General features: G+C 42.8%; 2 protein-coding genes across 3 annotated transcripts; one reads left to right on the top strand and one right to left on the bottom strand.

Moving 5' to 3' along the window:
• Nucleotides 1-10624: 10624 nt before the first annotated feature.
• Nucleotides 10625-17328, top strand: LOC106601386 (deleted in malignant brain tumors 1 protein-like; the record flags this gene model as incomplete). The annotated part of the gene is made up of 6 exons (XM_045711961.1): nucleotides 10625-10654; nucleotides 11556-11919; nucleotides 14903-15175; nucleotides 15633-15953; nucleotides 16057-16145; nucleotides 17039-17328. Coding segments are annotated over 6 exons (1212 nt in total), but the record flags the coding sequence as incomplete, so codon positions are not given.
• A 38730-nt stretch (nucleotides 17329-56058) lies between these two features.
• On the bottom strand, nucleotides 56059-108981 carry LOC123732703 (deleted in malignant brain tumors 1 protein-like). Of its 2 annotated transcripts, XM_045711958.1 has the most exons (8): nucleotides 108840-108981; nucleotides 103192-103221; nucleotides 102651-102962; nucleotides 57854-58159; nucleotides 57456-57728; nucleotides 56679-56999; nucleotides 56487-56575; nucleotides 56059-56355 (listed from the first exon to the last, which is right to left on the bottom strand). In XM_045711958.1, exons 1-8 carry the CDS (start codon nucleotides 108928-108930, stop codon nucleotides 56221-56223), a joined length of 1557 nt encoding a protein of 518 aa, XP_045567914.1. In that variant the 5' UTR covers nucleotides 108931-108981; the 3' UTR covers nucleotides 56059-56220. The 2 variants fall into 2 exon arrangements, with proteins under 2 accessions (XP_045567914.1, XP_045567915.1); XM_045711959.1 differs by lacking the exons at nucleotides 102651-102962; nucleotides 103192-103221; nucleotides 108840-108981 and adding exons at nucleotides 58588-58897; nucleotides 59123-59210.
• Between the last annotated feature and the right edge of the window lie 9997 nt (nucleotides 108982-118978).

Raw genomic sequence — 118978 nt, forward strand, 5'->3', positions numbered from 1 at the left:
GTCTATTGTCCCCACTTGTTCCTCTTCCCAAGAAAGCAAAGACAACTGAACTAAATGACTATCGCCCCGTAGCACTCACATCTGTCATCATGAAGTGCTTTGAGAGGCTAGTTAACCTCTCTAGGATAGGTGGCACCAAATCGTCCCACCTACGTAACAGCCAGTGTAATCCCGTGGCGCGTTATTCAAAAACCTTAGAAATTGAAAAACTTCAATTTTTCAAACATATGACTATTTTACACCATTTTAAAGACAATACTCTCGTTTATCTAACCACACTGTCCGATTTCAAAAAGGCTTTACAACGAAAGCAAAACATTAGATTATGTCAGCAGAGTACCCAGCCAGAAATAATCAGACACCCATTTTTCAAGCTAGCATATAATGTCACATAAACCCAAACCACAGCTAAATGCAGCACTAACCTTTGATGATCTTCATCAGATGACAATCCTAGGACATTATGTTATACAATACATGCATGTTTTGTTCAATCAAGTTCATATTTATATCAAAAACCAGCTTTTTACATTAGCATGTGACTAGCATGTGACTAGCATTCCCACCGAACACTTCCGGTGAATTTACTAAATTACTCACGATAAACGTTCACAAAAAACATAACAATTATTTTAAGAATTAAAGATACAGAACTCCTTTATGCACTCGCTATTTCCGATTTTAAAATAGCTTTTCGGTGAAACCACATTTTGCAATATTCTGAGTGGATAGCCCGGCCATCACAGGCTAGCTATTTTGACACCCACCAAGTGTGGTACTCACCAAACTCCGATTTACTATTAGAAAAGTTTGATTACCTTTGCTGTTCTTCATCAGAATGCACTCCCAGGACTTCTACTTCAATAACAAATGTTGGTTTGGTTCAAAATAATCCATAGTTATATCCAAATATCGGCGTTTTGTTCGTGCGTTCAAGACACTATCCAAAGGGTAAAGAAGGGTGACGCGCCCGACGCGTTTCGTGACAAAAAAAATTCAAAATATTCCATTACCGTACTTCAAAGCATGTCAAACGCTGTTTAAAATCAATTTCTATGCTATTTTTCTCATAAAAAAGCGATAATATTCCGACCGGGAGTCGTTGTTTTCGTTCAAAGAGAGAGAAAGTCAACATGGTGTCGGCTCGTGCACGCGTGCGCCAGTCTCATTGTCCTCAGATCGACCACTTACTAAATGCGCTAATGTTTTTCAGCCATGGCCTGCAAAGCCACCATTCATCATTCTGGCGCCTTCTTAGAGCCTATGGGAGTGTAAGAAAATGTCACGTTATGCCAGAGATCCCCTGTTTTGGTTAGAGATGATCAAGAAGTCCAAGAAAAAGTCAGAGAGAGCGCTTCCTGTTTGGAATCTTCTCAGGTTTTGGCCTGCCAAATGAGCTCTGTTATACTCACAGACACCATTCAAACAGTTTTAGAAACTTTAGGGTATTTTCTATCCAAATCAAACAATTATATGCATATTCTAGTTACTGGGCAGGAGTAGTAACCAGATTAAATCGGGTACGTTTTTTATCCGGCCGTGCAAATTCTGCCCCCCTATCCCCAACAGGTTTTAATAATGGATCACTATTCACTTTAATAATGTTTACATAGTGCTTTACTCATCTCATATGTATATACTGTATTCTATTCTACTATATTTTAGTCAATGCCACTCCGACATTGCTCATTGTAATATTTATATATTTCTAAATTCCATTCTTTTACATTTAGATTTGTGTGTATTGTTGTGAATTGTTAGATATTGCTGCACTGTTGGAGCTAGGAACACAAGCATTTCACTACACCCACAATAACATCTGCTAAATATATGTATGTGATCAATACAATTTGATTTGATTAAATTTCATGAAATGGGTTTCCGTGGCCGAGTTGCCGCACACAAGCCTAAGATCACCAGGCACAATGCCAAGCGTCGACTGGAGTGGTGTAAAGCTCGCCGCCATTGGACTCTGGAGCTGTGGAAATGCATTCTATGGAGTAATGAATCACGCTTCACCATCTAGCAGTCCAACGGACAAATCTGGGTTTGGCAGATTGCAGGAGGAAGCTACCTGCCCCAATGCATAGTGCCAACTGTAAAGTTTGGTGGAGGAGGAATAATGATCTGGGGCTGTTTTCATGGTTCGGGCTAGGCCCCCTGGTTTCAGTGAAGGGAAATCTTATTGCTACAGCATAAAATGACATTCTATATGATTCCATGCTACCAACTTTGTGGCAACAGTTTCTGGAAAGCCATTTCCTGTTTCATCATGACAATGCACCTGTGCACAAAGCGAGGTCCATACAGAAATGGTTTGTCAAGATTGTGTGGAAGAACTTGACTGGCCTGCACAGAGCCCTGACCTCAACCCCACCGAACACCTATGGGATGAATTGGAACGCAGACTGCGAGCCAGGCCTAATCGCCCAACATCAGTGCCCGAGCTCACTAATGCTCTTGTGGCTGAATGGAAGCAAGGTCCCGCAGCAATGTTCCAACGTCTAGTGGGAAGCCTTCCCAGAAGAGTGGAGGCTGTTACAGCAGCAAAGGGGGACCGACTCAATATGAATGCCCATGATTTTGGAATGAGATGTGCTATGATTATTTAGTGTAGACAGACAGACAGACAGACAGACAGACAGACAGACAGACAGACAGACAGACAGACAGACAGACAGACAGACAGACAGACAGACAGACAGACAGACAGACAGACAGACAGACAGACAGACAGACAGACAGACAGACAGACAGACAGAACTACTAGTCACCCCTCCACTCTCTCCCTGAGTCCAGGCCCCAGACAGACAGAACATCAACACCATCAGAACTATAGCAGTTTTCATTCTGAAATGACTCTGGTCTTCTTCAGAAGTAGTGCAGTAGTCTACATGGTTCAGAACTCACCTTTTTAAACACTTCTTATCACTCATATCATGAGGTTTCACATGTGTTTGGTTACATAGTTCCCAATGTTATTCTTAGTTATAAAACAGCAAACATTAAGAGTGTTTACTTATCAGACCCACATATATAATAAATATACAATAACATACTATATTCATATGCTTATAGTACTCAAACATGGATGATATCATATATGCAGGTCATGTGTTGTTTTGAGCGTGGTTGGTTGTGTTTAGGGTGTGTGATTTGTTAGTTCTGGGTGTTGGGTATGTTCTAGGTTGTATGTTCTACGTTCTGTCTAGTTTAGTTTTTCTATGTTTAGGTTTGGGTGTGGACTCCCAATTGGAGGCAGGTGTTTCTATTTTCCTCTGATTGAGAGTCCTATATATAGGTATGTGTTTGGGGTTGTTAATTGTGGGTAGTTGTCTTTAGTACTGCTGTTGTAAGTATAGCCTGTTAAACTGTCTTCGTTTGTTTATTGTTTTTCCCGTGTTCACATTTACTTAATAAATTATAATGATGAGCACGCAACCCGCTGCGCCTTGGTCCTCTCTCTCCTACGACACCCCCTCTTCTCTTCTTCTCACCTCTTCTCCTCCCTCTCCTCTTCTTCTCTCCTCTTCTCTCCTCTTCTCCCCCTCCTTTTCTCCCCCCTCTCTTCTCCCCCTCTCCCCTTCTCTCGCTCCTCTTCTCACTCTCTCCCCTCTCCCCTTCTCACTCCTCTCCTCTTCTCCCCCTCTCTCTCTCCCCATCTCTTCTTCTCTCATCTTCTGTCCCCTCTAGCTTCCACACCACATCCCCCTTCTCCTGCTCTAACGTGAGACCTCATCAGTACTCATTCTGGGTGCTGGTACTGTTTATATTTAGGTGCTGGAACATTAAGCCAATATTCTATAAGAGGTGAACTCAAGCAGTAGAAAGTTAGAGGTGATATTATAGGACACTATGTGTAACGTTGCTGTTCTGTCAGCAGTTTCCTGTGGAGTTTTTTTAACATATCAGTTTGCTGTAGTGTGTTCAACCACTGATCCAAGATAAGTTGCTAAGAAGTTTATCTCACATCAAAGACCTAACGAACTAATGACATAGAAGTCATATAGCCTAGCAGTATGTTCCACTCTTCAGTCCCCTCTTTATGACAGCAGACTGTGGAGCTCCAGTTAGAGACCGATATGGTACCTGCAGTTTTATTGATGATCCTATTCTGGGGTACAGGTAGGATTCTGTTATACTGATATACACTTATGACAGTTACTGAGATATGTTTTAATATTTTAAGATATATTATCAATTGTAGGGGTAGTAAAAGAAGACACAGCTGGAAGCAGACAGTTAACATCTGTCTCAAAGCAGGACAATGATGTGATCACCTGTAAATGTACTTTCCTGTAGCCTAACTGTTCATCTGGGGACAGGCACTAATGTCAGTTAAGTTGTGATGGTGTCATGCATCTGACTGTTGTATATTCAGTGTGTCAATGATTGACTGTATCTGTCTCTATGTAAATGAATGAGAGTATATTTTATGTATATATTTAATATTGGTCTGATGTTAGAGCAGGAGAAGGGGGGAGTGTCGATGCCAGAGGTCTGTGACCTGAGTCAAGATCAACAGGTCCAACACTATATGTCAGGAAGAGAGAGAAAGAACAAGAGAGAGCAAGAGAGAGAGAGGTTAAGTTAGATAGAGAGAAATAGGCAGCGAAAGAGGGAGGAGATAGAGAGGGAGATGTCAAAAGAGGTAGGGCTGAGAGAGAGAGAGAGAGAGAGAGAGAGAGAGAGAGAGAGAGACAGAGAGAGATGTGCAGAGAAAGATGGAGGAGAGAGGAGGGGTGGGTAGGGCAGAGGAGAGAGTAGTAGAGAAAGAGAGTAGTGGAGAAAGAGGGGAGGGGAGAGTGAGATTTGTGGAGGAGAGATAAAGAGTAAGGGAAGGGATAGGGAGGGAGATGTACGTATAGAGAATATATTTTCAAGACTGACTTCTCACCGGTGATCATAACCAGTAATCATTTGCACTCTTCCACTTTTGGTCCAGCTCACCTTGACCTCTGACCTATGGAAATGAATGATTGAAAAAAAAAAACAGACGACAGCTAATGTGTTAAATTAGTTATACTGTAAACTCATCTGCAAAGAGAGGTTCACATGGAAGGGGAATGTGTGTTACACATGGGTGTTGTTGCACCATACCAACGATAAGCCTGTCTTCCCCTTCACATCATGAAAGGTCATGTTGATGTTCATTTCTCGTCTCAATTCAAATCAAAGGAGCTTTATTTGCATGGGAAATAGTGGATTCAGAAAGTATTCAGACCCCTTGACTTTTTTCACATTTTGTTACGTTACAGCCTTATTCTAAAATGTACAAAATTGTTTTTTTTAACTCATCAATTTACACACAATACCCCATATTGACATCACAATACCCCATAATGGCATCACAATACCCAATAATTACAAAGCAAAAACTGTTTTTTCCTCTTCTGCCCCTCTCCTCTTCTCACTCCTCTCATCTTCCCCCCCTCTCCCCTTCTCCCCCTCTCCTCTTCTCCCCCTCTCCTCTTCTCTGTCCTCTCCTCTTATCCCCCTCTCCTCTTATCCCCCTCTCCTCTTATCCCCCCTCTCCTCTTCTCACTCCTCTCCTCTTCTCCCCCTCTCCTCTTCTCCCCCTCTCCCCTTCTTCTCTCCTCTTCTCCTCCCTCTCCTCTTCTTCTCTCCTCTTCTCACTCCTCTCCTCTTCTCCCCCATCTCTTCTTCTCTCATCTTCTTTCCCCTCTAGCTTCTACACCACATCCCCCCTTCTCCTGCTCTAACATGAGACCTCATCAGTACTCATTTTGGGTGCTGGTACTGTTTATATTTAGGTGCTGGAACATTAAGCCAATATTCTATAAGAGGTGAACTCAAGCAGTAGAAAGTTAGAGGTGATATTATAGAACACTATGTGAAACGTTGCTGCTCTGTTAGCAGTTTCCTGTGGAGTTTTTTTAACAGATCAGTTTGCTGTAGTGTGTTCAACCACTGATCCAAGATAAGTTGCTAAGAAGTTTATCTCACATCAAAGACGTAATGAACTAATGACATAGAAGTCATATAGCCTAACATCTAGTATAGAAAGTACTTCAAACTAGAACCCAGCACTGTCCATCTGGGGACAGACACTAACATCAGTTAAGGTGTGATGGTGTCATGCATCTGAAAGTTGTATATTCAGTGTGTCAATGATTGATTCTATATGTCTCTATGTAAATGAATGAGATTATATATTATTTTGGTATTTTGTTAGAGTAGTAGGAGAAGGGGGAGGGGTGTTGTAGAAGCTAGAGGTCTATGACCTGAGTCAAGATCAACAGGCCTGATGCTACATGTCAGGAAGAGATAGAGAGAGAGAGAGAGAGAGAGAGAGAGAGAGAGAGAGAGAGATGTGCAGAGAAAGATGGAGGAGAGAGGAGGGGTGGGTAGGGCAGAGGAGAGTAGTAGAGAAAGAGAGTAGTGGAGAAAGAGGGGTGGGAGAGAGAGATTTGTGGAGGAGAGATAAAGGGGAAGGGAGATGTACGTACACAGAATATATTTTCAAAACTGACTTCTCACCAGCGATCATAACCAGTAATCATTTGCACTCTTCCACTTTTGGTCCAGCTCAGCTTGACCTCTGACCTATGGAAATGAATGATTGAAAAAAAAAACAGACGACAGCTAATGTGTTAAATTAGTTATACTGTAAACTCATCTGCAAAGAGAGGTTCACATGGAAGGGGAATGTGTTACACATGGGTGTTGTTGCACCATACCAACGATAAGCCTGTCTTCCCCTTTACATCATGAAAGGTCATGTTGATGTTCATTTCTCGTCTCAATTCAAATCGAAGGAGCTTTATTTGCATGGGAAATAGTGGATTCAGAAAGTATTCAGACCCCATGACTTTTTTCACATTGTGTTACGTTACAGCCTTATTCTAAAATGTATTAAATCGTTTTTTTTTTACTCATCAATTTACACACAATACAACATAATGACATCACAATACCCCATAATGACATCACCATACCCCATAATGACATCACAATACCCAATAATTACAAAGCAAAAAATGTTTTTTTCTGCCCCTCTCTTCTTCTCCCCCTCTCCTCTTCTCCTCCCTCTCTTCTTCTCTCCTCTTCTCCCCCTCTTCTCCCCATCTCCTTTTCTCCCCCCTCTCAACTTTGCCCCCTCTCCCCTTTTTTCTGCCCCTCTCTTCTTCTCCCCCTCTCCTCTTCTCCTCCCTCTCTTCTTCTCTCCTCTTCTCCCCCTCTCCCCTTCTTCTCTCCTCTTCTCCTCCCTCTCCTCTTCTTCTCTCCTCTTCTCACTCCTCTCCTCTTCTCCCCCTCTCCTCTTCTCCCCCATCTCTTCTTCTCTCATCTTCTGTCCCCTCTAGCTTCTACACCACATCCCCCCTTCTCCTGCTCTAACATGAGACCTCATCAGTACTCATTTTGGGTGCTGGTACTGTTTATATTTAGGTGCTGGAACATTCAGCTAATATTCTATAAGAGGTGAACTCAAGCAGTAGAAAGCTAGAGGTGATATTATAGCACACTATGTGTAACTTTTCTGCTCTGTCAGCAGTTTCCTGTGGAGTTTTTCTAATGTCAGTGTTTCCTGTAGGTAGGTGGGTTTAACCACTGATCTGATCCGCTTAACAGTTTGTCATATCAAACCAAGTTTATTCACCCACTGGGTCACACAGCTTCATAAGACAAAGACCTGTTTACACCAACCCATATTTATAATATGCTGAGTATCCTCCTTACACATCTGGACAGCCAATACATCTCTGTTGCTAGACTGGACTTTAATTACAGCTGTTCTTTTCTCTCTTCATCTGACCTGACCTCTGACCTCTGACCTGACCTCTGACCTCTGACCTGACCTCGGCCCATAAATTCCTAACTAATCCACAGTTATCCACCCTTATCAGTGACCGCAAGCATGTGATTGCCTTTTCCCTTACTTAGTTCCTTTTCAGGGCCCTGGCAGTTATAGAACCTCCATTGATCCCAGCATATACATTTTCTCATCCATGTAACCATTAACCTGTTTAGGATAGGGGGCAGTATTTTCACGGCCGGATAAAAAACGTACCCGATTTAATCTGGTTATTACTCCTGCCCAGAAACTAAAATATGCATATAATTGTTTGATTTGGATAGAAAATACCCTAAAGTTTCTAAAACTGTTTGAATGGTGTCTGTGATTATAACAGAACTCATATGACAGGCCAAAACCTGAGAAGATTCTAAACAGGAAGTGCCCTCTCTGACCATTTCTTGGCCTTCTATAGCCTCTTTATCAAAAACAGAGGATCTCTGCTGTAACGTGACATTTTCTAAGACTCCCATAGGCTCTCAGAAGGCGCCAGAACGGGTAATGATGACTCTGCAGTCCCTGGCTGAAAAACAGTAGCGCATTTGGATAGTGGTCGATCTGAGAACAATGAAACGGGAGCCCGCGTGCACGTGAAGAGTCCATTTTACATTTTCAGTCTTTGAGCGAAAACGACGTCTCCCGGTCGGAATATTATCGCTTTTTTATGAGAAAAATCGCATAAAAATTGATTTTAAATAGCGTTTGACATGCTTCGAAGTACGGTAATGGAATATTTTGAAATCTTTTGTCATGATATGCGCCGGCGCGTCACCCTTCGGATAGTGTCTTGAACGCAGGAACAAAACGCCGCTATTTGGATATAACTATGGATTATTTGGAACCAAAACAACATTGGGTGTAAAGTACAAGTCCTGGGAGTGCATTCTGATGAAGATCAGCAAAGGTAATCCAAATGTTCTATTAGTAAATCTGAGTTTGGTGAGTACCAAACTTGGTGGGTGTCAAAATAGCCAGCCATGATGGCCGGGCTATCTACTCAGAATATTGCAAAATGTGCTTTCATGTATTGTATAACATAATGTCCTAGGAGTGTCATCTGATGAAGATCATCAAAGGTTAGTGCTGCATTTAGCTGTGGTTTAGTTTTTTGTGACATAATATGCTAGCTTGAAAAATGGTTGTCTGATTATTTCTGGCTGGGTACTCTGCTGACATAATCTAATGTTTCGCTTTCGCTGTAAAGCCTTTTTGAAATCGGACAGTGTGGTTAGATAAAGGAGAGTCTTGTCTTTAAAATGGTGTAAAATAGTCATATGTTTGAAAAATTGAAGTTTTCGGATTTTCGAGGAATTTGTATTTCGCGCCACGCCCATCATTGGATATTGGAGCAGGTGTTCCGCTAGCGGAACGTCTAGATGTAAGAGGTTAAGCCCTAGACCATTATTCCTCCTCCACCAAACTTTACAGTTGGCTCTACGCATTGTGGCAGGTAGCGTTCTCCTGGCATTCGCCAAACCCAGATTTTTCCTTGGTCTTCCAGATGGTGAAGCATGATTCATCGCTCAAGAAAACATGATTTCATTGCTCCAGAGAACATGTTTTCATTGCTCCAGACAACGTGTTTTCATCGCTCCAGAGAACGTGTTTTCATCGCTCCAGAGAACATGTTTTCATCGCTCCAGAAAACATGTTTTCATCGCTCCAGAAAACGTGTTTTCATCGCTCCAGAGAACGTGTTTTCATCGCTCCAGAGAACGTGTTTTCATCGCTCCAGAGAACGTGTTTTCATCGCTCCAGAGAACGTGTTTTCATCGCTCCAGACAATGTGTTTTCATCGCTCCAGAGAACGTGTTTTCATCGCTCCAGAGAACGTGTTTTCATCGCTCCAGAGAACGTGTTTTCATCGCTCCAGAGAACGTGTTTTCATCGCTCCAGAGAACGTGTTTTCATCGCTCCAGACAGCGTGTTTTCATCGCTCCAGACAACGTGTTTTCATCACTCCAGAGAACGTGTTTTCATCGCTCCAGAGAACGTGTTTTCATCGCTCCAGAGAACGTGTTTTCATCGCTCCAGAGAACGTGTATTCATTGCTCCGGAGAACATGTTTTCATCGCTCCAGAGAACGTGTTTTCATCGCTCCAGAGAACGTGTTTTCATCGCTCCAGAGAACGTGTTTTCTCCAGAGTCCAATGGAGGCGAGCTTTACATCTCTCCAGGTGACCCTTAGCGTTGTGCATGGTGAACTTAGGCTTGTGTGTGGCTGCTTGGCTATAGAAATCCATTTCATGAAGCTCTCAACGAACAGTTCACGTGCTGACGTTGCTTCCAGAGGCCGTTTGGAAATTGGTAGTGAGACGATTTTTATGCTCTATGTTGCTCCTAGACGTCTCCTCTTCACAATAACAGCATTTACAGTTGACCTGGGCAGCTCTAGCAGGGCAGACATTTGACCATCTGACTTGGAAATGTGGCATCCTATCACTGTGCCACGTTGAAAGTCACTGAACTCTTCATTAAGGCCATTCTACTGCCAATGTTTGTCTATGGAGATTGCATGGCTGTGTGCTTCCATTTTAAACACCTGTCAGAAACGGGTGGGCTGAAATAGAATCCACTAATTTGAAGGGGTGTCCACATACTTTTGTATATATAGTGTATGTACACATGGGTGTTGTTGCACCATACCAACGATAAGCCTGTCTTCCCCATCACATCATGAAAGGTCATGTTGATGTTCATTTAACCTTTGTCTCTCTCTTCCTCTGACTCCTCCCTTTGTCCTTTGTTTCTCTCTATCTCTCTGTCTCTTTCTCTCTCTTTCTCCTCTGTCTCTCTCTTTCTCCTCAGATCTCCAGGCTCAAAGCGTCAGTCCACCAGGTAGGTAGAATATAAATCTACAGTGATTATAGCAGTTCAATATTAGTCAACTTTATTATCCCACATGGAGAAATCCATGTGTCCATACAAACCATTCTAAACCCCAATAACAATTACTGTTTTATGGAACTACTAATACTTGTCAACCACAAAGCACTACTGCTGTTAGAATAACAGAATCACTGTCATAATCTGTCTTCACCACTGTGTTTTCCTCTCTGCTGTTTACAGCTGAATACTCAGTCAGACTGGTGAATGGGACCACTTCCTGTTCTGGGACAGTGGAAGTATTTTATAAAGGAGAGTGGTTATGTCTGTGTCCTGGGTGGTGGAGCATGAGAGAGACTAAGGTTGTGTGTAGAGAGCTGGACTGTGGGAATCCTGTAGCTGAATCTAGACCTCTGGTTAAAGAGGGAAGAGGAGGAGTCAGACTAGAGAGTAGTTGTAATGGACATGAGTCTACTTTAAGACAGTGTGTCACCAAAACCTACACATGTGAAGGTGGATATTATAATCACGTGATCTGTTCAGGTAAGAGACTGGTCATATTGAGAGATTTATTTATACATTATACAATATTACCATGTATCATGTTTTATGTGTTTTTATTTCATTTAAATAGAGGGAGAGATGTCAGATGTATTTAAACATTATATTTGTGTTTGTCATAATGGTTTATGGGAGATGTTCATGGGCAGATCATTGTAGTTCAGATGGTACTGAAGTGAAGCTGCCTGATGGATGTCCAGCTGTTTATTTTCTATAAAGTGAAGTGAACTTATTCCTGTCACCTGCCTGCATTATTCCCAACCCTATCCTGAGTGACTAAGAACCCATTTCTACCTCTTACAGTATCAAACATAGCAAACTACAATCTTTTATCCAACATATTTGTGTTTAGTCCTTGACGGTGTCATCAACAAAACTGATTGAATGTTCAACCAAGTCTTTTTCTCCAGAGTCTGTGCGGCTTGTGGATGGAGCTGGTCTCTGCTCTGGGAGAGTGGAGGTGAAGTCCAATCAGTCCTGGGCCTCAGTGTGTGAAGCTGACTTTGACCGGCAGGATGCAGAGGTAGTCTGTGGGGAGCTTGGCTGTGGGGCTCCTGCAGCTCTACAGGGGGGGCTCTATGGAGAAGGTGAGGGTCAGACCTGGGATAAAGAGTTCCAGTGTAAAGGCAAAGAGTCCCTTCTCCTGGACTGTGACACCTCAGACAGAGAAAACAACACCTGTCTACCTGGTAATGCTGTTGGACTCACCTGCTCAGGTAAGAAACAGTTTTTTTTTGTTTGTTTTTTTTAATTCACCTTTATTTAACCAGGTAGGCTAGTTGAGAACAAGTTCTCATTTACCACTGCGACCTGGCCAAGATAAAGCAAAGCAGTGCAACATAAACAACAACACAGAGTTACACATGGAATAAACAAACATACAGTCAATTTTATTTGATTAATTTCACCTTTATTTAACCAGGTAGTCTAGTTGAGAACAAGTTCTCATTTGCAACTGCGACCTGGCCAAGATAAAGCGTAGCAATTTGACACATACAACAACACAGAGTTACACATGGAATAAACAAAACATACAGTCAATAATACAGTAGAACAATAGAGAAATAAAAGTCTATATACAGTGTGTGAAAATGAGGTAAGATAAGGGAGGTAAGCAATAAATAGGCCATAGTGGCGAAATAATTACAATTTAGTAATTAAACACTGGAGTGATAGATGTGCAGAAGATGAATGTGCAAGTAGAGATATTGGGGTGCAAAGGAGCAAAAAAATAAATAACAGTATGGGGATGAGGTAGTTGTATGGGCTATTTACAGATGGGCTATGTACAGGTGCTTGGATCTGTGAGCTGTTCTGACAGCTGGTGCTTAAAGTTAGTGAAGGACATATGGGTCTCCAGCTTCAATGATTTTTGCAATTCGTTCCAGTCATTGGCAGCAGAGAACTGGAAGGAAAGGTGGCCAAACGAGGAATTGGCTTTGGGGTGACCAGTGAAATATACCTGCTGGAGCGCGTGCAACGGGTGGGTGCTGCTATGGTGACCAGTGAGCTGAGATAAGGCGGAGCTTTACCTAGAAAATACTTATAGATGACCTGGAGCCAGTGGGTTTGGCGACGAATGTGAAGCGAGGGTCAGCCAACTAGAGCGTACAGCTCACAGTGGTGGGTAGTATATGGGGCTTTGGTGACAAAACGGATGGCACTGTGATAGACAACATCCAATTTGCTGAGTAGAGTGTTGAAGGCTATTTTGTAAATGACATCGCCGAAGTCAAGGATTGGCAGGATAGTCCATTTTATGAGGGTCTGTTTGGCAACATGAGTGAAGGATGCTTTGTTGCGAAATAGGAAGCCTATTCTAGATTTGATTTTGGATTGGAGATGTTTGATATGAGTCTGGAAGGAGAGTTTACAGTCTAACCAGACACCTAGGTATTTGTAGTTGGCCACATATTCTAAGTCAGAACCGTCCAGAGTAGTGATGCTGGACGGGCGGGCAGGTTCGGACAGCGATCGGTTGAAGAGCATGCATTTAGTTTTACTTGCGTTTCAGAGCATTTGGAGGCCACGAAAGGAGAGTTGTATGGCATTGAAGCTCGTCTGAAGGTTAGTTAATACATCTAGACGTTCCGCTAGCGGAACACCTGCTCCAATATCCAATGATGGGCGTGGCGCGAAATACAAACTCCTAATACAAAAACGTCAATTTTTCAAACATATGACTATTTCACAGCATTTTAAAGATAAGACTCTCCTTTATCTAACCACACTGTCCGATTTCAAAAAGGCTTTACAACGAAAGCAAAACATTAGATTATGTCAGCAGAGTACCAAGCCAGAAATAATCAGACACCCATTTTTCAAGCTAGCATATAATGTCACAAAAACCCAGAAGACAGCTAAATGCAACACTAACCTTTGATGATCTTCATCAGATGACAACCCTAGGACATTATGTTATACAATACATGCATGTTTTGTTCAATCAAGTTCATATTTATATCAAAAACCAGCTTTTTACATTAGCATGTGACGTTCAGAACTAGCATACCCCCGCAAACTTCCGGGGAATTCGCTAACATTTTACTAAATTACTCACGATAAACGTTCACAAAAAGCATAACAATTATTTTAAGAATTATAGATACAGACCTCCTCTATGCACTCGATATGTCCGATTTTAAAATAGCTTTTTGGTGAAAGCACATTTTGCAATATTCTAAGTACATAGCCCAGGCATCACGGGCTAGCTATTTAGACACCCGGCAAGTTTAGCACTCACCAATATCAGCTTTACTATTATAAAAGTTTCATTACCTTTTGTTGTCTTCGTCAGAATGCACTCCCAGGACTGCTACTTCAATAACAAATGTTGGTTTGGTCCAAAATAATCCATCGTTATATCCGAATAGCCGCGTTTTGTTCGTGCGTCCCAGACACTATCTGAAATGGTAAATCAGGGTCGTGCGCATGGCGCAATTCGTGACAAAAAAATTCTAAATATTCCATTACCGTACTTTGAAGCATGTCAACCGCTGTTTAAAATCCATTTTTATGCCATTTTTCTCGTAAAAAAGCGATAATATTCCGACCGGGAATCTCCTTTTAGCTAAGCTGAGGAAAGTAAACAAAGCTTTCGGTCGACGCGGGCACGAGCCTGAGTCTCACAGTACTGTAACCAGCCACTACCCAAACGCGCTACTTTTTTTCAGCCAGAGCCTGCAAAGCCACGATTCAGCTTTTTGCCGCCTTCTGAGACCCTATGGCAGCCATAGGAAGTGTCACGGGACAGCTAAGATCCTCACTCTTCAATAAACAGAGACAAGAAGAACGACACCTTGTCAGACAGGCCACTTCCTGCCTGAAACCTTGTCAGGTTTTTGCCTGCCAAATGAGTTCTGTTATACTCACAGACACCATTCAAACAGTTTTAGAAACTTTGGAGTGTTTTCTATCCATATGTAATAAGTATATGCATATTCTAGTTACTGGGTAGGAGTGGTAACCAGATTAAATCGGGTATGTTTTTTATCCAGCCGTGAAAATACTGCCCCCTAGCCATAACAGGCTAACACAGTGTCAAAAGAAGGGCCAGAAGTATACAGAATGGTCTCGTCTGCGTAGTTTGTCACTCAAATAACATTGTTTCTCACCTGGAGTGAAGAATATGAGAGACAATATAGGTGTGTTTTAGTGAGAAAATAGTAAGATTACTGTCTCTCTCTTTTCTTTTCTCAGAGCCTGATGATGTGAGGCTGGTGGGAGGAGGCAGTCGCTGTGCTGGTGGAGTGGAACAGTACGACCAGGGAGAGTGGAGGACTGTGGGAGATGATTACTGGGGGGATGTAGCTGTAGTAGTGTGTAGACAGCTGGGTTGTGGCTCCACTGTTTCAGTTCTACCTGGAAACACCACTAGAGTGTTTGGAGCTTCCTGTTCTGGGTCTGAGCCTTCACTGAGGGAGTGTTGGAGAGGATATGATCTCCTTCCTGGACTCACAGTGATCTGCTCAGGTAACAACAAGATATTATAATATTATTCAACTGATTTCCTTCATTCATACAACTTCCTCTGCACCTTCCATGATGACTGTTTAGCTTGTCAGTCTGCTTTAGTAAATAGATCACTCAGTGAAGTAGGAATCAAATACAACTTAAATATCCCAGAATGCTTTTGTATTTGAGAGTTATCTCAGTGAACGTCTCTACTCACTACCACTGTCACATGTCATGTTATTGTCATATCTAAATGAGGAAAGTAGTTGAGGAGCTACGTTTTCTTTTTCTCTCCTCTTGTTCCAGATGTCCTGCTTAAGCCTGATATCAACATATGTTGTCTCAGTGACTGTAGGCCCACTACTCATATTGCCCTGTGAGGGAGGGTGGCCAGCACTGTTACATGCTGATGTTATTGTCATATCTATAGGAAACTAGTTGAAGAGGTTTGTCTTGTTCTCTTTTATTGTTACAGATCTCCTGGTCCAGCCTGATATCTCCCTGACTGACTCAATGGGAGGGGTCTCCAGGGGCCACCAGGGGCCCGAGATGTTCAGGGGCTACAACTTCACCATCACCTGCTCCACTCAGCCACAGTACCCAGGAGGCTCCTTCCTCCTCACGTTCACCGTCTCCAACAGAACCCAGACCCAGCCAGCTGTCAATCACTCTGCTGCCTTCCTCTTCCCTGCTGCAGATGACTCCCACCAAGGGAACTACAGATGTGTTTATGACAATTATGTTTTCTCTCATAACTTCTCCTCTGAGAGTGAGCTCCTCTCCCTCACCGTCACAGGTAACTGAACACAAACCAGACTTAAAACTTTGTCATTGACAGATTTCCCACAGATCTATCTGATGATGATCAGTCCCCTCATCAAAGGTGTTTCTGTTTGCAGCCTCTCCTCTGCCAGCCTTCATCATCAGACACGTTGTAGTGCTGCTGATCCTACTGACAGCCATCACCACCTCCTACCTGTACTACAAGGTAAAGACATTTACTCAGACGTTACAAGTCATTTGAAGTAAATGTTTGTCTTTGATCAGACTGATATTTCCATTCTTATTGGGGAAGATTAGTTTGTTAGACTTTCTTTGTTTAATGACTGACTGTATCTGTTGGTATGGTAGAGAATTGGTCTGTATCTCTTGGTATGGTAGAGAATTGGTTTGTATCTGTTGGTATGGTAGATAATTGGTCTGTATCTATTGGTATGGTCTGTATCTGTTGTTATGGTAGAGAATTGGTCTGTATCTCTTGGTATGGTAGAGAATTGGTCTGTATCTGTTGGTGTGGTCTGTATCTGTTGTTATGGTAGAGAATTGGTCTGTATCTGTTGTTATGGTAGATAATTGGTCTGTATCTGTTGGTGTGGTCTGTATCTGTTGTTATGGTAGAGAATTGGTCTGTATCTATTGGTATGGTCTGTATCTGTTGTTATGGTAGAGAATTGGTCTGTATCTGTTGGTATGGTAGATAATTGGTCTGTATCTATTGGTATGGTCTGTATCTGTTGTTATGGTAGAGAATTGGTCTGTATCTGTTGGTGTGGTAGAGAATTGGTCTGTATCTGTTGTTATGGTAGAGAATTGCTCTGTATCTGTTGTTATGGTAGAGAATTGGTCTGTATCTATTGGTATGGTAGAGAATTGGTCTGTATCTGTCGGTATGGTAGATAATTGGTCTGTATCTGATGGTATGGTGGACAATTGGTCTGTATCTGTTCGTATGGTAGAGAATTGGTCTGTATCATTCACTTTATTTTATGTGATCATCAAGTTTTGTATCTTTTAGAGAGAGAGAGAGAGAGAGAGAGAGAGAGAGAGAGAGAGAGAGATATTACCAGTAAATGTCTGACTGTTGGTGCTGTGTCTCCCTAGCCCACCAGGAGGCAGAAGAGAGTGAACAGGGTGAGCAGCATGGATCTTTATGTCAATGCCATGGAGATGGTCTCTCTGAGCTCCAGAGCTGAAGCTGGACCGGGAGAGGAGAGAGCAGCCCAGGGGACGGAGTAGGAGTAGAATGAAGCTGACCCTACATGCTGATCTTAGGTCAGTTTTGTGTTTTAAATGGATGGTCAGCAGTGGACTGGTGTTTAAAATGTGGTGACAAACCTGAAGTGGTTGTAATTTTAATAACAAGTTCAGAATTAGTTTCTCTTTCTAGAACCTTGGAAGAAATTTAAAAGGAGTGACTGCAACATGGTAACGTGGGGTTTTTGATTATTTTAAGAGGGTTGCTCAAATATGTTTGTTTTGTGTTCCAGAATTTATTACTTATTTAGTAATTCGATTCTTTATCTTATTTAGTCTCTTAGATTCTTTATCTTATTTAGTGTCTCTTAGATTCTTTATCTTATTTAGTGTCTCTTAGATTCTTTATCTTATTTAGTGTCTCTTAGATTCTTTATCTTATTTAGTGTCTCTTAGATTCTTTATCTTATTTAGTGTCTCTTAGATTCTTTATCTTATTTAGTGTCTCTTAGATTCTTTATCTTATTTAGTGTCTCTTAGATTCTTTATCTTATTTAGTGTCTCTTAGATTCTTTATCTTATTTAGTGTCTCTTAGATTCTTTATCTTATTTAGTGTCTCTTAGATTCTTTATCTTATTTAGTGTCTCTTAGATTCTTTATCTTATTTAGTGTCTCTTAGATTCTTTATCTTATTTAGTGTCTCTTAGATTCTTTATCTTATTTAGTGTCTTAGATTCTTTATCTTATTTAGTGTCAGATTCTTTATCTTATTTAGTGTCTCTTAGATTCTTTATCTTCTTTAGTGTCTCTTAGATTCTTTATCTTATTTAGTGTCTCTTAGATTCTTTATCTTATTTAGTGTCTCTTAGATTCTTTATCTTATTTAGTGTCTCTTAGATTCTTTATCTTATTTAGTGTCTCTTAGATTCTTTATCTTATTTAGTGTCTTAGATTCTTTATCTTATTTAGTGTCTCTTAGATTCTTTATCTTATTTAGTGTCTCTTAGATTCTTTATCTTATTTAGTGTCTCTTAGATTCTTTATCTTATTTAGTGTCTCTTAGATTCTTTATCTTATTTAGTGTCTCTTAGATTCTTTATCTTATTTAGTGTCTCTTAGATTCTTTATCTTATTTAGTGTCTCTTAGATTCTTTATCTTATTTAGTGTCTCTTAGATTCTTTATCTTATTTAGTGTCTCTTAGATTCTTTATCTTATTTAGTGTCTCTTAGATTCTTTATCTTATTTAGTGTCTCTTAGATTCTTTATCTTATTTAGTGTCTCTTAGATTCTTTATCTTATTTAGTGTCTCTTAGATTCTTTATCTTATTTAGTGTCTCTTAGATTCTTTATCTTATTTAGTGTCTTAGATTCTTTATCTTATTTAGTGTCAGATTCTTTATCTTATTTAGTGTCTCTTAGATTCTTTATCTTCTTTAGTGTCTCTTAGATTCTTTATCTTATTTAGTGTCTCTTAGATTCTTTATCTTATTTAGTGTCTCTTAGATTCTTTATCTTATTTAGTGTCTCTTAGATTCTTTATCTTATTTAGTGTCTCTTAGATTCTTTATCTTATTTAGTGTCTTAGATTCTTTATCTTATTTAGTGTCTCTTAGATTCTTTATCTTATTTAGTGTCTCTTAGATTCTTTATCTTATTTAGTGTCTCTTAGATTCTTTATCTTATTTAGTGTCTCTTAGATTCTTTATCTTATTTAGTGTCTCTTAGATTCTTTATCTTATTTAGCGTCTCTTAGATTCTTTATCTTATTTAGCGTCTCTTAGATTCTTTATCTTATTTAGTGTCTCTTAGATTCTTTATCTTATTTAGTGTCTCTTAGATTCTTTATCTTATTTAGTGTCTCTTAGATTCTTTATCTTATTTAGTGTCTCTTAGATTCTTTATCTTATTTAGTGTCTCTTAGATTCTTTATCTTATTTAGTGTCTCTTAGATTCTTTATCTTATTTAGTGTCTCTTAGATTCTTTATCTTATTTAGTGTCTCTTAGATTCTTTATCTTATTTAGTGTCTCTTAGATTCTTTATCTTATTTAGTGTCTCTTAGATTCTTTATCTTATTTAGTGTCTCTTAGATTCTTTATCTTATTTAGTGTCTCTTAGATTCTTTATCTTATTTAGTGTCTCTTAGATTCTTTATCTTATTTAGTGTCTCTTAGATTCTTTATCTTATTTAGTGTCTCTTAGATTCTTTATCTTATTCAGTGTCTCTTAGATTCTTTATCTTATTTAGTGTCTCTTAGATTCTTTATCTTATTTAGTGTCTCTTAGATTCTTTATCTTATTTAGTGTCTCTTAGATTCTTTATCTTATTTAGTGTCTCTTAGATTCTTTATCTTATTTAGTGTCTCTTAGATTCTTTATCTTGAAGTGTTTCCATTATTAGTCCATGTATTATTATAATCATCTGGTCATTCTTTGTATTTTGAAACATTTTTTAATTAAGGGGTTTGTTGTTGTTGTTTAGCCCATATGTTATTGATTATGATATGATTATTGTTATGAGTGTTAGTAGTATAGAGATAATGATGTTATTGTTCTGATGAAGGTGTTCCTAATGATTTGTCCACTCAGTGTATAGTTGTGAGTTCAGATGATGTAGCTGTTATGTTATTTATTATTTAGATAAAGACCTGTTGTGTCTCTAAACTGTCATGTAATCACTGAATGCTTTTAATAAACTCACAGGCTGTCAGTCTTGTGTGATTTCCCCTCCAGTTTTTTATTTCCCAGTGGTCAAGGAGTTATTGATCATTAATGATTCCCTCAGTGACACCAGACATCAGCTCAGCCCAGAGGTCCAGCTCAGCACCTTGACCCTCCCCCAGACAGACAGACAGACAGACAGACAGACAGACAGACAGACAGACAGACAGACAGACAGACAGACAGACAGACAGACAGACAGACAGACAGACAGACAGACAGACAGACAGACAGACAGACAGACAGACAGACAGAACTACTAGTCACCCCTCCACTCTCTCCCTGAGTCCAGGCCCCAGACAGACAGAACAGCAACACCATCAGAACTATAGCAGTCTTCATTCTGAAATGACTCTGGTCTTCTTCAGAAGTAGTGCAGTAGTCTACAGGGTTCAGAACCCACCTTTCTAAACACTTCTTATCACTCACATCATGAGGTTTCACATGTGTTTGGTTACATAGTGTCCAATGTTCTTCTTAGTGATAAAACAGCAAACATAAAGAGTGTTTACTTGTCAGACCCACATATATAATAAATATACTATAATATACTATATTCATATGCTTTTAGTACTCACACAATCATATCACGTATGCAGGTCATGTGTTGTTTTAAGGCAGCAGTAAAAACACACTGACAGGACAGTTCCTCTTATGACCACTAGGTGGTAATCTGGTGTCACAGACTCAGGACTGTAGACTAGAAAGAAGCATTGTCCTAATTATCTCTCCTTTATGCTAAAGTGTGCACTTGTTCCCTTCACTGAAATGACTGGTATACTAAATATAGTGGAAACGCCCACTTGATAACAGAAGGTTGAGTCCTCTGAGTGGAACGGTGGGAGACAAACAGTATCCTCTCCCCTTCTCCCATCCTCCTCTTCTCTCTCTCCTTTTCTCTCCCCTCTCCTCTCCCTCTCCTCTCCTCTCCTCTCCTCTCCTCTCCTCTCCTCTCCCCCCTCTCCTCTCCTCTCCTCTCCTCTTCTCTCCTCTTCATATTTGTATCACTGACTGCTCACCAGTGATGTCATCGTAACCAGTAACCTTTTCCTCTCTTGTCCCAGCCCAGCCTGACCCTGACATATAGCATCAGGCCTGTTGAGTTGACTTGGGTAACAGACCTCTAGCTTCTACACCACATCCCCCCTTCTCCTGCTCTAACATGAGACCTCATCAGTACTCATTTTGGGTGCTGGTACTGTTTATATGTAGGTGCTGTAACATTAAGCAATATTCTATAAGAGGTGAACTCAAGCAGTAGAAAGTTAGAGGTGACATTATAACACACACTATGTGAAACCTTGCTGCTCTGTCAGCAGTTTCCTGTGGAGTTTTTCTAATGTCAGTGTTTCCTGTAGCTAGGTGGGTTTAACCACTGATCTTGTCTGCTTAAAAGTGTGTCACATTATAGAAGTCATATAGCCTAGCAGTATTTCTCAGGAGGGGGAGGGAGAGAGAGAGAGGACTTACTGACAGACTTAGTTGGGAGAAGGACACAAGGGAGGAGGAAGAGAGATGAGAGAGAGAAACTCAGCAACAAAAGAAATGCCTTTTCAGGATCTTTCAAAGATAATTTATAAAAATCCAAATAACTTCACAGATCTTCATTGTAAAGGGTTTAAACACTGTTTCCCATGCTTGTTCAATGAACCATAAACAATCAATGAACATGCACCTGTGGAACGGTCGTTAAGACACTAACAGCTTACAGACGCTAGCCAATTAAGGTCAGAATTCTGTATCTTCATATCACAATAACAGCTTTCTACTGCAACTGGAGGTGTTCTGAATATCACTACACAGGAAAACAACTCCCATTGTTAGAGACATAGACATGAGCATCTTGTCACTATATACAGATCTCTGGAGGTGTTCTGAATATCACTACACAGGACAACAACTCCCATTGTTAGAGACATAGACATGAGCATCTTGTCACTATATACAGATCTCTGGAGGTGTTCTGAATATCACTACACAGGACAACAACTCCCATTGTTAGAGACATAGACATGAGCATCTTGTCACTATATACAGATCTCTGGAGGTGTTCTGAATATCACTACACAGGACAACAACTCCCATTGTTAGAGAAATAGACATGAGCATCTTGTCACTATATACAGATCTCTGGAGGGTGGATACACTTTTACACCTGCTGCTTTAGGAAAGATACACACAGGCTATAAATCAGACATTATCTCACTTTGAACTATAAATCAGACCTGATCATTATGTCCATAAAAAATAGAAAATGCATAACAATAAGATGTTGGATACATTTTCAAATGGTAAAAAAAATGACATTGTAAAAGAAGCGACAAAAAAGTTCAGATAAAAGTAGAAACTTTGTGTTAAAAAATCTCTATGCACAAAAAAAGAAAGGCAAAATAACAAATGGCAACAGTTTGATGCTGATCTAATTGGACACGTAGAAGAGAAGTTCATTACAGACAAGGAGAATGACTGGTCTCTGATAGAGAAGTTCAATTCACTACAGACATGGAGAATGACTGGTCTCTGATAGAGAAGTTCAATTCACTACAGACATGGAGAATGACTGGTCTCTGATAGAGAAGTTCAATTCACTACAGACAAGGAGAATGACTGGTCTCTGATAGAGAAGTTCAATTCACTACAGTCAAGGAGAATGACTGGTCTCTGATAGAGAAGTTCAATTCACTACAGACAAGGAGAATGACTGGTCTCTGATAGAGGAGTTCAATTCACTACAGACAAGGAGAATGACTGGTCTCTGATAGAGAAGTTCAATTCACTACAGACAAGGAGAATGACTGGTCTCTGATAGAGGAGTTCAATTCACTACAGACATGGAGAATGACTGGTCTCTGATAGAGAAGTTCAATTCACTACAGACAAGGAGAATGACTGGTCTCTGCTTCTTTTCTGGACTTCCCTCTTCTCCTTATGAACTCCTGGTTTTAATTCAACAACACAACACACAACATGTTAAAACCTCACTAGGGTAGGGGGCAGTATTTTGACGTCCAGATGAAAAGCGTGCCCAAAGTAAACTGCCTGCTACTCAGGCCCAGAAGCTAGGATATGCATATGTTAAAATAATGTCTGTGAGTATAACAGAACTGATATGGCAGGTGAAAACTTGAGAAAAATCCATCCAGGAAGTGGGATGGATGGATTTTTTCATGTTTGTAGTTTTCTATTCAATGTCATTACAGTATCCATTGACTTAGGACTCAAATTGCACTTCCTATGGCTTCCACTAGATGTCAACAGTCTTTAGAAATTGTTTCAGGCTTGTACTCTGAAAAATGAGGGAGTAAGACCACTTGGAATGAGTGGACACTGCAGTGTCCCAGAGGTTTTTCATGCGCGAGACCGAGGGCACTCCTTTCTTGTTTTCCTTTTATATTGACGAAGCTGTTGTCCGGTTGAAATGTTATTGATAATTATGACTAAAAACAACCTGAGGATTGATTATAAACATCGTTTCACATGTTTCTACGAACTTTACTGACACTTTTCGGATTTTTCGTCTGTCTGTTGTGACTGCCATTGAGCCTGTTGATTACTGAACAAAACGTGCGAACAAAGCAGAGGTTTTTGGATATAAAGATATAAAGAGGGACTTTATCGAACAAAACAAAGATTTATTGAGTATTTATTGAGACTTATGAGTGCAACCATATGAAGATCATCAAAGGTAAGTGATTCATTTTATCACTATTTTTGACTTGTGTAACTCCTCTACTAGGCTGTTAACTGTTTGTAATGATTTGTATGCAGGGTGCTGTTCTCAGATAATCACATGGTTTGCTTTCACCGTAAAGCCTTTTTGAAATCTGACACCGTGGTTGGATTAACAAGAAGTTAATCTTTAAACAGATGTATAACACTTGTATGATTTATGAATTTTTATAATGAGTATTTCTGTTTTTGAATTTGGTGCTCTGCAATTTCACTGGAGGTTGGCCAGGTGGGACGGTAGCGTCCCGCACCCCCTAGAAAGGTTAAACTGTTGCCACATCACTTCACTGGATGAAAAGTTAAGTTAACACAAACTGATATGAGTTTCCCCATGTCCTGATCCACCATGTGTTTTCCCAACCCAGAAGGCAGCAGGAATGAGGAGCAGAAACAGACCTCTCCCAGGCCCCCTTAACCCCTCAGACCTGAAACCCAGGCCCCCCATAACCCCTCCCCTACAGAGCAGCAGCACTAGCTGAGTAAACCACAACAACACACATATACATGACATACATGACATACAATCATATGGACACACTCCCATATACCCACATCATTTATATGTAAACATATAATTGTATTTATTTTTCATATAACCATTATTTAACTAGGCAAGTAAATTAGGAACAATATACATACATTGACCACTACTAATGTTGTTAAGTCTGATATTATGATGTTGGCATTACAGTACTCATATAAGAGCTAGTCACTGATTGGCTGAGAGGACACACTCTGTACACAGGAAAACCACACTTCCTGTTGTTGTTGCCATGGTGCTGTCATTCAGCCTGAGGAAGAGAGTCCAAATGTTATTATTGATGGTATAGGTCTCACTCTGCTGGTATTGATGGATGGTATAGGTCTCACTCTGCTGGTATTGATGGATGGTATAGGTCTCACTCTCTGCTGGTATTGATGGCTGGTATAGGTCTCACACTCTGCTGGTATTGATGGATGGTATAGGTCTCACTCTGCTGGTATTGATGGATGGTATAGGTCTCACACTCTGATGGTATTGATGGTTGGTATAGGTCTCACTCTGCTGGTATTGATGGATGGTATAGGTCTCACTCTGCTGGTATTGATGGATGGTATAGGTCACACTCTGCTGGTATTGATGGTTGGTATAGGTCTCACTCTGCTGGTATTGATGGATGGTATAGGTCTCACACTCTGCTGGTATTGATGGTTGGTATAGGTCTCACACTCTGCTGGTATTGATGGATGGTATAGGTCTCACTCTGCTGGTATTGATGGATGGTATAGGTCACACTCTGCTGGTATTGATGGATGGTATAGGTCTCACACTCTGCTGGTATTGATGGCTGGTATAGGTCTCACTCTGCTGGTATTGATGGTTGGTATAGGTCTCACTCTGCTGGTATTGATGGATGGTATAGGTCTCACACTCTGCTGGTATTGATGGATGGTAAAGGTCTCACACTCTGCTGGTATTGATGGATGGTATAGGTCTCACACTCTGCTGGTATTGATGGATGGTAAAGGTCTCACACTCTGCTGGTATTGATGGATGGTATAGGTCTCACACTCTGCTGGTATTGATGGATGGTATAGGTCTCACTCTGCTGGTATTGATGGATGGTATAGGTCTCTTCTTCTTCTTCTTTGGTCTCCTCTGTCCCTGACGAGGCGTTAAACAGGTCTCCTTCCTCCTGAGAGAGAGAGAGAGAGAGAGAGAGAGAGAGAGAGAGAGAGAGAGAGAGAAACACAGAGATTTTACAATTAATCTGATTAATATTACTGAAATAGTACATTGTGATTATTTCTTGAAATTCATCATATCATTATGTTTTACTGGTTATTCCTTTAGTTTTTAAATAAAAATGACCTACAAATCAAGATGGCCACCAGTCAAAGAACTACAAATCTCAATCTGACTATGCCTTCTCCCTTCTCTCACTTCCCCTGGTCGTGGTCTTGTTCAGAGGAACCCGCGTCTCAGTTGCAGCTGTAGAGGAAGAGTTATCACCATTAAAACACCAAATAAAGAACACATCTGATATTGATTTGTCAATTTAACATGGTCTACATTAGTTTACCAGAGTATTAGAAAGAAGGTTTTACTGGTTGATTGATTGATTGAGTTGATAGTAAAACAATTTAAGTGAGAGTGAGTGTATACGGACTTTCTAAGTAAAATAATACATGTAGAATATTTCTAATGTAGTCAATAACTGTAGATTAGGCTATAGGATGTTCCTTACTTTAATAGTTAGTTATTCAATTAAAATCCATCACATCAACAAACTGAATGAGTGAGTTCATGTTATAAAGAGTGAAAGAGCACATACTGCTGTTAATAATGAAGTTAGTTTACCTGTTGTTCTGCAGAAGGAGTAGACACAGGTGGAGGAGAGGAGAGAGGAGAGGAGAGCAGACACAGGACACAGACTGAACAGCAACATCCAACACAGCCCACAGGAGGAGGGGAGGAGGAGGGGGGCTCAGGAGGACTGGTGTCTGGACAAAACATTAAACACAAACAGAAGTACACTCTTAGATGATCTACTGCTGATTGAATGTTTACAGATGAACTGGAGGCTGTGTTTTATGACCTTAGATGATCTACTGATGATTGAATGTTTACAGATGAACTGGAGGCTGTGTTTTATGACCTTAGATGATCTACTGCTGACTGAATGTTTACAGATGAACTGGAGGCTGTGTTTTATGACCTTAGATGATCTACTGCTGATTGAATGTTTACAGATGAACTGGAGGCTGTGTTTTATGACCTTAGATCAGCCTCTGGTGATTGAATGTTTACAGATGAACTGGAGGCTGTGTTTTATGACCTTAGATCAGCCTCTGGTGATTGATTCAAAATAAGATACAGTTTCTTTGGTGTTTCTTACAATCTTTTTAACTGTTAACAATACTGTTTCTAGTAATCAATCTTGCTTCAGACCTAATCACAGTACTATTACGGCCACTGTACGTGTTGTAAATAATATTACTAATGCCCTGGTTAATAGAAAGTACTGTGCCGCCTTGTTCATAGATTTATCTAAAGCTTTTGACACTGTAGACCATGCAATACTTTTGGGGATGCTGTCATCAATAGGACTGGGATCGGATGCCTGTCGTTGGTTTCATGACTATCTAAAGGATAGAAGTCAGGCTGTTAGAGTCGACTGCATCCAGTCGGAGCCATTGGAGTTGGTTAAAGGGGTCCCACAAGGTTCTATACTTGGTCCATTTACTGTTCACTCTCTACATAAACAATATCGGTGATGAGATAAGAAGGGTTAAATTCATTTATATGCTGATGACACTGTCATGTGCTCTATCGCTTCAACGGCTGACCAAGCATTATCACTATTGGAGACAGATTTTAAGATACTACAAGGGTCTTTTATACAGCTGGAACTTGTTTTAAATGCAAAGGAAACACATTTTATGATTTTTAATAGGTTCAAAAAGTTGATTTAAAGTACACTTGTACTTTCAAGCTTAGATGGTTCTCAAATTAATCAGGTCTCTGCATATAAATAGTGAGGGATATGGTTGGATGATAAACTGTCTTTTAAAATGCATATTGACGAACATGGTAAATGGCTAAAAGTCAAGCTAGGATTCCTCTATAGAAACAGGTGTGCTACTTTTATGTCTGTTACAGATTATGGGGATATTATCTACATGCTACGGCATCAACACTTAAATCGCTGGATGCTACTTATCATTGCACACTTAGGTTTATTACAGAAGCTAGCTACAGAACTCACCACTGTGTTTGATATCAACATGTGGGTTGGACTTCGCTGTCCGTGAGACCAGAACAACATGCTCTCGTGTTTGTCTATAAAGCACCTCTGAATAAACTACCTTCTTATTTATCATCACTCATCAATATTATAATTATAATTCCTAAAACCAGGTCTCAAGCATGGATTACACTTGAGGCCCATGCGATTTCCACAGAGTTGGGTATGGCTGCCTTTTCCTGTTACGCTCCTTGCCTATGGAATAGCCTGCAGACTAAACTTAAACTTGAGACTCTTGTCCCCCTTGCCCATTTTAAATATTTATTGGAGGATTTTTATTTTTGTATTGCTTGTAACTGTTTCGGGTAATGCAAGCTCTTGTGCTGTTAGGGGAATAACCTATGTGTAAAGGTAACAATATGTTGCTGTACCATCTGTGATGGTTTTGTTTGTCTTGTGTAGTTTCTTAATCATTGTCCCTAAACTGTATGTGTAAACATGTATACGCAGTGCCCAGCTGTAAAATAGTCTCAGTCTGTGTTCCTTGTTGAAATAAAGGTAGAATAACTCAACCTCCTCTCATTCATGGAAACCAGACACACCAATACTAATACAATATTAATAATACTAAAGATACAGCCAGAAGATAAAGACAGAATAATAACTGTTCTTACCAAGTGAAATCCTAGTGGTGATGTTTCCATAGTGGTACAGCTCTTTCTGTTTAATTCCTCCTTTACCTCCATCATCCACTACATTGTTCTCCATAGTCCCACAGTAGTAGAGTCCCAGGTCAGATTCAGTGATGTTCTCAATCAGTAGATCATAGGAGATGTTAGAGGGGTTCCACACCACATTATATCCAGGAAAAGGGTTGGGATTATTGTTATGCCAGTAACAGTATCAGAGTAGCTGGGTCTGTCAGTAACAGTATCAGAGTAGCTGGGTCTGTCAGTAACAGTGTCAGAGTAGCTGGGTCTGTCAGTAACAGTATCAGAGTAACTGGGTCTGTCAGTAACAGTATCAGAGTAGCTGGGTCTGTCAGTAACAGTATCAGAGTAACTGGGTCTGTCAGTAACAGTATCAGAGTAGCTGGGTCTGTCAGTAACAGTATCAGAGTAGCTGGGTCTGTCAGTAACAGTGTCAGAGTAGCTGGGTTTGTCAGTAACAGTATCAGAGTAACTGGGTCTGTCAGTAACATTATCAGAGTAGCTGGGTCTGTCAGTAACAGTATCAGAGTAGCTGGGTCTGTCAGTAACAGTATCAGAGTAACTGGGTCTGTCAGTAACAGTATCAGAGTAGCTGGGTCTGTCAGCAACAGTATCAGAGTAGCTGGGTCTGTCAGTAACAGTATCAGAGTAGCTGGGTCTGTCAGTAACAGTATCAGAGTAGCTGGGTCTGTCAGTAACAGTATCAGAGTAACTGGGTCTGTCAGTAACAGTATCAGACTAGCTGGGTCTGTCAGTAACAGTATCAGAGTAGCTGGGTCTGTCAGTAACAGTATCAGACTAGCTGGGTCTGTCAGTAACATTATCAGAGTAACTGGGTCTGTCAGTAACAGTATCAGAGTAACTGGGTCTCTGATCCAGATATCAGTTAGTATGACAGGTAAACACAACCATAAAGGATACAATCACAACTACTGCCCTGCCCTCTCATGTTAACAGTTCACACCTCTTGACTTGAACTAGTCCATCTCAAGGTCTGATGGGTAATGTTAGACTCCAGATGTGGAACACAGCCAGACTGAGATGGACCCACACAACATGAGGAAGTCACACCTCATGACTTGAGTCTTAGAGGTGTTGATACAGCTGAATGAATTTGTTATTTCGGTCAAAGGAACATCATAAAGTATCAATCTGGTATCTGGTTCCTCATACAGACTGTTAATACTCCACTTTACACCATGCATACTGGAGAAATATTACATATATTACATAATAACCAAGTCACATAGTATTTTGCACACACACACACACACACACACACACACACACACACACACACACACACACACACACACACACACACACACACACACACACACACACACACACACACACACACACACACACACGTGCAGTTCAACAGTGGCTGGCCAAGCAGTTGACACATCACGTATCAAATAGATGGAAACATTGTGGTTTTTACAGACCTGAAAACTACCCCTCAGACCTGAAGTGATGTGAACTGCTGTACTCTTTCTCACTCACTCTGTTTGTCACTTTCTCTCTCTTCCCCCCTCTCTCAGTACGAGGCCCAGCAGCTGTCTGAAACCCAGGCCCCCTTAACCCCTCAGTCCTCCCCTCAGACCTGAAACCCAGGACCCCTTAACCCCTCAGACCTGAAACCCAGGCCCCCCTTAACCCCTCAGACCTGAAACCCAGGACCCCTTAACCCCTCAGTCCTCCCCTCAGACCTGAAACCCAGGCCCCCTTAACCCCTCAGTCCTGAAACCGAGGACCCCTTAACCCCTCAGACCTGAAACCCAGCCCCCCTTAACCCCTCAGACCTGAAACCCAGGACCCCCTTAACCCCTCAGTCGTCCCCTCAGACCTGAAACCCAGGCTCCCCTTAACCCCTCAGACCTGAAACCCAGGCCCCCTTAACCCCTCAGACCTGAAACCCAGGACCCCCTTAACCCCTCAGTCCTCCCCTCAGACCTGAAACCCAGGACCCCTTAACCCCTCTCCTACAGAGCAGCAGCACTAGCTGAGTAAAGCACAACAAAACACATAGGACTATATATGGTATAAATTAATATGGACACAAACACTCCCATATACCCATATATATATATAAACAGATGTAAACACATGTAAATATATACATACATTGACCACTACTAATGTTGTTAAGTCTGATATTATGATGTTGGTATTACAGTACTCATATAAGAGCTAGTCACTGATTGGCTGAGAGGACACACTCAGTACACAGGAAACCCACACTGACTTCCTGTTGTTGTTGCCATGGTGCTGTCATTCAGCCTGAGGAAGAGAGTCCAAACGTTGTTATTATAAGTTCATTTGTCACATATATCTCTCCCCTTCACACTTATTGACCAGAGTGTGGATGTTAATTGATTGTCCACTGTTCATTGATAAACACAGAGATCATACATCAGATGGAATGAAAACTACTGTTTAACACTGGATATATAGCACATCCTCCAATGCATCTTGGGTATTGTAGTTTACTATTATCGCCACCATAGTTTCGTGTTCAAAATACAAAGACCTATCATGAAAAATCAAATAGATTCAGTATCTCTATTCGTTAATGAAAAGTACTGTTGAACACTGGGTAGTTAGAGCGCTGAATGCTGATTGGCTGAAAGCTGTGGTATATATATGAGACAAAACAACTTGTTTACTGTTCTAATTACGTTGGTAACCTGTTTAGAACAGCAATAAGGCACCTTGGGGGGTTGTGGTATATGGCCAATATATCACGGCTAAGGGCTGTATCCAGGACGTAGTGCTGAGTTATCAGAGTGTTATGGTTTAATACTTAGTGTTTAGTCTCCATGTTATCAGAGTGTTATGGTCTAATACTTAGTGTTTAGTCTCCATGTTATCAGAGTGTTATGATCTAATACTTAGTGTTTAGTCTCCATGTTATCAGAGTGTTATGGTCTAATACTTAGTGTTTAGTCTCCATGTTATCAGAGTGTTATGGTTTAATACTTAGTGTTTAGTCTCCATGTTATCAGAGTGTTATGGTCTAATACTTAGTGTTTAGTCTCCATGTTATCAGAGTGTTATGGTCTAATACTTAGTGTTTAGTCTCCATGTTATCAGAGTGTTATGGTTTAATACTTAGTGTTTAGTCTCCATGTTATCAGAGTGTTATGGTTTAATACTTAGTGTTTAGTCTCCATGTTATCAGAGTGTTATGGTCTAATACTTAGTGTTTAGTCTCCATGTTATCAGAGTGTTATGGTCTAATACTTAGTGTTTAGTCTCCATGTTATCAGAGTGTTATGGTCTAATACTTAGTGTTTAGTCTCCATGTTATCAGAGTGTTATGGTCTAATACTTAGTGTTTAGTCTCCATGTTATCAGAGTGTTATGGTCTAATACTTAGTGTTTAGTCTCCATGTTATCAGAGTGTTATGGTCTAATACTTAGTGTTTAGTCTCCATGTTATCAGAGTGTTATGGTTTAATACTTAGTGTTTAGTCTCCATGTTATCAGAGTGTTATGGTCTAATACTTAGTGTTTAGTCTCCATGTTATCAGAGTGTTATGGTCTAATACTTAGTGTTTAGTCTCCATGTTATCAGAGTGTTATAGTCTAATACTTAGTGTTTAGTCTCCATGTTATCAGAGTGTTATGGTTTAATACTTAGTGTTTAGTCTCCATGTTATCAGAGTGTTATAGTCTAATACTTAGTGTTTAGTCTCCATGTTATCAGAGTGTTATGGTCTAATACTTAGTGTTTAGTCTCCATGTTATCAGAGTGTTATGGTTTAATACTTAGTGTTTAGTCTCCATGTTATCAGAGTGTTATGGTTTAATACTTAGTGTTTAGTCTCCATGTTATCAGAGTGTTATGGTCTAATACTTAGTGTTTAGTCTCCATGTTATCAGAGTGTTATGGTTTAATACTTAGTGTTTAGTCTCCATGTTATCAGAGTGTTATGGTCTAATACTTAGTGTTTAGTCTCCATGTTATCAGAGTGTTATGGTCTAATACTTAGTGTTTAGTCTCCATGTTATCAGAGTGTTATGGTCTAATACTTAGTGTTTAGTCTCCATGTTATCAGAGTGTTATGGTCTAATACTTAGTGTTTAGTCTCCATGTTATCAGAGTGTTATGGTTTAATACTTAGTGTTTAGTCTCCATGTTATCAGAGTGTTATGGTCTAATACTTAGTGTTTAGTCTCCATGTTATCAGAGTGTTATGGTTTAATACTTATTGTTTTGTCTCCCTGTTATCAGAGTGTTATGGTTTAATACTTAGTGTTTAGTCTCCATGTTATCAGAGTGTTATGGTTTAATACTTAGTGTTTAGTCTCCATGTTATCAGAGTGTTATGGTCTAATACTTAGTGTTTAGTCTCCATGTTATCAGAGTGTTATGGTCTAATACTTAGTGTTTTGTCTCCATGTTATCAGAGTGTTATGGTTTAATACTTAGTGTTTAGTCTCCATGTTATCAGAGTGTTATGGTTTAATACTTAGTGTTTAGTCTCCATGTTATCAGAGTGTTATGGTCTAATACTTAGTGTTTAGTCTCCATGTTATCAGAGTGTTATGGTCTAATACTTAGTGTTTAGTCTCCATGTTATCAGAGTGTTATGGTCTAATACTTAGTGTTTAGTCTCCATGTTATCAGAGTGTTATGGTTTAATACTTAGTGTTTAGTCTCCATGTTATCAGAGTGTTATGGTCTAATACTTAGTGTTTAGTCTCCAGGTTATCAGAGTGTTTTAGTCAACCAATAGACTAGGGTCAGTAGGGCCTACTGCCTGACTACAGGTAAAAAGGCCTACTTTAGGTCTAGCATTAGACCTACTGCCTGACTACAGGTATAAAGTCCTATTAGCCTATTTTAAGCCTCTGTATAAGTGTATTTTCTGGTTTAAAGGTCAACTCAGTCATCAACATGTGTGTTTGTTTCTTCTTAGAGTGTCTATAGGTCTCTTAAGGTGTTGCTATCTAAGGTGAACACCTCAAAGCTGAATATTTTCCATTGACGTCACGTTGGTGTGAAACCTGTTTACCTCGATGCTAGACCCTCCTCTTCCTGTCACAAGATGGGTTTCAGAGAAAAGGACCACGAGCTGAAAACTTTCCATTCGATTGAACCAATCGCTGCTCGTATGTCCTTTCATGGTAAAGTCTATCAAGTCATGAACATGGAAATACGCAGCAAAGACCTTGTTACTCAAAGACCCAGCTACTCTCTGACAGTCACCATCAGACCATCAGACCACCAGATGGACAGGCTGTGTGTTTCTCTCATCACTCTCCTGTGTAAGTAGCCTTTAGAATTAGTTTTACTGGTCCTCATAGCTGCACGATAGCTCATCGTTTGATGTGGTTTTATAGTTCCCTACATTTATTAACCTACCCTTTTGGGTTCCCTCTGTGGAAATGGTTCAATCTTGAACCCAAAAGGGCTCTACCTGGAACCAAAAGGGCTCTACCTGGAACCAAAAGGGCTCTGCCTGGAACCAAAAGTGCTCTACCTGGACCAAAAGGGCTCTACCTGGAACCAAAAGGGCTCTACCTGGAACCAAAAGGGCTCTACCTGGAACCAAAAGGGCTCTACCTGGAACCAAAAGGGCTCTACCTGGAACCAAAAGGGCTCTACCTGGAACCAAAAGGGTTCTACTTGCAACCAAAAAGGGTTATTCTAAGGGTTCTCCTATGGGAAGAGCCAAAGTACCCTTTTTACTAAGACTGTAGTGTGTACGTGCTGTTTCTTTGCATGCCATCTTTGTCTATGGGGGATGCCACTTTATATAATGTTTAAATACCCTACATTACTCATCTCATATGTATATACTGTACTCTATACCATCTACTGCATCTTGCCTATGCCGTTCGGCCATCGCTCATCCATATATTTATATGTACATATTCATATTAATTCCTTTACACTTGTGTGTATAAGGTAGTTGTTGTGAAATTGTTAGATTACTTGTTAGATATTACTGCATGGTCGGAACTAGAAGCACAAGCATTTCGCTACACTTGCATTAACACCTGCTAACCATGTGTATGTGACCAATAAAATTTGATTTGATGATGGCATGCCATAGCTCTCTGTAGTTGCCATAGCTCTCTGTTGTTGCCATAGCTCTCTGTTGTTGCCATAGCTCTCTGTTGTTGCCATAGCTCTCTGGTGTTGCCATAGCTCTCTGTTGTTGCCATAGCTCTCTGTTGTTGCCATAGCTCTCTGCTGTTGCCATAGCTCTCTGTTGTTGCCATAGCTCTCTGTTGTTGCCATAGCTCTCTGTTGTTGCCATAGCTCTCTGTTGTTGCCATAGCTCACTGTTGTTGCCATAGCTCTCTGGTGTTGCCATAGCTCTCTGTTGTTGCCATAGCTCTCTGTTGTTGCCATAGCTCTCTGCTCTTGCCATAGCTCTCTGTTGCTGCCATAGCTCTCTGTTGTTTCCATAGCTCTCTGTTGTTGCCATAGCTCTCTGTTGTTGCCATAGCTCTCTGCTGTTGCCATAGCTTTCTGTTGTTTCCATAGCTCTCTGTTGTTGCCATAGCTCTCTGTTGCTGCCATAGCTCTCTGTTGTTGCCATAGCTCTCTGTTGCTGCCATAGCTCTCTGTTGTTGCCATAGCTCTCTGTTGTTGCCATAGCTCTCTGTTGTTGCCATAGCTCTCTGCTGTTGCCATAGCTCTCTGTTGTTGCCATAGCTCTCTGTTGCTGCCATAGCTCTCTGTTGTTACCATAGTTCTCTGTTCTGAGACCAGTGTCTCAGCAGATGTTGTCCACGTAGGGTTCATGTGGTCTTCCTGAGGGTGAACCCACAATATGAGACTGTAGAAAGTGAATCATATCCAAACAAGATTCTGGTTCTTTCTAACACTGTTCCTCTGTTACCTGTAGGTGCTGTTTCCTCCAGTCAGTTCATCCTAACACTGTTCCTCTGCTACCTGTAGGTGCTGTTTCCTCCAGTCAGTTCATCCTAACACTGTTCCTCTGTTACCTGTAGGTGCTGTTTCCTCCAGTCAGTTCATCCTAACACTGTTCCTCTGATACCTGTAGGTGCTGTTTCCTCCAGTCAGGATGGGATCTCTGCAGCAGAGGTGGAGCTGAGAGTCAGACCAGGAGACAACATCACTCTCTACTGTGACTGTAACATAACTACTGGAGTATACATTATGTGGTATAGGAACTGTTCTCACAAGTACCAGCCTCCTCTAGTTATTTCAACTAAGTTTTTAAGTTCCATCTCTCTTCCTGGATATAATGTGGTGTGGAACCCCTCTAACAACTCCTATGATCTACTGATTGAGAACATCACTGAATCTGACCTGGGACTCTACTACTGTGGGACTGTGGAGAACAAGGTAGTGGATGATGGAGGTAAAGGAGGAATTAAACAGAAAGAGTTGTAACACTATGGAAACATCACCACTAGGATTTCACTTGGTAAGAACAGTTATTATTCTGTCTTTATCTTCTGGCTGTATCTTTGGTATTATTAATATTGTATCAGTATTGGTGTGTCTGGTTTCCTTGAATGAGAGGAGGTTGAGTTGGAAGGAACGTCAAAGAAAATGTATCCTATTTTGAATTAATAATTTGTGGTTGATCAAGTGCATACAATGTCCCCTCAAATTCATGTTTAACCAACCAGGAGTCATTATTAACAACAGATTATTGAGAAGGTCTTGATTGTTTCTAAGAGAATAGTTCTGTTTGTGTTTAATGTTTTGTCCAGACACCAGTCCTCCTGAGCCCTCCTCCTCCTCCCCTCCTCCTGTAGACTGTGGTCTGTGTTGGATGTTGCTGTTCAGTCTGTGTCCTGTGTCTGCTCTCCTCTCCTCTCTCCTCTCCTCCGCCTGTTTCTACTCCTTCTGCAGAACAACAGGTAAACTCACTCTCTCAATCAGGATTCACTTGTCACTCATTCATGTTTCAAGTCTGGTTACTACTAATCAGTCTAACATATTATTTAAATAATTACCTATGATTTTAATCTTATTATTTTGACTACAATATGTAAACATCTACCAACTTTTAACTGATATGTTGCAGTTTAACCTCAAACTTGGTGGTTTAATGGTGACAACTCTTCCTCTGCAGCTCCAGCTGAGACTCAGGTTCCTCTGAACATGACCACCACCAGGGGAAGTGACAGCAGAGAGCAGACTACAGTCAAAGTGGGTGTTGTAGTTTTATTTGGGGTAGCCATCTTGATTTGTAGTCCACGTGTTTGGAAACCCTACCCTATTCACATAGTATTTTTTCAATGGCATTAATAATAATTAAAAACAGAAGATAGATAGCAACCAAACATATTGTATGATCTTAATGTTCATATTTCAATAATATTAACAGAATATTTAAATAACATCTCTCTCTTCTTCTGACTTTCTCTGCCTCTTTTTCTGTCTCTCTCTCTCTGTCTCTCAGGAGGAAGGAGACTTGTGTTACGCCTCGTTGGATATCCGTCAGGGACAGAGGAGACCAAAGAAGAAGAAGAGAACCACAAACTCTGACTTCAGTACATACTCAGCCATCAATACCAGCAGAGTGTGAGACCTATACCAGCCATCAATACCAGCAGAGAGTGAGACCTATACCAGTCATCAATACCAGCAGAGTGTGAGACCTATACCAGCCATCAATACCAGCAGAGTGAGACCTATACCATCCATCAATACCAGCAGAGTGTGAGACCTATACCATCCATCAATACCAGCAGAGTGAGACCTATACCATCCATCAATACCAGCAGAGTGTGAGACCTATACCAGCCATCAATACCAGCAGAGTGAGACCTATACCATCCATCAATACCAGCAGAGTGTGAGACCTATACCATCCATCAATACCAGCAGAGTGTGAGACCTATACCATCCATCAATACCAGCAGAGTGTGAGACCTATACCATCCATCAATACCAGCAGAGTGAGACCTATACCATCCATCAATACCAGCAGAGTGTGAGACCTATACCATCCATCAATACCAGCAGAGTGTGAGACCTATACCAGCCATCAATACCAGCAGAGTGTGAGACCTATACCAGCCATCAATACCAGCAGAGTGTGAGACCTATACCATCCATCAATACCAGCAGAGTGAGACCTATACCAGTCATCAATACCAGCAGAGTGAGACCTATACCATCCATCAATACCAGCAGAGTGAGACCTATACCAGCCATCAATACCAGTAGAGTGAGACCTATACCATCCATCAATACCAGCAGAGTGTGAGACCTATACCATCCATCAATACCAGCAGAGTGAGACCTATACCATCCATCAATACCAGCAGAGTGAGACCTGTACCAGCCATCAATACCAGCAGAGAGAGACCTATACCATCCATCAATACCAGCAGAGTGTGACCTATACCATCCATCAATACCAGCAGAGTGTGAGACCTATACCATCCATCAATACCAGCAGAGTGTGACCTATACCATCCATCAATACCAGCAGAGTGTGAGACCTATACCATCCATCAATACCAGCAGAGTGTGAGACCTATACCAGCCATCAATACCAGCAGAGTGAGACCTGTACCAGCCATCAATACCAGCAGAGTGTGACCTATACCATCCATCAATACCAGCAGTGTGATACCTGTACCAGCCATCAATACCAGCAGAGGGAGACCTATACCATCCATCAATACCAGCAGAGTGTGAGACCTATACCATCCATCAATACCAGCAGAGTGTGAGACCTATACCATCCATCAATACCAGCAGAGTGTGGGACCTATACCAGCCATCAATACCAGCAGAGTGAGACTTATACCATCCATCAATACCAGCAGAGTGTGAGACCTATACCAGCCATCAATACCAGCAGAGTGAGACATATTCCAGCCATCAATACCAGCAGAGAGTGAGACCTATACCAGCCATCAATACCAGCAGAGTGAGACCTATACCAGCCATCAATACCAGCAGAGAGTGAGACCTATACCATCCATCAATACCAGCAGAGTGAGACCTATACCATCCATCAATACCACCAATTTAGCTAGGAGGACAATATTTTTAAGATTTAATTAATTTTGGAGGGAAGATTTTTTTTTTACCTTTTCAGAAATCTGATTTATTTTTTAACTTTTATCTGTAACCTTTAAATAATACTAACAATAGTGATTTAGAAAAAAAATAAGCTCAGGGAATATGGTTAAATAGCTTTTGTTGTAGCTTTAGTTTGTAATTGTAGTTGTGAAAGTTCATTGTATTCCATTTGTAAGTGTATTGATATGTGTTATTGTAGCTGAATAAATATTGATTCAGTTTAATTAGATTCACTTCATCATTTCTTTGTCTCCTATTAAGGTCTCTGAGTACAAGGTCATGCTATTTGGCTTGACATATTCTCCAGCAAACCTGGATATATTATTCAGAGATATTTGAGTGTGTGGCTTAGATGTAAAGGGGTTTGACTTTGAGTTGAAGAGGGTGTAGATGACAGATATGCAAAACCAGAGCATGGAGGCTAAGGGGTGTGGTTTCAGAAACTAAGGGGTGTGGCTTATAGGCCAACAGAGTTGTAGGGTTACATAGTGAAATCAGGTTAATTATACCACATTATCAATAGAGTTACATAGTGAAATCAGGTTAATTATCAATAGAGTTACATTGGGAAATCAGGTTAACTATACCACATTATCAATAGAGTTACATAGTGAAATCAGATTAATTATACCACATTATCAATAGAGTTACATAGTGAAATCAGGTTAATTATACCAAATTATCAATAGAATTAAACAGTGAAATCTGGTGAATTATACCACATTATCAATAGAGTTACATAGTGAAATTAGGTTAATTATATCAAATCAAAGCAAATCAAAGTTTATTGGTTGCGTACACAGTTTTACAGATGTTATCACGTGCAGCTGAAATGCTTGTTTCTAGCTCCAACAGTGCAGCAATATCTGATGATATGACTAGAATTCAGTATATTGTGTATATGTGAAGTGGGTAAAACAGGATGTAAACATTACTAAAGTGACCATTATTCCATTACTATGTACATAGGGCAACAGTCTCTACGGTTCAAGGTAGAGTACCGAGTGGATAGTCACAGTCTCTAAGGTGCAGGGTAGAGTACCGGGTGGTAGCCGGCTAGTAACAGTGTCTTTGGTGCAGGGTTCAGCGCAGAGTGGATAGTGACAGTGTCTAAGGTGCAGGGCAGGGTACTGGGCGGAGGCCGGCTAGTGATAGCTGTTTAACAATCTGATGAACTGGAGATAGAAGCTGTTTCTCAGTCTCCTGGTCCCAGCTTTTATTCACCTGTTCTGTGGCTCGGGTGGCTGAGGTCCTTGATGATTTTCTTGGCTTCCCTGTGACACCGGGTGCTGTAGATGTCCTGAAGGGCAGGCAGTTTGCCCTAGACGGATAGAATGCTCTCAATGCTCATCAGTAGAAGTTTGTGAGGGCCTTAGGGGCCAAGCTAAATTTCTTCAGGAGCTATTGCGCATTCTTCAATATGCAGTCGGTGTGAAAGGACCATTTTAGGTCCTCAGTGAGGTACACGCAGAGGAACTTGAAGCTTTTGACCCTCTCCACTCTCCATGTTCCTACTCACATTACCATGGTTACGTGCCGTGGTTTGCACTTTCAGTTTTGCTTGAATGCTTCCATCTATCCACGTTTTTGGGTTTGAATAAGTTCTAATCGTCACAAGTGTGTTCTCTCCGCAGGATGGAGACATGATCTGATTTGGCGAAGGGAGGGCAGGGGAGGGTCTTGTAGCCATCCCAGAAGAGAGAGTATCAATGGTCAAGTGTGTTCTCTCCGCGTGTAGCACAGGAGAGAAGGTAGCGCTACAGAAGGTAGTGCGTACGGCCCAGTACATCACTGGGGCCAAGCTTCCCGCAATCCAGGACCTATATAATATGCAGTGTCATAGGAAAGCCCATAAAATTGTCAGAAACTCCAGTCACCCAAGTCATAGACTGTTTTCTCTGCTACCGCACGGCAAGCTGTACCGGAGCACCAAGTCTAAGAACAAAAGGCTCCTTAACAGCTTCTACCCCCAAGCCATAAATCTGAGCACAGGAGAATTTCAGGGGCGTTTTCCTGTAATTTATTTTATTTAAATCCCCAATTACAATGAATGCGGCCTCAGGATATGTGGATTGCAGTTTGCATGAAGTCCAGTGTAGTTCCTTGAGAGCTGTCGGCTTGGGGGGAATATACACGGCAGTAACAATAACCAAAATAATATTATCTCGTGAGGTAATGCAGTTGGCATTTGTTGGTGAGGCATTCCAGATCGGGAGAACAAAAGGACTTTAGTTCCTGTACGTTACCCCAATTACACCATGAGATAATCATAAGACATACCCCTCCACCTCGGATTTTACCGGAGCGTTATTTCTTCCTGTCGGTGTGATGAATGGAGAACCCCGCTGGCTGTATGAATGGGGAAAATATATCAGAAGAGATCCATGACCGTTAAACATAGTATGTTTCAATCTCTTATGTCTCTCTGAACAGAGATCCACGCCCTGAGCTCGTCTACTTTACTGTCCAGGGGCTGAACTCCAGAAAGTAATATACTCGGAAGTATATTGGTTTGCTCGCCCCCTGAGCCCCACTTCTCTTCCCTCTTCTCTGGCATTAACATTTTCGTGTGGTACCCTGGATGAATGGGGTTGCCTCGTGAAGTCCAAGCAAAGGATCCAGGTCAGGGAAGTTGAATTTCTGGTCAAATTTCTGGTGAGTGACCACCGATATAATGACTAAAAGTTAGAACACTAGAACCGTTCTGAGCAAATATTGTAAAAAATAAAATAAAATAAAAATATAAAACTTTAATGTTGTCTAGGAGCTAGATCTTGTTCGTACCACAGAACAATAGAATCTATTTTATTACATAAGATAGCGATGACAGACATATTGACCAACCACAAATAAGACATGAGCAGTAGCTCAATATAAAGTACATAACAATACATTTATAATTTTGTAGACCTTTTCAAATGTATGTTTTAATAAATAAATAAAAAAAATTTTAAAACTATTGAAATGTTACAAGCATAAACTTTGTATGTGTTAAGAAAGCTCTTACATAAAAATTCTGAGCAATAAAAACCACATGAATGACTGGACAATGACTGGTCTCTGATAGAGAAGTTCAATTCACTACAGACAAGGAGAATGACTGGTCTCTGCTTCTTTTCTGGACTTCCCTCCTCTCCTTATGAACTCCTGGTTTTAACACAACAAAACACAACATGTAAAACAGGTTATCACCACTGTAGTTGTTGAAAAATTAAGTTGATATGAGAAGCCTCATGTCCTGACTGGGGTTTCCGTTAACCGGTAATAGCCGGCATTTGGCCGATAAAAAAATTAAAAAGCCAATAAATAAAATTTAATACCGGCCAATTGTCTCAGAGAAGAATAAAAAATCCCATTGAGAAATAATACTTATTAGCCTCTTCATTGTAGCCTAGGTCTACTGGTTGTATGAATTTGGTATCTATTGTCCCACAACTGTCCCAGAGTCTGTTTGGAAAAGGCTATTTCTTTTCTCTACAAGCTGACCAATAGAATAGGTCAACTTTTCTACTACGGGGGATACTCGTCTTGTTGGCTGAGGGAAAGTAAATGTCTTCGAAGTGCGCATCAGAATTAGGTTAGAAGGACCACACATTGTTGCATCCTTGACTTGCATGTTCTGTTGATATTAACTACCATAATCTAAATATGATTTGTCATTCTGAGCACTGTGGGTGGACACCCTAATCAGGTTACACACCCATTGTATATGGGTCAGGTAAATTTACCAAATGTCCGGTAAATTAACATGCGGATGTCAAATGTCTGCAGCCTAGCAGAAACCCTGGTCTTGACCCACCGTGTGTGTTCCCTGGCCCAGAAGGCAGCAGGAATGAGGAGCAGAAACAGAGCTTTGGAGGCCACCACCAGGACCCAGATCAGACCACAGTCAGCAGACACACCACAGTCAGGACAGTCACAAGAGGTGATGGTGGGCGAGACCTCTGTACAGTAGAGAGGTGATGGTGGGGGAGTCCTCTGTACAGTAGAGAGGTGATGGTGTGGGTGTCCTCTGTACAGTAGAGAGGTGATGGTGTGGGAGTCCTCTGTACAGTAGAGAGGTGATGGTGTTGGAGTCCTCTGTAAAGTAGAGAGGTGATGGTGTGGGAGTCATCTGTACAGTAGAGAGGTGATGGTGGGGGAGTCCTCTGTACAGTAGAGAGGTGATGGTGTGGGAGTCCTCTGTACAGTAGAGAGGTGATGGTGGGGGGAGTCCTCTGTACAGTAGAGAGGTGATGGTGGGGGAGTCCTCTGTACAGTAGAGAGGTGATGGTGGGGGGAGTCCTCTGTACAGTAGAGAGGTGTTGGTGGGGGGAGTCCTCTGTACAGTAGAGAGGTGATGGTGGGGGGAGTCCTCTGTACAGTAGAGAGGTGATGGTGGGGGAGTCCTCTGTACAGTAGAGAGGTGATGGTGGGGGGAGTCCTCTGTACAGTAGAGAGGTGATGGTGTGGGAGTCCTCTGTACAGTAGAGAGGTGACGGTGGGGGAGTCCTCTGTACAGTAGAGAGGTGATAGTGTGGGAGTCCTCTGTACAGTAGAGAGGTGATAGTGTTGGAGTCCTCTGTACAGTAGAGAGGTGATGGTAGGGGAGTCCTCTGTACAGTAGAGTGGTGATGGTGGGGGGAGTCCTCTGTACAGTAGAGAGGTGATGGTGGGGGAGTCCTCTGTACAGTAGAGAGGTGATGGTGTTGGAGTCCTCTGTACAGTAAAGAGGTGATGGTGTTGGAGTCCTCTGTACAGTAGAGAGGTGATGGTGTTGGAGTCCTCTGTACAGTAAAGAGGTGATGGTGTTGGAGTCCTCTGTACAGTAGTGAGGTGATGGTGTTGGAGTCCTCTGTACAGTAGAGAGGTGATGGTGTGGGAGTCCTCTGTACAGTAGAGAGGTGATGGTGGGGGAGTCCTCTGTACAGTAGAGAGGTGATGGTGTGGGAGTCCTCTGTACAGTAGAGAGGTGATGGTGGGGGAGTCCTCTGTACAGTAGAGAGGTGATGGTGTGGGAGTCCTCTGTACAGTAGAGAGGTGATGGTGTGGGAGTCCTCTGTACAGCAGAGAGGTGATGGTGGGGGAGTCCTCTGTACAGTAGAGAGGTGATGTTGGGGGAGTCCTCTGTACAGTAGAGAGGTGATGGTGTGGGAGTCCTCTGTACAGTAGAGAGGTGATGGTGTGGGAGTCCTCTGTACAGTAGAGAGGTGATAGTGTTGGAGTCCTCTGTACAGTAAAGAGGTGATGGAGTTGGAGTCCTCTGTACAGTAGAGAGGTGATGGTGTTGGAGTCCTCTGTACAGCAGAGAGGTGATGTGTGGGAGTCCTCTGTACAGTAGAGAGGTGATGGTGGGGGAGTCCTCTGTACAGCAGAGAGGTGATGGTGGGGGAGTCCTCTGTACAGTAGAGAGGTGATGGTGTGGGAGTCCTCTGTACAGTAGGGAGGTGATGGTGGGGGAGTCCTCTGTACAGTAGAGAGGTGATGGTGGGGGAGTCCTCTGTACAGTAGAGAGGTGATGGTGGGGGAGTCCTCTGTACAGTAGAGAGGTGATGGTGGGGGAGTCCTCTGTACAGTAGAGAGGTGATGGTGGGGGAGTCCTCTGTACAGTAGAGAGGTGATGGTGGGGGAGTCCTCTGTACAGTAGAGAGGTGATGGTGGGGGAGTCCTCTGTACAGTAAAGAGGTGATGGTGTGGGAGTCCTCTGTACAGTAGAGAGGTGATGGTGGGGGGAGTCCTCTGTACAGTAGAGAGGTGATGTGGAGTCCTCTGTACAGTAGAGAGGTGATGGTGTTGGAGTCCTCTGTACAGTAGAGAGGTGATGGTGTGGGAGTCCTCTGTACAGTAGAGAGGTGATGGTGGGGGAGTCCTCTGTACAGTAGAGAGGTGATGGTGGGGGAGTCCTCTGTACAGTAGAGAGGTGATGGTGGGGGAGTCCTCTGTACAGTAGAGAGGTGATGGTGGGGGAGTCCTCTGTACAGTAGAGAGGTGATGGTGTGGGAGTCCTCTGTACAGTAGAGAGGTGATGGTGTTGGAGTCCTCTGTACAGTAGAGAGGTGATGGTGTGGGAGTCCTCTGTACAGTAGAGAGGTGATGGTGTTGGAGTCCTCTGTACAGTAGAGAGGTGATGGTGTGGGAGTCCTCTGTACAGTAGAGAGGAACAACATCACTAAACAGATTACTGTGTATGGTTAATATAACTTATCATCTAGTCCCCTGGATACAGTTACTACCAACTATGAGTTGTTTTAATATGAACTTCAAAAAGCTTCAGAACATGTTCACTACCAGAGGAACATGGACTTTACTGGATGTTCACACATGAAACAAGGAAACAATTCTTACCAATTAAAATCCAAGGGGTGACCTTTCCATATGGTAGACCTGAATCTCCACTTCATCCTTCATCTCCTTAGTCTCACAGTAGTAGAGTCCCAGGTCAGATTCAGTGATGTTCTCAATCAGTAGATCATAGGAGTTGTTAGAAGGGTTCCACACCGGAGTGAAGCGAGGGAGAGGATTTTGGAAATAGTCGTAAACGGAGATTGTAAGTGTAGGCTGGTGCTCATGAGAACAATTCCTGAACCACACAATAAATATTCCAATGGAAACACTACAGTCACAGTAGAGAGTGATGTTGTCTCCTGGTCTGACTCTCAGCTCCACCTCTGCTGCAGAGATCCCATCCTGACTGGAGGAAACAGCACCTACAGGTAACAGAGGAACAGTGTTAGGATGAACTGACTGGAGGAAACAGCACCTACAGGTAACAGAGGAACAGTGTTAGGATGAACTGACTGGAGGAAACAGCACCTACAGGTAACAGAGGAACAGTGTTAGGATGAACTGACTGGAGGAAACAGCACCTACAGGTAGCAGAGGAACAGTGTTAGGATGAACTGACTGGAGGAAACAGCACCTACAGGTAGCAGAGGAACAGTGTTAGGATGAACTGACTGGAGGAAACAGCACCTACAGGTAGCAGAGGAACAGTGTTAGGATGAACTGACTGGAGGAAACAGCACCTACAGGTAGCAGAGGAACAGTGTTAGGATGAACTGACTGGAGGAAACAGCACCTACAGGTAACAGAGGAACAGTGTTAGGATGAACTGACTGGAGGAAACAGCACCTACAGGTAACAGAGGAACAGTGTTAGGATGAACTGACTGGAGGAAACAGCACCTACAGGTAACAGAGGAACAGTGTTAGGATGAACTGACTGGAGGAAACAGCACCTACAGGTAGCAGAGGAACAGTGTTAGGATGAATCACAGAATGTCACTTTGACATCATAAACTTCTCCACATGAACATTTAAACGTCATGTCTTTACCACAGTCACCACAATACCACAATAATAAGATAACAAATGTGGCCAACCACATGAAGGGGAGGGTTTAGCTTCGAGGTAAACAAGTTTCATACCAACATGACGTCACTGTAAAATATTCAGCTTTGTGGTGTTCACCTTACATAGCAACACTTAATAGCAGCACCTGGTCAAGTCAACCTGCTGCAACATCATCAAACACAACAAAATAACAACCAAATACTAATGTTGACGTCACTTTTGACCCTTGAAGGAAAAGACTCTTGAGACAAAGGACTAAGTTTGGCCTCTATACCTGTAACCTGCCAGTATTAATGTTTGATTATATTATGAACATCCGGTAATCATAACTTTTAAATCCTGATCTGCATTAACTATTTCAGGCATACCAAAATGTAGTGTTTGTCCAGCAAATATCTTGGCCTTTCCAATCTTGGACACCGTGAATTGAAGTCAGCCAGCAACTACAAGCAGAAACTACAATATCCATGATGCTCTGGAGAGGATGTGACGGTACAGCCAAGCCAGTTGTAGTTTAACAGCTATGCCAATTGTAGTTCTTAGTCTTTTTGTTCAGGATTCGTTGGAAAACAAGTGGGACATAGACAGATTGTGAAATGCCCTCAGTGTGAAATCTGAGTTCATCATCAGGAGAATAGATGCACCATGGGTGAACAAATACTTATAACTTGGATGTACTCTCTTCCCCAGGCCAAACGGTAGACAGAAAGCAACATAGCAACGGTAGACAAACAGCAGCATGGCAACAGCAACAGGAAGTGTGGGTTTCCTGTGTGCTGAGTGTGTGTCTTCTCAGCCAATCAGTGACTAGCTCTTATATGAGTACTGTAACACTAACATCATAATATCAGACTTAACAACATTAGTAGTGGTCAATGTATGTACATGTTTACATGTGTTAACATGTGTTTATATATACATTATGTGTGTATATGGGAGTGTTTGTGTCAACATGATGGGAAATCAAATATAGTCCTATGTGGGTTGTTGTGGTTTACTCAGCTAGTGCTGCTGCTCTGTAGGGGAGGGGTTAAGGGGGGCCTGGGTTTCAGGTCTGAGGAGCAGTGTCAGAGTAACTGGGTCTGTCAGTAACAGTATCAGAGTAACTGGGTCTGTCAGTAACTGTATCAGAGTAGCTGGGTCTGTCAGTAACAGTATCAGAGTAGCTGGGTCTGTCAGTAACAGTATCAGAGTAGCTGGGTCTGTCAGTAACAGTATCAGAGTAGCTGGGTCTGTCAGTAACTGTATCAGAGTAGCTGGGTCTGTCAGTAACAGTATCAGAGTAGCTGGGTCTGTCAGTAACAGTGTCAGAGTAGCTGGGTCTGTCAGTAACAGTATCAGAGTAGCTGGGTCTGTCAGTAACAGTATCAGAGTAGCTGGGTCTGTCAGTAACAGTATCAGAGTAGCTGGGTCTGTCAGTAACAGTATCAGAGTAGCTGGGTCTGTCAGTAACAGTATCAGACTAGCTGGGTCTGTCAGTAACATTATCAGAGTAGCTGGGTCTGTCAGTAACAGTATCAGAGTAACTGGGTCTCTGATCCAGATATCAGTTAGTATAACAGGTAAACAACCATAAAGGATACAATCACAACTACTGCCCTGCCCTCTCATGTTAACAGTTCACACCTCTTGACTTGAACTAGTCCATCTCAAGGTCTGATGGGTAATGTTAGACTCCAGATGTGGAACACAGCCAGACTGAGATGGACCCACACCACATGAGGAAGTCACACCTCATGACTGGAGTCTTAGAGGTGTTGATACAGCTGAATGACGTGGTTGTTTCAGTCAAAGCAACATCATGAAGTATCTATCTGGTATCTGGTTCCTCCTACACACTGTTAATACTACACTTTATACCATGTATACCTGGAGAAATATTACATATTATTAAGTAATAATAATGTCACATGGTATTTTGCACACATGCCTGTACACACACACACACACACACACACACACACACACACACACACACACACACACACACACACACACACACACACACACACACACACACACAAACTAACCCTCAGACCTGAAGTGATATGAACTGCTGTACTCTTTCTCACTCTCTCTTTTTGTCACTCTCTCTCTCTTCCCCCCTCTCTCAGTACGAGGCCCAGCAGCTGTCTGAAACCCAGGCCCCCTTAACCCCTCAGTCCTCCCCTCAGACCTGAAACCCAGGCCCCCTTAACCCCTCAGACCTGAAACCCAGGCCCCCTTAACCCCTCAGACCTGAAACCCAGGCCCCCCTTAACCCCTCAGACCTGAAACCCAGGCCCCCTTAACCCCTCAGACCTGAAACCCAGGCCTCCCTTAACCCCTCAGACCTGAAACCCAGGCCCCCCTTAACCCCTCAGTCCTCCCCTCAGACCTGAAACCCAGGCCCCCCTAACCCCTCAGACCTGAAACCCAGGCCCCCTTAACCCCTCAGACCTGAAACCCAGGCCCCCCTTAACCCCTCAGTCCTCCCCTCAGACCTGAAACCCAGACTCCCTTAACCCCTCAGATCTGAAACCCAGGACCCCATAACCCCTCCCCTACAGATCAGCAGCACTAGCTGAGTAAACCACAACCACACACATAGGAGTATATATGATATAAATTCATATGGACACAAACACTCCCATATAGCCACATATATGTAAACATGTACATACATTGACATCTACTAATGTTGTTAAGTCTGATATTATGATGTTGGTATTACAGTACTCATTTAAGAGCTAGTCACTGATTGGCTGAGAGGACACACTCAGTACACAGGAAACCCACACTGACTTCCTGTTGTTGTTGCCATGGTGCTGTCATTCAGCCTGAGGAAGAGAGTCCAAACATTGTTATAACAAGTTCATTTGTCACATATATCTCTCCCCTTCACACATATTGACCAGAGTGTGGATGTTAATTGATTGGCCACTGTTCATTGATAAACACAGAGATCATTCATCAGATGGAATGAAAAGTAATGTTTAACACTGGGTATATAGCACATCCTCCAATGCATCTTGGGTATTGTAGTTTACTATTATCACCACCATAATTCAGTGTTTTAAATAAAATGGTCCATCATTAAAAATAACACTATCACTACTCATTAATTAAAAGACAGTTTTAAAACTCGCTAGTTGAATGCTATATATTCATGAATGCTAATTGGCTGAAAGCCATGCTATATATATATATGAGACAATATACCACAGGTACGATGCAAACAACTTGTTTACTGTTCTAATTACATTGGTAACCTGTTTATAACAGCAATAAGGCACCTTGGGGGGTTGTGGTATATGGCCAATATATCACAGCTAATGGCTGTATCCAGGACGTAGTGTTGAATTATCAGAGTGTTATGGTCTAATACTTAGTGTTTAGTCTCCATGTTATCAGAGTGTTATGGTTTAATACTTAGTGTTTAGTCTCCATGTTATCAGAGTATTATGGTCTAATACTTAGTGTTTAGTCTCCATGTTATCAGAGTGTTATGGTCTAATACTTAGTGTTTAGTCTCCATGTTATCAGAGTGTTATGGTCTAATACTTAGTGTTTAGTCTCCATGTTATCAGAGTGTTATGGTTTAATACTTAGTGTTTAGTCTCCATGTTATCAGAGTGTTATGGTCTAATACTTAGTGTTTAGTCTCCATGTTATCAGAGTGTAATGGTTTAATACTTAGTGTTTAGTCTCCATGTTATCAGAGTGTTATGGTTTAATACTTAGTGTTTAGTCTCCATGTTATCAGAGTGTTATGGTCTAATACTTAGTGTTTAGTCTCCATGTTATCAAAGTGTTATGGTTTAATACTTAGTGTTTAGTCTCCATGTTATCAGAGTGTTATGGTCTAATACTTAGTGTTTAGTCTCCATGTTATCAGAGTGTTATGGTCTAATACTTAGTGTTTAGTCTCCATGTTATCAGAGTGTTATGGTCTAATACTTAGTGTTTAGTCTCCATGTTATCAGAGTGTTGTGGTCAACCACTGGACTGGTGTCAGTAAGGTCATCTGTGTGTCCCGGTTTAAAGAGACCTGTCTGACTGTCAGGTTACCTGAAATAGTGTCACGATCGTCTAAAGGAGTAGACCAAGGCGCAGCGTGGTTCGAGTTCCACATGTTTAATAAATATGGCACTCGCCAAAACAATACAGAAGAAAAGGAAGTGTGACGTTCTAGGCTGCTCACAAGCAGCTACACAAACACAAGATCCTCAAAAAGCACAGGTGGGAAAAGGCTGCCTTAGTATGATTCCTAATCAGAGACAACGATAGACAGCTGCCTCTGATTAGGAACCATACTCGGCCCAAAACAAAGAAATACAAAAACATAGAAAAAGGAACATAGAACTCCCACCCCAGTCACACCCTGGCCTAACCAAAATAGAGAACAAAACCCTCTCTATGGCCAGGGCGTGACAAATAGTTCATAGATCAGGAACAGGATTTGATTTATAACTTTAACAGTATTAAAACTGAATGTTCAATGTTCAGTCAAGCAAACATGAGGTCAAACATGAGGTCAAACATGAGGTCAAACACGAGGTCAAACATGAGGTCAAACACGAGGTCTAAGGTCTATATATAAGCCTACTTTAGGTCTAACATGAGGCCTACTGCCTGACTACAGGTATAAAGGTCTACTTTAGGTCTAACATTAGGCCTACTGCCTGACTACAGGTATAAAGGTCTATAGTTCTACTGCCTGACTGCAGGTATAAAGGTCTTTAGTTCAACTTCCTGAATAAAGGCCTACTTTATGTCTAACATTAGACCTACTTCCTGACTACAGGTATAAAGGTCTATAGTTCTACTTCCTGACTACAGGTTTCAAGGTCTATAGTTATTTTTCCTGACTACAGGTATAAAGGTCTTTAGTTCTACTTCCTGACTACAGGTATAAAGGTCAAGAGTTTTACTTTCAGCCTCTTTTTAAGGTTTAAATGTCAACTCCGTCATCAACATGTGTGTTTGTTTCTTCATAGAGTGTCTATAGGTCTCTTAAGGTGTTGCTATCTAAGGTGAACTCCTCAAAGCTGAATATTTTCCATTGACGTCACGTTGGTGTGAAACCTGTTTACCTCGATGCTAGACCCTCCTCTTCCTGTCACAACATGGGTTTCAGAGAAAAGGACCACGAGCTGAAAACTTTCCACTCAATTGAACCAATCGCTGCTCGTATGTCCTTTCATGGTAAAGTACATCTAGTCATGAACACAGAAATACGCAGAAAAGACCTTGTTACTCAAAGACCCAGCTACTCTCTGACAGTCACCATCAGACCATCAGACCACCAGATGGACAGGCTGTGTGTCACTCTGATTGCATTCTTATGTGAGTAACTTTTATACTGGGCCTTATAGCTGGATGATAGATGATTTCTTGATGTGGTTTTATGGTTGACCAGATTTGTTATCTAATTATTGTGATATTGTGATGACTGTGGTAAAGACATGATGTGTATATTTTCATGTGGAGAAGTTTATGATGTCAACATGACATTCTGTGATTCATCCTAACACTGTTCCTCTGCTACCTGTAGGTGCTGTTTCCTCCAGTCAGTTCATCCTAACACTGTTCCTCTGCTACCTGTAGGTGCTGTTTCCTCCAGTCAGTTCATCCTAACACTGTTCCTCTGTTACCTGTAGGTGCTGTTTCCTCCAGTCAGTTCATCCTAACACTGTTCCTCTGCTACCTGTAGGTGCTGTTTCCTCCAGTCAGTTCATCCTAACACTGTTCCTCTGTTACCCGTAGGTGCTGTTTCCTCCAGTCAGTTCATCCTAACACTGTTCCTCTGTTACCCGTAGGTGCTGTTTCCTCCAGTCAGTTCATCCTAACACTGTTCCTCTGCTACCTGTAGGTGCTGTTTCCTCCAGTCAGTTCATCCTAACACTGTTCCTCTGTTACCTGTAGGTGCTGTTTCCTCCAGTCAGTTCATCCTAACACTGTTCCTCTGCTACCTGTAGGTGCTGTTTACTCCAGTCAATTCATCCTAACACTGTTCCTCTGCTATCTGTAGGTGCTGTTTCCTCCAGTCAGTTCATCCTAACACTGTTCCTCTGTTACCTGTAGGTGCTGTTTCCGCCAGTCAGGATGGGATCTCTGCAGCAGAGGTGGAGCTGAGAGTCAGACCAGGAGACAGTGGTCAATCAATCAGTCAAACCTTCATTCCAATACTATTGTAAACTAATGTAGAACATGTTAAATTGACAAATCAATATCAGATGTATTCTTTTTTTTGTGTTTTAATGGTGATAACTCTTCCTCTGCAGCTGCAACTGAGACCACGACCAGGGGAAGTGAGAGAAAGGAGAAAGTATAGTCAGATTGAGATTTGTAGTTTTTTGACTGGCGGCCATCTTGCTTTGTAGTCCATGTTATTTGTAAACCAGTACTATTCAAAGCATTAGCGAGTATACTCATTAAAAACTAAAGGAATAAGCATCATGATATGATTAATTTAAAGAAATAACCACAATGTACGACTATATATCAGTAATATTAATCAGATTAATTGTAAAACATCTGTGCTTCTTTCTCTCTCTCTCTCTCTCTCTCTCTCTCTCTCTCTCTCTCTCTCTCTCTCTCTCTCTCTCTCTCTCTCTCAGGAGGAAGGAGACCTGTTTTACGCCTCGTTGGATATCCGTCAGGGACAGAGGAGACCAAAGAAGAAGAAGAAGAGAGTCCAGAACTCTGACTTCAGTACCTACACAGCCATCAATACCAGCAGAGTGAGACCTATACCAGCCATCAATACCAGCAGAGTGTGAGACCTATACCATCCATCAATACCAGCAGAGTGAGACCTATACCATCCATCAATACCAGCAGAGTGAGACCTATACCATCCATCAATACCAGCAGAGTGAGACCTATACCAGCCATCAATACCAGCAGAGTGTGAGACCTATACCATCCATCAATACCAGCAGAGTGTGAGACCTATACCATCCATCAATACCAGCAGAGTGTGAGACCTATACCATCCATCAATACCAGCAGAGTGAGACCTATACCATCCATCAATACCAGCAGAGTGTGAGACCTTTACCATCCATCAATACCAGCAGAGTGAGACCTATACCATCCATCAATACCAGCAGAGTGAGACCTATACCATCCATCAATACCAGCAGAGTGAGACCTGTACCATCCATCAATACCAGCAGAGTGAGACCTATACCATCCATCAATACCAGCAGAGTGAGACCTATACCATCCAACAATACCAGCAGAGTGAGACCTATACCAGCCATCAATACCAGCAGAGTGAGACCTATACCATCCATCAATACCAGCAGAGTGAGACCTATACCAGCCATCAATACCAGCAGAGTGAGACCTATACCATCCATCAATACCAGCAGAGTGAGACCTATACCATCCATCAATACCAGCAGAGTGAGACCTATACCATCCATCAATACCAGCAGAGTGAGACCTATACCAACCATCAATACCAGCAGAGTGTGAGACCTATACCATCCATCAATACCAGCAGAGTGAGACCTATACCATCCATCAATACCAGCAGAGTGTGAGACCTATACCAGCCATCAATACCAGCAGAGTGTGAGACCTTTACCAGCCATCAATACCAGCAGAGTGAGACCTGTACCATCCATCAATACCAGCAGAGTGTGAGACCTATACCATCCATCAATACCAGCAGAGTGAGACCTATACCATCCATCAATACCAGCAGAGTGAGACCTGTACCATCCATCAATACCAGCAGAGTGTGAGACCTATACCATCCATCAATACCAGCAGAGTGTGAGACCAATACCATCCATCAATACCAGCAGAGTGTGAGACCTATGCCATCCATCAATACCAGCAGAGTGAGACCTATATCATCCATCAATACCAGCAGAGTGTGGTCTCTGAACTTCTCTATCAGAGACCAGTCATTCTCCATGTCTGTAGTGAATTGAACTTCTCTATCAGAGACCAGTCATTCTCCATGTCTGTAGTGAATTGAACTTCTCTATCAGAGACCAGTCATTCTCCATGTCTGTAGTGAATTGAACTTCTCTATCAGAGACCAGTCATTCTCCATGTCTGTAGTGAATTGAACTTCTCTATCAGAGACCAGTCATTCTCCATGTCTGTAGTGAATTGAACTTCTCTAGCAGAGACCAGTCATTCTCCTTGTCTGTAGTGAATTGAACTTCTCTATCAGAGACCAGTCATTCTCCATGTCTGTAGTGAATTGAACTCCTCTATCAGAGACCAGTCATTCTCCATGTCTGTAGTGAATTGAACTTCTCTATCAGAGACCAGTCATTCTCCATGTCTGTAGTGAATTGAACTTCTCTATCAGAGACCAGTCATTCTCCTTGTCTGTAATGAACTTCTCTTCTACGTGTCCAATTAGATCAGCATCAAACTGTTGCCATTTGTTATTTTGCCTTTCTTTTTTGTCTAGAGATCCTTTTAACACAAAGTTTCTACTTTTATCTGAACTTTTTTGTCGCTTCTTTTATAATGTAATATTTTTTTACCATTTAAAAATGTCTCCAACATTTTATTGTTGTGCATTTTCTATTTTTTATGGACATAATGATCAGGTCTGATTTATAGTTCAGATTGAGATAATGATAATATGTGATTTATAGTTCAGATTGAGATAATGATAATGTCTGATTTGCAGTCTGTGTATCTAACCTAAAGCAGCAGGTGTAAAAGTGTATCCACCCTCCAGAGATCTGTATATAGTGACAAGATGCTCATGTCTATGTCTCTAACAATGGGAGTTGTTGTCCTGTGTAGTGATATACAGAACACCTCCAGAGATCTGTATATAGTGACAAGATGCTCATGTCTATGTCTCTAACAATGGGAGTTGTTGTCCTGTGTAGTGATATTCAGAACACCTCCAGAGATCTGTATATAGTGACAAGATGCTCATGTCTATGTCTCTAACAATGGGAGTTGTTGTCCTGTGTAGTGATATTCAGAACACCTCCAGAGATCTGTATATAGTGACAAGATGCTCATGTCTATGTCTCTAACAATGGGAGTTGTTGTCCTGTGTAGTGATATTCAGAACACCTCCAGATGCAGTAGAAAGCTGTTATTGTGATATGAAGATACAGAATTCTGCGTCTGTCTGTCTGTCTGTCTGTCTGTCTGTCTGTCTGTCTGTCTGTCTGTCTGTCTGTCTGTCTGTCTGTCGAGAGGTCACTAAGGGTCAAGGTGCTGAGCTGGACCTCTGGGCTGAGCTGATGTCTGGTGTCACTGATGGAATCATTAATGATCAATAACTCCTTGACCACTGGGAAATAAAAAACTGGAGGGGAAATCACACAAGACTGACAGCCTGTGAGTTTATTAAAAGCATTCAGTGAATACATGACAGTTTAGAGAACAACAGGTCTTTATCTGGAAATAGTAAATAACATAACAGCTACATCATCTGAACTCACATCAACTATACACGGAGTGGACAAATCATTAGGAACACCTTCATAAGAAAATAACATCATTATCTCTATACTACTAACATCATAACAATGATATATCATAATCAATAACAGGGCTAAACAACAACAACAAACCACTTAATAAAAAAATGTTTCAAAATACAAAGAATGACCAGATGATTATAATAATACATGGACTAATAATGGAAACACTTCAAGATAAAGAATCTAAGAGACACTAAATAAGATAAAGAATCTAAGAGACACTAAATAAGATAAAGAATCTAAGAGACACTAAATAAGATAAAGAATCTAAGACACTAAATAAGATAAAGAATCTAAGAGACACTAAATAAGATAAAGAATCTAAGAGACACTAAATAAGATAAAGAATCTAAGAGACACTAAATAAGATAAAGAATCTAAGAGACACTAAATAAGATAAAGAATCTAAGAGACTAAATAAGATAAAGAATCTAAGAGACACTAAATAAGATAAAGAATCTAAGACACTAAATAAGATAAAGAATCTAAGAGACACTAAATAAGATAAAGAATCTAAGAGACACTAAATAAGATAAAGAATCTAAGAGACACTAAATAAGATAAAGAATCTAAGAGACACTAAATAAGATAAAGAATCTAAGAGACACTAAATAAGATAAAGAATCTAAGAGACACTAAATAAAATAAAGAATCTAAGAGACTAAATAAGATAAAGAATCTAAGAGACACTAAATAAGATAAAGAATCTAAGAGACACTAAATAAGATAAAGAATCTAAGAGACACTAAATAAGATAAAGAATCTAAGAGACACTAAATAAGATAAAGAATCTAAGAGACACTAAATAAGATAAAGAATCTAAGAGACACTAAATAAGATAAAGAATCTAAGAGACATTAAATAAGTAATACATTCTGGAACACAAAACAAACGTAATTAAGCAACTCTCTTAAAATAATCCAAACCCCATGTTACCAAAACCCCATGTTACCCAGAACCCCATGTTACCCAGAACCCCATAATACCAGAACCCCATGTTACCCAGAACCCCATGTTACCCAGAACCCAATGTTACCCAGAACCCCATAATACCCAGAACCCCATGTTACCCAGAACCCCATGTTACCCAGAACCCCATGTTACCCAGAACCCCATGTTACCCAGAACCGCATGTTTCTCTGGTGGTGAAAAACCAAACTAAAAGGAATAATGGTGGTTGCAGTCACTCCTTTTAGATTTCTTCTAAGGTCCTAGAAAGATAAACTAATTCTGAACTTGTTATTAAAATTAGAACCACTTCAGGTTTGTCACAACATTTTAAACACCAGTCCATTGCTGACCATCCATTTAAAACACAAAACTGACCTAAGATCAGCATGTAGGGTCAGCTTCATTCTACTCCTACTCCGTCCCCTGGGCTGCTCTCTCCTCTCCCGGTCCAGCTTCAGCTCTGGAGCTCAGAGAGACCATCTCCATGGCATTGACATAAAGATCCATGCTGCTCACCCTGTTCACTCTCTTCTGCCTCCTGGTGGGCTAGGGAGACACAGCACCAACAGTCAGACATTTACTCTCTAGTATCTCCATTCTCTCTCCCTCCCTCCCTCTCCCCCTCACCCTCTCCCTCTAGTTTAAATGACTTGTAACGTCTGAGTAAATGTCTTTACCTTGTAGTACAGGTAGGAGGTGGTGATGGCTGTCAGTAGCATCAGCACCACTACAACGTGTCTGATGATGAAGGCTGGCAGAGGAGAGGCTGCAAACAGAAACACCTTTGATGAGGGGACTGATCATCATCACATAGATCTGTGGGAAATCTGTCAATAACAAAGTTATAAGTCTGGTTCATGTTCAGTTACCTGTGATGGTGAGGGAGAGGAGCTCACTCTCAGAGGAGAAGTCATGAGAGAAAACATGATTGTCATAAACACAGCTGTAGTTCCCTTGGTGGGAGTCATCTGCAGCAGGGAAGAGGAAGGCAGCAGAGTGATTGACAGCTGGCTGGGTCTGGGATATTTTGGAGCCGGTGAACGTGAGGAGGAAGGAGCCTCCTGGGTACTGTGGCTGAGTGGAGCAGGTGATGGTGAAGCTGTAGCCCCTGAACATCTCGGGCCCCTGGTGGCCCCTGGAGACCCCTCCCATTGAGTCAGTCAGGGAGATATCAGGCTGGACCAGGAGATCTGTAACAATAAAAGAGAACAAGAAAAACCTCTTCAACTAGTTTCCTATAGATATGACAATAACATCAGCATGTAACAGTGCTAGCCACCCTCCCTCACAGGGCAACATGAGTAGTGGGCCTACAGTCACTGAGACAACATATGTTGATATCAGGCTTCAGCAGGACATCTGGAACAAGAGGAGAGAAAAAGAAAACGTAGCTCCTCAACTACTTTCCTCATTTAGATATGACAATAACATGACATGTGACAGTGGTAGTGAGTAGAGACGTTCACTGAGATAACACTCAAATACAAAGCATTCTGGGATATTTAAGTTGCATTTGATTCCTAGTTGACTGAGTGATCTATTTAGTAAAGCAGACTGACAAGCTAAACAGTCATCATGAGTGGTGCAGAGGAAGTTGTATGAATGAAGGAAATCAGTTGAATATAATTATTTTATCATGTTATTACCTGAGCAGATCACTGTGAATCCAGAATAGAGATCATAAATTCTGGAACACTCCCTCAGTACAGACTCAGAGCCAGAACAGGAAACTCCAAACCATCTAGTGGTGTTTCCAGGTAGAACTGAAACAGTGGAGCCACAACCCAGCTGTCTACACACTACTGCAGCTACATCCTCCCAGTCTCTAGCTCCCACAGTCCTCCACTCTCCCTGGTCGTACTGCTCCACTCCACCAGCACAGCGACTGCCTCCTCCCACCAGCCTCACATCATCAGGCTCTGAGAAAAGAAAAGAGAGAGACAGTAATCTTACTATTTTCTCACTAAAACACACCTATATTGTCTCTCATATTCTTCACTCCAGGTGAGAAACAATGCTGATTGAGTGACAAACTGTTTCTTACCTGAGCAGGTGAGTCCAACAGCATTACCAGGTAGACAGGTGTTGTTTTCTCTGTCTGAGGTGTCACAGTCCAGGAGAAGGGACTCTTTGCCTTTACACTGGAACTCTTTATCCCAGGTCTGACCCCCACCTTCTCCATAGAGCCCCCCCTGTAGAGCTGCAGGAGCCCCACAGCCAAGCTCCCCACAGACTACCTCTGCATCCTGCCGGTCAAAGTCAGCTTCACACACTGAGGCCCAGGACTGATTGGACTTCACCTCCACTCTCCCAGAGCAGAGACCAGCTCCATCCACAAGCCGCACAGACTCTGGAGAAAAAGACTTGGTTGAACATTCAATCAGTTTTGTTGATGACACTGTCAAGGACTAAACACAAATATGTTGGATAAAAGATTGTAGTTTGCTATGTTTGATACTGTAAGAGGTAGAAATGGGTTCTTAGTCACTCAGGATAGGGTTGGGAATAATGCAGGCAGGAGACAGGAATAAGTTCACTTCACTTTATAGAAAATAAACAGCTGGACATCCATCAGGCAGCTTCACTTCAGTACCATCTGAACTACAATGATCTGCCCATGAACATCTCCCATAAACCAATATGACAAACACAAATATAATGTTTAAATACATCTGACATCTCTCCCTCTATTTAAATGAAATAAAAACACATAAAACATGATACATGGTAATATTGTATAATGTATAAATAAATCTCTCAATATGACCAGTCTCTTACCTGAACAGGTCACATGATGATAATATCTACCAATACAGTCACCAGGTTCTCCTATGATGTCACACTGTCTAATAGAAGACTCATTTCCATAGCAACTACTATATAGATAGACTCTTCTTCTTCCATCTTCAATCAGAGGTCCTCTAGATTCAGCTCCACGGATTCCCACAGTCCAGCGCTCTACACACAACCATAACATCTCTCATGCTCCACAACACACAACATAGACCCAACCACTCTCCTTCGTGGAAGACTTCCACTGTCCCAGAACAGGAAGTGGTCCCATCCACCAGTCTGACTGAGAGTTCAGCTGTAAACAGCAGAGAGGAAAACACAGTGGTGAGGACAGATGATGACAGTGATTCTGTTATTCTAACAGCAGTAGTGCTTTGTGGTTGACAAGTATTAGTAGTTCCATAAAACACTACTTGTTATTGGGTTTAGAATGGTTTGTATGGACACATGAATTTCTCCATGTGGGATAATAAAGTTATATTGAACTGCTATAATCACTGTAGATTTATACTCTACCTACCTGGTGGACTGACGCTTTGAGCCTGGAGATCTGAGGAGAAAGAGAGAGACAGAGGAGAAAGAGAGAGAAAGAGAGAGAGAGGAAAAAGAGAGAGAAAGAGACAGAGATAGAGAGAAACAAAGGAGAAAGGGAGAGAAAGAGACAGAGAGATAGAGAGAAACAAAGGAGAAAGGGAGGAGTCAGAGGAAGAGAGAGACAGAGGTTAAATGAACATCAACATGACCTTTCATGATGTGATGGGGAAGACAGGCTTATCGTTGGTATGGTGCGACAACACCCATGTGTACATACACTATATATACAAAAGTATGTGGACACCCCTTCAAATTAGTGGATTCTATTTCAGCCACTCCCCTTCCTGACAGATGGATAAATCAAGCACTCAGCCATGCAATCTCCATAGACAAACAATGGCAGTAAAATGGCCTTAATGAAGAGCTCAGTGACTTTCCCCTCTCTTCTCCTCTTCTTACCCTCCCCTCCCCCTCTCTCTTATCTTCTTCTCCCTCTCTTCTCCTCTCCTCACCCCTTTCCTCTCCACTCCCTTCCTCTCCCCTCTCCTCCACTTTCCTCCCCTCTCCTCCCCATCTCCTCTCTTCTCTTCTCCCCCTCTTCTCTTCTCCACTCTCTTCTCCCCCTCTCCTCTCCTCTCCTCTTCTCCCTCTCTCCTCTTCATCCCCTATCTTCCCACCTCTCCTCTCCTCCTCTCCCCCCTCCTATTCTCCCCTCCTTTCCACTTCTCTCCTCTCCTCCCCACACTCTTCTTCCCCTCCCCCTCTCCTCTTCTCTTCTCCCCTTCTCCCCCTCTCCTCTTCTCTTCCCCCTCTCTTCTCCCCTTCTCCCCCTCTCTTCTCCCCTTCTCCCCCTCTCCTCCCCTTCTCCTCTTCTCCCCCTCTCCTCTTCTCTTCTCCCCTTTCCTCTTCTCATCCCCCTGTCTTCTCATCTTCTCCCCCTCTCTTCTCCTCTTCTTCCCAACCCATCCCCCCTCTCTTCTTCCCCTCTCCTTTTCACCCCCTCTCCTCTCCTTTTCTCCCCCTCTCTTCTCACCTTCTCAACCTCTCCTCTTCTCCCCCTCTCCTCTCCTCCCCCTCTCTTCTCCCCTTCTCAACCTTTCCTCTTCTCCCCCTCTCCTCTCCTCCCCCTCTCTTCTCCCCTTCTCAACCTCTCCTCTTCTCCCCTCTCCCCTCCCCTCACTTCTACCACCCCTCTTCTTCCCCTCTCCTCTTCTCTTCTCCCCCTCTCCTCTTCTCTCCTTCTGCCCCTCTCCCTCCCCTCTCCTGTCCTTCCGACTCTCCTCTCCTCCTTCCCCTCTCCTCTTCTCACCCTCCGCTTCTCCATTTCTCCTCTCCTCTCCTCTCGTCTCCCCCTCCCCCTCTCCCCTTCTCCCCCCTCTCTTCTCCTTTTCTCACCCTCTCCTCTCCCCTTCTCCTCTTCTCTTCCCCCTCTCTTCTCCTCTTCTCCCCCTCTCTTCTCCCCTTCTCCCCTTCTCCTCTTCTCTTCCCCCTCTCTTCTCCTCTTCTCTTCCCCCTCTCTTATCCCCTTCTCCCCCTCTCCTCTTCTCTTCCCCGCTCTCCTCTTCTCCCCCTCTCTTCTCCCACCCCTCTTCTTCCCCTCCCCTCTCCTCTCCTCTTCTCCCCTTCTGCCCCTCGCCCCTCCCCTCTCCTGTCCTTCCGACTCTCCTCTCCTCTCTCTCTCCTCTTCTTTCCCCCTTCTCTCCCTCTCTTCTCCTCTCCTCTTCTCTCACTCTTTTCTCTTCTCCTCCCCCTTCCTCTCCTCTTCTCACCCTCTCGTCTTCTCCCCCTCTCTTCTCCTCTTCTCCCCTCTCTTATCCTCTTCTGCCGCTCTCCTCTTCTCCTCCCCCTGCCTCTCCTCTTCTCCCAGTCTCTCTTCTCCCCCTCTCTTCTCCTCCCTCCCCCATCTTCTCCCCCTCTCCTCTTCTCCCCTCTCCTCCCGCTCTCCTCTACTCTTCTCCCCCTCTCTTCTCCCAGTCTCTTCTCCTCTTCTCCCTTCTTCTCCCCCTTCTCCCCCTCTCCTCTCCTCCCACCTTCTCCCCCTCTCTTCTCCCCGTCTATTCTCCTCTTCTCCCCCCTCCTCTCCTCTCATCCCACCTTCTCCCCCTCTCCTCTTCTCCCAGTCTCTTCTTCTTCCTCTCTTCTCCCCCTCTCTTCTCCCCCTCTCCTCTCCTCTCCTCTCCATCCCCCTCTACACTTCTCCCCTCTCCTCTTCTCCCCCTCTGCTCTTCTCCCCTGTCCTCTTCTCCCCCTCTCCTCTCATCTACTGCCCCTCCATTTTCCTTTTCTCCACCTCTACTCTTCTCTTCTCCCCCCTTTCCCCCTCCTCTCCTCTCCTCCCCTCACTTCTCTTCTCCTCTCCTCTCCCTTCCCCTCTCCTCTTCTCCCTCTCTCTGCTCCCCCTCTCTTCTCCCCATCTCTTCTCCCCATCTCTTCTCCCCATCTCTTCTCCCCATCTCTTCTCCTCTTCTCCCTCTCCTCTCCTCTCCTCTCCTCTCCCACATTCTGCCCCTCTCCTCTTCTCCCCCTCTACTCTTCTCTCCCTCTCCTTTCCTTCCCCTCTCCTCTTCTCCTCTCTCCTCTTCTCTCCTCTCCTCTTCTCCCCCTCTGCTTTTCTCCCCCTCTACTCTTCTCTTCTCCCCCCTTTTCCCCCTCCTCTCCTCTCCTCTCCTCACTTCTCTTCTCCTCTCCTCTCCCTTCCCCTCTCCTCTTCTTCCTCTCTCTTCTCCCCCTCTCTTCTCCCCCCTCTTCTCCCATCTCTTCTCCCCATCTCTTCTCCTCTTCTCTTCTCCTCTTCTCCCTCTCCTCTCCCACATTCTGCCCCTCTCCTCTTCTCCCCCTCTACTCTTCTCCCCCTCTCCTCTTCTCCCCTCTCCTCCCGCTCTCCTCTACTCTTCTCCCCCTCTCTTCTCCCAGTCTCTTCTCCTCTTCTCCCTTCTTCTCCCCCTTCTCCCCCTCTCCTCTCCTCCCACCTTCTCCCCCTCTCTTCTCCCCGTCTATTCTCCTCTTCTCCCCCTCCTCTCCTCTCATCCCACCTTCTCCCCCTCTCCTCTTCTCCCAGTCTCTTCTTCTTCCTCTCTTCTCCCCCTCTCTTCTCCCCCTCTCCTCTCCTCTCCTCTCCATCCCCCTCTACACTTCTCCCCTCTCCTCTTCTCCCCCTCTGCTCTTCTCCCCTGTCCTCTTCTCCCCCTCTCCTCTCATCTACTGCCCCTCCATTTTCCTTTTCTCCACCTCTACTCTTCTCTTCTCCCCCCTTTCCCCCTCCTCTCCTCTCCTCCCCTCACTTCTCTTCTCCTCTCCTCTCCCTTCCCCTCTCCTCTTCTCCCTCTCTCTGCTCCCCCTCTCTTCTCCCCATCTCTTCTCCCCATCTCTTCTCCCCATCTCTTCTCCCCATCTCTTCTCCTCTTCTCCCTCTCCTCTCCTCTCCTCTCCTCTCCCACATTCTGCCCCTCTCCTCTTCTCCCCCTCTACTCTTCTCTCCCTCTCCTTTCCTTCCCCTCTCCTCTTCTCCTCTCTCCTCTTCTCTCCTCTCCTCTTCTCCCCCTCTGCTTTTCTCCCCCTCTACTCTTCTCTTCTCCCCCCTTTTCCCCCTCCTCTCCTCTCCTCTCCTCACTTCTCTTCTCCTCTCCTCTCCCTTCCCCTCTCCTCTTCTTCCTCTCTCTTCTCCCCCTCTCTTCTCCCCCCTCTTCTCCCATCTCTTCTCCCCATCTCTTCTCCTCTTCTCTTCTCCTCTTCTCCCTCTCCTCTCCCACATTCTGCCCCTCTCCTCTTCTCCCCTCTACTCTTCTCCCCCTCTACTCTTCTCCCGCTCTCCTTTCCTACCCCTCTCCTCTTCTCCCCTCTCCTATTCTCCCCATCTCCTCTTCTCCCCTCTACTCTTCTCCCCCTCTACTCTTCTCCCCCTCTCCTTTCCTCCCCCTCTCCTCTTCTGCCCCTCTCCTTTTCTTCCTCTCTCCACTTCCCTTCCTTTAAACTTCCCACCCTCTCCTGTTCTCCCCCTCTCTTCTCCCCCTCTCTTCTCCCTCCTCTCCTCTCCTCTTCTCCCCCTCTCTTCTCCCTCCTCTCCTCTTCTCCCCTTCTCCTCTTTCGACACTCTATTCTCCTCTTCTCCCCTCTCTTCTCCTCTCCTCCCCCTCCTCTCCTCTTTCCCCACTTCCTCCTCTCCTCTACCCTCTCCTCCCCCTTTCTTCTCCTCTCCTCCCCCTTTCTTCTCCTCTTCTCCCCCTCTCCTTCTCTTCTCCCCCTCTCCTCTTCTACACCTCTCCCCTCTCCTCTCATCTTCTCCAACCCTCTCCTCTTCTCCCCCTCTCCTCCCCCTCCCTCCTCTCTCCTCCCCCTCTCCTCTCCCCCTCTCTTCTCCCCTCTCATCTCCTCCTCTCCTCTTCTCCCCCTCTCCTCTTCTTCCCCTCCCCATTCTCCCCCGCTCCTCTTTTCCCAGTCTCTTCTCCTCCTCTCCTGCCCCTCTCCTCTTCTCCCCTTCTCTCCTGCCCCTCTCCTCAATCTCCTCTTATCCCCCTCTCCTCTTCTCGCTCCCTCCTCTCCTTCCCCTCTCCTCCCCTTTCATCCTCTCTCATCCCCTTTCCTCCTCTCTCCTCCCCTTCCCTCCTCTCTCCTCCTCCCTCTCCTCTCATCCCCTTTATTCTCCTCTTCTCCCCCTCTCCCCTTCTTCCCTTCCCCCTCTCTTCTCCTCTTCTCCACCTCTCTTCTCCTCTTCTCCCTCTCCTCACCCTCTCCTCTTCTCCATTTCTCCTCTTCTGCCCTTCTCCCCACTCCTCTTCTTCCCCTCCCCCTCTCGTCTTCTCTTCTCCCCTTCTCCCCCTCTCCTCATCTCTTCCCCCTCTCTTCTCCTCTTCTCCCCCTCTCTTCTCCCACCCCTCTTCTCCCCCTCTCTTCTCTCCTTATCCTCTCCTCTTCTCCCCCTCTTCTCCTCTTCTCCCCCTCTCTTCTCCCCTTCTCCCCCTCTCCTCCCCTTCTCCTCTTCTCCCCCTCTCCTCTTCTCTTCTCGCCCTCTCCTCTTCTCATCCCCCTGTCTTCTCATCTTCTCCCGTCTCTTCTCCTCTTCTTCCCAACCCATCCCCCTCTCTTCTTCCCCTCTCTTTTCACCCCCTCTCCTCTACTTTTCTCCCACTCTCTTCTCCCCTTCTCAACCTCTCCTCTTCTCCCCCTCTCCTCTCCTCTCCTCCCCTCTCTTCTCCCCTTCTCAACCTCTCCTCTTCTCCCCCTCTCTTCTCCCTTTCTCCCCCTCTCCCTCGCTTCTACCACCCCTCTTCTTCCCCTCTCCTCTTCTCCCCCTCTCCTCTTCTCTCCTTCTGCCCCTCTCCCCTCCCCTCTCCTGTCCTTCCGACTCTCCTCTCCTCCTCCCCTCTCCTCTTCTCACCCTCCGCTTCTCCATTTCTCCTCTCCTCTCGTCTCCCCCTCCCCCCTGTCCACTTCTCCCCCTCTCTTCTCCTTTTCTCACCCTCTCCTCTCCCCTTCTCCTCTTCTCTTCCCCCTCTCTTCTCCTCTTCTCCCCCTCTCTTCCCCCTCTCTTCTCCTCTTCTCCCCCTCTCTTCTCCTCTTCTCCCCCTCTCCTCTTCTCTTCCCCCCTCTCCTCTTCTCCCACCCCTCTTCTTCCCCTCCCCTCTCCTCTTCTCTCCCCTTCTCCCCCTCTCCTCTTCTCTTCTCACCCTCTCCTCTTCTCCCCCTGTCGTCTTCTGCCCCTCTCCTCTTCTCCACCCTCTCCTTTTCTACCCCCTTCTCCCCCTCTCTTCTCCTTTTCTCACCCTCTCCTCTCCCCTTCTCCTCTTCTCTTCCCCCTCTCTTCTCCTCTTCTCCCCCTCTCTTCTCCCCTTCTCCCCTTCTCCTCTTCTCTTCCCCCTCTCTTCTCCTCTTCTCCCCCTCTCTTCTCCCCTTCTCCCCCTCTCCTCTTCTCTTACCCCCCTCTCCTCTTCTCCCCCTCTCTTCTCCCACCCCGCTTCTTCCCCTCCCCTCTCCTCTTCTCTCCCCTTCTCCTTCTCTTCTCACCATCTCCTCTCCTCTTCTCCCCTTCTGCCCCTCGCCCCTCCCCTCTCCTGTCCTTCCGACTCTCCTCTCCTCTCCTCTCCTCTCTCTCTCTCCTCTTCTTTCCCCCTTCTCTCCCTCTCTTCTTCTCCCAGTCTCTCTTCTCCCCCTCTCTTCTCCTTTTCTCCCCCTCGTCTCTTCTCTCTCTTTCCTCATCTCCCCCTCTCATCTTCTTCCCCTCCCCTCCCACCTCTGCTCTTCTCCCCCTCTTCTCCCCTCTCTTCTCCCCCTCTCCTCTTCTCCCACTCTGCTCTTCTCCCACTCTGCTCTTCTCCCCCTCTCATCTCCCCCCTCTTCTCTCACTCTCTTCTCTTCTCCTCCCCCTTCCTCTCCTCTTCTCACCCTCTCGTCTTCTCCCCCTCTCTCGTCTTCTCCCCCTCTCTTCTCCTCTTCTCCCCTCTCTTATCCTCTTCTGCCGCTCTCCTCTTCTCCTCCCCCTGCCTCTCCTCTTCTCCCAGTCTCTCTTCTTCCCCTCTCTTCTCCTCCCTCCACCCATCTTCTCCCCCTCTCCTCTTCTCCCCCTCTCCTCCCCCTCTCCTCTACTCTTCTCCTCCTCTCTTCTCCCCGTCTATTCTCCTCTTCTCCCCCCTCCTCTCCTCTCATCCCACCTTCTCCCCCTCTCCTCTTCTCCCCCTCTCCTTTCCTCCCCCTCTACACTTCTCCCCTCTCCTGTCCTCCCCCTCCCCTCTCCTCTCCTCTTCTCCCCTTCTGCCACTCTCCCCTCTCCCCTCCCCTCTCCTGTCCTTCCGACTCTCTTCTCCTCCTCCTTCCTCTCCTCTTCTCTAGTCCTCCTCTCGTCTTCTCCCCCTCGCTTATCCTCTTCTGCCCCTCTCCTCTTCCCTTCTCCCCATCTCCTCGTCACTCCCAGACTCTCTTCTCCCCCTCTCTTCTCATCTTCTCCCCCACTCCTATTCTCCCACCTTCTCCCCCCTTACTTCTCCTCTTCTCCCCGTCTCGTCTTCTCCCCCTCTCTTCTCCTCTTCTGCCCCTCTTGTCTTCTCCCAGTCTCTTCTTCTTCCTCTCTTCTCCCCCTCTCTTCTCCCCTTCTCCCACCTTCTACCTCTCTCTTCTCGTCTTCTTCCCCTCTCTTTTTCTCTTGTCCCCCTCTCGTCTTCTCCCTCTCTCCTCTCCTCATCTCCCCCTCTCGTCTTCTCCCCCTCTCCTCTCCTCTCCTCTCCATCCCCCTCTACACTTCTCCCCTCTCCTCTTCTCCCCCTCTGCTCTTCTCCCCTCTTCTCTTCTCCCCCTCTCCTCTCATCTTCTGCCCCTCCATTTTCCTTTTCTCCACCTCTACTCTTCTCTTCTCCCCCCTTTCCCCCCCTCCTCTCCTCTCCTCTCCTCACTTCCCTTCTCCTCTCCTCTCCCTTCCCCTCTCCCTTTCTTCCTCTCTCTTCTCCTCTTCTCTTCTCCCTCTCCTCTCCTCTCCTCTCCTCTCCTCTCCCACATTCTGCCCCTCTCCTCTTCTCCCCCTCTACTCTTCTCTCCCTCTCCTTTCCTCCCCCTCTCCTCTTCTCCCCTCTCCACTTCTCTCCTCTCCTCTTCTCCCCCTCTGCTTTTCTCCCCCTCTACTCTTCTCTTCTCCTCCCTTTTCCCCCTCCTCTCCTCTCCTCTCCTCTCCTCTCCTCACTTCTCTTCTCCTCTCCTCTCCCTTCCCCTCTCCTCTTCTTCCTCTCTCTTCTCCCCCTCTCTTCTCCCCCTCTCTTCTCCTCTTCTCTTCTCCTCTTCTCTTCTCCCTCTCCTCTCCTCTCCTCTCCCACATTCTGCCCCTCTCCTCTTCTCCCCCTCTACTCTTCTCACCCTCTCCTTTCCTCCCCATCTCCTCTTCTCCCCTCCTCTCCTCTTCTCCCTCTCTGCTTTTCTCCCCCTCTACTCTTCTCTTCTCCCCCTTTTCCCCCCTCCTCTCCTCTCCTCACTTCTCTTCTCCTCTCCTCTCCCTTCCCCTCTCCTCTTCTTCCTATCTCTTCTCCCCCTCTCTTCTCCCCCTCTCTTCTCCTCTTCTCTTCTCCCTCTCCTCTCCTCTCCTCTTTCACATTCTGCCCCTCTCCTCTTTTCCCCCTCTAATCTTCTCCCCCTCTACTCTTCTCCCCTCTCCTTTCCTCCCCCTCTCCTCTTCTCCCCCTCTCCTCTTCTCCCCCTTTACTCTTCTGCCCCTCTACTCTTCTGCCCCTCTCCTCTTCTGCCCCTCTCCATTTCTCTCCCTTTAAACTTCTCACCCTCTCCTGTTCTCCACCTCTCTTCTCCCTCCTCTCCTCTTCTCCCCTTCTCCTCTTTCGACACTCTATTCTCCTCTTCTCCCCTCTCTTCTCCTCTCCTCTCCTCCCCCTCCTCTCCTTTCCCCTTTCCCCACTTCCTCCTCTCCTCTCCTCTCTCCTCCCCCTTTCTTCTCCTCTCCTCCCCCTTTCTTCTCCCCCTTTCTTCTACCATAAAACTGTTTATATAATAGCCTCAGCTTGAGACTTGCATCATAATGGTTGTATAGAATGTATTAATAAGGATAAAGCTTTTGTAATACATTGAGATGCTATGTACTGATGTATCTCTGATCTCTGCTCTAACGTGACACTTCCTACGTCGTCCATAGGCGCTCAGAGCCCGGGAAAAACCTGAATGTCGTCATCCCAGCCCCAGGCTGAAACACATTATCGCCTTTCTCAAGTGGCCGATCAAGGGACTCTGGGCTTAGGCGCGTGACCTGGCCGCCCCCGTCTTTGTGATTTTTTCCTCTGTTTGCCGAAAAGGAGATTCCCGGTCGGAATATTATCGCTTTTCTACGAGAAAAATGGCATAAAAATTGATTTTAAACAGCGGTTGACATGCTTCGAAGTACGGTAATGGAATATTTAGAATTTTTTTGTCACGAATTGCGCCATGTGCGCGACCCTTCTTTACCATTTCGAATAGTGTCTGGACGCATACGAACAAAACGCCGCTATTCGGATATAACGATGGATTATTTTGGACCAAACCAACATTTGTTATTGAAGTAGCAGTCCTGGGAGTGCATTCTGACGAAGACAACAAAAGGTAATCAAACTTTTATAATATTAAATCTGATTATGGTGAGTGCTAAACTTGCCGGGTGTCTAAATAGCTAGCCCGTGATGCCTGGGCTATGTACTTAGAATATTGCAAAATGTGCTTTCACCAAAAAGCTATTTTAAAATCGGACATATCGAGTGCATAGAGGAGGTCTGTATCTATAATTCTTAAAATAATTGTTATGCTTTTTGTGAACGTTTATCATGAGTAATTTAGTAAAATGTTAGCGAATTCCCCGGAAGTTTGCGGGGGTATGCTAGTTCTGAACGTCACATGCTACTGTAAAAGCTGGTTTTTGATATAAATATGAACTTGATTGAACAAAACATGCATGTATTGTATAACATAATGTCCTAGGGTTGTCATCTGATGAAGATCATCAAAGGTTAGTGCTGCATTTAGCTGTCTTCTGGGTTTTTGTGACATTATATGCTAGCTTGAAAAATGGGTGTCTGATTATTTCTGGCTTGGTACTCTGCTGACATAATCTAATGTTTTGCTTTCGTTGTAAAGCCTTTTTGAAATCGGACAGTGTGGTTAGATTAACGAGAGTCTTGTCTTTAAATAGCTGTAAAATAGTCATATGTTTGAGAAATTGAAATAATAGGATTTTTAAGGTTTTGAAAATCGCGCCACAGGCTTCAAGTGGCTGTTACGTAGGTGGGACGAATTCGTCCCGCCTAGCCCAGAGAGGTTAAACTTTGCATATTAACCTGGATGAAGCAACCTCTCAGGTAATTCAAGTTTAATACCCAGATAGCCTACCCAGGTAGGACTAATCATTGGCATTGATTAATTCAATTTGCTTTTGCAAATTCATTCACGTCCAACTTCCACAGTACTGTACAGTACTGATGGTTCATTAACGTCTATAAATAGATGAAAATCGTCTTTGCAGCTCCCCACACCCCACATTCCGAAATTTTGGAATATTTGAAAAAAATTCCCTTTCAAATGTTCTAATAATGTGCAAGCTATCAGAGGGGGTGGTTCCCACTCGCCCGCTAATTAGTGAACCTCCACCCGTAAATGGATTGATCTCTGACCTCAGCAGCAATAACAACCCTAATTATGCCATTAGTGGAAAAGCAGACAACAATGTTTTCCAAAATCAACCATCGGGCGCAGGCCTCGTAAAGGTTCTCTCCAGTCTAGTTCTGATGTCTTGCCATCCGAGATTTCCATCTGTCCAATACCGCAGTGCACAGCTGAAGCACGAGCAGGTAACGGTAGACATAAAGGGACAGTTGGAGAGAACCGGGAAACCAATGACAAATGCAGGAAAGGGAAAAATTCTGCTAGCTATGGAACTGCGTTCGAAAACTGAACAATTAAATGTAATTGCAAAAACGTATGACGATGAACAAGCACAAGCTCTTCAACAAAACTGTTTTCTACAGGAACAAAATCATATGCTACAGGAACAACTCGATTTAGCCAAAACTAAATACAATGATGTCCACGCCAAACTAGATAAATCTGAAGAGTTATCTACAAACAGGAGCGCTCAACTTGACAACATGCATGCTGTTTTGTTGAATGTTACTCAAAATAACACGGTGCTCCTCAAAGCACTGCAGACCAAAGACGATCAGTTAATGAACACAATAACAAAGTTGGATGATAAATCAGCAGAACTTATTGAAGTCACTGACCAAATGAATGATGAGAGAACTCAGGTGATGAGGTTGGAAATATTGATTTCTAAGCAAGCAGAGGAAATCTCATCACTGAATCTCTCGCTCCGTACTCAAGACCTCTATCTGCAAACCGTGACAGATAAGTTTGAGACCGAAAGGAGCAGGTGTGACACTCACGTGTCCAAAATCGGTACTCTAAGCGCTCAAATGGACTCTGCAATGCAGCAGAATTCCACCCTTAGGTACCATCTGGAGGAAATCCAGAATGGTCACGCTCTACAGCGCGACTTCCCATCCAGGCAACCAGAGCCCTGTACTCACAGGAGTGAAGACAATAGGTTTCAGACCTTGCCTCCCTCATGTGTCCCTCAGTCTTCTCCTCCTGGCCCTTCGGCACTGAGTAATATGGCGCCTCTTGGCCAACAACAACAAGGCTTGGCTTCCTCTCTTGGCCTTTCGGCCCCAATTTCTCCACAGGATGAAGCCAACCCTCTCCGCCCGCTTGGCGCGGAATACCTTGACAAACTCGTCAAGAATTTCCCCACCTTTGACCCCGTTCCAGGTCAGCCAAATGATACTGAGACGTTCCTAGCTGACATAGAGGACGCGTTGGGTGGCTACCCGAATGCTACGGGTTCTGACAGGGTTTACCTGTTGAAGCGAACGTCGAATAGACACGTGACGAGGTTCATTCGCCTACAACAGCAACACGTGCTAAATGACTACGCTAAACTTGCCACAGCTTTGAAATTAGAATTCAGTGGTTCTGCGACTCGCAAACACGATAGCTCACTGGCTAACACCGTCAAACAAGCTCGGAACGAACACCCACAAGCTTACTATCATAGGCTTCGTTCAGCTTACTTTGGCCTACTCACAGAAACAGGAATGGAAGAGCTGTTACCATTCAAACAAATGTTTCTGTCGAACATGTATCCCACCTTCATTACCTACTTGGGCCCTGCCGCCCACGTTGGCTTGCCTATCTTACAACTCAGAGAGCTTGCAAGCACAGCTTTTGAGGCATCAAAAGTTCACAACGCTAAGAGCCCTGACCACTCAGTTTTGAAGTTTAACCAGGAGCACTCACTCCAGTTAGAGGGTGCATTATCAGGTATTGGAGCGTCGAGAGATGATGCACAACAACAGTTTCTACCACGAAACCATGATTCCAATAACCTCCGCGGTCGAAATAACTGTAAAGTACGTAGCCATTAACATGACTACCGCTACAATCGACCCGTTCGCTACGTTCCTGCACCCAACCCAAAAAAAGTGTTAGAGCACAAGGGTAACAAAGGGTTGAAGGACGATCAAAACGTAGACCAATGTTCTCCAGAAGTCCCACTACGGGAAGAACTTAAGCGAGAACAATTTGAGAAAAGGGTAAAAGATATGTCACAAGGACTAGACGGGGAATTACCGGACACCAGGTCCGCAGGAATTAACACCCATAGCAAGGACGTTAAAGTTCAAATTTCTCCCGGTCTCATTCAAGACCCTATCCAGGGCCCGCTTGATCAAGAAACAAGCCCCCCGGGCTTTGTCTATAGACTCTGATACAAAAGTTGCGAAGAAAAAGGTCAAACGCTTCATTAAAGCCAAGCCCACTCAAAATAGGAAAAGTCAATCTGCTTCCACCTTGAACAGAAATGGCACATCACGTCGTTACGAACGACCATTCCACTTTGTGGGGAATATGTCCACTAACCACGAATCTAAACGGCCATACCTGGAAACATTCCTGGAGGACTGCATAGCTTGTCATGCGCTAATTGATTCGGGTGCGACAATATCACTCATCTCTCAAACATTGTTTGATGATCTCAAAAGGGCTTTGAAGCCAACTAAACGTTGGTTAAAAGTGGAACGATGCGACACTAAACTTCTAGGGGTCACTCAGACTACCTCGCCTCTCACATTGAGAGTCATGATGAAACTACACTTCCAGGACGTATCGCTCGTTCACCCTGTGTATGTTACCAGCCTCGAAACTGTAACCCTGCTACTTGGAGCAGACTTGATGGATCGGTTACTCCCATTGATGGATTGGAAAACCAACCAGGTATGGTCACAGGCCACAGTGCCTTCTCCACTGACCACACTGTCTTCCCCTAACGCTAGCTGCAACGCAGTCCTTCACGAGGGGTATCTGTCGAAAGCACCACTTGGGAAAAAGACGTTTAGAAACCTCTTGGTACAGAATCCGATCCACGGAGATAGTGCGATATCTCGACACATTCCATCAGCCAACCTGATTGACCATTCTTTTCATGATTTTGAGCCAGCTGTCTCTGTGAATAAGCAACTTCCCTCCTCCTTGCAGTCGTGCAATATGATAGTTGAGATTAACTTTTCTTGCCCTTGGGAAACTTCCGCAAGCACTGCGGCCGTCTCAGCAAGTAAAACATTGATGCACAGAGTATACTCTGCTTCCGATGATACACATTCCGCTTTGTTGGGGACTGTCACCCCTTACAATGACAATAATGGTGTCAGTCCAGCAACTGACCCGATGACTCACACTGGTGAAATACTTTGCGATATCACAGATCGATATCCTCGTCTCAGTTCGCAGGTACTGAAGAGGTTGCCACACGTGGACGCGGTGGTGACTGACATGCCTAGACAGCCACTGAGCGTTTTGAAGCACAAACACCAGGAGATTTGGTTGAAAGGTTACAGCCATTCTCATAACAACGCGGCCGCTGAAAACTCGTACGTAGGGTCCGATCTTCTCGTTTGCGCATCGGACACCAACACCACCTGCTGGTGGGGGGTCCCGAGGCACAAAGGGGGGAATAGTAGCCCAGACCCATGATGAGCCTCATCGAGGCCGGTGGGGGGGGGTCAAGACTACGGACAACACCGTACGAGGCCGCCAGAGCATAAATCAAATCTAGTTGTAAACTCTCCTATGAGAACAGTGAGGAGCAGACAGGCCCCTAGACGGTGATTATCTTAGAAGACATCTAAGATAGTACTGAGGTGTACCACACTGGTCGTAAAGGAAGTCCAGTGGACTTGTCCACCTCCAAAACAAATGGCAACAATAATCATTCTTTGCCATGTGTAGGTTCAACTACAATACAACTAGTAAAATGCTCCAATCATGTGTTCCGGTAGATAATATTTCAGAATAAATCGGTAGGATAACTGGTCCCCTCGAGTACCAGTACCAATACTAGCAACAGTCAGTCCCGCTACAATCAGTAGGAGGGTTAGAGACCTAACCAATCAAATTACCATTGACAACAGCGACATAGGAGTCACTCAGAGTGCAACACATGGAGGGGAATCTCCAGTGCACTCTTCCAATGGATAACACACATGTCACTAATAAATAGGACCCTCCATTCAGGAGTAAAATTATTAGAAGTCATGAACCATGATCACACCACGTATGACTGGTCCAATACTTAAAGAGTACTTCCGTCGTGAGGTTAGCTCCTCTGTGGATAACATAGCTATGAAATAGACTTCATACCTATCGCCACTACAAAAGTGGAAGAAACAGTGACTTGTAGAAAAACTACTACAGACTCCCTTGACACCAATTCTGACTGACCTCCAGGCAAACACTGGCACCCTCATAGATATCATCCTAACCAACGTGCCCTCTAAATACACCTCTGCTGTTTTCAACCAAGATCTCAGCGATCACTGCCTCATTGCCTGCACCCGTAATGGGTCAGCGGTCAAACGACCTCCACTCATCACTGTCAAACGCTCCCTGAAACATTTCAACGAGCAAGCCTTTCTAATCGACCTGGCCCTGGTATCCTGGAAGGATATTGACCTCATCCCGTCAGTAGAGGATGCCTGGTTATTTTTTAAAAATGCCTTCCTCACCATCTTAAATAAGCATGCCCCTTTCAAGAAATTTAGAACCAGGAACAGATATAGCCCTTGGTTCTCCCCAGACCTGACTGCCCTTAACCAACACAAAAATATCCTGTGGCGTTCTGCATTAGCATCGAACTGCCCCCGCGATATGCAACTTTTTAGGGAAGTTAGAAACCAATACACACAGGCAGTTAGAAACGCCAAGGCTAGCTTTTTCAAACAGAAATTCGCTTCGTGCAACTCCAACTCTAAAAAGTTCTGGGACATTGTAAAGTCCATGGAGAATAAGAACACCTCCTCCCAACTGCCCACTGCACTGAGGATAGGAAACTCTGTCACCACCGATAAGCCCACTATAATTGAGAATTTCAATAACCATTTTTCTACGGCTGGCCATGCTTTCCACCTAACTACCCCTACTGCATTCAACAGCACTGCACCCCCCCACAGCAACTCGCCCAAGCCTCCCCCATTTCTCCTTCTCCCAAATCCATTCAGCTGATGTTCTGAAAGAGCTGCAAAATCTGGACCCCTACAAATCAGCTGGGCTTGACAATCTGGACCCTTTCTTTCTAAAATTATCTGCCGAAATTATTGCAACCCCTATTACTAGCCTGTTCAACCTCTCTTTCGTGTCGTCTGAGATTCCCATAGATTGGAAAGCAGCTGCTGTCATCCCCCTCTTCAAAGGAGGTGACACTCTTGACCCAAATTGCTACAGACCTATATCCATCCTACCCTGCCTTTCTAAGGTCTTCGAAAGCCAAGTCAACAAACAGATTACCGACCATTTCGAATCCCACCGCACCCTCTCCGCTATGCAATCTGGTTTCAGAGCTGGTCATGGGTGCACCTCAGCCACGCTCAAGGTCCTAAACGACATCGTAACCGCCATCGATAAGAAACATTACTGTGCTGCCGTATTCATTGACCTGGCCAAAGCTTTTGACTCTGTTAATCACCACATCCTCATCGGCAGACTCAGTAGCCTTGGTTTCTCAAACGATTGCGTCGCCTGGTTCACCAACTACTTCTCTGACAGAGTTCAGTGTGTCAAATCGGAGGGCCTACTGTCTGGACCTCTGGCAGTCTCTATGGGGGTACCACAGGGTTCAATTCTTGGGCCAACTCTTTTCTCTGTATACATAAATGATGTCGCTCTTGCTGCTGGTGAATCTCTGATCCACCTCTACGCAGACGACACCATTCTGTACACTTCTGGCCCTTCTTTGGACACTGTGTTAACAACCCTCCAGACGAGCTTCAATGCCATTCAACTCTCCTTCCGTGGTCTCCAACTGCTCCTAAACACAAATAAAACTAAATGCATGCTCTTCAACCGATCGCTGCCTGCACCTGCCCGCCTGTCCAGCATCACTTCTCTGGACGGTTCTAACTTAGAATTTGTGGACAACTACAAATACCTAGGTGTCTGGTTAGACTGTAAACTCTCCTTCCAGACTCACATCAATCATCTCCAATCCAAAGTGAAATCTCGAATTGGCTTCCTATTTCGCAACAAAGCATCCTTCACTCATGCTGCCAAACATACCCTCGTAAAACTGACCATCCTACCAATCCTCGACTTCGGCGATGTCATTTACAAAATAGCTTCCAATACCCTACTCAACAAGCTGGATGCAGTCTATCACAGTGCCATCCGTTTTGTCACCAAAGCCCCATATACTACCCACCACTGCGACCTGTACGCTCTCGTTGGCTGGCCTTCGCTTCATAATCGTCGCCAAACACATTGGCTCCAGGTCATCTACAAGACTCTGCTAGGTAAAGTCCCCCTTATCTCCGCTCACTGGTCACCATAGCAGCACCTACCTGTAGCACGCGCTCCAGCAGGTATATCTCTCTGGTCACCCCTAAAGCCAACTCCTCCTTTGGTCGTCTCTCCTTCCAGTTCTCTGCTGCCAATGACTGGAACGAACTACAAAAATCTCTGAAACTGGAAACACTTATCTCCCTCACTAGCTTTAAGCACCAGCTGTCAGAGCAGCTCACAGATCACTGCACCTGTACATAGCCCATCTATAATTTAGCCCAAACTACTACCTCTTCCCCTACTGTATTTATTTATTTTATTTATTTTGCTCCTTTGCACCATATTATTTATATTTTATCTTTGAACTTTCTTCAAACTACAAATCTACCATTCCAGTGTTTTTCTTGCTATACTTTATTTACTTTGCCACCATGGCATTTTTTTGCCTTTACCTCCCTTATCTCACATCATTTGCTCACATTGTATATAGTCTTATTTTTTTTATTATTTTTTTTATTCTACTGCATCATTGATTGTATGTTGTTTTACTCCATGTGTAACTCTGTGTTTTTGTATGTTGTCGAACTGCTTTGCTTTATCTTGGCCAGGTCGCAATTGTAAATGAGAACTTGTTCTCAACTTGCCTACCTGGTTAAATAAAGGTGAAATAAATAAAAATAAAATAAAATAAATAAATTGACCTGAACATTACCTGACTACGTCAGACTCATTCTGAACAAGTTGTAATCTGCCCGGATACTTGGTTTTCTTCCCTTGACATGAGCGCTTGTGTAAGCATAAACGCACATGCACAACGGAACATCCAATTAGGATTTATGCTAGGACCACTTAAGGGCCCAAGCAATATACCAGCCTTAGTTGAACATTTACTTCTAGGCCTTTGACTCTACAGCACTCACCAGTTTTCTTCCCAGAAGTCCATGGGTCATACCTGTAGACTGCCCAAAACTAGTGCATTACAGCTGTAGACTTATCATATAGTTATCAACTTAGGATAGCGCCTAAGCAACACACCAAGTAGGAAGAACCCTAGATATGGCATTAGAGACAATGCCATGATAATCATTTTGCCAGAACATTGGACGTATATAGAATACAGTCCAATTAGATTTTTTTTTTTTGTGTGAGAACTATATTTTGTATATTTTTGTTTTGTTTATGCTTTCATTCCTTTTCGGTTCAGTTCCTTTGACACTTAGGAAGTGATAGAGCCATAAACAAAGTCCCCATACAACCGTCACTTAGTGCCACAACGCCGCTCATTGGGGAATGAATGTAATTATATATATTTCATGAGTGTGTGTGCGTTGTTAACATCTGCCTAAGATTGGACATGGATCTAGTCCAATCAGAGGTGTCTCACCTCAACATGGATCTTGTCCAATCAGACGTGTCTCACCTCAACATGTATCTAGTCCAATCAGACGTGTCTCACCTCAACATGGATCTAGTCCAATCAGACGTGTCTCACCTCAACATGGATCTAGTCCAATCAGACGGGTCTCACCTCAACATGGATCTAGTCCAATCAGACGTGTTCACACTGATACAGTGACTTTTTTAATGCAACAGAATAAACAGTAAAAAACATTACATTTCAATAGGTGCAATAACTTATCTCTGTACACTATTCTGATTAGATACTATTTAATGCTGAGTTTGGACACAGGTTTTTATAGGAACACTAAGGCACCTGGACCACATATTGAGATGTGCCTTTGTTAAGTAAATCAGTTGTTACATAAGGTGACAGTTGTAGGACTGTTAACAAAGTAGCTGAATTGTCAAAGACCGAAGCCTTAGATCACCCACAGAAAAGTAATCCACAACTTTCTCTGGTAAAGAATTACAAATGTAGAACTTTCATATGAACACCTGGATACACAGCAGAACATCTACATTGAATCCTTCCACCAAAACATCCTGATTTGTTTTAATGAACACTTTTTATGACACTAAAATAACCTTCAACTACAGTATATATGAAGGGATTATTGTCATTATTACATTATATAGGCTACAGTAAGTTATATTCTTCCATTTTAAATAACAGGCTCTCCCACCATCTAGAATCACCAGGTCTGCTTGCAGATGAACAGAATGTCTTGGAAAGACAGACCTTTAGACCTCATTGGCCTGTCCAATACATTGTTGACTTTTTATTATTTATACTTTCCTTACAAGTTGGGATTTAAATTGATGGACACACCATGTCTCAGTGAAAAATGTATTATATATTTATATTTAATTATGAAAACAATTTAGAAAACGTCACTCAAATCCTGTTAAAATGTATATAGAGGTATTAGTCTCATGCTACAGTATATAAATGATATTGTTCCATTTTAAACAGCCTAACAGGCTCTCCCACCATCTCTAATGATCTGGTCTGCTTGATGATGAACAAAATGTAGACCACAGCATGATTATTATATGACTACCACATCTCTGTACCCCCCACACACAATCCATGTTTGGCAGATGCTCTTTTCATTTATAATTTAACCCTTAGTCAACAATTTCTGCGGCCGTGTGGAAATCTGTAAAGTCCGATCAGTTTGGCCTGTAAACTATGGAAAGATGAGACTCAGGAACACGATGATGTTCTCCGTTTTGCTCTACGACCCCATAAGCATCGTCTGAAGTCAAACAGTCCATCTGCCAACTTCTGTCTGTAGTGTCAGAACCGTTTGGACAACACACTAACATGACCCCACTATGGAAAGGTGAGTCTCTCAGGAACACGTACAGGTTGTTATGATCTAGGACACACTAACATGACCCCACTATGGAAAGGTGAGTCTCTCAGGAACACGTACAGGTTGTTATGATCTAGGACACACTAACATGACCCCACTATGGAAAGGTGAGTCTCTCAGGAACACGTACAGGTTGTTATGATCTAGGACACACTAACATGACCCCACTATGGAAAGGTGAGTCTCTCAGGAACACGTACAGGTTGTTATGATCTAGGACACACTAACATGACCCCACTATGGAAAGGTGAGTCTCTCAGGAACACGTACAGGTTGTTATGATCTAGGACGTCCACAAGCTTTACAAGACTCGTCTGAAGGTCACCTGGTACCAGTTTAACACATTTATGGAAGTATATATGGAGATAGTTTAGTTCCACAAATAAGGGGTTAAATACATGTAAGAACGAAATGTGTTTCCTGATCTTTCTTATATTGCTCGGATAAAAAAAAAGTATTTTCCCCCAAAATATAAAAATGCCAAGACTATTTGGCCCTAAACAGACATTACACGGTGGCAGACTACATGATAGAAAACTGAGGAGAAAATGTGCAATGTACAAATGAAGTGAGCATAGCCTTGCTATTGAGAAAGGATTGAAACAGGCAGAGAGAAGACAGGCCATGTGCCCACTGCCCACAAAATGAGGTGGAAACTGAGCTGTACTTTCTAACCTGAATTTAATGAGCGAGAGAGTGGGAGAGGGTGGGGGGGGGGGTCAAATGAACATCAACATGACCTTTCATGATGTGATGGAGGAGACAGGCTTATCGTTGGTATGGTGCAACAACACCCATGTGAACACACATTCCCCTTTTGATGGAAAGGTGAAACTTTCCTTGCAGATGAGTTTATATAAAATCATATTTCAATTGTCACATGCGTCGAATACAACAGTGAAATGCTTACTTACAAGCCCTTAACCAACAATGCAGTTTTAAGAAAATACCTAAAAAAGGAGATAAAAGTGACAAGTAATTAAACGGCAGCTGTAAAATAACAATAGAGAGGGTTTATACTGGTACAGAGTCAATGTGGAGGCTTATACAGGGCTACCTGCACAGAGTCAATGTGGAGGCTATATACAGGGGGTACTGGTACAGAGTCAATGTGGAGGCTATATACAGGGGGTACCGGTACAGAGTCAATGTGGAGGCTATATACAGGGGTACTGGTACAGAGTCAATGTGGAGGCTATATACAGGGGGTACTGGTACAGAATCAATGTGGAGGCTATATACAGGAGGTACCGGTACAGAGTCAATGTGGAAGCTATATACAGGGGGTACTGGTACAGAGTCAATGTGGAGGCTATATACAGGGGTACCGGTACAGAGTCAATGTGGAGGCTATATACAGGGGTACCGGTACAGAGTCAATGTGGAGGCTATATAAGTAATATGTACATGTAGGTGGAGTTGTTAAAGTGACTATGCATAGATAATAACAGAGTAGCAGCAGCATAGAAGAGGGGGGGAGAGACAATGCAAATAGTCTGTAAAGCCATTTGATAACATTTTCAGGAGTCTTATGTCTTGGGGGTAGAAGCTGTTTAGAAGCCTCTTGAACCTAGACTTGGGGCACCGGTACCACTTGCCGTGCGGTAGCAGAGAAAACAGTCTGACTAGGGTGGCTGGAGTCGTTGACAACTTTTAGGGCCCTCTTCTGACACCGCCTGGTATAGAAGTCCTGGATGGCAGGAAGCTTGGCCCCAGTGATGTACTGGGCCGTAGGCACTACCCTCTGTCGTGCCTTGTGGTTAGAGGCCAAGCAGTTGCCATACCAGGGAGTGTTGCAACCCGTCAGGATGCTCTCGATGGTGCAGCTGTAGAACCTTTTGAGGATCTGAGTACCCATGCCAAATCTTAGAAATACAGCTAAACCTAGGATATGGCTAAATGGGGTGTGTAGAAATACAGCTAAACCTAGGGTGTGGCTAAATGGGATGTGTAATAATACATGTGGGGGTCTGGAAGAGAGTTGAGTTTTGTACTAGACTGGTGGGGGTCAGGGAGAGAGTTGAGTTATGTTGTAGTCTGGTGGGGGTCAGGGAGACGGTTGAGTTATGTGCTAGACTGGTGGGGGTCAGGGAGAGAGTTGAGTTATGTACTAGACTGGTGGGGGTCAGGGAGAGAGTTGAGTTATGTACTAGACTGTTTGGGGGTCAAGGAGAGAGTTCAATTACATACTAGACTGGTGGGGGTTAATGAGAGTGTTGAGTTACCTACTAGACTGGTGGGGGTTAGGGAGAGAGTTTAGTTATGAACTAGACTAGTGGGGGTCAGGGAGAGAGTTGAGTTATGTTGTAGACTGGTGGGGTCAGGGAGAGAGTTGAGTTATGTACTAGACTGGTGGGGGTCAGGGAGAGTGTTGAGTTGTGTACTAGACTGGTGGAGGTCAGGGAGAGAGTTGAGTTATGTACAAGACTGGTGGGGGTCAGGGAGAGAGTTGAGTTATGTACAAGACTGGTGGGGGTCAGGGAGAGAGTTGAGTTATGTACTAGACTGGTGGGGGTCAGGGAGAGAGTTGAGTTATGTACTAGACTGGTGAAGATCTGGCATCCAGGCGGCCCTGGCAGCAGCAGTGGGTTCTGGGTAAAATCACTGGGGAAGCCAATCCAGAAACAAAAGCCATATTACAACCTATGTGTTGTGATAATTGCGTTGTTTGCTCTGTAACCTAGTTAGTTTATATGCCTTGACACTGTGATAAAAAAGCCTAAAACCGAGATTATAAGAAGACACACTTTCACGTCCTGACCAGTATTTAGGTATTATTTGTATTATATTTGGTCAGGGCGTGGCAGAGGTATGTTTGTTTTGTATGGTGGGTTTTTTTTGTGTGTGTGGTTTAGATGGGTGTGTAATTTATGTGTACCTGGATTTTGGGTGTATGTTTCTGAATTAGTATGTTCTAGGTTAGTTTTTCTATGTGTAGGTTTGGGTGCTGGACTCTCAATTAGAGTAGGTGTGTGTTTGGTTTGTCATTTGTGGGTAGTTACATTTTGCACTGCTAAGTAGCGTTGCTTTAGCCTGTGAAACTGTCCTTCGTCGTTCTTGTGAAAGCTTCATTTCATCTAATTAAAAGATGAGCATCCACATTCCTGCTGCGTATTGGTCCTCCATTCATCACGGCAATACTTGTGACACACAGTGGCAGAAAAAATTCAACCGCACCTTTGTTTCATCACAAAACCAGAGAGCAACATCTGTCCTGTGAAGTCCACAAAACATATTACATGTAACAAACAGTTACATGACCTACAGCATGGTCAAGCAAGGTCATTTTTCTGACTAATAAACAACTATTGATTTAGAACCACAGAGTTACAGCAAGTCACAAAGAAAACAGGATCTGCCTCCACTATTCCAGCACCATTTACACTTCAACACTTCAACATCATCAAATCACCTCTGTTTAGTCTAATACAGTGACAACTAAAAGATACCAACAACTATGTAGTCCAATCAATGTGAGCTAAATATGTTGGGGCTGTCCGTGTGTGTGTGTGTGTCTAAGTAGAAAACACATGTTGACTCACCCTACTTGTAGAGAAACACCAACGCCATCCTCCTCTTTCATGTATCCTACACGTCTATGACTCTGTCATACAGTACACCATTTTAGTTTTTTTTCTCCTAAGGTACCTGGCTAAAATGCTTGCTGGCTAGCAGAACTTCCTGGCATGGGCAACGATGCACCAGGCCAGCTAGTTAACATTAGCCTACTACATCTAGCTACAGTACATGTTGAACTTCCATCCTGTCAGGCCAGCTAGTTAACATTAGCCTACTACATCTAGCTACAGTACATGTTGAACTTCCATCCTGTCAGGCCAGCTAGTTAACATTAGCCTACTACATCTAGCTACAGTACATGTTGAACTTCCATCCTGTCAGGCCAGGGGCACAATGTATGAATTTCAAATCAAATCAAATATTATTAGTCACATGCGCTGAATACAACAGGTGTAGACCTTACAGTCAAATGTTTACTTTCGAGCCCCTAACCAACAATGCAGTTTAAAAAAATACCGATAATAAAAAGAGAAAAGTAACAAGTAATTAAAGAGCAGCAGTGAAATAACAATAGCGAGACTGTAAACAGGGGGATACAATACCGAGTAAATGTGCGGGACACTGGTTATTTGAGGTAGTATGTACATGTAGAGTTATTAAAATAACTATGAATACTGTAGATGACAACAGGGAGTAGCAGTGGTGTAAGGGGGGGGTGCACTGCAAATAGTCTGGGTAGCCATTTGACTAGATTTTCAGGAGTCTTATGGTTTGGGGGTAGAAGCTGTTTAGAAGCCTCTTGGACCTTGACTTGGTGCTCCGGTACCGCTTGCCGTGCGGTAGCAGAGAGAACAGTCTATGACTAGGGTGGCTGGAGTCTTTGACCATTTTTAGTGCCTTCCTCTGACACCGCCTGGTATACAGATCCTGGATGGCAGGAAGCTTGGCCCCAGTGATGTACTGGGCCGTTCGCACTACCCTCTGTAGTGCCTTGTGGTTGGAGGCCGAGCAGTTGCCATACCAGGCAGTGATGCAACCCGTCAGATGCTCTCGATGGTGCAGCTGTAGAACCTTTTGAGGATCTGAGGACCCATGCCAAATCTTTTCAGTCTCCTGAGGGGGAATAGGTTTTGTTGTGCCCTCTTCACAACTGTCTTGTTGTGCTTGGACCATGTTAGTTTGTTGGTGATGTGGACAGCAAGGAACTTGAAGCTCTCAACAGGTTGAATTTATGGTTGGATCAGAATCTCCGTTATAATCATTGTCCAGTACAGAGAATTAAAACCACAAGTCCAAACCCCTATCTCCATCCATGGCTAATTTAGGAAAGGGACAATTTTAGCTAGCTAGACAATAACACAATGAGATGCATTCAAGATTTTTTTTCGGTAACTTATGAATTTTGTCTTGTGATGTGATTGGTCTGAAGCCAAATACAAACTAGCTTCCCTTTACACTTTTTTTGTTGCGCCAGGACCATTCACAGCTGAGCTCACTCAGTTTAGCTCAACGCTGATTGGCTATTAATTAATAAAACATTTTTCGAGGGAGGCCAAATGCTCGCTGGCTTCCCTTTCATTCAATGCTATGGGTGACAATATAATAAACCCACACAGTATCTAGAACTACACAATGATTAAATATTTACTGACTAGGAAATATAATAAACCTACACAGTATCTAGAACTACACAACTACAAATTGTCAAAGTGAATTTAAATCCTATTTGGCCCTAAACAGACAGTACATGGTGGCAGACTATCTGACCACTGTGACTGATAGAAAACGGAGAAAAAAAATTACAATGTAGAGACTCAGTGAACACAGCCTTGCTATTGAGAGAGGTCATCATCGGCAGAGAGAAGACAGGCTATGTGCCCACTGCTCACAAAATGAAGTAAAAACTGAGCAGCACTTCCTAACCTCCTGTCAAATGTACAACGATATAAGACACACACATTTCCCTCAGATTACAGAGGGCCCTAGTGGAGCCAGCTGGCTGAGAGGGCCCTAGTGGTGCCCTTCCCCTACTCTTTCTCTCTCCTCCCCTTCACTCTTCTCTCTCCTCCACAAATCTCTCTCCCTCGCTCTCTCTCTCTCCTCCCGACATGTAGCATCAGACCTGTTGATCTTGACTCAGCTCATAGACCTCTAGCTTCTACACCCCTCCCTTCTCCTACTCTAACATAACACCAATATAATATAGAATATATACTCTCATTCATTTACATAGACACAGATACAATCAATCATTGACACACTGAATATACAACAGTCAGATGCATGACACCATCACAACTTAACTGACATTAGTGCCTGTCCCCAGATGGACAGTTAGACTACAGTAAAGTACATTTACAGGTGATCACATCATTGTCCTGCTTTGAGACACATTTTTACTGTCTGCTTCCAGTTGCATGTTCTTTTACTAACCCTGTAAATGGTTACATATCTTACAATATCAAAACATATCTCAGTAACTGTCTTTTTGTGTATATTAATATAACAGCATCTTACCTGTGCTCCAAAAAATTATCATCAAAATCACTGCAGATATCATATCTGTCTTAAACTGGGGCTCTACTGAGCTATAATGTATACTGTCATGAAGAGGACTGAAGAGTGAGAAATACTGCTAGGCTATATGACTTCTATCTCATTACTTCCTTACTTATATGGTGTGACACACTTTTAAGCAGACAAGATCAATGGTTAAACCCACCTACCTACAGGAAACACTGACATTAGAAAAACTCCACAGGAAACTGCTGGCAGAGCAGCAACGCTACACATAGTGTGTGTTATAATATCACCTCTAACTTTCTACTGCTTGAGTTCACCTCTTATAGAATATTGCTTAATGTTACAGCACCTAAATATAAACAGTACCAGCACCCAAAATGAGTACTGGTGAGGTCTCATGTTAGAGCAGGAGAAGGGGGGATGTGGTGTAGAAGCTAGAGGTCTGTTACCCAAGTCAACTCAACAGGCCTGATGCTATATGTCAGGGTCAGGCTGGACTGGGACAAGAGAGGAAAAGGTTACTGGTCATGATGACATCACTGGTGAGAACTCAGTGATACAAATATATTCATTTGATTTAAATGTTTGTCTCTCTCTCTCTCCTCCCCTGTCTCCTTCTACCAACCCAGTCTGTCAATAAGTCCTATCTCTCTCTCTGATCTCTCTCTCCCTCCTCCCGTCTCCATCTACCAACCCAGTCTCTCAATAAGAACTAAACTCAGCAAAAAAAGAAACGTCCTCTCACTGTCAACTGCGTTTATTTTCAGCAAACTTAATTTAACATGTGTAAATATTTGTATGAACATAACAAGATTCAACAACTGAGACAAACTGAACAAGTTCCACAGACATGTGACTAACAGAAATGGAATAATGTGACCCTGAACAGGGGGGGGTCAAAATCAAAAGTAACAGTCAGTATCTGGTGTGGCCACCAGCTGCATTAAGTACTGCAGTGCATATCCTCCTCATGGACTGCACCATATTTGCCAGTTTGTGCTGTGAGATGTTACCCCACTCTTCCACCAAGGCACCTGCAAGTTCCCAGACATTTCTGGGGGGAATGGCCCTAGCCCTCACCCTCCGATCCAACAGGTCCCAGACGTGCTCAATGGGATTGAGATCCGGGCTCTTCGCTGGCCATGTCAGAACACTGATATTACTGTCTTGCAGGATATCACGCACAGAACGAGCAGTATGGCTGGTGGCATTGTCATGCTGGAGGGTCATGTCAGGATGAGCCTGCAGGAAGGGTACCACATGAGGGAGGAGGATGTCTTCCCTGTAACGCACAGCATTGAGATTGCCTGCAATGACAACAAGCTCAGTCCGATGATGCTGTGACACACCGCCCCAGAACATGACGGACCCTCCACCTCCAAATCGATCCCGCTCCAGAGTACAGGCCTCGGTGTAACGATCATTCCTTACTCACCCCTGGTGAGACAAAACCGCAACTCATCAGTGAAGAGCACTTTTGCCAGTACTGTCTGGTAAAGCAACGGTGGGTTTGTGCCCATAGGCGACGTTGTTGCCGGTAAGGACCTGCGTTACAACAGGCCTACAAGCCCTCAGTCCAGCCTCACTCAGCCTATTGCGGACAGTCCGAGCACTGATGGAGGGATTGTGTGTTCCTGGTGTAACTCGGACAGTTGTTGTTGCCATCCTGTACCTGTCCCCCAGGTGTGATGTTCGGATGTACCGATCCTGTGTAGGTGTTGTTACACGAGTTCTACCACTGCGAGGACGATCAGCTGTCCGTCCTGTCTCCCTGTAGCGCTGTCTTAGGCATCTCACAGTACGGACATCGCAATTTATTGCCCTGGCCACATCTGCAGTCCTCATGCCTCCTTGCAGCATGCCGAAGGCACGTTCACGAAGATGAGCAGGGACCCTGGGAATCTTTCATTTGGTATTTTTAGAGTCAGTAGAAAGCCCTCTTTAGTGTCCTACATTTTCATAACTGGGACCTTAATTGCCTAGCGTCTGTAAGCTGTTAGTGTCTTAACGACCGTTCCACAGGTGCATGTTCATTAATTGTTTATGGTTCATTGAACAAACATGGGAAACAGTGTTTAAACCCTTTACAATGAAGATCTGTGAAGTTATTTGGATTTGTACTAATTATCTTTGAAAGACAGGGTCCTGAACAAGGGACATTTATTTTGTTGCTGAGTTTCTCTCTCCCATCTCTCTTCTTCCTCCCTTGTCTCCTTCTCCCATCCCAGTCTGTCAGTAAGTCCTCTCTCTCGCTCCCATCTCTCTTCCTCCTCCCTTGTCTCCTTCTCCCATCCCAGTCTGTCAGTAAGTCCTCTCTCTCTCTCTCTCCCCTCCCCTCCTGAGAAATACTGCTCGGCTATATGACTTCTATCTCATTACTTCCTTACTTCTATGACGTGACAAACTTTTAAGCAGATAAGATCAGTTAAACCCACCTAGCTACAGGAAACACTGACATAAGAAAAACTCCACAGGAAACTGCTGACAGAGCAGCAACGTTTCACATAGTGTTCTATAATATCACCTCTAACTTTCTACTGCTTGAGTTCACCTCTTATAGAATATTGGCTTAATGTTCCAGCACCTAAATATAAACAGTACCAGCACCCAAAATGAGTACTGATGAGGTCTCATGTTAGAGCAGGAGAAGGGGGGATGTGGTGTAGAAGCTAGAGGTCTGTTACCCAAGTCAACTCAACAGGCCTGATGCTATATGTCAGGGTCAGGCTGGACTGGGACAAGAGAGGAAAAGGTTACTGGTCATGATGACATCACAGGTGAGAAGTTAGTGATACAAATATATTCAGTTGATTTAAATGTCAGTCTCTCTCTCCCTCCTCCCCTGTCTCCTTCTACCAACCCAGTCTGTCAATAAGTCCTATCTCTCTCTCTCTCATCTCTCTCCCTCCTCCGGTCTCCTTCTACCAACCCAGTCTCTCAGTAAGAACTAAACTCAGCAAAAAAAGAAACGTCCTCTCACTGTCAACTGTCAATATTTGTATGAACATAACAAGAGTCTACTTTTTTGCTGAGTTTCTCTCACCCATCTCTCTTCCTCCTCCCTTGTCTCCTTCTCCCAACCCAGTCTGTCAGTAAGTCCTCTCTCTCTCTCTGATGGCCTCTAACAGCATAATAAAAAAGTGGGATATTTGGTGCTAGAATGGAGAGGGGAGGAGATCAATAAACAACAGAACGTATGGTGCTAGAATGGAGAGGAGATCAGTAAACAACAGAATGTATGGTGCTAGAATGGAGAGGAGATCAGTAAACAACAGAACGTATGGTGCTAGAATGGAGAGGAGATCAGTAAACAACAGAACGTATGGTGCTAGAATGGAGAGGAGATCAGTAAACAACAGAGCGTATGGTGCTAGAATGGAGGAGATCAGTAAACAACAGAATGTATGGTGCTAGAATGGGAGGAGATCAGTAAACAACAGAACGTATGGTGCTAGAATGGAGAGGAGATCAGTAAACAACAGAACGTATGGTGCTAGAATGGAGAGGAGATCAGTAAACAACAGAACGTATGGTGCTAGAATGGAGAGGAGATCAGTAAACAACAGAACGTATGGTGCTAGAATGGAGAGGAGATCAGTAAACAACAGAACGTATGGTGCTAGAATGGAGAGGAGAGGAGATCAGTAAACAACAGAACGTATGGTGCTAGAATGGAGAGGAGATCAGTAAACAACAGAACGTATGGTGCTAGAATGGAGAGGGGAGGAGGTCAGTAAACAACAGAACGTATGGTGCTAGAATGGAGAGGGGAGGAGGTCAGTAAACAACATATTTAGATTCTCTTCACAACTAGACATTTACAGTACATTTGACCTTAAAGTAAAATCCTAATTGTATATGTACTTACCTATATAGACACACTTCCCATGGTTTGACAGAAAAAATACTATTTTCCTGACTGTCTCTACTGATGGCCTCTAACAGCAGAATAAAATAATTGGGATATTTAAACAGCACTGAAACAAAGCAGGTTGCTAGTTGACTATGTGTTGTAAATTGTTTCAATGCTGCCGTCTACAGATCTTCTAATGTAGGTTGTTAATACCACATGTACCAATACAGTAGAATTGACAGTGACACTGTGTAATGATACAATGACCCTCCATGGAATGTTCTGCTGCTGTTGTGCAACATTGTGACACCACTGACATGTTTACAGGTTGCCATGCCGACGAAAGAGAAGGTGTTGTCATTCTGTAATAAGGCCCTCACTTCAGTCGGGATGGCTAGTTGACTGCAGACAGGTTACACAGTATCAGCGTAGGTGTTAGGCTGTTTCTGCTCTCCTCCCTACTACTAATGGAATTGTCCTGCCAATGCAACGTATGAAAATGTATCCACTCACTACTGTAAGTCTTCTGGTGGGTCTGCTAAATGACTCACATGTTCAATGTAATGTTCAGTTTGACAATATCATGGAATAGACAAAGCAGAGCCATGATTAGATATGAATACATGACTCTCAAAAAACAAACAGATCTGGGACCTGCCCATGACATATAGGGAAACGAACTTTGGTCCAATACTTACTGACTCGGAGCAGGGCGACTAAGTTCCTGACGATACACACATCTTCCTCTTCATCTCTTCGGGTATCTTGCCGAGTCCTCCATTTTCAGCATCTTTAGTTAATTAGCTGGTGGCAGGGACGTCACTAGGCCTATTTTAGGGGTTTAACCAAAACATCAATGCCTTTCTTTAAAATCAATACACAATTATATATTTTTAAACCTGCATATTTAGTTAATATTGCATGCTAACATGAATTTCTTTTAACTAGGGAAATTGTGTCACTTTTCTTACGTTCTGTGCAAGCAGAGTCAGGGTATATGCAGCAGTTTGGGCAGCCTGACTAGTTGCGAACTGTGTGAAGACCATTTCTTCCTAATAAAGACTGTAATTCATTTGCCAGAATTGTACATAATTATGACATAACATTGAAGGTTGTGCAATGTAACAGCAATATTTAGACTCAGGGATGCCACCCGTTACATCAAATATTGAACGGTTCCGTATTTCACTGAAAGAATAAACGTTTTGTTTTCTAAATTATAGTTTCCGGAATTGACCATATTAACGACCTAAGGCTCGTATTTCTATGTGTTATTATATTATAATTAACTCTTTGATTTGATATTTGATAGAGCAGCCTGACTGAGCAGTGGTAGGCAGCAGCAGGCTCGTAAGCATTCATTCAAACAGCACTTTCCTGCATTTGCAAGGCAGCTCTTCGCTGTGCTTCAAGCATTGTGCTGTTTATGACTTCAAGCCTATCAATTCCTGAGATTAGGCTGGCACATATTGCACTTTTACTTTCTTATCCAAAACACTTTGTTTTTGCATTATTTAAACCAAATTGAACACGTTTCATTATTTATTTGAGACTAAATTGATTTGATTGATGTATTATATTAAGTTAAAATAAAAGTGTTCATTCAGTATTGTTGTAATTGTCATTATTACAAATATATATAAAAATCGGACGATTAATCGGTATTGGCTTTTTTGGTCCTCCAATAATCGGTATTGGTGTTGAAAAATCATAATCGGTCGACCTCTAGTCATTATGGCCAAACAGTTCTATTTTTGTTTCATCAGACCAGTGGACATTTCTCCAAAAATTACGATCTTTGTCCCCATTTGCAGTTGCAAACCGTAGTCTTACTTTTTTATGGCGGTTTTGGAGCAGTGGCTTCTTCCTTGCTGAGCGACCTTTCAGGTTATGTTGATATAGGACTCGTTTTACTGTGAATATAGATCATTTTGTACCTGTTTCCTCCAGCATCTTCACAAGGTCCTTTGCTGTTCTGGGATTGATTTGCACTTTTCGCACCAAAGTATTTTAATCTCTAGGAGACAGAACGTGTTTTCTTCCTGAGTGGTATGACGGCTGCGTGGTCCCGTGTTGTTTATACTTGCATACTATTGCTTGTACAGATGAACGTGGTACCTTCAGGCATTTGGAAATTGCTCCCAAGGATGAACCAGACTTGTGGAGGTCTACAATTTTTTCTGAGGTATTGGCTGATTTCTTTTGATTTTCCCATGATGTCAAGCACAGAGGTACTGAGTTTGAAGGTAGGCCTTGAAATACATCCACAGGTACACCTCCAATTGACTCAAATTATGTCAATTAGCATATCATAAGCTTATAAAGCCATGACATAATTTTCTGTAATTTTCCAAGCTGTTTAAAGGCACAGTCAATTTAGTGAATGTAAACTTGGCCCACTGGAATTGTGATACAGTGAATTATAAGTGAAATAATCTGTCTGTAAACAATTGTTGGAAAATTGACCTGTAATGCACAAAGTAGATGTCCTAAACGACTTGCCAAAACTATAGTTTGTAACAAGAAAATTATGGAGTGGTTGAAAAACAAGTTTTAATGACTCCAAGCTAAGTGTATGTAAACTTCCGACTTCAACTGTATGTATTACAATTATACACTTCAACAGTGTTTACCAATCTTGGTCCTGGGACATCAATGGTTACACATTGTAACTAACAGACTAGAAACAGGGTTTAAACAGTTAAAGGCTGATTTGTAATTCATATATACAGAAAAACAGTACACTACACTTCCTATGCATCATGTAAATAGTCTCACACCGGTTCATCTCAAATCTAATGCCCTTCATCTGCATTGATCTGATGAACACAGGATAGGTGGAGTATTTCATTAAATGAGACTTAATTTCAACCAGTAGAGAATGTGAAATGCTTTATTGAAAAGCTCATTTATCCAAGTGTTATAAATACAAGTTCAATCTGTACTTCAATGCACATGTGTTGTGCATTATAAAAACAGAGGAAGAAAGAGGTGTAAAAGACAGAAAGGGAAAGAGGTAAGCACATAGGAGCAGGGAAGGCAGCACATGATTAATGAATCACAGTGCTACCTAAATATTCTCTCAGTTCATCACAATTACACAATAGTGTCTCTCGTCGGCCCAAAAGGTTCTTAAAAGCAGGTGAGGTGGCGATGATGAGACTGGGGGTTGGCATCCTCTCACATCAAAACATATCTGCAGACGAGAGACAGATGAGAGAGAGAGAGCATATTTAAGCCTCGTTTTTATTTTTTATTCTAACATCAATCAGGAGGTGAAATGCAAAACTGACCTATCTGTATTTCAATGTAAAGCATCTCTTTAATAATACTTCCTGTTGACCTGACCAAGTGACCTCTCAAATCTGATCATGCTGTGCCCCCTATGTAGCCAGTTCAGATGCAGGAGGGGTTCACCAACACAGCTGATATAACCTAGAGGATTTAGGGAGAAGGGGAGAGAGGGATGAAGTGAAGGAGAGAGACTGTTATTGAGAAAAGAAGGTAGTTAAAGCGAGAACCACTGCTCTTCATTGGGACCTCTTCATATGTAGACAGGCTTTCACAGCTCTCTGTGTCTGAGGCCCGAAAACCTCACAAGAAACAGACTTCATTACAGTGAAATTATACCGTACTGAATATAATGTTACTATTATCTCCATCCTCACTTCTAGGGACAGGAAGTACACAAAAGTACCTGCCCTATCCAGAATAGTCTACTCTCTCACTTTGACAGTTGGGGCTGCTATCATATCACCCTCCAAGGCTGTTAGCTAGCTACCTACAAATGCATTTGGAGTTAGTTTTTTACAGTGATAAATACATCAAGATACCGAGCTAATATGATGTTAGGAAGCTGGTGATATTTAATTAACTTGGCTAGCTATCTATACAGTATATAACGTTGGCAAGATAGCTAACTAGCTAGTTAATTTAGCAGCTCATTTGTGTTAGCCTGCACAGTAGCTAGTTAGCTAATAATACATAGTTTAAAAAAAAAACATTTTTGTATTGTATTTACTTAGTTGAATAGGTTCTGCCAGCCATGTGGATAATTGGAAACAGGGCAGCAGTTTGTTTGTCACCAGAGCGTTTTAGAGGATATTACTATTGAACTATGTACCCCTTTAATAACCAGATCTTCATACAAACTTGTTGTGCTGAATTCTTGACGCACAATCAAACATGCTGCCATATGCTGCCAGCACGCCCACAAGCGAGTCACAATGGGCGGCCTCAGCGGTTTACCACTATCTAGTGTACATGCAACGTTTAAGTTCACGTTAGCTACTTCTGTGGCTTGAGACTGCTAGCTAACAATAAACGGACCGGAGGGAGTATGTCAGACCCCCCTAAAAGAGGCTTAGCCCCCCATCCATTAATGTCTAGTGATGTCCCTGGCTGGTGGTGATGTGATCAGCGGCTGTCTGTCAACCAATAGCCTACTATGCTGTGTTATTAGCTAGAGCTAGACAGTCTGAGTACACTACATCCTGAATAGACACGAACATGTGTGTCTGAAATGCACCTTTAACTTCAGTTGGAGCTGAAACCACGGACAGATATCTCGATTGAGGATAAAGTCGGTATTTAGCTAAGTTATTAGCTGTTTTGCTCACCAAAGACGTAACAAAGTGAAAATGTAAAGTTTCCATCAACCTGCGCGCAATGTAGATCTCAAAGCCTCAGTTCCGGGAGAGTAGTGGGTGAAACCATTCACTTCAGGAAAAGGGGTGATATAATTACGTTCTGTTTCCTTTCATTATGTGTTACTGAATTGATAAAAATATTTGCTGCCATTGTAGTAAGGTTGATAATACGAGCGGTCTTCGGACTTACCATTTTTGTATTATTTTCTTTGAAAGAACAACTAGTGGGTTTTGAGTGGTTCTCCCCTATTTGGGAAGTTGGTCTGCCTGCTCCTCAGGCTGAGAGAGATATTCTGACAGCAGGTTCTAGTCCTCTTCCTCTGTATATAAAAACTTTAAAACTCTATAACACAATAGTGGTTTTGGAAAACTGGTTCATATATCCTAAAGTCAATGGCGAATGTGGCTATGTATATTTTTATTTTGCCGTTCATAAATTGAAGACCTATTTCAGCAAGTTAACCAGGTTTCTGCTTGTTTAGCTAGCCGTGATAATGACGAGCTAACTAGCACCGTTGGTCACTGCACTACAATGTGTCACGCAGCTATTACCAGCAGGTGATTTACCAGCAGGTGACTTATTGAAATATTAACTTCATGTTTATTTTCTTACTACCTTGAAATGTTTATATAAAAAGGGTTGCACTTGTGCTCTGTATTTATGGATTAATATCACTTCACATTGAAGGCATGTGTCACTACTGTTGCTCCTTTCTAAATGATATCTTGTGTCCTACCTAACCATGTATCACTACTGTTGTTCCTATCTAAATGATATCTTGTGTCCTACCTAACCATGTATCACTACTGTTGCTCCTATCTAAATGATATCTTGTGTCCTACCTAACCAGTGAACGTGTGGCTGTGACCGTCCTGTCAGTGCCTGTCATCACTGTTTGATATATTTTACTGCAGATAAAAACTGAGTCAACCTGAAGTGTGGGTGTCCGTGTGCCTTTCTTCTGGGGGGCTGTGTGAAGTTGGTTACACCAGGTGCCTGTACTATATAAACACTGCTAATCCAACACTAGTGCTAGGTGCCTGTACTATATAAACACTGCTAATCCAACAATGGTGCTGGTGCCTGTACTATATAAACACTGCTAATCCAACAATAGTGCTAGGTGCCTGTACAATATAAACACTGCTAATCCAACAATAGTGCTGGTGCCTGTACTATATAAACACTGCTAATCCAACAATAGTGCTGGTGCCTGTACTATATAAACACTGCTAATCCAACAATAGTGCTAGGTGCCTGTACTACGTAAACACTGCTAATCCAACAATAGTGCTAGGTTCCTGTACTACAGGTGCCTGCACACTTAATTAAAGGGAACTACTCTCAAAAACCTAAATTTCTTAGATTTTTCCCAAACCTCAATTGTCATCTCCTGATGTGGTTTAAGCATTGTTATATACTTAGAACATACAATTATATTGTTTTTCTGTTTAAAACAGTCAGACTTTGAGAACAAAAACCTGAAGAAAAAAAGAGACATTTTGAAACCTGTGAATTTCTGACTGTTTCTCTGTTTCAATAATAGTTATTCTATTATCCTACTGAACAGTACAGCTTGGGTTGGTCTACTATTATCCTACTGAACAGTACAGCTTGGGTTGGTCTACTATTATCCTACTGAACAGTACAGCTTGGGTTGGTCTACTATTATCCTACTGAAAAGTACAGCTTGGTGGTCTACTATTATCCTACTGAACAGTACAGCTTGGGTTGGCCTGACTGTTAAAGACCAATATGGGATTCATCATTTGGGGTCATTGTCACGACCGTTGTTGAATGGACCAAGGCGCAGCGGGTTGAGTGCTCATCTTAACTTTTATTGTGAACACGACTAATAAACAAAACGAACAAACAGTCGTACCAAGAACAACCTCCCACAATTCCCAAAGCAAACATACTCCTAATTATAGGACCTTCAATCAGAGGCAACGATACACAGCTGCCTCCAATTGAAGGCCCCAATCCCAAATACCTAAACAGAATTAAACACCCTAGAACAGACATAGAACATTACAACATAGAACTAAACCAAACACCCCGGAATACATAAATCAAACGCCCCTCTACATAAACACACACTCAAAACCATATAAAACAAACACCCCCTGTCACGTCCTGACTAAACTAATTACAAATAACCCCTTTACTGGTCAGGACGTGACAGTAAAGGGAAAAAAAGCAGGCACCCTGCTTTTCACACAGGGTGCCTTTCCTTCACTGGGCCGTTTGGAAAATGTTTTGCTTAGAGTACTGTATACCCACTTCTCCAGGCACCACTACAACACTGACCTACACAACAGCTTTCAACATACCAGTATTTAGTTGTGAAACTTTCTAAAGAAATGCTTGTATATATATACAATATTAAAATACGTCAAATTATCCATTTATTTGTTTCTAAAGTGGTTGCAATGCTGTGAAAAACAGTACTGCACTACTGTGCTAAAATAATTCAAAGTTGAGCTTGTCTTTGCAGGGGGACTCTTATTTAGAAGAAAATAATCTGAGGTCGTGCGCCAGCATATTACCCTGCTGCTAGCAGAACGGTAATATAGGTTTTTAACCTAGAATATTTGTACGGTGTGCTGCGAGGTACAAACTGCAGAGATCTCTATATAGAGTGAGATCAAAAAGAGGTTATTTCCACAAGGGGCGACAAACGCCAGTTAATATTCCAGAATAGAGCACCACAGAATTTATAGGCTCCCTTTGCCAGGTGGTCAATGTGGAGATCCTCCGGCCTGGGCCAAAAGTATTTACTGCTTCCTGAACTGTGCAATCGTTCACTACTCCCCATGACGTGTACAAGCATTAGATTGGTGAAGGCGTAGGTTATAGCATGAGTTTCCATACTAATCAATTATTGTAAAATCATGTCCATGAAGGGAGGTGAGCAAGTGCACACTTTGGGAGGAAGGAGATGTTATTGGGGCACAGCCCAGGTATGCAGACGTTTCCCCAGCCACGCACCATTTCAACCAATATATCAAATGTTTTATGATGAGCCAATTTTACTTCAGGTGTTTCAGTGGTGGTCTGGAACAAAATCCTGCAAAGCCTGAATCCCTCCAGGGTTGGTGGGTGACTGTATCTCTCCAGGGTTGGTGGGTGACTTCTGGATCCTGACCAGACATGGAGTAGTTGGCTCTGCATTTACACTCACAGCAAACCCACCTATCACCACACACACACACACAACACACACACACACACACACACACACACACACACACACACACACACACACACACACACACACACACACACACACACACACACACACACACACACACACACCAGGACAACAATACATCAGTCTATGTGGAGGATAAATAACTACATTGATGTCTTCTCTTCTCTCTTTCTATTTATTTGTAGTTTCTCACTGTTTGAATTAGCAGGTGATATTATTAGCCCCTCATCTGTGTGTGTGAGAGAGAGAAAGACAAACAGAAAGAGAGAGACAGACGAGTCCCCCTACGCAAGCACGACCTAAAGCTCTGTTCACAAACACAAACAGACCCCACAGAGCCCCAGGACAGCAAACATATTATACCCAACCAAATCATGAGAAAACAAAAAGATAATTACTTGACATATTGGAAAGAATTAACAAAAAGAGCAAACTAGAATGTTATTTAGCCCTAAACAGAGAGTACACAGTGGCAGAATACCTGACCACTGTGACTGACCAAAACGCAAGTCTTGCTATTGAGAAAGGCCGCCGTAGGCAGACCTGAAATCAAAATGTATTAGTTACGAGCCCCTAACCAACAATGCAGTTAAAAGTAACAAGTAATTAAAGAGCAGCAGTAAAATAACAATAGCAAAACTATATACAGGTGGGTACCTGGCTGTCAAGAGAAGACAGGCTATGTGCACACAGCCCACAAACAGAGGTGGAAACTGAGATGCACTTCCTAACCTCCTGCCAAATGTATGACCAGTTAATTCATACTGTATGTTGTAGTCTGTCCAAGAGGGGAATCACACAAGACTGATCTCAGTTAATTCATACTGTATGTGTAGTCGTCCAAGAGGAGAATCACAAAGACTGATCTCGAATGTAGTGTAGTGTAAGGAACAAGACTGAGTTACTTTGTAGTTGTAGGAGAATACACAAGACTGATCTCAGTTAATTCATACTGTATGTTGTAGTCTGTCCAAGAGGGGAATCACACAAGACTGATCTCAGTTAATTCATACTGTATGTTGTAGTCTGCCCAAGAGGAGAATCACACAAGACTGATCTCAGTTAATTCATACTGTATGTTGTAGTCTGTCCAAGAGGGGAATCCCACAAGACTGATCTCAGTTAATTCATACTGTATGTTGTAGTCTGTCCAAGAGGGGAATCACACAAGACTGATCTCTGTTAATTCATACTGTATGTTGTAGTCTGTCCAAGAGGGGAATCACACAAGACTGATCTCAGTTAATTCATACTGTATGTTGTAGTCTGTCTAATAATTAAATCACACAAGACTGACAGCCTGTAATTTTATTAAAAGCATTCAGTTGATTACATGGCAGTTTAGAGAGAAACATCATAGCAATAATCTACATCATAATCAATAATCAATATCATAACATTTATAATCAATAACATCATATATATACTACTAACAACATCATAACAATAATCTACATCATAATCAATTATCAATATACTACTAACACAAATAATCTACATCATAATCAATATCATAAGGTAAACCCCAACAACAAACAAAAATGACTTGAGAAAAATGTTTCATAATACAAAGAATGACCAGATGATTATAATAATACATGGACGAATAATGGAAACACTTCAAGATAAAGAATCTAAGAGACACTAAATAAGATAAAGAATCTAAGAGACACTAAATAAGATAAAGAATCTAAGAGACACTAAATAAGATAAAGAATCTAAGAGACACTAAATAAGATAAAGAATCTAAGAGACACTAAATAAGATAAAGAATCTAAGACACTAAATAAGATAAAGAATCTAAGAGACACTAAATAAGATAAAGAATCTAAGAGACACTAAATAAGATAAAGAATCTAAGAGATACTAAATAAGATAAAGAATCTAAGAGACACTAAATAAGATAAAGAATCTAAGACACTAAATAAGATAAAGAATCTAAGAGACACTAAATAAGATAAAGAATCTAAGACACTAAATAAGATAAAGAATCTAAGAGACACTAAATAAGATAAAGAATCTAAGAGACACTAAATAAGATAAAGAATCTAAGAGACACTAAATAAGATAAAGAATCTAAGACACACTAAATAAGATAAAGAATCTAAGAGATACTAAATAAGATAAAGAATCTAAGAGACACTAAATAAGATAAAGAATCTAAGAGACACTAAATAAGATAAAGAATCTAAGAGACTAAATAAGATAAAGAATCTAAGAGACACTAAATAAGATAAAGAATCTAAGAGACACTAAATAAGATAAAGAATCTAAGAGACACTAAATAAGATAAAGAATCTAAGAGATACTAAATAAGATAAAGAATCTAAGAGACACTAAATAAGATAAAGAATCTAAGACACTAAATAAGATAAAGAATCTAAGAGACACTAAATAAGATAAAGAATCTAAGACACTAAATAAGATAAAGAATCTAAGAGACACTAAATAAGATGAAGAATCTAAGAGACACTAAATAAGATGAAGAATCTAAGAGACACTAAATAAGATAAAGAATCTAAGAGACACTAAATAAGATAAAGAATCTAAGAGACACTAAATAAGATAAAGAATCTAAGAGACACTAAATAAGATAAAGAATCTAAGAGACACTAAATAAGATAAAGAATCTAAGACACTAAATAAGATAAAGAATCTAAGAGACACTAAATAAGATAAAGAATCTAAGAGACACTAAATAAGATAAAGAATCTAAGAGATGCTAAATAAGATAAAGAATCTAAGAGACACTAAATAAGATAAAGAATCTAAGAGACACTAAATAAGATAAAGAATCTAAGAGACACTAAATAAGATAAAGAATCTAAGACACTAAATAAGATAAAGAATCTAAGAGACACTAAATAAGATAAAGAATCTAAGAGACACTAAATAAGATAAAGAATCTAAGAGACACTAAATAAGATGAAGAATCTAAGAGACACTAAATAAGATGAAGAATCTAAGAGACACTAAATAAGATAAAGAATCTAAGAGACACTAAATAAGATAAAGAATCTAAGAGACACTAAATAAGATAAAGAATCTAAGAGACACTAAATAAGATAAAGAATCTAAGAGACACTAAATAAGATAAAGAATCTAAGAGACACTAAATAAGATAAAGAATCTAAGAGACACTAAATAAGATAAAGAATCTAAGACACTAAATAAGATAAAAACATGAAGACAAAAGCAAAAAGCAATACATTCTGAAACACAAAACAGACGTAATTGAGGTACTCTCTTAAAATAATCAAAACCCCATGTTACCCAGAACCCCATGTTACCCAGAACCCCATGTTACCCAGAACCCCATGTCACCAAAACCCCATGTTACCAAAACCCCATGTTACCAAAACCCCATGTTACCCAGAACCCCATGTTACCCAGAACCCCATGTTACCGAAACCCCATGTTACCTAGAACCCCATGTTACCCAGAACCCCATGTTACCAAAACCCCATGTTACCAAAACCCCATGTTACCAAAACCCCATGTTACCCTAAACCCCATATTATCCCAAACCCCATATTATCCCAAACCAATGTTATCCAGAACCCCATGTTACCCAGAACCTCATGTTACCCAGAACCTCATGTTACCCAGAACCTCATGTTACCCAAAGGCCACGTTACCCTCGTGGTAAACATCTAACTTAAAAAAGTTAATGGTGGTTGCAGTCACTCCTTTTAGATTTCTTCCAAGGTTCTTTAAAGATAAATTAATTCTGAACTTGTTATTAAAATTAGAACCACTTCAGGTTTGTCACCACATTTTAAACACCAGTCCACTGCTGACCATCCATTTAAAACACAAAACTGACCTAAGATCAGCATGTAGGGTCAGCTTCATTCTACTCCTACTCCGTCCCCTGGGCTGCTCTCTCCTCTCCCGGTCCAGCTTCAGCTCTGGAGCTCAGAGAGACCATCTCCATGGCATTGACATAAAGATCCATGCTGCTCACCCTGTTCACTCTCTTCTGCCTCCTGGTGGGCTAGGGAGACACAGCACCAACAGTCAGACATTTACTCTCTAGTATCTCCATTCTCTCTCCCTCCCTCTACCCCTCACCCTCTCCCTCTAGTTTAAATGACCTGTAACGTCTGAGTAAATGTCTTTACCTTGTAGTACAGGTATAAGGTGGTGATGGCTGTCAGTAGGATCAGCAGCACTACAACGTGTCTGATGATGAAGGCTGGCAGAGGAGAGGCTGCAAACAGAAACACCTTTGATGAGGGGACTGATCATCATCACATAGATCTGTGGGAAATCTGTCAATGACAAAGTTATAAGTCTGGTTCATGTTCAGTTACCTGTGATGGTGAGGGGAGAGGAGCTCACTCTCAGAGGAGAAGTTATGAGAGAAAACATAATTTTCATAAACACATCTGTAGTTCCCTTGGTGGGAGTCATCTGCAGCAGGGAAGAGGAAGGCAGCAGAGTGATTGACAGCTGGATGGGTCTGGGTTCTGTTGGAGCCGGTGAACGTGAGGAGGAAGGAGCCTCCTGGGTACTGTGGCTGAGTGGAGCAGGTGATGGTGAAGCTGTAGCCCCTGAACATCTCGGGCCCCTGGTGGCCCCTGGAGACCCCCTCCCATTGAGTCAGTCAGGGAGATATCAGGCTGGACCAGGAGATCTGTAACAATAAAAGAGAACAAGAAACACCTCTTCAACTAGTTTCCTATAGATATGACAATAACATCAGCATGTAACAGTGCTGGCCACCCTCCCTCACAGGGCAACATGAGTAGTGGGCCTACAGTCACTGAGACAACATATGTTGATATCAGGCTTAAGCAGGACATCTGGAACAAGAGGAGAGAAAAAGAAAACGTAGCTCCTCAACTACTTTCCTCATTTAGATATGACAATAACATGACATGTGACAGTGGTAGTGAGTAGAGACGTTCACTGAGATAACACTCACATACAAAAGCATTCTGGGATATTTAAGTTGTATTTGATTCCTACTTGACTGAGTGATCTATTTAGTAAAGCAGACTGACAAGCTAAACAGTCATCATGAGAGGTGCAGAGGAAGTTGTATGAATGAAGGAAATCAGTTGAATATAATTATAATATGTTGATATTTCCTGAGCAGATAACTATGAGTCCAGGAAGGAGATATAATACATGGACTAAAGTATGTGGATCTCAGCAGTGAGTTTTACAACAGAGGATCATTTTTACGGCCTTCGTGGTTCAGCACTTAGTGGTCAGTTCTGTGAGCTTGTGTTGTTGTAACGCCCTGGCCATAGAGAGGGGTTTTTGTTCTTTATTTTGGTTAGGCCAGGGTGTTACATTGGGAGGGCGTTCTATGTGCATTTTTCTATGTTGGTTTGTTTCATTGATTTTGGCCATGTGGCTTCCAATCAGGCACAGCTGTAGAGTGTTGTTGCTGATTGGGAGTCACACATAAGTGCCTGTTTTTTCTGTTGGGGTTTTGTGGGTAATTGTTTCTGTTTAGAGTAATTTCCAACAGCACTGTTCTACTGTCGTGTATTTGTTATTTTTTGTAGTGTTCTCTTCGTTGTAATTAAAATTCAAGATGAACACTAACTCCGCTGCACCTTGGTCAACTCTCTCTCCCGACAGCCGTTACAGTTGTCTACCACTTCGCGGCTGAGCTGTTGTTGCTCCTGGACTTGCCACGTTGAAAGTATCTGAGATCTTCAGTAAGGCCATTCTACTGCCAATGTTTGTCTATGGAGATTGCATGGCTGTTTGCTTGATTTTATACACCTGTCAGCAATGGGTGTGGCTGAAATAGCCGAATCCACTAAAGCCCACTTATTTTTGGTCACATAGTGTATCTTATTACCTGAACAGATCACTGAGTCCAGGACAGATATCATATCTTCTCCCACACTCCCTCAGTGCAGTCTCAGACCCATAACAGAGAACTCTAAACACTCTAGTGGTGTTTCCAGGTAGAACTGAGACAGTGGAGCCACAACCCAGCTGTCTACACACTACTGCAGCTGATGCAACCTTTTATACAAATCTTAACCTTGTGTTGTTTTTCATGAACATCCAAGAGGATGGACTTTGCTATAAAATGCTGTGGCTCAAGTCCATTCATTGGGCTTCTCAACGAATCACCTACGGGTGGGTCGTCGACAAGCTTCATTAATTAATTCAGTAATGAATGGATGTTGTAAGTTGCGAATAAAGTAATATCCTGACTGGTGATTGGTCTCTTCTCATTACTGAATATAATTTACACCACAACATTCAATCAGTTTTGGTGATGACACTGTCAAGGACTAAACACAAATATGTTGGATAAAAGATTGTAGTTTGCTATGTTTGATACTGTAAGAGGTAGAAATGGGTTCTTAGTCACTCAGGATAGGGTTGGAATAATGCAGGCAGGAGACAGGAATAAGTTCACTTCACTTTATAGAAAATAAACAGCTGGACATCCATCAGGCAGCTTCACTTCAGTACCATCTGAACTACAATGATCTGCCCATGAACATCTCCCATAAACCAATATGACAAACACAAATATAATGTTTAAATACATCTGACATCTCTCCCTCTATTTAAATGAAATAAAAAAATACATAAAACATGATACACGGTAATATTGTAAAATGTATAAATAAATCTGTCAATATGACCAGTCTCTTACCTGAACAGGTCACATGATGATAATATCCACCAATACAGACACCAGGTCTTACTTCTATGATGTCACACTGTCTAATAGAAGACTCATTTCCATAGCAACTACTAAATAGTCTGACTCCTCTTCTTCCATCTTCAACCAGAGGTCCTCTAGATTCAGATACAGGGTTTCCACAGTCCAGCTCTCTACACACAACCTTAACCTCTCTCATGCTCCACCACCTAGTACATAGACCTGACCACTCTCCTTCATTGAAGACTTCCACTGTCCCAGAACAGGAAGTGGTCCCATTCACCAGTCTGACTGAGAGTTCAGCTGTAAACAGCAGAGAGGAAAACACAGTGGTGAGGACAGATGATGACAGTGATCTGTTATTCTAACAGCAGTAGTGCTTTGTGGTTGACAAGTATTAGTAGTTCCATAAAACAGTACTTGTTATTGGGTTTAGAATGGTTTGTATGGACACATGCATTTCTCCATGTGGGATAATAAAGTTGACTAATATTGAACTGCTATAATCACTGAAGATTTATACTCTACCTACCTGGTGGACTGACGCTTTGAGCCTGGAGATCTGAGGAGAAAGAGAGAGACAGAGGAGAAAGAGAGAGAAAGAGAAACAGAGAGAAACAAAGGAGAAAGGGAGGAGTCAGAGGAAGAGAGGGACTGTCACGTTCGTCGACTGGAGTGGACCAAAACGCAGCGGGAATGTGTATACTCATCTTCTTTTTTATTAGAAGAAATGTGAACACTAAACAAAATAACAAACACCGATCGAAAACCTGTCCTGTCAGGTGCAACAAACACAAAACAGGAAACAACTACCCACAAATCCCATGGAAAAAAATACCCCTATAAATAGGACCTTAAATTAGAAGCAATGAGGAGCAGCTGCTTCCAATTGAAGGTCAACCCAATTAACTAAACATAGAAATAGACAAGCTAGACTAAACATAGAAATATACTAACATAGAACATTACCCCAAAAATCCTGAAACACACTAAACATACACCCCCTGCCACTCCCTGACCAAACTACAACACCAAATAACCCCCTTTACTGGTCAGGACGTGACAGAGACAGAGGTTAAATGAACATCAACATGACCTTTCATGATGTGATGGGAAAGACAGGCTTATCGTTGGTATGGTGCAACAACACCCATGTGTACATACACTATATATACAAAAGTATGTGGACACCCCTTCAAATTAGTGGATTCTATTTCAGCCACAGCCCTTCCTGACAGATGTATAAATCAAGCACTCAGCCATGCAATCTCCATAGACAAACATTGGCAGTAGAATGGCCTTAATGAAGAGTTCAGTGACTTTCAACGTGGCACAGTGATAGGATGCCACATTTCCAAGTCAGATGGTCAAATGTCTGCCCTGCTAGAGCTGCCCAGGTCAACTGTAAATGCTGTTATTGTGAAGAGGAGACGTCTAGGAGCAACATAGAGCATAAAAATCGTCTCACTACCAATTTCCAAACGGCCTCTGGATTCAACGTCAGCACGTGAACTGTTCGTTGAGAGCTTCATGAAATGGATTTCTATAGCCAAGCAGCCACACACAAGCCTAAGTTCACCATGCACAACGCTAAGGGTCATCTGGAGAGATGTAAAGCTCGCCTCCATTGGACTCTGGAGAAAACACGTTCTCTGGAGTGATGAAAACACGTTCTCTGGAGCGATGAAAACACGTTCTCTGGAGCGATGAAAACACATTGTCTGGAGCGATGAAAACACGTTCTCTGGAGCGATGAAAACACGTTCTCTGGAGCGATGAAAACACGTTGTTTGGAGCGATGAAAACACGTTCTCTGGAGCGATGAAAACACGTTCTCTGGAGCGATGAAAACACGTTCTCTGGAAACGGTGAAAACACGTTCTCTGGAGCGGTGAAAACACGTTCTCTGGAGCGATGAAAACACGTTCTCTGGAGCGATGAAAACACATTGTCTGGAGCGATGAAAACACGTTCTCTGGAGCGATGAAAACACGTTCTCTAGAGCGGCGAAAACACGTTCTCTGGAGCGATGAAAACACATTGTCTGGAGCGGTGAAAACACGTTCTCTGGAGCGATGAAAACACGTTCTCTGGAGCAATGAAAACACGTTCTCTGGAGCGATGAAAACACGTTCTCTGGAGCGATGAAAACACGTTCTCTGGAGCGATGAAAACACGTTCTCTGGAACGATGAAAACACGTTCTCTGGAGCGATGAAAACACGTTCTCTGGAGCGATGAAAACACGTTCTCTGGAGCGATGAAAACACATTGTCTGGAGCGATGAAAACACGTTCTCTGGAGCGATAAACACGTTCTCTGGAGCGATGAAAACACGTTCTCTGGAGCGATGAAAACACATTTTCTGGAGCGATGAAAACATGTTCTCTGGAGCGATGAAAACCACGTTCTCTGGAGCGATGAAAACACGTTGTCTGGAGCAATGAAAACATGTTCTCTGGAGCAATGAAAACATGTTTTCTTGAGCGATGAATCATGCTTCACCATCTGGAAGACCAAGGAAAAATCTGGGTTTGGCGAATGCCAGAGAGAACGCTACCTGCCACAATGCGTAGAGCCAACTGTAAAGTTTGGTGGAGGAGGAATAATGGTCTAGGGCTTAACCTCTTACATCTAGACGTTCCGCTAACGGAACACCTGCTCCAATATCCAATGATGGGCGTGGCGCGAAATACAAATTCCCTCGAAAATCCGAAAACTTCAATTTTTCAAACATATGACTATTTTACAGCATTTTAAAGACAAGACTCTCCTTTATCTAACCACACTGTCCGATTTCAAAAAGGCTTTACAACGAAAGCAAAACATTAGATTATGTCAGCAGAGTACCCAGACAGAAATAATCAGACACCCATTTTTAAGCTAGCATATAATGTCAAAAAACCAAAACCACAGCTAAATGCAGCACTAACCTTTGATGATCTTCATCAGATGACAGTCCTAGGACATTATGTTATACAATACATGCATGTTTTGTTCAATCAAGTTCATATTTATATCAAAAACAGCTTTTTACATTAGCATGCTGACGTTTCAGAACTAGCATACCCCCGCAAACTTCCGGCGAATTCACTAACAATTTACTAAATTACTCACGATAAACGTTCACAAAAAGCATAACAATTATTTTAAGAATTATAGATACAGAACTCCTCTATGCACTCGATATGTCCGATTTTAAAATAGCTTTTTGGTGAAAGCACATTTTGCAATATTCTAAGTACATAGCCCAGCCATCACGGGCTAGCTATTTAGACACCCGGCAAGTTTAGCACTCACCAATATCAGATTTACTATTACAAAAGTTTGATTACCTTTTGTTGTCTTCGTCAGAATGCACTCCCAGGACTGCTACTTCAATAACAAATGTTGGTATGGTCCAAAATAATCCATCGTTATATCTGAATAGCGGCGTTTTGTTCGTGCGTTCCAGAAACTATCCGAAATGGTAAATCAGGGTCGCGCGCATGGCGCAATTCGTGACAAAAAAATCTAAATATTCCATTACCGTACTTCGAGGCATGTCAACCGCTGTTTAAAATCCATTTTTATGCCATTTTTCGTAAAAGCGATAATATTCCGACCGGGAATGTCCATTTAGCTAAACAGAGGAAAGAAAACAAAGCTTTCGGTCGACGCGGGCACGAACCTGAGTCTCACAGTACTGTAACCAGCCACTACCCAAACGCGCTACTTTGTTTCAGCCAGAGCCTGCAAAGCCACGATTCAGCATTTTGCTGCCTTCTGAGAGCCTATGGCAGCCGTAGGAAGTGTCATCGGTACAGCTAAGATCCTCACTCTTCAATAAACAGAGACAAGAAGAATGACACCTTGTCAGACAGGCCACTTCCTGCATGAAATCTTCTCGGGTTTTTGCCTGCCATATGAGTTCTGTTATACTCACAGACACCATTCAAACAGTTTTAGAATCTTTAGGGTGTTTTCTATCCAAAGCCAATAATTATATGCATATTCTAGTTACTGGGCAGGAGTAGTAACCAGATTAAATCGGGTAAGTTTTTATCCAGCCGTGTCAATACTGCCCCTAGCCCTAACAGGTTAACCTCTTACATCTAGACGTTCCGCTAGCGGAACACCTGCTCAATATCCAATGATAGGCGTGGCGCGAATTACAAATTCCTCAAAAATACAAAAACTTCAATTTTTTCAAACATATGACTATTTCACAGCATTTTAAAGACAAGACTATCCTTTATCTAACCACACTGTCCCCGATTTCAAAAAGGCTTTGTGAAAGCAAAACATTAGATTATGTCAGCAGAGTACCAAAGCCAGAAATAATCAGACACCCATTTTTCAAGCTAGCATATAATGTCACAAAAACCCAGAAGACAGCTAAATGCAGCACTAACCTTTGATGATCTTCATCAGATGACACACCTAGGACATTATGTTATACAATACATGCATGTTTTGTTCAATCAAGTTCATATTTATATCAAAAACTGCTTTTTACATTAGCATGTGACGTTCAGAACTGTTAGGGCTAGGGGCAGTATTGACACGGCTGGATAAAAAACATACCCGATTTAATCTGGTTACCACTCCTACCCAGTAACTAGAATATGCATATGCTTATTACATATGGATAGAAAACACCCTAAATTTTCTAAAACTGTTTGAATGGTGTCTGTGAGTATAACAGAACTCAAATGGCAGGTCAAAACCTGAGAGATTCCCTTTACAGGAAGTGGCCTGTCTGACCATTTCTTGAACTTGTTTTCCATCTCTATCATTTACTAAGAATCTCTGCTCTAACGTGACACTTCCCACGTCTTCCATAGGCTCTCAGAGCCCGGGAAAAAAACAGAATGTCGTCATTCCAGCCCCAGGCCGAAACACATCGCCTTTCTCGTGGCCGATCAAGGGACACTGGCTTATCGCGCGTGACCCCGACCGCCCCGCCTTTGGGATTTTTTTCTCTGTTTGCCGAAAAGGAGATTCCCTGTCGAATATTATCGCTTTCTACAAGAAAAATGTCGTAAAAATTGATTTTAAACAGCGGTTGACATGCTTGAAGTACGGTAATGGAATACTTAGAATTTTATTGTCACGAATTGCGCCATGCGCATGAGACACTTCTTTACTATTTCGGATAGTGTCTGGAACGCATCGAACAAAACGCCGCTATTCGGATATAACGATGGATTATTTTGGACCAAACCAACATTTGTTATTGAAGTAGCAGTCCTGGGTGTGTATTCTGACGAAGACAACAAAAGGTAATCAAACTTTTATAATAGTAAATATGATTATGGTGAGTGCTAAACTTGCCGGTGTCTAAATAGCGAGCCCGTGATGCCTGGGCTATGTACTTAGAATATTGCAAAATGTGCTTTCACCAAAAGCTATTTTAAAATCGGACATGATCGAGTGCATAGAGGAGGTCTGTATCTATAATTCTTAAAATAATTGTTATGCTTTTTGTGAACGTTTATCGTGAGTAATTTAGTAAAATGTTAGCGAATTCCCCGGAAGTTTGCGGGGGTATGCTAGTTCTGAACGTCACATGCTAATGTAAAAAGCTGGTTTTTGATATAAATATAAACTTGATTGAACAAAAACATGCATGTATTGTATAACATAATGTCCTAGGGTTGTCATCTGATGAAGATCATCAAAGGCGAGTGCTGCATTTAGCTGTCTTCTGGGTTTTGGTGACATTATATGCTGGCTTGAAAAATGGGTGTCTGATTATTTCTGGCTTGGTACTCTGCTGACATAATCTAATGTTTTGCTTTCGTTGTAAAGCCTTTTTGAAATCGGACAGTGTGGTTAGATTAACCAGAGTCTTGTCTTTAAATTGCTGTAAAATAGTCATATGTTTCGAGAAATTGAAGTAATAGGATTTTTAAGGTTTTGAAAATCGCGCCACAGGATAAGTGGCTGTTACGTAGGTGGAACGAATTCGTCCCGCCCTAGCCTAGAGAGGTTAACTGACATTAGTGCCTGTCCCCAGATGGACAGTTACGCTACAACAAAGTACATTTACAGGTGATCATATAATTGTCCTGCTTTGAGACAGATTTTTACTGTCTGCTTCCAGTTGCATGTTCTTTTACTAGTCCTGCAAATGGTAATATATCAAAACATATCTCAGTAACTGTCACAAGTGGATATCAGTATAACAGCATCCTACCTGTACACCAGAACAGGATCATCAATATCACTGCAGGTATCATATCTGTCTCTAACTGGGGTTCCACTGAGCGAAACCGGTCTACTGTCATGAAGAGAGGACTGAAGAGTGAGAAATACTGCTAGGCTATATGACTTCTAACTCATTACTTCCTTACTTCAATGATGTGGCAAACTGCTAAGCAAATCAGATCAGTTAAACCCACCTACCTACAGGAAACATTGACATTAGAAAAACTCCACAGGAAACTGCTGACAGAGCAGCAGTTACACATAGTGTGTCCTATAATATCTTACCTAATTGTCAGTGCTTCCGACTTGGGAAAGTCACCTCTAACTTTCTGTGGTGTAGAGCTAGAGGTCTGTTACCCAAGTCAACTCAATAGGTGTGGTAGTAAATTACAAATTAGGAACATGCTATTATGTTTTTTACTTAAATAATTGTTTGTTGTTAAATGCTAGTGTTTTTTCACTGATACAAACTTGTCTTGTGTGACTTAGTGATAAGTCTGGGCGTACAGCCAAGAGCTGTTTTGGTGTGACCGCAGTGTGTGACACATCCTGTTTTTCACAATCTGCAGGAACTCAGCTGTGTGGAAACATGCAGAACGGATCAGAGAATAGTGTGAGCTGTGGTAACTAGACGGCTGAGCCCTGGTGCTGTCAACGTCAGCTATCTTCATCTGCACAGACAAGTTAGTCACATTTTACACACTATGTTCCTCACCCTCTCTCTCCCTCCTCCCCTGTCTCATTCTACCAACCCAGTCTGTCAATAAATCCTATCTCTCCCTCGCATCTCTTCTCCCTCCTCCCCTGTCTCCTTCTACCAACCCAGTCTGTCATTGAGTTAGTCCTATCTCTCTCCCTACTGAGTACTTGTAAGGGTGCGTGATGGTGACAGGGAAGTCAGGCGCAGGAGATCGAACTTGGATAAAACGGAGCAGTTTAACCTTCTCTCGGGAAGGTGGGACGAAATCATCCCACCCTATTCAACAGCCAGTGAGAAATCAGAGCGCCGTGAAATTTAAAACCACAAAATGTCATAATTCAAAGTTCTCAAACATAGGACTATTTTACACCGTTTTCTAGATACACTTCTCCTGAATCGAACCACGTTGTCCGATTTCCAAACGGCTTTACAGCGAAAGCAAACATTACATTATGTTAGGATATCACCACAGCAACAGAGTAACAAAACAGCAATTTTCTTAGAGTTTTCAAAGCAACGGTAGCGTCCAAAAGCAGAAAACCAGCTAAAATGAAGCACTAACCTTGACAATCTTCATCAGATGACACTCCTAGGACATCATGTTACACAATACATGCATTTTTTGTTCTATCAAGTTCATATTTATATCCAAAAACAGCATTTTACAGTGGTGAAGTTCAGAAAATATTTAGCCTCCAAAACTGCAGGTGAATCAGAGCTACAATTTACAAAAATACAACTCAAAAACCTTAATAAAATATTAAACTGTCATTCAAAGAATTATAAATTAACATCTCGTGAATGCAAACCGCATTGACAGATTTCAAAATAACTTTACTGGGAAATCACACTTTGCAATAATCTGAGTACTGTGGTCAGAAAAAATACACTAGGCGATACAGATAGCCACCATGTTGGAGTCATCTAAATTCATAAATAGTATTAGAAATATTCACTTACCTTTGATGATCTTCATCAGAAGGCACTTCCAGGAATCCCAGGTGCTCAACAAAATGTTGTTTTTGTTCGATAAAATCCATAATTTACGTGCAAATAGCTCGTTGTTCGCGCGTTCAGGTCAGCTACTCAAAATGTCGGAAGCGCCGAAAATGTGACCATGAAAGTTTAAAAAATGTATTCACGTTCGTTCAAACATGTCAAACGTTGTAAAACATCAATCTTTAGGGCCTTTAGAACGTGATGATTCAGTAATATTTCAACCGGACAGTTTCTGTGTCTTGAAAAAGTTTTTGAAACGGAGCATCCTCTCTCGTGAATGCGCCCCAATGAAGTGATGTCATTCCCTGGTCTACAAGTTCCATGCCTTCTCATTCGGCCTCTGTTCATCGTAGATGCTTCAAACAACTTCCTAAAGGTTGTTGACATCTAGTGGAAGCCTTAGGACGTGCAAAATGAACCCTAACTCACCGTGTGTTCGAATGGCAATGACTTGAAAGGACTACAAGCACCAGAAATCTCACATCCTGCTTGGATTTTTCTCAGTTTTCTGCCTGCCATATGAGTTCTGTTATACTCACAGACATCATTCAAACAGTTTTAGAAACTTCAGAGTGTTTTCTATCCAACTCTACTAATAATATGCATATTTCAGTTCCTGGGCCCGAGTAGTAGGCCGTTTAATTTGGGTATGTTTTTCATCCGGGCCGTGAAAATACTGCCCACTACCCTAGAGAAGTTAATAAGTGCTCAAGAACTCCGAAAACCAAAATATACAAAATAATTCATGTTGGTACAAAACCCGTCGCACACCAGAACATATCTTGCACATTGCTTACAAACAAACAATCACCGACAAGAACAATGAGGGGGAACAGATGGTTAAATACACAACATGTAATGAATGGGATTGGAACCAAGTGTGATACAAGACAAGACAAAGCCAAAGGAAAATTAACCTGTTATGGCTAGGGGCAGTATTTTCACAGCCGGATAAAAACGTACCCGATTTAATCTGATTATTACTCCTGCCCAGAAACTAGAATATGTATACATATTAGCTTGGATAGAAAACACTCCAAAGTCTCTAAAACTGTTTGAATGGTGTCTGTGAGTATAACAGAACTCATTTGGCAGGCCAAAACCTGAGAAGATTCCATGCAGGAAGTGCCCTGTCTGACAATTTCTTGCCCTTCTTGATTATCTCTATCCATTACAGGGGATCTCTGCTGGTACGTGACACTTCCTACGGCCCCATGGGCTCTCAGAAGACGGCAAAAGCTGAATCGTAGCTTTGCAGGCCCTGGCTGAAAAAAATAGCGAGCGTTTGGATAGTGGCTGGTTACAGTACTGTGAGACTCAGGCTCGTGCCCGAGTCAACCCCATGCTTTGTTTTCTGATATAAATATGAACTTGATTGAACAAAACATGCATGTATTGTGTAACATAATGTCCTAGGTGTGTCATCTGATGAAGATCATCAAAGGTTAGTGCTGCATTTAGCTGTGGTTTTGTTTTTGCGACATTATATGCTAGCTTGAAAAATGGGTGTCTGATTATTTCTGGCTGGGTACTCTGCTGACATAATCTAATGTTTTGCTTTCTCTGTAAAGCCTTTTGAAATCGGACAGTGTGGTTAGATAAAGGAGAGTCTTGTCTTTAAAATGCTGTGAAATAGTCATATGTTTGAAAAAATTGAAGTTTTAGTATTTTTGAGAAATTTGTAATCGCGTCACGCCTATCATTGGATATTGAGCAGGTGTTCCGCTAGCGGAATGTCTAGATGTAAGAGGTTAAAAGAGGATCAGCGATGGCTAGAAGGTCCGTGAATTCGACCGCCGAACGCCGCCCGAACAAGGAGAGGGACCAACTTCAGCGGAAGTCGTGACACTACTGAGTATTTCCCATCCTACCTTAGCTGAGAGACAGTGAGAGTACGCGAGAGGAGAGTACGCGAGAGGAGAGTTAGGGAGAGGAGAGGTAGGGAGAGGAGAGGTGAGGTGAGAGAGAGGAGAGGAGAGGTGAGGTAGAAAGGGGAGAGGAGAGGTGAGGTAGGGAGAGAGAGGTGAGGTGAGGTAGAGAGAAGATGTGAGGTAGAGAGAGGAGAGAAGAGGTGAGGTGAAGAGAGAGGAGAGGAGAGGTGAGGTAGAGAGAGGAGATCTAGAGGTGAGGGTGAGGTAGAGAGAAGAGGTGAGGTAGAGAGAGGAGTGGTAAGGAGAGGAGAGGTGAGGTAGAGAGAGGAGAGGTGAAGAGAGAGAGGAGAGAAGAGGTGAGGTAGAGAGAGGAGAGGAGAGGTGAGGTAGAGAGAGGAGGTTAGAAGGAGGAGACGCACACACACAGAGACTATCTCTACCTATTTGTCTCCCCACCATCCATCCACCCATCCATCCCTCTCTCCCCTTCTCCCCATCTATCCACCTCACATCTGTCTCCCCATCCAACCATCCATCCATCCTCACCACTCTCTCCCCCCCTGCCTTCCCCGTCCATCCATTCTCACCCTCTCTCTCCCCATCTGTCTCCCCCATTCACTCATCCTCACTTTATCTCCTCCTCCACCCCCCACCCCTCTGTGTGTGAAGAGGGGTTGGTGTCAAGTTTCCCTTTTCATTTGAGAGAGGCTCCCAATCTTTTGCTGTTGGAGAGGAAAGTGTTTAAAGATGAAAAGAGGACTGAACAGGTAACTTGATATGCTGACTCCTTTTATTGAGTCCCTCTTTTCAGCACCAAGAGTCTGTCTCTCTCTTTTTCTCTCTCTCTTTCTCTCTTTCTCTCTCTCTCTCTCTCTCTTTCTCTCTCTCTCTTTCTCTCTCTCTTTCTCTCTTTCTCTCTCTCTCTTTCTCTCTCTCTTTCTCTCTCTTTCTCTCTTTCTCTCTCTCTCTTTCTCTTTCTCTTTATCTCTCTCTCTTTCTCTCTTTCTCTCTCTCTCTCTCTTTCTCTCTCTCTCTTTCTCTCTCCTCTTTCTCTCTCTTTTCTCTCTCTCTCTTTTTCTCTCTCTCTCTCTCTCTCTCTTCTCTCTCTCTCTTCTCCTCATTTTCTGTTTTCAGAGTGACCAATAGCATTGACAGCCTGCTCCAGATCTAGTTCCACCTGATGTTCTGTTCAGTCATAACAGTTCAGATCTAGTCCCACCTGATGTTCTGTTCAACAGCTCAGATCTAGTCCCACCTGATGTTCTGTTCAGCCATAACCAGTCCAGATCTAGTCCCACCTGATGTTCTGTTCAGTCATAACAGTCCAGATCTAGTCCCACCTGATGTTCTGTTCAGTCATAACAGTCCAGATCTAGTCCCACCTGATGTTCTGTTCAGTCACTAACAGTCCAGATCTAGTCCCACCTGATGTTCTGTTCAGACATAACAGTCCAGATCTAGTCCCACCTGATGTTCTGTTCAGTCATAACAGTCCAGAATATACATATCTTTTTTTTTAATCATCTTTATCTAAAGATTATTATAGTTCTATGTTTCATATCTGTCTAGTTCTATCTATTATATCTGTCTAGTTCTATCTATCATATATTTCTAGTTCTATCCATCATATCCTTTCTAGTTCTATAGTATCTATGTATATTTAGTTTTACCAGTGACACCAATGTGTTCATATATTGTATTTATTTTGAAGTGATGTATCTTTGTCTTGCTGCGACAAGGTTCTCACCACATCCTGGTTCTGTCATCACAACACGCTACATTCACAGAGTTGAACCTATTTCTGTACATCTTCTGAACACACACACACCTTTTCTCTTACACTCTCTCACACACACATTCACTCTCTCTACAACACTTTCTCCATCTCACACTTTCTCTATGTGCCCTACACTTCCTGTCTGATAAATTAACTGTGTCGGAATATCACCTATCCCATGGTGGGCTACTGTCCCATCTGTGGGGAAACCCGTCACTTTGGTGAGTGCAGTGTGTGTGTGTGTGTGTGTGTGTGTGTGTGTGTGTGTGTGTGTGTGTGTGTGTGTGTGTGTGTGTGTGTGTGTGTGTGTGTGTGTGTGTGTGTGTGTGTGTGTGTGTGTTTGCAGTGTCATACAGTGGGTCACAGATGCCATAGACTTATGGAACAGTTGCTAGATTGTTGGGGCAGGTTTTTTGAGAGGCATCGTTCGCTCAGCAAATCTTTTCTAAACTCAATCGTTTTACCTTTTCCTATTCTCTGTCTGTCTGTCTGTCTGTCTGTCATCTGTCTGTCTGTCTGTCTGTCTGTCTGTCTGTCGTCTGTCTGTTGTCTGTCTGTCTGTCTGTCTGTCTGTCTGTCTGTCTGTCTGTCTGTCTGTCTGTCTGTCGTCTGTCTGTCTGTCTGTCTGTCTGTGTGTGTGTCTATGCTCTGAACAGTCTGTCGTGACTCACACACAGACAACAGGAAGTGTCTTCTCTGAGGAAGCAGACTGTTCTGTAACACACCAGCTACTTCCAATACTCTCAACCTGGTGTCCTTTTCCTTTCTAACCAGCTTTTTCTTCATCTGGGATAAGTCTCTTTCGTCACTGGCTGGGGTCCTATAGTCTAACGTGGCTTCCTTTTCGCCCTCAGAGGCTGGGTTCCTATAGTCTAACGTGGCTTTCTTTCCCAGAGGCTGGGTTCCCATAGTCTAACCCGGCTTCCTTTCCTTCAGAGGCTGGGTTCCCCCATAGTCTAAGCTTCCTTTCCTTCAGAGGCTGGGTTCCTATAGTCTAACTTGTTTCTTTTCCTTCAGAGGCCTGGGTTTCTATAGTCTAACCCGGCCTTTCCTTCAGAGGCGGGTTTCTATAGTCTAACCTGGCCTCCTTCTTCAGAGGCTGGGTTCCTATAGTCTAACTCGTCCTCCTTCAGAGGCCGGGTTCCTATAGTCTAACTCTGTCCTTTCCTTCAGAGGCTGGGTTCCTATAGTCTAACCTGGCTTCCTTTCCTTCAGAGGCTGGGTTCTCCTATAGTCTTATCCTGGCTTCTTTCCTTCAGAGGCGGGTTCCATAGTCTAACCTGCTTCCCGCTCTTCAGAGGCTGGGTTCCTATCGTCTAACCTGGCTTCCTTTTCCTTCAGAGGCTGGGTTCCTATAGTCTAACCTGGCTTTTCCTTCAGAGGCTGGTTCTATAGTCTAAGAAAGCTCTTACATAAAAATTCTCGTCTCTGCTTCTTTTTCTGGACTTCCCCCCTCCTTATGAACTCCTGGTTTTAACACAACAAAAACACAAACATGTAAAACAGGTTGTCACATCACTGTAGTTGTTGAAAAATGAAGTTGATATGAGAAGCCTCATGTCTTTTGGGATAGTTTCCGTTAACGGTAATACGGCATTTGGCCGATAAAAAAATTAACAAAGCCAATAAATAAAATTTAATACCCCAATTGTCTCAGAGAAGAAAAGAAAAAATCCCATTGAGAAATAATGCTTATTAGCCTCTTCATTGTAGCCTAGGTCTACTGGTTGTATGAATTTGGTATCTATTGTCCCATAACTGTCCCAGAGTCTGTATTGAAAAAGGCATTTCTTTTCTCTACAAGCTGACCAAGTAGAATAGGTCAACTTTTCTATTACGGGGGGATACTGCGTCTTGTATGCTGAGGGAAAGTAATATGTCTTCGAAGTGCGTATCAGAATTAGGTTAGAAGGACCACACATTGTTGCATCCTTGACTTGCATGTTCTGTTGATATTAACTACCATAATCTAAATTATGATTTGTCATTCCTGAGCACATGGGTGGACACCCTAACTTCAGGTTACACACCCATTGTATATGGGTCGGGTAAATTTACGCAAATGTCCGTTAAATTAACATGCGGATGTCAATGTCTCGCAAAGCCGAACAGAAACCCTGGTCTTGACCCACCGTGTGTGTTCACCTGGCCCAGAAGGCAGCAGGAATGAGGAGCAGAAACAAAGCTTGGAGGCCACCACCAGGACCCAGATCAGAACACAGTCAGCAGACACACCACAGTCAGGACAGTCACAAGAGGTGATGGTGGGTGAGACCTCTGTACAGTAGAGAGAAGTGATGGTGTGGGTGTCCTCTGTACAGTAGAGAGGTGATGGTGTTGGGAGTCCTCTGTAGCAGTAGAGAGGTGATGGTGTTGGAGTCCTCTGTAAAGTAGAGAGGGATGGTGTGGGTGGGGACTCTGTACAGTAGAGAGGTGATGGTGGGGAGTCCTCTGTGCAGTAGAGAGGTGTTGGTGGGGGAGTCCTCTGTACAGTAGAGATGTGATGGTGGGGAGTCCTCTGTACAGTAGAGACGTGATGGGGGGGAGTCCTCTGTACAGTAGAGAGGTGATGGTGGGGAGTCCCTCTGTACAGTAGAGAGGATGATGGTGTTCGGGAGTCCTCTGTGCAGTAGAGAGGTGTGATGGTGTTGGGTGCCTCTGTACAGTAGAGAGGTGATGGTGTGGGGAGTCCTCTGTACAGTAGAGGTGATGGTGGGGAGTCCCTGCATAGCAGTAGAGAGGTGATGGTGTTGGAGTCCTCTGTACAGTAGAGAGGTGATGGTGTGGGGGAGGGAGTCCTCTGTACATGTGAGAGAGGTGCTGATCTAGTCCCCTGTTACAGTTACTTCACCAACTATGAGTTGTTTTGTAATATGAACCAAAAGCTTCAGAACATGTTCACTACCAGATAGAACATGGACTTTACTGGATGTTCACACATGAAACAAGGAAACAATTCTTACGAATTAAAATCCAGGTGACCTTTCCATATGGTAGACCTGAATCTCACTTCATCACCACATCCCTGAGTCTCACAGTAGAAATCCCAGGTCAGATTCAGTGATGTTCTCAATCAGTAGATCATAGGAGTTGTTAGAAAGGGTTCCACACCGGAGTGAAGCGAGAGGGAGAGGATTTGGAAATAGTGGTAAAATGGAGATTGTAAGTGTAGGCTGGTGCTCATGAGAACAATCACAAATATTCCAATGGAAACACTACAGTCACAGGAGAGAGGTGATGTTGTCTCCTGGTCTGACTTTCTCAGCTCCTTACTCTCTGCTAGATCCCATCACAAACTGGGAAACAGCACCTACAGGTAACAGAGGAACAGTGTTAGGATGAACGACTGGTGGGAAAACAGCACCACCACAGGTAACAGAGGAACAGTGTTGTGGATGAACTGACTGGAGGAAACAGCACCTACAGGCTAACAGAGACAGAACAGTGTTAGGATGAACTGACTGGAGTGAAAAGCACCTACAGGTAGCGGAAGAGAACAGTGTTGGGATGAATGACTGGAGGAAACAGCACCCCACAAGGTAGCAGAGGAACAGTTGTTTAAGATGAACGGATGGAGGAAACAGCACCTACAGATAGCAGAGGAACAGTGTTAGGATGAATCACAGAATGTCACTTGGACATCATAAACTTCTCACTTGAACATTTAAACGATCATGTCTTTGCTACCAAAGTCACCACAATACCACAATAATAAGATAACAAAATGTGGCCAAACACAGAAGGGGAGGGTTTAGCATCGAGGTAAACAAGTTCTTACCAACATGACGGTCACTGTAAAATATTCAGCTTTGTGGTAGTTCACCTTACATAGGCAAACATAATAGTAGCACCTGGTCAAGTCAACCTGCAACATCGCAAACACAACAAAATAACAAGCAAATACCCCAATGTTGGCGTCGCCTTTACGACCATGAAAGACTCTTGGACAAAAGGACTAAAGTTTGGCCTCTATACTTGTAACCTGCCGATGACCAATGTTTGATTATATTATGAACATCAGGTAATCATAACTTTCCCAAATCCTGATCTGCATTAACGCTATTTCAGGCATACCAAAATGTAGTGTTTGTTCAGCAAATATCTTTGCTTCTTTTCAATCTTGGACACTACCGTGAATTGAGTAAGCCAACAACTGTAGGCAGAAACTACAATATACATGATGCTCTGGAGAAGGATGTGACCCCGGTTGCCGCAGCCAAGCCAGTTGTAGTTTAACAGCTATGCAATTGTAGTTCTTAGTCTTTTTGTTCAAGGATTCGTTGGAAAACAAGTGGAGACTGTGAACAGCAGGTTAACGAAATGCCCTCAGTGTAAATCTGGAAGTTCATCATCAGGAGAATAGATACCATGGGTGAACAAATACCCATAACTGGATGTGCTCTCTTCCCCAGGCCAAACGGTAGACGAAAGCAACATAGCAACAGTTGAATGGTAGCAGCATAGCAGCAGCAGTGTGGGTTTCCTGTGCCTTTTTGAGTGTGTGTCTTCTCAGCCAATCATTGGCCCAGCTCTTCATATAAGTGCTGTTTTTCCTAACATCTGTAATATCGAACCAAACAGCATTAGTAGTGGTCTGGTGTGTACATGTTTACATGTGTATGTTTATATATACACATTATGTGGTATGGTTGTGTTTTGTGTCAACATGATGGGAAATCAAATATAGTCCTATATGTGGGTTGTTGTGGTTTACTCGGCTAGTGCTGCTGCTCTGTTGGGGAGGGTTCTGAGGGCCTGGGTTTCCAGGTCTGGAGCAGTGT

The sequence above is a fragment of the Salmo salar genome, unplaced genomic scaffold (assembly GCF_905237065.1).
Source record: "Salmo salar unplaced genomic scaffold, Ssal_v3.1, whole genome shotgun sequence".
NCBI classification, from domain to species: domain Eukaryota; kingdom Metazoa; phylum Chordata; class Actinopteri; order Salmoniformes; family Salmonidae; genus Salmo; species Salmo salar.

Bases quoted from the DNA above. Each gene is read 5' to 3' on its own strand.
- LOC123732703 (XM_045711958.1), bottom strand. From the start codon at position 108,930: ATGACAGTAGACCGGTTTCGCTCAGTGGAACCCCAGTTAGAGACAGAT. The intron at 103,222-108,839 runs GTAGGATGCTGT...CTTTCTCCTCAG, and splicing joins GATCCTGTTCTGGTGTACAG to ATCTCCAGGCTCAAAGCGTC. The intron at 57,000-57,455 runs GTAATAACATGA...TTATTGTTACAG, and splicing joins ATTCACAGTGATCTGCTCAG to ATCTCCTGGTCCAGCCTGAT.